At 49.0% G+C, this 126,877-nt stretch overlaps 2 protein-coding genes and 1 pseudogene across 4 annotated transcripts; all 3 read left to right on the top strand.

Annotated features, from left to right (window-relative positions):
* Positions 1–43,348: 43,348 nt before the first annotated feature.
* On the top strand, positions 43,349–87,951 carry CHST3 (carbohydrate sulfotransferase 3). Of its 2 annotated transcripts, none has more exons than XM_025397695.1 (3): positions 43,349–43,618; positions 85,124–85,370; positions 86,551–87,951. In XM_025397695.1, the coding sequence occupies exons 2-3, from the start codon at positions 85,213–85,215 to the stop codon at positions 87,845–87,847; spliced, it is 1,455 nt and encodes a 484-aa protein (XP_025253480.1). In that variant the 5' UTR covers positions 43,349–43,618; positions 85,124–85,212; the 3' UTR covers positions 87,848–87,951. The 2 variants fall into 2 exon arrangements, with proteins under 2 accessions (XP_025253480.1, XP_025253478.1); XM_025397693.1 differs by lacking the exon at positions 43,349–43,618 and adding an exon at positions 49,533–49,693.
* A 2,053-nt stretch (positions 87,952–90,004) lies between these two features.
* LOC112632057 lies at positions 90,005–92,941 on the top strand. Its single transcript, XM_025397696.1, has one exon. It carries the CDS (start codon positions 90,082–90,084, stop codon positions 90,571–90,573), a length of 492 nt encoding a protein of 163 aa, XP_025253481.1. The 5' UTR covers positions 90,005–90,081; the 3' UTR covers positions 90,574–92,941.
* On the top strand, positions 90,379–92,941 carry LOC112632058 (annotated as a pseudogene). Its single transcript, XR_003121246.1, has one exon. The product of XR_003121246.1 is annotated as an uncharacterized LOC112632058 (transcript).
* Positions 92,942–126,877: the final 33,936 nt, after the last annotated feature.

The raw sequence follows: 126,877 nt of genomic DNA, 5'->3' as shown, positions 1-126,877 counted from the left end.
TTTTTTTTGAGACGGAGTCTCGCTCTGTCGCCCAGGCTGGAGTGCAGTGGCCGGATCTCAGCTCACTGCAAGCTCCGCCTTTCGGGTTCACGCCATTCTCCTGCCTCAGCCTCCCGTGTAGCTGGGACTACAGGCGCCCGCCACCTCGCCCGGCTAGTTTTTTGTATTTTTTAGTAGACACGGGGTTTCACCGTGTTAGCCAGGATGGTCTCAATCTCCTGACCTCGTGATCCGCCCGTCTCGGCCTCCCAAAGTACTGGGATTACAGGCTTGAGCCACCGCGCCCGGCCGGGATCAGTTTTTCAGGACAACTTGGTCAGTGGTGGGAAGCCAGTGAGCTAGGGGTGCTGACTGGTCAGGTCAGAGATAAAATTGTAGGGAGTTGAGGTTGTCCTCCTGTGCTGAGTCAGTTCCTGGGTGGGGGCCACAAGATCAGATGAGCCAGTTTATGGATCTGGGTGGTGCCGGCTGATCCACCAAGTGCAGGGCCTGCAAAATATCTCAAGCACTGAGGTTAGGAGCAGTTTAGGGAGGGTCAGAATCTTGTAGCCTCCAGCTGCATGATTTCTAAACTATTATTTCTAATCTTGTGGCTAATTTCTTACTCCCTACAAAGGCAGTCTAGTCCCCGGGCAAGAAGGAAGTTTGTTTTGGTAAAGGGCTGTTATTGTCTTTGTTTTAAACCATAAACTATAAACTAAGTTCCTCCCAAAGTTAGTTCTGTCAACGCCCAGGAATGAACGAGGACAGCTTAGAGGTTAGAAGCAAAATAGAGTTGGTTAGGTTAGATCTTCACTGTCTCAGTCATAATTTTGCAAAGGCAGTTGCAGTTTGCCTGATGCTAAATGGTTGCTTTTTCCATCCACCATCCTACTAAAGGAGCACAGTGAGGTTATGTGATGGAAGGAGGCTGCAGGGTCAGCTGCAGCTGCACTCAGGATTTCAACCCAGGTCCTCCAGTCCCAGGCTGTCCTGATGGAGTCCCTAGTGGGTGGGACCGTAAAAGAGTTTGCTAAACACCCACGCTCCTTCCTCCTACCTCTTGCCTGGAAAGTTTAAGCAAGGGGATTTGAGTGAATGGTAGACATCTGGGATATTTCTGAGCATGGCAGCAAAACCCATTCAAAGTTCTCCAGCGGGGTAAGGGTTACTATTGTGGCCAGTCCCTGTATGAAACCTTTGGCTACCTTGGACTGAAGGCCAGTATCCAGTGCCAGGTCTGCAGTCACAGTCAGATGGATCTGTGTGTTCCTCACCAGCTCAAAGCGAATTCTGGTCACCATGGAAACTGGGCCCCTGGGCTTCCTTCTAAGGACATCTTTGGACACCATCCCACCAGCCCAGGAGCCCCTCCTGCCCAAGCTGGCCCTGAGGAGAGGCTCAGAGTGGCCTGGGATATCCAGGATGGCAGGGCTGACCTGTTGACCCCGTTTCTGATCAGGATTCCAAGAAAGGAGAGATTGCCAGGATTCGTGCATTTTGGCAGGGGGTTGTGGGTGGCTGGAACCCTGTGCTCAAGGCTGGAGAATGGGCGACTGTAGAGTCACTGATCCAGAGCTACAAGGGACCTTGAGCATCAACTCATTCAATGTCTTTGTTGTCCGAATGGGGAGACTGAGGCCCAGAGAGGGGAACTAACTTGCCCAAGGTCACACAGGGAGTGTCAGGGTGGAAATGGTTTTAGGTTGGATTCCCTGAAGCAGGCCCTGAGTTTAGGATTTGTGTGAAAGTGATTATTTGGAATTCTTTGGAAGTAGGAAGAGATGGAGGCCAAACAAAGGAGTAATGTCAAGCCATGTACCACAGGTAGGGAGGTAGGGACCCAGTCCTGGAGGGAGCTTAGCTCTGGAAGCAGCGTGGGTCACACCTATGCAAGTTGTCAGAATTAGAACAGTCACTGACATTTTTTGAGACAGAGTCTCGCTCTTGTCACCCAGGCTGGAGTGCAGTGGTGCAATCTCGGCTCACTGCAACCTCCACCTCCCGGGTTCAAGCAATTCTCCTGCCTCAGCCTCCTGAGTAGCTGGGATTACAGGCGCCCTCCACCACGCCCGGCTAATTTTTGTAGAGACAGGGTTTCACCATGCTGGCCAGGCTGGTCTCGAGCTCCTGACCTGTAGTGATCCCTCCACCTCGACCTCCCAAACTGCTGGGATTACAGGCGTGAGCCACCGTGCCCGGCCAAACAGTCACTAACATTTAAAAACAAAACAAACAAACAAAAACCTGACAAATAGAGCCAGAGAAGGCCACGAAGAGATGGTTCTCATGCCTGTATGCCTGATAACAAAAACTATCACAAAAGACTGCAAAACCACAGCCTTGCACAAAGGCCAATCACAACCTTACACAAAAATTCCTTCTGCAAGGACATCTGCCTGGCAACTGCCTGTCCAAACTTGAACTGGCGTCACCATGTTACTGATCTTTGTAGCCAAGGATAATTATTTCAAGACAATTATGTAATCCTCCTCATTTTTCCCTTTAGAAACCTCTGTCTTCCTTTACCTCCCTGAATACCCACATAGTTTACTATGGTTGCATATTCCCAAAGCAATGCTCCATTTCCAAATACATTCCTTTTCTTTTGGAGAGCCTCTCTCTGTTATTTAGGTTGACACATCTCAAAGCTGTACTGATCAGGTGACAAGGGAGCTGGAAATTCTATGGCTCCCCACGTGCTAGCTGTTGACAAAAATCTGCCCCAGGAGACCGTGAATTCCCAGGTCCTTCCGGGGCTCCCTCCTGAGCACAAGCCAGGGAGGTGATGCAGCCCAGGACAGTCCTTCAACAAAGAGACGCAGGCACTGGCTGCGGGGGGTGGAGCACACAGGGAGAGGGTGGCCCAGAGGTGAAGGGAGCAGGAAGGAAAGATCTCATCTGCTCCAGAGTTCACCAGGTTCTCTCCCTCATTGTACAGAGAAGGAAACTGATGCTCAGAGAAGGCAAGTGACTTGCTTAAGGTCACACAGCTAGTTAATAGCAGAGCCAGGCCTGGGACCAACTCCCCTGACTCCAAGACCTATGAGTTTCCCATTTTACTCAGATGTTTCTCATCCCACTCCCACCCTGAGCTGCTGGAAATCAGGGAGGTGAAGGAAGAGAAAGGCAAGAGGAGACAGGCAATGCTTGGACAAGCCATTGGTGTGTCTAGCTCCAACTGACACATTGGCTCTGCACACAGGAGGTGTTCTAGAAATGCTCAGAGGGGCCAGGCGCAGTGGCTCACACCTGTAATCCCAGCGCTTTGGGAGGCCGAGGTGGGTAGATCACAAGGTCAGGAGTTCGAGACCAGCCTGGCCAACATGGCAAAACCCCATCTCTACTAAAAATACAAAAATTAGCCAGGCATAGTGGCACATGCCTGTAATCCCAGCTACTCAGGAGCCTGAGGCAGGAGAATTGCCGAGAGGCAGAGGTTGCAGTGAGGTGAGATCGCACCACTGCACTCCAGCCTGGGTGACAGAGTGAGATCCCATCTCAAAAAAAAAAAAAAATTTTTTTTCTTCAGCTGGATGCAGTGGCTCGTGCCTGTAACCCCAGCACTTTGGGAGGCCAAGGTGGGTGGATCACCTGAGGTCAGGAGTTCAAAACCAGCCTGGCCAACATGGCGAAACCCCGTCTCTACTAAAAATGCAAAAATTAGTCAGGTGTGGTGGTGCATGCCTGTAATCCCAGCTACTCAGGAGGCTTAGGCATGAGAATTGCTTGAACCCGGAAGGCGGAGGTTGCAGTGAGCCAAGATTGTGCCACTGCACTCCAGCCTAGGCGACAGAGTGAGACATCATCTCAAAACAAACAAACAAACAAAAAAACAAAACAAAACAAACAAAACCCGGGGGCTTCAGCCTCAGGCAGCCCCAAGCCCAGATGCCAGTTCCGCCACCTTCTGGCTGTGACCTTTCTGAGTCTCAGGTTCCTCATCTTTAAGATGGGACAATAGCGGACTCTACACTGTAGGTACTTAGCACAAGGCTGGCGCAAAGTATGAGGCTTACTACTACCGTCATTGTGTGAGACGCAGGGAGAGGAATCCCTTTATACCCAGGGACACCACGGAAGGCTTTGCAGAGGAAGGATGCTTAACGCAGGTTTTATGGTGATTCCATTTGCCCCCTTCACACCCCATTCATTCTCTGCACTTCTCAGCCTGCTGTGTGCCAAAGAACTGGACCACTACAGGTGGCATCACCTGGGCCCTGTCCTCTGGCTTCTAGTTGGGCTCAGCCTATCAAAGGCACTGGCAGGAGATGGAAGCAGGGAGGTGAGAGAAATGGGGATATTTACTCCTCCCAGATCCAGCTCTCCCTGGCTCCAGTAGCCCCCTACCTCTTCTTGCCCCAAAGACCTTCAAGCTTCCCCCAAGTGCTAGTCCCTGGATAGTTCCCATATCTTGGTACCCCCCAACCCTGCCGACATCTCTGTCCTCTGTCCTTTCATGAGAGCATCTTAAATGTGCCAGGACCTTAACCAAATAAGGTTGGAATTGGTATCCCTGGTGAAGAGGGAACAGCATGTGCAAAGACCCAGAGGCATTCATTCATTCATTCATTCATTCATTCATTCATTCATTCATCATTATGTAGGACTGGCCACAAAATTTGTGGGGCCCTGTGAAAAATAAAAATGAGGGTATGTTTTTTCGAATTGTTGAGAACTTCAAGACAGCATCAGCAGAACATACAAGTGCAAAGCCCTTCTAAGCCCAGGGCCCTGTGCAGTTGCACAGGTTGCACACGCATGAAGCTGGCTCTGAATTCATCAAAGCTTGACAAATATCTTGTAGGAACCAAGCACTGGACCAAATACTGGGGATGCATTGGGACCAAGACAGATAAGAACAGGGGCCTTGGAGCAGGCAGCCTGGTGGGCAGTAAAGCAGGTCTCACTGCGGGAACTGCAAGAGTTTCAGGGTTGAAATGTAAGGTGTGAAATGGGGAGTGCCTGAGAGACAGAAGGTCCAAGTGCCCCACAGAGTGGTACTCTGTAGACAGCGAGGGGATTGGATTGGAGGAGGAGAACTAGAGGCACAGAGGCCCTCAGGGCTCTGTGATGGTCTAGAAGAGAGATGAACAAGGCGTGAGCAGGGCCAGGCAGATAGAGAGGAGGGCACATGAGTTATCTGATTCTAGAAATAACCAGCCAGTGCCCAGTCCTGGGGACCGAAGGGAAAGGTGACCACATGAGACTCCACAGACCAGACTCTGGCCTGCTCACTGATCCACATAGCCTTGGGTGTCTATTATCTCTTAAGGCCTCAGTTTCCCCTTCCATATATCAAGGACATGGTGCTATGGCTCTGAGCACCCTCCCTGCTTGGGATTCTGAAACGGGGAGCAAAACTGAGTGCTCTGTGCTCCAGCTTCGCTTCTGCCCCTCTGACTTCTGTGCACACATTGGTCTGGTGCATTTGGAGGCTCACTGCAACTCCACCTCCCAGGTTCAAGCTCTTCTCGTGCCTCAGCCTCCTGAGTAGCTGAAACTACAAGCACACCACCACACCTGGCTAATTTTTGGTAGAGATGGGATTTCACCATATTGGCCAGGCTGGTCTCAAACTCCTGACCTCAAGTGATCCACCCGCCTTGGCCTCCCAAAGTGCTGGATTACAGATGTGAGCCACCGCGCCTGGCCCATATCATTATTTTGGGGGTTAAATTCCAAACTCCAGTTTTGGAGACACACATACATGCAAAACCATAGCAGTAGGTCTTTTCTCCAAATACAGTCTCTCTGGGGGTTAGGGCTTCAACATATGAATGTGGCAAAGTGGGCAACAATTGTGCCCATCACAGGGGGAATTTGGAGAAAGGCAAAAACTACATTCTGCCATTTTCATCTTCCCAGAATAAGAGAGGCTCTGGGGACAGCCCACACAGGTCAGCTACCCAGGACGTGGAGCAAAATGGAGCAATTACGGGTGCTATGGTTGAATGTTTGTCCTCTCCAAAACTCATGTTGAAATTTAACCCCCAAAGGGACAGTACTGAGAGGACTTTAAGAGGTGATTAGGTCATGAAGGCTCTGCCCATTAATGGATTAATGGATGAAAGGACTAATGAGTTATCATGGGTGTGGGATGGTGGCTTTACAAGAAGAAAAGAGATCTGAGCCAGCACACTGAGGCCCTTTTCCGCGTGATGCCCTGCACCACCTCAGGACTGCAGGGAATCTCTGTTAGCAAAAAGGTCCTCACCAAATGTGGCCCCTTGCCTTGGACTTCTCAGCCTCCATAACCGTAAAAAGTAAATTTCTTTTCTTTACCAATTATCCAGTTTCAGGTATTCTGCTACAAGAAACAGAAATGGAGAAGGACATGAGAAGAGATCTGGGGGATAAAGGAAGAGTCCAGAGCATCAGAAAGCCCCCATGGTTGGGTCCTGCCGACCTCTGCCTGTCTTCTCCTCCTCATGCCTACTGCCTCTCCCTGCATGCTCCAGCAACAGCAAACTGCTTCTCATTTTCCCTGCACATACCGCACTGCTCCTGGCCTCTTGCCTTGGCTCACACAGTGTTGACTGTCTATAATGCCTTTCCTCCCTCCCTACCCACTTCTCTCCATTTCAACTAAGAGCTTGTCCTTATTTTATCCCTTTGCACTTATACCTTAGGCCTCTCCTTCTCTAGAAAGTCTTTCTAGATGTCCAGGTGGCTGCAGGGACCTGCCTGCATGCACATGTATATATATATATGCATTCATGTGCACGCACACTCTCATGCCACCCACCTACGCCTCCTCATTGCACTTGCCGTATTGCATTGTAATTGTTTCTTTGTGAATCCCCCCACTAGACTGTAAGCTCTCTGAAGGCAAGCAAGGTTTGTGCCTCATCACTTGCAGCAGACTGGATCATTGCTCTCAATTTTTCATTCCCTTCTTGACTTATCTTCATTGAATTATCCAGCTATGCCATATCATGGCTTCACAGTGGGCAGAATATACATCTCTGCCTCAGTGACTTTAGATTTGGGTATGGGATTTGCTTTGGCCAATTATATAAGCGGAAGTCTTCATTGTGCCTGTGTGGTTTGGCCCATCTCCTGTACTCATACTCCTGTAATCTATCTTGAGAAGAACATATACCAGGGTAGCCACTGGGCCAAGTAGAATGTGGAGATATGAGTAGACTTGAACCCAATCCAAAGCCTGGTCCTAGGGCCAACCAACTCATGGTCTGAAACAGAACCCTGCTGACCCACTGACCTGTGAATGAGGAAAACAAATATTTGGTGTTGTAAACCACCCAGATTTGGAGGATGTTTGTTACATGGCACTACGGCAGCAATAGCTAACTAAGACATCATTCATCCTTGTGTTCCCAAGCAGAGTCCTAGACTAAAAGATATTCACTGAATAAAGAAGCAAATATGTTCATTAATCTAAAACATGTAGTATGAGTGTTCTCATAGGTCCTCTGCTTTTTTCCAAGTGGATAGTAATGGCTTTTTTCACAGGGTTGATGTGAATATTAAATGATACAATATAGGTAGAGCTCTTGGTACTTTGCCCTAAGTAAGTGACATTTTTCTTCCTTCCTCTCCACCCCTTGACTTCTTTAAGTGAGCTCCTAGGCTAAAGTTATTAGAGGCAAAGGAAGTACTCTAGGCTACTGAACCTCTGAGCCCTCTGACCTCTGTGGGGGAGCCTCTTTGTGCTCTTCTTCTCCCTCCCTCTCTTTTGCCCCTAGGATTCTTCCCTGAGTCACTGCCTAACTGGTTTTTCCTTGCCTAGAAAAAAAGATTTGCCCTAGATTCTGAAATAGCTCAGCAACTTCCTGTCTCAAGAGGATGGGCAGCTTACATTTCTCCCTCTTGCAAGTTAGCAGCTACAAGAAGTCTGTCTCCTCTGAAACCACCATGTTGTGAGGAAGCCCAAGGTAGTCACATAGTTTGAGCCATAGAGGCCATATTAAGAAACATCAAGGTGCCGTACATGTGAGTGAAGTCTTCTTGGACTTTCTAGCCCAGCCCAGCCCAGCTGACCGAAGCACAGTGAATGATCTCAGTTAATGCCATACAGAGCAAAGGAATCTTCCAGCTGAATCCAGTTAATCCACAAAATTGTGATAAGTAATACATTTCTGTTGTTTTAAGGCATTAAGTTTTGAGGTAGTTTGTTATGCAACATATAAATTAATATATGGACAAAACTTTATAATTATTTGTGGGTTTTTTTGTTTTGTTTTGTTTTGTTTTGTTTTTTGAGACGGAGTCTCGCCCTGTCACCCAGGCTGGAGTGCTGTGGCCGGATCTCAGCTCACTGCAAGCTCCACCTCCCGGGTTCCCGCCATTCTCCTGCCTCAGCCTCCCGAGTAGCTGGGACTACAGGCGCCCGCCACCTCGCCCGGCTAGTTTTTTGTATTTTTTAGTAGAGACGGGGTTTCACCGGGTTAGCCAGGATGGTCTCGATCTCCTGACCTCGTGATCCGCCCATCTCGGCCTCCCAATAATTATTTGTTTTATATATATTACTTATTGTTTCTGAACCATCTGAGAGGAAATGGCAAAAATCATAACCCTAAATTAAGGGAGGAGACCACCTCTCATATAACTTCTGCCTAATTTCTGCCTCAAAGGAAAGAGAAAGTAGGAGTTAAAGAAAAGGCAGAAGTGAAATTAATAGTCAGACAGCCCGGTACCACACCCCAGGCCTGGTAGTTAAAGATTGAGCCCTGACCTAATCGCTTATGTTATCTATAGATTCCAGACATTGTATAAGGAAGCATCGCGTAACTCCCTGATCGGTTCTATTCTGTTCTGATCACCAGTGCATGCAGCCCCAGTCATGTAGCCCCTGCTTGCACAATGGATTGTGACCCTTTCATGGGAACCCCTTAGTTAGTTGTAAGCCCTTAAAAGGGACAGGAATCTTGACTTCAAGGAGCTCGGATCTTGAGATGCGAGTCTACCGATGCTCCTAGCTGATTAAAGCCTATTCCTTCCTGAAACCGGTGTCTGAGAGGTCTTGTCTAAGACCGGTGCTGCTACATTTCTTGGTTCCCTGACTGGGAAGTGAGGTGATTAATGGAAGGTCAACACAGCCCCTTAGGCGTCTTAGGCCTGCCCTGTGGAGCATCCCTCGGAGGGACTCCGGCTGGCTTTAGTGACGCAAATCCTGAGAGCCTCCCAGGTGGGCAATTGCCCCAGTGGAACGCCTCTCCAGAGCACGGCACAGTAGGCTCCTGCGGAGGATTAATGCAGCAGCTGAGCACTGGGAAGGAATCAGCGCTTAGAGTCTGGACATCTGGAACATGGTAAGACCGGTCTTGGAACTTGGCCACTCCATCTGAGTGGAAGCGTGGCCTGATCACCCACAGCGTGCCTTTATCGGCACCTTGGTTTTGGTTTTGATTTTGACTAGATTTGCACAGTTTTGGTAGATTTCAGTATTTACTTTCGGATATGAACTGTTTTGGTTTTGATTTCAGTTCTGACTTGGCTCAAATTGCTTAATGAATGAGTAACTCCTTATCCCTACTTTGGTTTTAATGTGAATCGCTTGGTGAGCAGGTGACTTTTTGCCCCTTTTTCCCTTCCCTCTTTGTGGTAAGAGTGTTGTTTTGTCTCCTGAGAGAGGAGTAAAACACAAATAAGCCTACCCCTTTAGGAACTATGTTAAAGAATTTCGAGAAAGGATTCAATGGGGACTATGGAATCGCTATGACACCTGGAAAGCTTAAGGCTTTGTGTGAGATAGATTGTCTGGCATTAGAGGTGGGATGGAAGGAAGCCTAGACAGGTCCCTAGTTTCAAAGGTATGGCATAAAGTGACTGGTAAATCAGGACACCCAGATCAGTTTCCATACATAGATACTTGGTTGCAACTGGTTTTAGACCCCCCACAGTGATTAAGCAGACAGGCAGCAGTAGTACTAGTGGCAAAGGGACAGACAGCCAAGGAAGAAAGAGTAGCTCCACTCCCGCAGGTACCTCCCCTAGGGGAAGAGGAAGGAGAGAGGAGAACAGCAGCATAAGTGGCTCGCAGAGGCAAGGAAAGACCAGCAGAGAGAAAAAGAGAGAGACAGAAAGAGAGAGAGGGGAAAGAGAGCGAGAGAAAAGAGAGAGACAGAGGACAAGAGAGAGGATAAGAGGCAAAGAGAGAAAGAAAGAGAGAGAAACAGACAGAGAGACAAAGAGGGAGTCAAAGAGAGAGAAAGGGGCAAAGAGAGAGAGGAAGAGACAGAGACAAAAAGAAAGTCAAAGAGAGAGAGAGATAGAAAGTCAAAGAGAGAAAGAGAGAGATATACAAGTAGTTAAGAAAAAAACAGTGTACCCTATTCCCTTAAAAGCCAAGGTAATTTTAGAACCTATAATTAATAATTAAAGGTCTTGTCAGTGACCATATAACACTCCAATACCACTTTGTTTTCAGTTTAAACAAAGGCATAGCCCAAAAGCACTGAGGCCACTAACAACCCACAGCCTTCCTGTCAAAATTCCTTAACCCAGTAACCCGTGGATAGCCCAAATACATTCAATCTGTAGCGGCAATGGCTTTGCTAACAGAAGAAAGTAGAAAAATAACTTTTAGAGGAAACCTCGTTGTGAGCACACCTCATGAGTTCAGAACTATACTAAATTAAAAAAAAAAAAAAAGCGAAAAGGTAACTTACTAACTCAAAAAAGTATGAGGTTATTCTGTTAGAAAAAAATGATTTAATATTAACCGCTGAAAATTCCCTTAACCCAGCAGGTTTCCTAACAAGGGATTTAAATCTTAATTACCACACAAAGGTCCGACCAAACCTGGGAGGAACCCCCTTCAAGACTGGACCATAGATGGTTCCTCCTGGGTAATTAGGGAGAAAAAAAATAAGAGAGAGAGAGAGAAAAAAAAAAAGCTGGGGAGGGGGGAAGAATTTATGTAAAAAGAATGCTATATGGTAAATTCTTGTCCTAAAATACATTAACTGGTTGTTTAAAGAAAAGGATGTTTGCAATAAGTCAGAAAATTGAGACATGTCAAAGAACTGTCTGTAAAAGTCGTGAAAGAAGAAAAAAAATGTGTGTTATAAAAAAGGAATTTATGCAAGAATTGTTGTATAATTTAAAAGTAATCAGGCCTCCCGAATGTAAAACTATTGAAGAAACAGTTTATATGCAAGGTGTATAAGGAAAGTAAAATATACTTTCAGTAAAAGGATTATAAGGAAGCATAAAAATGTGGATTTTTACCTACATTAAAAAGTTAAAAAAAATTTTTTTGTTTTGAAGGTTTAAGCAAGTTTTAAAACATTAATTGTAAAAGAAATTCTGTATGTAAACATATTGGCTAAAGTTAAAGAGGTATCATCCAGTTTTTCTGTGAACTGGACATTAAAGCAAAAACATAATGGATTTTTCTTAAAGCACTAACCTGCTCTTTAAAAAATTATAATAGATTAAAAAGAGTCTATAAAAATCTTACCTTATGGTCAGACATTAAAATTTAAATAAATATGTCTACAAAGTTTTATTAAAACTAAGTTTAACATTAATAACACACTAATATAAAGGTGAACTTTAGCTTATCTGGTATAAAAAATCATACAGAAAGCATTGTCAGATATAAAATGGTGTTTGGCTTTCTTTGGTCTAAAAACTAATAAAAATAGGTGCTAAAGGAAATTTCTCAGTAAGAAGACACCAAGGACTATAAAATCCGCTGCTGATGTCCCCACATTTAAAACAAAAGGTCAATTTCTTAGAAATTACATACTTGGTTTATCTTCCACTTTCCTTTCCCTCAAAACTAAAAGTCTTTTAGCACATGTACCACTAGAATTTCCGATAAACCACCACCAGCCTGAAGATTATGTTCTCATCAAAGGGTGGAAAGAAGGAAAACTCCAGCCAGCCTGAGAAGGACCCTACCTTGTGCTGCTAACCACCAACATTGCTGCTCATACAGCAAAAAAGGGATGGACTCATCACACCCGAGTCAAGAAAGCACCACCCCCTCCAGAGTCCCAGGGGAAAACCCCAGCAAACTAAAGCTAAGAAAAATTTAACTCTTCATCTATTCTATTACTCTTTCTTCTTTCCTAGTTCTATTGCTGACCATCTAGTTATTAACATAACCAAGTCAATTTTGCCTCAAGCTATTGCATTTAATGCTTGCCTTATTATACCCTGTGGGGACTTGCCAAGTCTCAAAGACAGCTTTCTACTTCAGAAAAGTACTTCTGTCCCTCCTGACTCTCCTCAGACTGGGTATTAGTAAATTGGGACCATTTAATCTGGGGAGATTTCAATAAAGACCCCAGTGTCAACCAGGAATCTTGCCCCCCGATGTAGAGCTTTTATGCCATAGTTGGTCCAATGTTCTGTGGACCACTAAAGAGCAAGGATGGACTGCCCCAACCGGTTTTTGTAATTTCCTAAAACCATACATTCATTTTACTAGAGGATCATGGAAGTTAAAGACTTAAAACAAACTTTGGCAGTTAGGACAGGATACCAAGATGTAAATGCCTAGTTGGAATGGATCAAATATTCCGTCTGCATGTTAAACAAAAGCAATTGTTATGCTCGTGCACATGGCAGGCCAGAGGCCCAGATTGTCCCCTTTCCACTAAGGTGGTCCTCCAGTCGCCCAGGCGTGGGCTGCATGGTAGGTCTTTTCCAGGATTCTACAGCCTGGAGTAAAGGTCATGCCAAGTTCTCTCCCGAGGGCCATCCAGCTTCCGTCTCCCAACACTAAGTTCACTTTGTGTCTCTCACAACAGGGAGGTAACTTAGTGTTCCTTGGAGACCTGAAGGGATGCAGTGAACTTAAGAACTTTCAAGAGCTTACCAATAAGTCAGCCCTTGTTCATCCCCAGGTGGATGTGTGGTGGTATTGTGGTGGACCTTTACTGGACACTCTGCCAAATAACTGGAGTGGCACTTGTGCTTTAGTCCAATTGGCTATCCCTTTCACCCTGGCATTTCATCAGCCAGAGGAAGGGCAACTGATAGAAAAAGGATGGATTTGGTCATCGGATGGAAGAATGGCTGTGTCACAACTGCTAGGAGCCTCAGTCATACTGGCTGTGCATGAGTCCACCCACCTGGGCCAAGAGTCACTTAAAAAGTTGTTAGGCCGGTACTTCTACATCTCATATCTGTCAGCACTTGGCAAAACAGTGGTGCAGCAGTGTGTCACCTGCCGGCAGCACAATGCTAGGCAAGGTCCAACTGTACCGCCCAGCATACAGGCTTATGGAGCAGCCCCCTTTGAAGATCCCCAAGTAGACTTAACTGAGATGCCCAAATGTGAAGATCTCATCGCTAGGTTTGGACTGCCCTTACAAATTGGCTCAGACAATGGGCTGGCGTTTGTGGCTGACTTAGTACAGAAGACAACAAAGGTGATTGGGTGTGGATCAAGGTTTGGAACGTAGCCACCTTGCGGCCACGGTGGAAAGGACCTCAGACCATCATCTTGACCACTCCCACAGCCGTGAAAGTAGAAGGACTCCCAGCCTGGATCCACCACAGCCACATGAAACCCACAGCACCTGAGACCTGGGAGGTGAGACCAAGCTCAGACAATCCCTGCAAAGTGACTCTGAAGAAGACGACAAGCCCTGCTCTAGTCACACCTGGAAGCCAACTGGTCCATGCATGGCTGAAGTATGAGGAAACTCACCGTGGGACTTATTTTCCTTAAATTTTGGAGTTGTACAGTAAGGACTTCAACGGACCTTCCTCAAACCGGGGACTGTTCCCAGTGTATACATCAGGTCACTGAGGTAGGGCAAAAAGTTAAAACTGTCTTTTCGTTCTATGGTTATTACAAATATGCTGGAACTCTAAAAGGGACTTGTATGTATAATGCCACCCAGTACAAGGTATGTAGCCCAGGAAGTCACCAGCCTGATGTGTGTTATAACCCATCTGAGCCCCCTGTGGTCACAGTTTTTGAAATAAGATTAAGAACAGTCACCTGGTGGGGTCTAAACCATACTAAGAAGAATCCATTTAGTAAGTTGCCTAAGTTGCAAACTGTTCGGGCCCATCCAGAGTCTCACCGGGACTGGATGGCTCCAGCTGGACTATACTGGATATGCGGGCATAGAGCCCACACCAAGCTACCAGAACAATGGGCAGGTAGTTGTGTTGTTAGCACCATTAAGCCATCCTTTTTCCTACTGCCCATAAAAACAGGTGAGCTCCTAGGCTTCCCTGTCTATGCTTCCCGAGAAAAGAGGAGCATAGCCATAGGCAACTGGAAAAATGACGAGTGGCCCCCTGAAAGAATCATACAGTACTATGGGTCTGCCACATGGGCACAGTATGGCACGTAGGGATACCAAACGCCCATTTACATGCTCAACCAGATTATATGTTTACAAGCTGTCTTAGAAATAATCACTAATGGGCCAGGCGTGGCGGCTTAGGCCTGTAATCCCAGCACTTTGGGAGGCCGAGGCAGGTGGATCACGAGGTCAGGAGATCGAGACTATCCTGGATAACACAGTGAAACCCTGTCTCTACTAAAAATACAAAAAAACAATTAGCCAGGTGTGGTGGTGGGCACCTGTAGTCCCAGTTACTCAGGAGGCTGAGGCAGGAGAATGGCGTGAACCTGGGAGGCGGAGCTTGCAGTGAGCCGAGATCGCGCCACTGCACTCCAGCCTGGGAGACAGAGCAAGACTCCATCTCAAAAAAAAACAAAAAAAAAAAAGAAAGAATCACTAATGAAACTGGCAGAGCTTTGACTGTTTTAGCCCAGCAAGAAACCCTGATGAGAAATGCCATTTATCAGAATAGACTAGCCCTAGACTACTTGCTAGCAGCTGAAAGAGGAGTTTGTGGGAAATTTAACCAATTGCTGCCTGCACATAGATGACCAAGGGCAAGTAGTTAAAAATATAGTTAAAGATATAACAAAGCTGTCACATGTGCCCATGCAAGTGTGGCATGGGTTTGATCCTGGGTCCATGTTTAGAAAATGGTTTCCAGCGCTAAGAGGATTTAAAACTCATATAGTAGAAATTGTGATAGTAATAGGAACCTGCTTGTTGCTTCCCTGTGTGCTGCCCTTGCTCCTTCAAGTAATAAAAAGTTTTGTTACTCCCTTATTCCATCAAAATACTTCAGCACAAGTGTACTACATGAATTACTATCTATCTATCTCATAAGAAAACCTAGATAGTGAAGATGAAGATGAGAACTCCCACTAATAAGTGAGATTCTCAAAGAGGGGAGTAAGGGAGGAGACCACCTCTCATATTGTCTTCTGCCTAATTTCTGCCTCAAAGGAAAGAGAAAATAGGAGTTAAAGAAAAGGCAGAAGTGAAATTCAATAGTCAGACAGCCCAGCGCCACACCCCAGGCCTGGCAGTTAAAGATCGACCCCTGACCTAATCACTTATGTTATCTATAGATTCCAGACGTTGTATGAGGAAGCATTGTGTAACTCCCTGATCGGTTCTGTTCTGTTCTGATCACTGGTGCATGCAACCCCAATCACGTAGCCCCCGCTTGCACAGTGTATCATGACCCTTTCACTTGGACCCCTTAGTTAGTTGCAAGCCCTTAAAAGGGACAGGAATCTTGACTTCAGGGAGCTCGGATCTTGAGATGTGAGTCTACCGATGCTCCCAGCTGATTAAAGCCTATTCCTTCCTAAAACTGGTGTCCAACAGGTCTTGTCTAAGACTGGTCCTGCTACAAAATCTTTAATGAACAAAACATCCTTTTATAAAACCACAGTACAACTAGCACTCACTTATTAGTGGGAGTTCTCGTCTTCATTCTTCGCTATCTAGGTTTTCTTGTAAGACAGATAGATAGTAATTCATGTAGTACACTTGTGCTGAAGTATTTTGATGGAATAAGGTAGTAACAAAACTTTTTATTACTTGAAGGAGCAAGGGCAGCACACAGGGAAGCAACAAGCAGGTTCCTATTACTATTATAATTTCCATTATAAGAGTTTTAAATCCTCTTAGCGTTGGAAACCATTTTCTAAACATAGACCCAGGATCATTGAGACAATATTACTTATTTTGTCACTATTCATATTTTACCAATTATCTAAATAGTGTCTTTCATAGTAATTTTTTTTTTTTCAGTTTCAGGATCTAGTTCAGGATGACACATTGCATTTAGTGGTTGTATTAGTTAAATTTAGCTGCATAACAAACTTAGTAGCTTAAAACAATATTTGTCATCTTAGTTTCCATAGGTCAGGAATCTAGACGTGGCTTAGCTGGGCTCTTTAGCTCAGGGTCCCTCACAAGACTGCAACCAAGGTGTTGGCCACAGTCATCTCAAAATTCAAGAGCAATACAATCTGCTTCCAAGCTCATTCAGTGATTGTTGGCAGGATTCAGGTCACTGCAGACTGTTGGATTTAGGGCTTCAGTTCCTGGCTGGCTGTTGGCCAGGAATCCCTCAGTTCCTTGAAACATGGGCCTCTCCAGAGGGCAGCTCACAATTTGGCAACTTGCTTCATCAGAACAAGCAAGCTGAGAAGAGCCAGAAAGAATTTTAGCAAGACGGAGGTCTCAGTCCTTTGTAACCTAATCTCAGAAGTGACAGCTCATCACTGACATCTGCCTATCACATGTTTATGTCTCTAGTTTCTTCTGATCTGGAAGAGTTTCTTAGCCTTTTTATTGTCTTTCATGTCCCCCGGCATTTTAAATACTGCAGGCTAGTTGTTTTGTAAACATCCTTTGTTTTGTAAACAGGTTGAGTCTGTTTGATATTTCCTTGTGATTCCATTCAAGTGATGCATTTTTGTCAAGAATACTTCACACTCAATGTAGTATTCTCAGTGCATCGCATCAAGACGTTTGTCCCCTTAGTAGTGACAGTAACTTGGATTGCTTGTTTAAAATGGTGCTCAAGCTCTTTACTATTTTTATTTTTTTTTTTTTTTGAGACAGGGTCTCACTCCATTGCCCAGTCTGGAGTGCAATGGTTCACTTTAGCCTTGGACTCCTGAGCTCAAGTGGTCCTCCACCTCAGCCTCCCAAGTAGCCAGGACCACAGGCATGCACCACCACGCCTGGCTAGTTTGTTAATTTTTTTGTAGAGACAGGGTCTTGCAATGTTGTCCAGGTCCCAAACTCCTGTGCTCAAGAGATTCTCCTGCGTCAGCCTCCCAAAGTGCTTGGATTACAGGTGTGAGCCACTCAAGCTCCTGTATTCTTTTTTTTTTTTTTTTTTTTTTTGAGACGGAGTCTGGCTGTGTTGCCCAGGCTGGAGTGCAGTGGCCGGATCTCAGCTCACTGCAAGCTCCGCCTCCCGGGTTCACGCCATTCTCCTGCCTCAGCCTCCCGAGTAGCTGGGACTACAGGCGCCCGCCACCTCGCCCGGCTAATTTTTTTTGTATTTTAGTAGAGACGGGGTTTCACCGTGTTAGCCAGGATGGTCTCGATCTCCTGAACTCGTGATCCGCCCGTCTCAGCCTCCCAAAGTGCTGGGATTACAGGCTTGAGCCACCGCGCCCGGCCGCTCCTGTATTCCTAACCACTCTGCAATTCTGCCTCTGGCCAAGAAAGTTCTTTCCATTTTTCAAACAGGGTAGAAAATGAGACCAATTCTCTTGGCTGAGAAATTGTGGGAAGAAATTGAGCCTGGAAACTATTTTAGGACAAAAATTCCCAGTGTCCTGGATCAGACCTTCTGGCTCTCATTTGCACTCAAGATACCCTCACTGGAGGCCCAAGCATTTGCTGCCATGCCAGTCCACAGCTTGGAGGATGAATGTCCTTTCACACCTGTTTTTCTTTTTATTACTGGTTCCTTCATCTAGAAAACCCTTGGAGGGGCCAGTGGTGTAATGGATAACACGTCTGACTACAGATCAGAAGACTCTAGAAAAGCCTTTGTCCCACCTCTACCTCCTTCTCTGCCTCTAGAACGCCTGTTCATCTCTCAAGCCCAGGCCAGGGTTCAGTTCCAGAAATAAGGCTGCAGCATTGTACGATTCCAGTAGCGCCTGGCACCCCTTGGAGTTGTGCTAGCCTGTGGTTCTGCTCTGGAAACCCCTCCCCAGCCTCACCTCATGTGCACATTTTCTTGTAAGTATTTGTTTAGATGTATGTGTGTCTTCTCCAGACAGAGAGGAGGACTAAGGCTTGTTTCCCCTGTGGACCCAGTATCCAATATGTGCTCAACAAGGGCTGAGTGAACACAGGAATTTTTCGTCCCACCACCACTCTGCCCTGAAACAGTGGCACAGTCCCTTTCTCCTTAATACGATGGTGACACAGCTCTGGCATTTGGCCTTTGTATCCCTGAGGTGCATCACAAAGTTCCCGCAATAAAATCCAACACTCCAAATGTCCCAGTGGAAAGGCCCCTTATAAGGCCAGCAGGTGCAGTTAGAATGTGGCTTCTTGACAAACTTGTGAGGCTGAACCGTGGCCCTCCCATCTGAGACAGAAGAGTGCTGAAAAGCTGTTGGAGAGCAGGCAGACTGATTCCAAGGCAGAGGCCACCGGTAGGGTGGGGTGGGGTGAGGGCAGCCGGGCTGCTGAAGATGCAGACAGGGACTTGGAAGTGAGCTGGGCTCTGAATTCTCAGCAAACCTCTGGTTCCCGAGGGCAGGTCACAGAACTATTAGTAATAGGACCAAAGCCCCCAAACGGGTTTTTTTGCTGAAAGAGACTCTTTGGTCTCACAGGAGGATCTGGAGTGCTTCATCCAGGCTCCTCCCCTAGCAGTCTTGGTGGAAGCTTTAGCTGGTCTGGACCCAGAGGATGAACTGGGACCTTTGACTCCCACCTGCTGAGAAGCCAGCTCCTGGGAAAGCGTGGTTCTAAGGTTAGCTGAGAGAAAGGACCAGAGAGAGACCCAAGGTCAGGTGAGTAAGTTTACTAACGTGCCGGGCTGCTTCACCACAGTCAGAGGAAGAAGGCCTGAGCTTACAAAATGAGGGGTTTATATGGGGGAGAGAGACCCTGGGGTTGTTTGTCGGTTAACTTTACCACATATCATCATGTGACCAGCTTACAATATAGGAGTTTACAAGAGGGTGTAACTTAGGTTTATTCACGTTTCTCATGACCTTCCCCATGCTGCCCGGAGAGCTGTAAGCAAGTCTGGTGACCTTGCTGTAACACCTAGATAAGGGTCCAGTAATACAACTGCAGAGTGTTCAGGGTCAGGGCCAGCTGCCTTGTGTGTGTGTGGGGGGGGAGTCCTGAGGCAGCTTGTCCCTAACATTCCAGCCTTTTAATAGGTAATAGAAAAGCGATACGTTGTTATCTGGCTGCTTCTTGCTGGATAGGGGCGACAGTTAGGGGGAGAGGCTGGGTGGTAGGGACTGCCGTTCCTGGAGCTGTCGGTATTCTTGGAGCAGCATCATATCTTGTATTGTTCCATGGCTGAAGGCTCTAATACGGTCCTGTAAAAACTGGGTAAGGAGACGTAAGAGACAAGGGCCAAGCGCTAAAAGGAGGAAGAGGTTTATGGCAGGGCCTAGAAATGGCAGTAGCCATGGTGCCCAGGAGTTACGAAACCACGGGGGCCAGGAGTCTGGAAGGTACTGCCTGATTTCAGAAGCTTTTTCATTTATTCATCGGGCGGCATCTTGCACTAGTCCTGACCTTGCATCTTGCACTAGGAGAAGAGTGCTGTATAGAAACAGCACTCTTCTCCTAAAAAGATGCATAATCCACCTTTCTTGGCAGTGAGGAAATCTAAACCTCAACGGTTTTGAAGTGTCACTGCTGCTAAAGAGTCTATTTGGGATTGGAGAGCAAGGATGGATTCAGCTATGTGTTGTAGGCTGTCTGAGAGATCTGTTGAGAGAGCGTGGTAGTAGGACAGGGAAGTGGACAAGCCTGCTATCCCTGTTGATGTTGCAGTGGTAATTCCTAGTCCTATAAGCAGGGGTATTAGCTGTACGGCTCTGCGTTGACAGACTTGAGCCTTAACAGAGACTGGTAAACTCTGATTTCCAGGGGCAATGTCAATTTTGGGACTTAAGAAGACCAGGGTGCAGGTGCCGGTCCGATTGGCAGGGAGGCACACATAGGTTGAGGTTCCACACAAGAAAAATATGCCTTGACTGGGCAGACAGAACTGGTTATGTTTATTGAAAAGGTGCGAGAGTATATTGTTTTATTGTTTTCATTTTCCCACATGCCTAGAGTCCTTGCTAAGGTGGCTCCAGTGAGTGGCTGAAAAGGAGTTGCAGGGACAGTTTGAGTGCCTCCTTGTGTTTTATTTTCCCATTGGAGAAAGAATTGTTTTGTGTCTATTAGGAGCCAGTCTGAGGAGTAATTGAAAGAGGGTATGAGGAGGCATTTGGCAGGGAGGGGAGCCGTGCTGTAAGGGGTCCATGGGTGAATGATCATACTGCTCATATATCTGCCATTACAAAATCCTGAATGTTTATTTAGTAAAGAGCTGGTAATGACGTTTGGGGGTCCTGAAAAACTGACAAGCTGTTTAAATTCGGCTGTTTGGGTGACCTTACAATTTTGGTGGTTGTTTGTGGCTTGAAGCTGTAAGGTATAGTTACATTGATGGGTCCGTAGGTGACCTAAAGGCAGACCTGAGGACAGGGTGTGTTGGATACATATTGCGGCTTGAAAAGTTAAACCGGTGGTCACAGGGCCATGAATGGGCTTGTTATTACTTGCCTATTAGGTAAGATTGGAGATACAGGAGCGTAAAAGTTGTACTGCGTGCCCGCCCGGTCAGAGTGTTTTTTGTCATGTCTGTGATAGAAAACTTGGCCAATAACTGCATGTCTAAAAGTCAAAAGGGGCTTTCTCCTTCATAACGGGGGTGATAGGTTAATTTAGTAAGAACCCAGTTTTTTGAGGAAGCGGGGGTAGCAACACAGGTGGTAGTTGATAGGGAGATGCAGAGCCCGCAGTCTTGCTAGGATGGGGTTGGACTGGTGTAGCAGGGAGTGAGTTAGGTTAAGGGTCTTAGAGAGGTAGTCAGGTACTATTGGAAGGGAAGGTGTGGCTATGTGGGCAGCCAAGGAGTAGGAGAGGTAGATAGGCAAAGAGTGAGTAGGAAGGTACATAAATGCGTTTCATCTGGGGAAAAGTCACATAAGGTGACTTTAGAGTGGGTAGAGAAGGTCATCTATCCACTCTAAAAGAGAGTCAAGATTGGGAGTTTGGGGATGAAACCAAGAGTCTTGGCAAATAGAGATAAGGAAGAGGGTGAAGCGGCAAGGTAGGCAAGAACAGAGCATTTAAGAGATATCAGGAGTGTACTTGCGGTTGTCAGGAAGGCAAGGAGGAGTCTGGGTATTGTTCAAGCATATTCTTCAGGACAGGGGTGAGGCGGAGTTTGGTTGGGCCAGGGAGAGTACTGGAGAATCGACAGAGGATGGCAGTCAGCAGGTTGGTGGGTGCTTCGGGGACTCTTTTTAATCTGGAAAGATGGTACCAAGAGATATGTCCTGAGAGTTTAGCTGTGGTGGGGGTAGTGAGAAGAACTTGAAACGGGCCTTCTCACTTTGGTTTAAGGCTTGTTGGGTTAAGAGTTTTTAGGAAGACATGCTCTCCTGAAAGGAGAGTCCGGTCGGTGGGGCCTTCATGGGGTTTTGGGAGGGCCTGGTCAGCTTGTTGGTGGAGGAGATGGTGGATAAGCGAGAGTGTTGGGAGGTATTCTCCTAGCTGAGAGTTAGAAGGGGACCTGTTTTGTAAGAGGAAAGGCTGTCCATACATTAACCCAAATGGACTGAGGAATGAGGGTGCTTTTGGACTGGCTCTGATGTGGGCCAGTGCTATGGGCAAAAGGGAGGTCCATGGTTTTTGGACTTCAAAAGTGAGTTTGGTCAACTGAGCCTTAAGGATCCCATTTGCCCTCTTGACTTTTCCAGATGACTGGGGCCGGTATGGGATATGGAGGCACCACTGGACACCGAGGGACTGAGAAACCTGTTGGGTGATTTGGGAGATGAAGCTAGCTAGGGCCACTGTCTGATTATATGGAGCAAGGGAGACCAAATCTAGGGATGATTTCTGTTATAATAATTTGGGAGACTTCTGCGGCCTTTTCTGAAAAGGTAGGAAATGCTTCTACCCACCTAGAGAAAGTATCTATAAGAGTAAGAAGAAATTTTGTCCTCTCGATGGGAGGCATGTGGGTGAAGTCTACTTGCCAGTCCTGCCCTGGGAGTGTTCCTCTGAGCTGATGTGTAGGAATAGGGGGAGAGTGGAGGGCCCCTTGGGAGGAAGTAACACAGCATATGCAACAGTTGGAGGTTATGTCTCTTAGTGCGGTGAACAGATGGGGGGAGGAGAAATGAGGGCAAAGGAGTAGGTACAGGGGGTGCACACCAATATGGAAGGATTGGTGAAGAGATGTCAGAATTTCTTTGGTTTGCTCTTGGGGGAGGACGAGCTTTTGATTTTTGACTATCCAGTCCCTTGAAAGGAGGCTCCTTGCTGTAGCAGTAAAGATTTCTCGGTGGGAGAGCACTTGGGTTGGATTGCTGGGATACCGAGGAGGAGACGGGGAGGGGCAGAAGAAAGGGAGGATTCTTTTGCTGCCTCATCGGCCTTTCTGTTCCCTCTTGAGATTGCATCTGATCCTGCTTGATGTCCTCGACAGTGTATAACTCCTGCTTTAGTTGGGAGGTGTGCAGCCTGAAGGAGTTGGTAAATAAGGGGGCTGTTAGTGATGGGAGTTCCTTTGGCAGTAAGGAATCCTCTCTCTTGCCAGATAGAGGTGTGGGAGTGAAGCCTGTGACAGGCATACGTGGAGTCTGTATAAATGTTGACTCGTTTGCCTTTGGAAAGGGTTAGGGCCCTGGTGAGAGCTATGAGTTCTGCCTTTTGGGAAGAGGTTCCTGGGGGTAGGGGCTTGGCTTCAATTACTGGTCAAGGGAAACAACTGCATATCCAGCAATTTCGGGGGAGCCGGTGGGCCCAGAAGAGGAGCCACCTATAAATAGTTGGTCATTGGGGTTGGTGAGAGGCTCGGAGGAAATGTTTGGGAAATGTGGCTGTACGTGGTCCAGAATGTCAGTGCAATAATTAGTAGGAGGGGAAGAGGATACAGGGAGTAAGGATGCTGGGTTGGGGGGAGCACTTGTGGCAAAACTGGATTTGGGATTTTTGATGAAGAGGGCATGGAGTAATTGAATCCAGGAAGGAGGAAGGGAGCTTAATGCTCGGGAGGAGAGGAGATCTTGTAGATTATGAAGACTGTGGATGATGGTATTCTGGCTGAAAGTTAGTTTCCTGCTTTCTAGAGCTAAAACGGCAACTGCTGCTAGCTAGCACTTTAAGGCAGTTTGGCCACCCTTTGACTGTGTTATCTAGTTGTTTAGAGAGGTAAGCTACAGGGGCAAAGGAAGGACTTCCTTTCTGTTGTCCTAAGACACCGAGGGCTCTTCCTTGGCTTTCGGCAGTATGGAGAGTGAAAAGTTAAGAGATACCAGGTAAGGATAGAGCTGATGCAGTGACAAGAGCGGTTTGGAGTTTATGAAAGCTGGGGAGTATGTGATGTGTGGGGTTTAGGGGTTCATTGAGAGGGCCTTTGGTCGCTTCATAGAGGGGATGAGCTAGGAGGGCAAAGTTGGGAATCCATATTCTAAAGAAGCCTGCTAGCCATAGGAAGGAAAGGATTTCGCTTTTGGAGGAGGGTGGGGATAGATTACCTATTAATGTTGCCGCAGCTGGAGTCACAGCCTGGGCCCTGGGGAAAGTTGAATTCCTAAGTAGGTCACCATGGAGGTGGAGAGTTGGGCCTTGGACGGGGAGACCCTATACCCTTTGATAGCAAGAAAGTTTAAGAGAGCAGTGGCTGTGTGAGTTTGAGAGTCTTTTAGAGAGGGGCTGCAAAGATGAAGGTCATCCACGTATTGAAGAAGAAGACTGGGAGACAGGTTTAAGGAGGTGAGGTCTCAGGCTAGAGCTTGTCTGAAGAAATGAGGGCTATCCCTGAAGCCCTGAGGGTGGACAGTCCATGTGAGTTGCTGTGACTGGAGGGTGTCAGGGTCAGTCCAGGTGAAAGCAAATAGGTTTGGGGAATCAGGGTGTAGGCGAATGGTAAAGAAGGCATCCTTCAGGTCAATTGTGGTATAGTGGGTGGTGCTAGTGGGAACGAGAGACAGAAGTGTATAGGGATTAGGGACTATGGGATGGATAGGGAGGACAGCCTAATTGATAGCTCCAAGGTCCTGAACGAGTTGGTATGAGCCATCAGATTTTTTTTTCTTTTGAGACAGAGTCTTGCTCTGTTGCCCAGGCTGGAGTGCAGTGGTGTGATCTCGGCTCACAGCAACCTCCACCTCCCTGGTTCAAGCAATTCTCCTGCCTCAGCCTCCTGAGTAGCTGGTATTACAGGTGCATGCCACCACACCTGGCTAATGTTTTTATATTTTTAGTAGAGACGGGGTTTCACCATGTTGGTCAGACTGGCCTCAAACTCCTGTCCTCAGGCAATCTGCCCACCTTGGTCTCCCAAAGTGCTGGGATTACAGGCATGAGTCACCACGCCCGGCCCAGAGTCATCAGTTTTTTTAACAGAGAGGATGGGGTGTTATATGGAGAGGGTGTTGGTCTAAGAAGACTGTGTGAGCAGAGCTTGTTTACGATGGTCTGTAGGCCTTTTTGGTGGGTTAGAGAGATTGGGTATTGGGGAACGTTGGGAAATTTGGAGGGGCCTTTTAAGCAGATTTTGATGAGGTCATGGTGAGCAGCTATGGAAAGGGTGGTGGTGTCCCACGCAACTGGGTTGATGAGAGAGGCAGGAAGTGGGTACTGGGGAGAGGGGCCAGGGGCTGGACTAGTGGAGAGGAGCAGGAGGGACTCTGCTTGAGGGGAGCAGGAAAAGGTGATAGAAGCTTTGAATTTGTCTAAAAGGTCTTGGACTAGGATGGGGATGGGGCAACGAGTCATGATAAGGAAAGAGTGTGAGAAAACAGTATCAAACAGGGAACAAGTAAGAGGTCTGGTGGCGCATGGATGTCAGATGAGTCAGTCAACCCCCACAATTAAGACTTGATGTTGGTAGAAGAGCTGAGGCAGGACTGGCTTGTCTGTTGTAATATAAGAGTATTGGAAGATGTCCGGTGTCCAGGGTCTAAAACCCCTCGTGGCCTCTGGAACACCAAGCTCTGTGCCAAAGGGTGGAAGGCTGCCCTGCCGCACCACAAATCTAAGCCCAGGGCATAAAACCGCTCATGGCTTGGATGGAATCCAGGGTTCAGGGCATAAAACCCCTCGTAGCCTCTGGAATGTGCACAGACTTCATGTTGGTGGCTCTCCCAGGCTCGTAAACATGTTCTCCATTATCTCAAGCAGCAGAGCATATTCTATATGCGTCAAAGAAAACACTAAACCATCACAGCTACGCTTAATGCACCGCTACCTTTCTACCCCCACATCTGCACGTCCTCACCACCTGCTTCTTTGTTTGATCACCGATAAACAGTGTGGGTTCCCAGAGCTTGGGGCCTTCTCAGCCTCCATACCAGCGTTGGCCCCCTGGACCCACCTTATGCACTCTTACCTTGTCTTTTCTCTTTCCTTTGACTCCACTGGACTTCGTAGCCCCTATGGCCTAGTGTTGGGTCTGATCATCCCAACATTTCTGGCGCCCAACATGGGGCTGTGAAGACCCTGGTGAAGGAATACTAGAGCATGCAGAAGCAGAGGATGTATTGTCAGAGGACACCCGAGGACGACTGAAAGAAGTTCGGCAGGTAAGCTGGGCTCTCAAAGGAACCAGTGCAACAATGGGACAGAACGAAAGTAAACATTCTGCTTATTTAAATTTCTTTTTTTTTTTTTTTTTTGTGGGCAGCAAGCCACCCAGGTGGTGAGGCAAGAGACTGAAGCTGTTCAATAAAGAAACAAGCTGTTCAATAAAGAAAATACCTAAAATAAGAATAGTTATATTAGACATAGAATATAGACATGATTATATATGAATATTATCAATAATTAGTTGGTAGCATTACTCTTTATTCCAATGTTATAATAATCTCTGCTTTGCAATTATAACCTAGGAAAAACCAGGCCATACAGAGATAGGAGCTGAAGGGACATGGTGAGAAGTGACCAGAAGACAGTGTAAGCCCTTTGTCACGTCTGGACAGGGCCACTAGAGGGCTCCTTGGTCTAGCGGTAACACCAGTGCCTGGGAAGGCACCCGTTACTTAACAGACCAGGAAAGTTAGAGAAGACTCTGCTCCACCACCTCTTGTGGAAGGCTTGACATCAGTCAAGCCCACCCACAGCCATCCAGAGGCCTAAACGTCTCTCTGTGCTGTGCTTCAGCAGTCACACTCCTGGTCCACTTTCATGTTCCACCCTGTACACCTGGCTCCGCCTTCTAGAGAGCAGTAGCAGAATTAGTGAGAATGTTAAACTCTTTGATCTCTCCAAGAAATGCATAGAAGAAATAATGACCTAAGCTGTCCCCTCTTTCTCTCCGCCTCGGCTACCAAACAGGGAAGGGCCCCCTGTCTGGTGGACACATGACTTGCATGACCTTACCTATCATTGGAGATGACTAACACTCCTTATCCTGCCCCCTTGCCTTGTATACAATAAATAGCAGTGCAGCCAGGCATTTGGGGCCACTATTGGCCTCTGCATCTTGGTGGTAGTGGTCTCCCGGACCCAGCTGCCTTTTTTTTCTATCTCTTTGTCTTGTGTCTTTATTTCTATGATCTCTCATCTCTGCACATGAGGAGAAAAACCCACAGGTCCTGTAGGGCTGGTCCCTACATTTTTTGAGACAGAGTCTTGCTCTGTCACCCAGGCTGGAGTGCAGTGGTGCGATCTCGGCTCACTGCAAGCTGTGTCTCCCAGGTTCACGCCATTCTTCTGCCTCAGCCTCCTGAGTAGTTGGGACTACAGGTGTGTGCCACCACGCCTGGCTAATTTTTTGTATTTTTAGTAGAGACGGGGCTTCACTGTGTTAGCCAGGATGGTCTCGATCTCCTGACCTTGTGATCCGCCTGCCTCAGCCTCCCAAAGTGCTGGGATTACAGGCATGAGCCACCGCGCCCATCCTTGGTTATTTAAATTTCTTAAGGCATTTATTATGGAGGGGGAGTGAAAGTTAGTACTCAGAATTTATTAACACTCTTTAGTACTGTAGAGTAGTTTTGCCCATGATTCCCAGAACAAGGGACAGTGGAGTTGGATGAATGGGAAAGAATTGGCAGAGATTTTTAAAAGACACATAAAGAAGGAGTCAAATTCCAGTGTCTTTTTGGTCAGTGTGGATGTTGATAAAGGCAGCTCTTGAGCCATTTCAAACAGATGATGAGGCAGGTTCAGATGAGGAAGAGGCAGACAAGTGTGAAAAATTAACTTCAGATTCTGAATGTGAGGAACAGGAACCAGAGGAAATTAAATAAAAGAAAGGGAAACTGAAAAAGGTACATTTCACTAGCCTGTCGGTTCCACCTCCTGAATTAAGTGAATGGCCACCTCCTCCCTTTCCCTTAGTGGGCAAGAAAATGAATTAGCTGAAAAACTTACTGCTCCTATAGTTGCAACATGAAAACCTAGAGTGATTGGTGATGCTATACAAAATTCTATTCAAAAGGCTAGAGCCAAGGGAAACCTTGAAGCGTGGCAATTTCCAGTTACTATAACCCAACAAGGAGGACAGAATGTAGCTAATTGGGCCACTTTTCCTTTTAAGTTGTTAAAGGAATCTAAGCAAGCCATTAGTCAATATGGGCCAAATTCTCCTTTTGTACGAACTTTACTAAAAAATGTGGCTCTTGATAATAGATTAATACCATATGATTGGGATACTTTAACAAAACCCGTTCTCACTCCATCCCAGTACTTGCAGTTTAAAACTTAGTGGGCTGATGAAGCTCAAACTCAAGCAAGAGAAAACACACAAGCACAGCTGCCTGTGCCTGTTTCCTTTGAACAATTAATGGGATTGGGCCCTAATTGGGGCCGATGAGACAATCAAGCAGTAATGAAAAATGTTGCCATTGTTCAGTTACACACTGTGTGTTTACAGGTATGGAAAAAAAATAAATGTTACGGGAAAAAATGTCCTTCTTTCAGTTCTGTCTGACAAGGACCTAAAGAACCATATACTGACTTTATTGCTCAGCTCCAAGAGGCCATGCATAAAGCCATAACTGATAAAACAGCTCAAGATGTGGTAATACAACTCCTTGCATAGGATAATGCCAATACAGAGTGTCAAAATGCTATTAGACCTATGAGAGGGAAGGCTCATTTGGCTGAATATATTAAGGCTTGTGATGGCATTGGAGGTAACTTAAATAAGGCTACTATTTTAGCCCAAGCTATGGCTGGACTAAAGGTGGAAAAAAATATGCCCCATTTCTCAGGCTCTTGTTTTAATTGTGAGAAATTTGGACACACAAAAAAGGAATGTAGAAAAGGAAATCAAAAGGCTAAAACTATTACCATCAATCAACAGAAAAGTCCCAGTGTATGCCCCCAGTGTAAGAAGGGCAATCACTGGACAAATCAGTGTCATTCTAAATTTAGCAAAGATGGGCAACCTCTTTTGGGAAACAGGAAGAGGGGCCCGAGGCAGGCCCCTCAACAAACCGAGGCATATCTGGTACACTCAGTGCCCTTACAAACGTACAATAATTGTCCCCCGCCACAGCAGACCGTGCCGCCACAGATCTTTGCAGCAGTTCCTGTTTCCCTACTTCCTGGGGAGCCACCAAAGAACGTCCCCATGGGAGTTAGGGGCTCTTTACCCTCAGGAACAGTTGGTCTATTGCTTGGAAAGTCTAGTTTAAATTTCAGAGGTATCACTGTACATACAGGAATAATTGATTCTGATTACACCAGAGAGATTAAATTAGTTATTAGTTCCTCAATTCCATGGTCTGCTTCCCCAGAAGAAAGAATTGCTCAGTTGTTACTGTTACCTTATGCAAAACTGGGAAGCAGGACAGTAAAAAGAATAGGAGGCTTTGGTAGGACTAATCCAGCAGAAGCTGTATATTGGGTTAATCAAGTGTCTGATAAGAGACCTATGTGTACAGTAACCATTCAAGGAAAGAACTTTGAAGGGTTAGTAGATACTGGAGCTGATGTCTCTGTTATTGGTTTAAATCAATGGCCCCAGCATTGGCCTAAGCAAAAGGCATCCATTGGTATTGTTGGAGTAGGGGCTGCCTCAGAAGTTTTTCATTATTTAATTTTGCCATGCCAAGGGCTGAATTGCCAAGAAGGGACAATTCAACCTATTATTACACCTATTCCTGTCAACCTATGGGATAGAGACTTATTACAACAATGGGGTGCTAAAATATCTCTCCTATGGATTAGTATAGTAGTAACAATAAACAAATGGCGAGAAAAATGGGATATCTCCCAGGGAAGGGACTAGGAAAAAATGAAAATGGCCAACCAGAACCTTTAGAACTAAAAGGACAAACAGATCAAACTGGATTAGGGTATCATTTTTTAGGAGCAGCCATGGCTGAGCCTCCGGCTCCCACTCCTCTTGTTTGGTTAACTGCCAAACCAGTTTGGGTGGAGCAATGGCCACTGAAACAGGAAAAACTGGAGGCTTTAAAAGAATTGGTACAGAAACAATTACAAAAGAGACACATAGAGCCTACTTTCTCTCCTTGGAATTCTCCTGTGTTTGTTATTAAGAAAAAATCAGGGAAATGGAGAATGTTGACAGATTTGAGGGCCATTAATGCTGTAATTCAACCCATGGGCATGCGGCAACCAGGGCTGCCCTCCCCAACTATGATTCCTAAATCCTCGCCTCTAATAGTGATAAATTCAAAAGATTGCTTCTTTACTATTCCTTTAGCTACCCAAGATTAGGAAAAACTTGCTTTTACTATTCCCGCTATAAATAAAAAAGAACCAGCGGATGAATACCATTGGAAAGTATTACTATTTGTCAAACTTATGTCAGAAAAGCTATTAAACCAGTTAGAGAACAATTCAAAAAATGTTGTATTATCCATTACATGGATGCTATTTTATGTGCAGCTGAAACTAGGGAGGAAAAGGCTGTAACTGCAGCAGGGTTAATCATAGCCCCTGATAAAATCCAAACTTCTACTCCCTTTCAGTATTTAGGAATGAAAGTAGAACAAAGTACTATTAAGCCTCAAAAGATTCAAATTAGAAGAGATAATTTAAAATCCCTAAATGATTTTCAAAATTTATTAGGAGATATTAATTTGATTCATCCCACTTTAGGCATTCCTACTTATGCTATGTCTCACCACTTTTCTACCTTACGAGGTGATTCTAACTTAAACAGTAAACACTCCCTGTCCAAAGAGGCATTAGAGAAACTTCAATTAATTGAAGAAAAAATTCCACAGGCACAAGTGACTCGAATTGACCCTGTGCAACCATTACAGTTTTTAGTTTTTCCTACTAAACATTCACCTACAGGAGTTATTGTTCAACAGAATGGTCTGGTTGAGTGGCTTTTTCTACCTCACAATACAACCAAAACTCTTACTCTGCACTTAGATCAAATTGCTGTACTAATAGGACAAGCAAGGCTGCGCACAACAAAATTAATGGGATATAATCCAATCAAATTACAGTTCCATTAAACAAACAACAAATTGAGCAAGCTTACATTAATTCCCAGGAATGGCAAGTCAATTTGGCAGGTTTTATTGACATCCTTGATAATCATTATCCTACATCCAAAATATTCCAATTTCTTAAATTAACATCATGGATATTGCCTTCCATTACTCAAAAAGCACTTATTGAAGGGGCCATTACTGTTTTTATTTGATGGATCTAGTAATGGAAAGGCTTCATTTGTGGGACCTCAACAAGAAGTTTTTCAAACTGACTTTGCTTCTGCTCAAAATGCTGAACTTATGGCTGTGATAACAGTGTCACAATCTTTTAAACAGGCAATAAACACTGTTTCTGATTCAGTCTATGTAGTGCAAGCCACACAAAATATTGAATGTGCCTTAATTCAAAATGTGACTAATGACCAACTTAATCTTTTATTTCATTCTTTACAGCAAGCAGTACAACAAAGGCATTCCCCTTTCTATAGCACTCATATGAGAGCACATACTAACCTCCCTGGCCCTTTAACTAAACTTAATCAAAGGGTGGATAATTATATGGGGAAGAGGATTTGCTTGTATCTCTCCAGGTAACAATCAGGTGCCTGTATGGGTGCCTACCAAACATCTGAAAATCTATCATTAGCTACAGCAGGAAGACAGGGCTCTGGGAAGAGTCATCTGGGAAGAGTCCAGAACTCCTGATACAAGTGATGGTGCAAATAAACATCTCAGAGATGAAGGAGAAAACCAATAATAGTCATCAGGCAAATTCTCCAACATGGGGACAAATCAAGAAGTTGGCACAGATGGCAAAGGACAACTTGAAAGCACAGAACAAACTAAAGACAACTAGTAACCTGATGGTGGCCATGCTGGCGGTACTCACCATGGCAGTAAGCCTCCCTAGTACAGGAGCAACTCAGAATTTCACTTATTGGGCATATGTCCCATTTCCTCCTTTAATTAGGTCTGTGAGTTGGATGGACCCTGTTATTAAGGTGTACACCAACGACAGTACCTGGATACCTGAGCACATAGATAACCAAGGGCCAATGCATCCTAATGAGGAAGGGATAAAAATAAATATATCCATAGAATATAAGTATCCCCCAATATGCCTGGGACCTGCTGTTGGATGTTTACAGATTGACACACAGGCCTGGTTGGCAGTAGTCCCCAAAAAAATAAATCATGGGCTGCTTTGCATATGATTTTGGGGCATAGTTTAAAATATAATCATTCCCATCCTAAAACCCTGCAGTTCCATCTGAATAAGTTCAAATATAAACAAAATAGAGTTTAGTTTAAAGGTAAGGATGCTTGAACTTAGGAAGATTGTACAGCAAGTAAGGCTGAGGTGTTACAAAATAATTCCTATCGAATCATCATTAATTAGTCCCCTAAGAGGACTAATTAACAAAGATCCCACTAAGGGGATCTTTAAAAAAAATTGCAACAGAAGGCCTTCTTACAGAACAAATGTAATAAACTGATGGAACCATTGGCAATTAAATCATACACAATATATTCGGACAAAAGCTGAGGTCCCTATCATGGAGTCCTAGTGGCACTATTGGCCCTAGTCCAAAAATAATATCTCCTGCCATGGGACAGGGACATTCTGAATTATGGAAATTAGCTATGGCTCAAAGTTCAACCAAAATTTGAGAGAGTAAATGTAACAAGTATAAAGGGGAGGGAGGTAAAAATAAATATGCTCTTCCTTTTCTTTCCAACAGGACTTTTTGGATTCAAAGTTGTGTCTGGTCACCTTTTGTGCTAGCAATAGGAAATGTTACTCTTGATATAAATACACACTTTATTTCATGCCCTGAATGTCATTTGTTTACCTGCATTAATTCAACTTTTAATAAAAATCAGATTATCCTAATAATTAAAGCCAGGGAAGGAGTCTGGATCCCCATGTCTTTAAATAGATCATGGGAGGCCGGGCGTGGTGGCTCAAGCCTGTAATCCCAGCACTTTGGGAGGCCGAGGTGGGCAGATCACTGGGTCAGGAGATTGAGACTATCCTGGCTAACACGGTGAAACCCCGTCTCTACTAAAAAATACAAAACACTAGCCAGACAAGGTGGCGGGCGCCTATAGCCCCAGCTACTCAGGAGGCTGAGGCAGGAGAATGGCGTGAACCCGGGAAGCGGAGCTTGCAGTGAGCTGAGATCCAGCCACTGCACTCCAGCTTGGGGGACAGAGCGAGACTCCATCTAAAAAAAAAAAAATAGACCATGGGAGGTATCTCCATCCATTCATATAGTAAGTGAAATCCTTAAAAAACTTTTATCCCATTCAAAAAGATTTATAGTTGCTCTCATAGTTGCTACAATTGGCTTCACTGCTGTTACTACTACTGCTGCAATAGCTGGTGTGGCTCTACATTCATCTGTACAAACTGTTAAATTTGTCAGTAAGTGGCAAAAGAATTCCACAAAATTATGGAACTCTCAAACTCAAATAAATAAAAAAATAGTTAACCAAATTAATGATCTCCACACAGTGATTCGAATGGGAGATTGTATGTAAGTTTAAAAAGTAAAATTCAAATGCAAGGTGATTGAAATACCTCTGATTTTTACATTACTCCTCATCTGTATAATAAAACAGAGCATGAGTAAGAAAAAGTTAAGAGACATTTAAAAGGTCATACCGGACATTTATCTTTGGATATTGCAAAACTGAAGGAATAAGTATTTCAAGCCTCTCAGGGACATCTGACACTAATGCCAGGAATTGAAGTGCTTGAAGGAGCTGCAGGTGGATTAGCAGCTATTAACCCGTTAAAATGGATCAAGACACTTGGAGGCTCCGTGATTTCAATTATGATTGTGCTTTAAATCTGTGTTGTTTGTCTTTATATAGTTTGCAGATGCAGAAGCCACCTCTGGAGAGAAAGCCACCGCCAAGAGCAAGCAATAATAACTGTGGTGGTTTTGCAAAAAAGAAAAGGGAGGCATGTTGGTAGAAGAACTGAGGCAGGACTGGCTTGTCTGTCATAATGTAAAAGATGGAATTTTTCCAATGTAAAAATTAGAAGATGTCCGGGATCTAGGGTCTAAAACTCCTCATGGCCTTTGGAACACCAAGCTCTGTGCCAAAGGGTGGAAGGCTGCCCTGCTGTACCACAAATCTAAGTCCAGGGCATAAAACCCCTCCTGGCTTGGATGGAATCCAGGGCTCAGGGCATAAAACCCCTCATAGCCTCTGGAATGTGCACAGACTTCGTGTTGGTTGCTCTCCCAGGCTTGTAAACATGTTCTCCATTATCTCAAGCAGCAGAGCATATTCTATATGCGTCAAAGAAAACACTAAACCATCACAGTTATGCTTGATGCACCACTACCTTTCTATCCCCACATCTGCAGGTCCTCACCACCTTCTTCTTTGTTTGATCACCGATAAATAGTGTGGGTTCCCAGAGCTCAGGGCCTTCACAGCCTCCATACCAGCGTTGGCCCCCTGGACCCACCTTATGCACTCTTACCTTGTCTTTTCTCTTTCCTTTGACTCCGCTGGACTTAGTAGCCCCCAGGGCCTAGTGTTGGGTCTGATTACCCCATCATTTGAGAGGGATGAGTCAGTCCTGAGAACTCAGGCAAAGCCAAGTAGGTGGCCCTGCTATTGATTAAAAGAGATCGACTTACCTGCTGCTAGTAGAGTTACCCTGGGCTCCAATGCAGTGATTGCAGTGGGGGCCGGGAGCCCTGGGCCTCATCAGTCTTCAGTGGCTAGGCCAAGGAGCTGTGGGAGTGCAAGCGGTTCTTCACTTTTTGTCTTATTGAAGGGATGGTAGCTCTGAGGAGCAGGGTTGTCTGTCCATCTGTTGAGAGCACAGTCAGACTTCCAGTGGCCAGTCTGCTGGCAGACTGGGCAAGGGCTCTTCGGCACTCATGGGTTGGGACATGCCTGCACCCAGGGGCCTTCTTTGCCGCACTTAAAACAAAGCCCAGGAGGATTGCTGCTATCAGGTCTTTTGTGCCCTTGGGTACCATGGCTAGGTTGACAGATAGCTGTGCTAAAAGCTGGTATTTAGCATGATCTCTTTGGGTTTTGTCTAATTTATTTTGCTGATCCCTGTGACTAAAGACTTTGAAAGCCACGTTAAGGAGGTCTTGTTGTGGGATTTGAGGGCCATCTTCAGCCTTTTTAAGTTTGCGCTGGATGTCGGGGGCAGATTGGGAAATAAAATGGGTATTAAGAACAATAGATCCGGGGAAGGTTCCAAAATGGCTGAATAGGAACAGCTCCAGTCTACAGCTCCCAGCGTGAGCAACACAGAAGACGCGTGATCTCTGCATTTCCAACTGAGGTACCGGGTTTATCTCACTGGGGCTTGTCGGACAGTGGGTGCAGGAGAGCAAGTGCAGCCCACAGACTGAGCTGAAGCAGGGCAAGGCATTGCCTCACCTGGGAAGTGCAAGGGGTTAGGGAATTCCCTTTCCTAGCCAAGGGAAGCCAAGACAGATAGCACCTGGAAAATCGGGTCACTCCCACCCTAATAATGTGCTTTCTGAACGGTCTTAGCAAATGGCACACCAGGAGATTATATCCTGCACCTGACTCAGAGGGTCCCACACCCATGATGGGACTAGCACAGCAGTCTGAGATCTAACTGCAAGGCAGCAGCGAGGCTGGGGGAGGGGCACCTGCCATTGCTGAGGCTTGAGTAGGTAAACAAAGTGGCGGGAGGTTCAAACTGGGTGGAGCCCACCACAGCTCAAGGAGGCCTGTCTGCCTTTTTAGACTCCACCTCTCGGGGCAGGGCATAGCTGAACAAAAGGCAGCAGAAACTTCTGCAGACTTAAACGTCCCTGTCTGACAGCTTTGAAGAGAGTAGTGGTTCTCCCAGCATGGAGTTTGAGATCTGAGAACGGACAGACTGCCTCCTCAAGTGGGTCCCTGACCCCAGAATAGCCTAACTGGGAGCCATCTCCCAGTAGGGGCCGACTGACACCTCATATGGCCGGGTGCCCCTCTTGAGACAAAGTTTCCACAGTAACGATCAGGCAGCAACAAGGCTGTTCTGCAATATTTGCGGTTCTGCAGCCTCTGCTGGCGATACCCAGGCAAACAGGGTCTGGAGTGGACCTCCAGCAAACTCCAACAGACCTGCAGCTGATGATCCTGACTGTTAGAAGGAAAACTAACGAACAGAAAGGGCATCCATACCAAAAGCCCATCTGTATGTCACCATCATCAAAGACCAAAGGTAGATAAAACCACAAAGATGGGGAGAAACCAGAGCAGAAAGGCTGACAATTCTAAAAATCAGAGCGCCTCTTCTCCTCCAAAGGAATGCAGCTCCTTGCCAGCGACAGAACAAAGCTCTGACTTTGATGAGTTGAGAGAAGAAGGCTTCAGATGATCGTAATAACAAACTTCTCAGAGCTAAAGGAGAATGTTCGAACCCATTGCAAAGAAGCTAAAAACCTTGAAAAAAGATTAGACAAATGACTAATTAGCATAACCAGTGTAGAGAAGACCTTAAATGACCTGACGGAGCTGAAAACCATGGCACGAGAACTACGTGATGCATGCACAAGCTTCAGTAGCCAATTCAATCAACTGGAAGAAAGGGTGTCAGTGATTGAAGATCAAATGAATGAAATGAAGTGAGAAGATAATTTTAGAGAAAAAAAGAGTAAAAAGAAATGAACAAAGCCTACAAGAAATATGGGACTATGTGAAAAGACCAAATCTACCTCTGATTGGTGTACCTGAATGTGACGGGGAGAATGGAACCAAGTTGGAAAACACTCTTCAGGAGAACTTCCCCAACCTAGCAAGGCAGGCCAACATTCAAATTCAGGAAATACAGAGAACACCACAAAGATACTCCTCGAGAAGAGCAACCCCAAGACACATAATTGTCAGATTCACCAAAGTTGAAATGAAGGAAAAAATGTTAAGGGCAGCCAGAGAGAAAGGTCAGGTTACCCACAAAGGGAAGCCCATCAGACTAATAGTGGATCTCGGCAGAAACTCTACAAGCCAGAAGAGGGGGGGGGGCCAATATTCAACATTCTTAAAGAAAAGAATTTTCAACCCAGAATTTCATACCCAGCTAAACTAAACTTCATAAGTGAAGGAGAAATAAAATCCTTTACAGACAAGCAAATGCTGAGAGATTTTGTCACCACCAGGCCTGCCTTACAACAGCTCCTAAAGGAAGCACTAAACATGGAAAGGAACAACCGATATCAGTCACTGCAAAAACATGCCAAATTGTAAAGACCATCAATGCTAGGAAGAAACTGCATCAATTAATGAGCAAAATAACCAGCTAACATCATAATGACAGGATCAAATTCACACATAACCATATTAACCTTAAATGTAAAAGGGCTAAATGCTCCAATTAAAAGACACAGATTGGCAAATTGGATAAAGAGTCAAGACCCATCAGTGTGCTGTATTCAGGAGACCCATCTTACGTGCAGAGACACAAATAGGCTCAAAATAAAGGGATGGAGGAAGATCTACCAAGCAAATGGATAACAAAAAAAAGCAGGGGTTGCAATCCTAGTCTCTGATAAAACAGACTTTAAACCAACAAAGATCAGAAAAAAAAATCCTTCAAAAAATCAATGAATCCAGGAGCTGGTTTTTGAAAAGATCAACAAAATTAATAGACCACTAGCAAGACTAATAAAGAAGAAAAGAGAGAAGAATCAAATAGACACAATAAAAAATGATAAAGGGGATATCACCACTGATCCCACAGAGATACAAACTACCATCAGAGAATACTATAAACACCTCTATGCAAATAAACTCGAAAATATAGAATAAATGGATAAATTCCTGGACACATACACCTTCCCAATACTAAACCAGGAAGAAGTTGAATCCCTGAATAGACCAATAACAGGCTCTGAAACTGAGGCAATAATTAAGAGCCTACCAACCAAAAAAAGTCCAGGACCAGACAGAGTCACAGCTGAATTCTACCAGAGGTACAAAAAGGAGCTGGTACCATTCCATCTGAAACTATTCCAATCAATAGAAAAAGAGGGAATCCTCTCTCACTCATTTTATGAGGCCAGCATCATCCTGTTACCAAAGCCTGGCAGACACACAACAAAAAAAGATAATTTTAGACCAATATCCCTGATGAACATCGATGCAAAAATCCTCAATAAAATACTGGCAAACCAAATCCAGCAGCACATCAAAAAGCTTATCCACCATGATCAAGTTGGCTTCATCCCTGGGATGCAAAGCTGGTTCAACATATGCAAATCAATAAACATAATCCGTCATATAAACAGAAACAAAGACAAAAACCACACGATTATCTCAATAGATGCAGAAAAGGCCTTCAAAAAATTCAACAGCCCTTCGTACTAAAAACTCGCAATAAATTAGGTATTGATGGGACGTATCTCAAAATAATAAGAGCTATTTATGACAAACCCAGAGCCAATATCATACTGAATGGGCAAAAACTGGAAGCATTCCCTTTGAAAACTGGCACAAGACAGGGATGCCATCTCTCACCACTCCTATTCAACATAGTGTTGGAAGTTCTGGCCAGGGCAATCAGGCAGGAGAAAGAAATAAAAAGTATTCAATTAGGAAAAGAGGAAGTCAAGTTGTCCCTGTTTACAGATGACATGATTGTATATTTAGAAAACCCCATCATCTCAGCCCAAAATCTCCTTAAGCTGATAAACAACTTCAGTGAAGTCTCAGGATACAAAATCAATGTGCAAAAATCGCAAGCATTCTCATACACCAATAACAGACAAACAGAGAGCCAAATCATGAGTGAACTCCCATTCACAATTGCTTCAAAGAGAATAAAATACCTAGGAATCCAACTTACAAGGGACGTGAAGGACCTCTTCAAGCAGAATCACAAACCACTGCTCAATGAAATAAAAGAGGACAAACAATGTTCTTCCAAACAAATGGAAGAACATTCCATGCTCATGGATAGGAAGAATCAATATCATGAAAATGGCCATACTGCCCAAGGTAATTTATAGATGCAATGCCATCCCCATCAAGCTACCAATGACTTTCTTCACAGAATTGGAAAAAACTACTTTAAAGTTCATATGGAATCAAAAAAGAGGCTGCATTGCCAAGACAATCCTAAGCGAAAAGAACAAAGCTAGAGGCATCACACTACCTGACTTCAAACTCTACTACAAGGCTACAGTAACCAAAACAGCATGGTACTGGTACCAAAACAGATATATAGACCAATGGAACAGGACAGAGCCCTCAGAAATAATACCACACATCTACAACCATCTGATCTTTGACAAACCTGACAAAAACAAGAAATGGAGAAAGGATTCCCTATTTAATAAATGTTGCTGGAAAAACTGGCTAGCCGTATGTAGAAAGCTGAAACTGGATCCCTTCCTTACACCTTATACAAAAATTAATTCAAGATGGATTAAAACTTCAATGTCAGACCTAATACCATAAAAACCCTAGAAGAAAACCTAGGCAATACCATTCAGGACATAGGCATGGGCAAGGACTTCATATCTAAAACACCAAAAGCAATGGCAACAAAAGCCAACATTGAGAAATGGGATCTAATTAAACCAAAGAACTTCTGCACAGCAAAGAAACTACCATAGAGTGAACAGGCAACCTACAGAATGGGAGAAAATTTTTGCTATCTACCCATCTGACAAAGGGTGAATATCCAGAATCTACAAAGAACTAAAATTTACAAGAAAAAAATCAAACAACCCCATCAAAAAGTGGGCAAAGGATATGAACAGACATTTCTCAAAAGAAGACATTTATGCAGCCAACAGACAGATGAAAAAAAAAAAAACAACTCATCATCACTGGCCATCAGAGAAATGCAAATCAAAACCACAATGAGATACCATCTCACATCAGTTAGAATGGCGATCACTAAAAAGTCAGGAAACAACATGTGCTGGAGAGGATGTGGAGAAATAGGAAAACTTTTACACTGCTGGTGGGACTGTAATCTAGTTCAACCATTGTGGAAGACAGTGTGGCGATTCCTCAAGGATCTAAAACTAGAAATACCATTTGACCCAGCCATCCCATTACTGGGGATATACCCAAAGGATTATAAATCATGCTGCTATAAAGACATATGCACATGTATGTTTATTGTGGCACTATTCACAATAACAAAGACTTGGAACCAACTCAAATGTCCATCAATGATAGGCTGGATTAAGAAAATGTGGCACATATACACCATGGAATACTATGCAGCCATAAAAAAGGATGAGTTCATGTCCTTTGTAGGGACATGGATGAAGCTGGAAACCATTATTCTGAGAAAACTATCACAAGGAAAGAAAACCAAACACCACATGTTCTCACTCATAGGTGGGAATTGAACAATGAGAACACTTGGACACAGGAAGGGGAACATCACACACCAGGGCCTGTCATGGGGTGGAGGAGAGGGGAGGGATAGCATTAGGAGAAATACATAATGTAAATGACAAGTTAATGGGTGCAGCACACCAACATGGCACATGTATACATATGTAACAAACATGCACATTGTGCACATATACCCTAGAACTTAAAGTATATATATATGTAAAAAAAGAACAATAGTTACTTCTTGGGAGGCAGGGTCAATGCAGGTATATTTTTGGAGAGCCTCTGAAAGGCGGGAAAGGAATTGGACAGGATTTTCATCTGCCTTTTGGGAAATTTCTTTAAGTTTTTCAAAATTTACAGCCTTATGGGCAGCTTTGTTTTTGTTTTGTTTTGTTTTTTGTTTTTGTTTTTGTTTTTGTTGTTTTTTGACATGGAGTCTCGCTCTGTCACCCCGGCTGGAGTGCAGTGGCACGATCTCAGCTCACTGCAACCTTTGCCTCTCGGGTTCACACCATTGTCCTGCCTCAGCCTCCTGAGTAGCTGGGACTACAGGTGCCTGCCACCACGCCCAGCTAATTTTTGTATTTTTAGTAGCGGCAGGGTTTCACCATGTTAGCCGGGATGGTCTGGATCTCTTGACTTCGTGATCTGCCCACCTCAGCCTCCCAAAGTGCTGGGATTACAGGTGTGAGCCACTGCACGCGGCCTTTACCGTGCAGCTTTGTTAAGGCCTGCAATGAGGCAAGTAATCATATGGTTACAGACGCCCGGCCTGGGTCTGTAGGTTGGTACTCCCAGAAAGGCTCTTCCCAGGGAACAGCAGCGGCTCCTACGGGCTTAGTAGGATCTTGCCCATGAAGATTGTCAGCATGTGCCTGTGCTGTGAGCCACACTCTTTCCTTCTTTTCTGGAAGGAGATATAGAAGAGAGGATAATGTAGAGATCATGCCAAGTGAGTTCATAAGATTGGGTAAGATGTTTAAATTCTTTGATGTAAGTATCGGGATCAGAGGAGAAGGATCCGAGACATTTTTCAATCTGTTGAGAGATTGGAGAGGGAGAAAGGGACATGGACACGGATGGTCCCCTTGGCTCCTGCTACTTCCTGGAGAGGAAGCAAGGGAGCTGGTTGCTGAGCCTGCTGGGCCCAAGAGCAGGTGAGGGGCGGAGATGGAGAGGACTCAGAGTCAGAAGCAGAGTGGTTGGAGAGAGGGGGACAGAGGTTTAGAGCCAGAGCGGGGACATACAGTGAAGGATCGTGATGCTCTGGTGGAGGATCATGATGCTGTCAGGGAGGGGGAAAATTGGTGGGGTCAAAGAAAGAGGAGTTGTCGGCTGGGGCTGTTGCAGGTGTGGTGGGAGACCAGTCGGGAGAGGAGGATTTGGAAAGTAGAGCAGGACTGTCAGAGGGAAGGGCGGTTACGAAGAGTGAAGAAATCCTGAACATCAGGAATCTCAGACCATTTCCCATTGCGATGGCAAAAGTTATTTAAGTCTCTAAGTATATTGAAATCAAAAGCGCCGTTTTCAGGCCATTGGGAGCCATTGTCCAGTTGGTATTGAGGCTATGCGGTATTGCAGTGAAAGATAAGCCTCTTAGAATGGACCTCTGAATGGAGGCTGAGAGCCTTGAGATTGCGGAGGAGACACCCAAGGTGGGTGGTCTTGGGATGGGTAGACTGAGAGGCTCCCATAGTGAATGGAGAGTGGTAGGTAGAGGAAGAAGAGACTGCCAATGACAAGGATGGCAAGAGAGGGTGTCCCCTGTCCTGTGGGCCTTGTCTGGAATACAGGAGGCAGCCGCCAAGTCAGGCATCCTCCAGGCCTCCTCTATTCTGGACACCTCTTTTCTGAGGGGTGATGGAGGGTGTGGGGGAGGAGAGAGAGAGAGAGAGAGTCCTCTAAGTACACCCAGCCAGAGCCTATCCCCTTCCTGGGTTTCGGCACCAAAATGTAACGTTAGCCAAGAGAAAGAATGCAAGAGAGACCCAAAGTCAGGCAAGTAAGTTTATTATCCTGCTGGGCTGCTTCACCCCAGTCAGTCAGAGGAGGCAGCCCTGGAGCTTACAAAATGAGGGGTTCATATGGGGGAGAGAGACCCTGGGGTTGTCAGTTAACTTTACCACATATCATCTGGTGACCGGCTTGCAATATAGGAATTTACAAGAGGATGTAACTTAGGTTTATCCACATTTTTTGTGACCTTCCCCATGCCACCCATTGGGCTGTAAGCAAGTCTGGTGACCTTGCTGTAGCACCTAGATAAGGGTCCAGGAATGCAGCTGCAGAGTATTCAGGGTCAGGGTCAGCTGCATTGTGTGTGTGTGGGGGGGGGGATCCTGGGGCAGCTTGTCCCTAACAGGGTCAGGATCAGTTCTATCTGGTTCTGTATTTGCTGTCCGTCTGTAAATGCTGAGAATGGCAGAGGAAGGTCAAATGTAGACATTCAGGTTTTATCTTTTTTGGATTTTCCTACTTCTCCTGTACAGGAAATAACTTATTGTCTAAACCTCATACTATCCCATTAAATGTCAAGAGTGCTGTCTTAGAGAGGCCTGAATTAGTTCATGACGTTAAGTACTGGAAGTCCCAGGAGGAATGCCCAGCAAGTGGAATCCAAGACGTTCTCGCCTTCTAGGGGACAGGGCCATCACCAGGATTCAGACAAGGAAAGGGGAGGTTTGGTTTGTGTTCCAGTTCTGAGCCCTTTACCTCGTCCCTCCAGAAGCTGGCCTTTGCACCTCGGAGCTGGTGCTGCCCAGCCAACCACGCCATGCGCGGGAGGCCACTGGGACCCCACTTGCCTGGCAGCCCAACCGGAGACCCAGCTGCCTGGGAAGGTACGAAGATAATGACAGGCAGCCCTGGCGGGCCGGGAAGACCCTCTGTCCCTCCCGTTTCCCTGTTCTTGCATTCGGGGAGCCCTGGACTGGCTGGCGGCACAGGAAAGCGCGGAAGGGCAGGTGGGGGACCTGCTACCGCCCAGGGAGACGGTGCTGCGTTCTTCGGAAATCAGGGAGACCGTCCTCCAGCCCCCTTGCCCCAGGCGGCAGCGGGAAGATCCTCTCCAGGCAGAGATGACGGAGAACCCCTGCAGCCAGAGGGTCTCCCTGGCAAAGGTCGGGGGAGAAGGGGGGCGGTAACGGCCCGGGGGCTCCGGCACTGAGACGCCAAGGAGGTTCTCCAAGCAGCCTCCACCCACCAGCCTCGCCAGGAGAGCGTGGATACTTGAGCGGCCCCAAGCGAGACCCCGGGGACTGGAGGGCCTAGGGGCAGCGCCCGGAACAAAGGCCCGCAGAGGGGTCCTGGAAAGAGCGGCTCCCCGGGGGCGGCTCCCCTCTCTCCCCTCCTCTCCCGCCAGCTCCTCCTCCTCCTCCCCTTCCTCCCGCAGAGGCCCGGCCGGCGCGCGGCCAGAGCAGCGCCAACTTCGCCAACGGTTCCCAAGTTGCCGGGCGCGCAGGGGTGGGAGCTGGGTGGGGTGAGGAAGAAGAGGAGGAGGGCTCCCGGACGCCTTGGACGCGGTTCCGGAATCCGCTGCCGCTCGCCGGCTCGGGCCGGAGCGGGGAGGGCGCCAGGCAGGACTTGGCGCCGCTTCCCTTCCAGCGTGCGGACCGGCCCGGCCGCGCCTGCATCCCTCCCGCCTGCCCCGGAGAGGGCGCACAGCCCGGGCCGCGCGGGCGCGGGGGCCACGGAACCGCTTCTGTCGGGATCTTCCAAGAGGAAGGCAAAGTTGCGAACGGATGCTGCCCGCGCCGGACCCCAGCCGTGGAGGGTCGGGGCCGCCCGCGCCGTGGAGCCTCGGCAGCTGGGGTAAGTGCGGCGCGGGCGTCCTGGAACCGCCGCCCGGCCCGGGGGAGGCCGCCCAGCCGGGAGCCCCCGGCCTTCCGCGTCCAGGCGCGCGCGCCAAACTTTGGAGGGAGAGGGGGACGAAGCGGAGGGTGGGAGGTGGAGTTCCCGGCTCGGGGAAAAGCCCAGGCAGGCACCCACAACCCGCTGCACCCGGATCACACCTGCCAGGTACACACAGCTCATCGCCACTCATACCCCGCACATCGCGCAGGCCGATCTGCGCACACCCACACCGGCCAGGCACGTGCCACCCACCGAAATGCACATTCCTGGGAGCGCGGGGGATTTGGCCTCTACACCAGGCACGTCCTCACATCCCTCCCTCACATCCACGGCCTTTGTCTGCTACCCCCGCAGCCCCCAAGGAGAGGGAGCCCCCAAAGCGCAGCGGGCAGGAGAGAGGCTGCCTGGGTTTTGAAAAGTCGTGGCCAGAACCCCGAGACCAAGGGCGGGGGAGCAGACGTTGCAGTGGGTTCTCGGGGTTCTGCAGGAGCGGATTTGGTGTGGAAACTCGGTGTCTGGGTGATGTGTCTGGGTGTGCGAAGCCCTTCCGGAGGCGAGGCCCAGAGAGAGGAGGGAGTGATTCATAAACTCAGAGCCGGCGTGCCAGGGTCTGTGAGCAGAGTGGAAGAGGCTGGCAGGCCGTTGCTGCGCTAGACAGAAGGGTAGTGGCCGTGACAGAGTCTTCCAGGGAAGCAGGGACCCTTCCCCCCAGCGGATGTGCTTCCTCCAGGGACTTCCAAGGGAACTGGATGAGCAGATTCCAGTCCTGGGTGTGGACGGAGTAAGGGGAGGTAAGGGAATTTAAGCCTAAAAGGTTAGGGAGACCAAGGCAGGCCTGAAGCCTTAATGTTTTTCCTCGCACCTGAAATTGTGTTTGGTTTCTGATGCGTGGTGTTCCTGGGCCCCAGGATGTCCCTGGGATTGTCCTGGGCCTAGCATAGTGCCTGGCACAGTGGGCACTCAGTCAGTACTTGCTTGATGAATAATGACACCGGTAATTATCACTCATTATGGACTCACTGTGAGGCAAGCCCAGTGGGCCTCTGCTGGTTTGAAATTGGTCTTCCAGCAGAGAAGGGGACCTGAGTAGCTCCTGGGAGCCCTGCCTGATCTGTTTGGGCCAGTGGCCCAGGTACTGTGTGTTCCACTGTGTCCCGTGGGCTGGCCTTGGGAGACTTGAGCTCATCATTGGCCTCTGCCCCTCTAAGGGCAGCAGGAAAAGCTTCATTTCTGTATCTGGCTAAGATGGGGTTGATGTGGGTTTTGGTAGATGGCAGGCTGTTTGGCAGATTCTGTGGGTTCTCAACTGAAGAGTAACTTTAGATCTGCAGCACAGAGAGGAGTTGATTCCATCAACCGCCCCCCCCCCCCCGCCCCCACCCCCGTCTCCTGACTGCAGGAAAGAGGGGTGGGTACCTGGAGAAAGAGACGGGCCAGGCTGCTGGGCATGTGCTGGGGACAGGCAGAACATGGGAACATGTAGAATTCAGGGGCAGCTGTTTTTCTGCCTGGCTTCTGATGGCCTGGCTGGAGATGGGTCTCATGAAGGTTCTAGGAGCTGTGTTCTGCAGCAGTGGCTTGGCTCTGTAGTGGCAGCAGTTAGAGGGGTGGTCACAGTCCCTTTACTGAGTATTGCTGTGGAGTTTCCCAGAGGAGCAGAGACATTCGTGTTCCTGGAACTGGATTGCCAGTAGTCTTGGGATTGAGAGTGCACAAAGATGTGGGGGCGGCCTGGGCATGTCATCCAAAAGAAATGTGTCATTCCCCACCGCTGCCCCCTTGTGAAGAGCTCTGACTAGGTTCAGTGTGCATTTCAAACTTCTAAATGCTGAAATCAGCAAGGCATGTGGGCGACACCAAGGACTGTGGCCTCAGATGGAAGAGTAGGTAATCTGGGCTTGGCCATCCCCAATTTCAGGTGGAACCCTGCAGCCAGTTCCTTCCCTGTATCACCTTTCCACCTTCATTATGCCCTCTGTGAATCGAGAGTTCTGCATACGTTTCCTAATTATATCATTACATCCTTATGAGGTTAGCATTTCATCTCCATTTTGCAGATTAGGAAACTGAGGATCAGAAAAGTTAAATAACTTGTTCAATGTCACACAGGCAGTGAGAGACAAGGCCAGTATTTGTGTATTTGGTTTTTTGTAACTTTGTGTTAGGTTCAGAGGTACATAAACAGGTTTGTTACATAGCTAAATTGCATGTCTGGGGGTTTGGTGTACAGATTATTTCATCAGCCAGGTAGTGAAGCATAGTATCCAACAGAGAGTTGTTGGGTTTGTTTTGTTTTGTTTGTTTGTGTTTGTTTTGAGACAGGGTCTCTATTGCTCAGGCCGGAGTGCAGTGACATGATCACTGCCACTCACCAGAGCCTCAACCTCCCGGGCTCAGGTGATCCTCCTGCCCCAGCCTCCCAAGTAGCTGGCACCACCATCCTGACTAATTTGTTTGTATTTTTTGTGGAGACAGGGTTTCACACAAAAAAAATGTTGCCCAGGCTGGTCTCAAATTCCGGAGCTCTAGCGATCTGCCTGTCTCAGCCTCCCAAAGTGCTGGGATTATAGGTCTGACCCACCGCACAGGCCCGAGATAGGTGGTTTTTGATCCTCACCCTCCCCACTCCCTCCACCCTCAAGTAGGCCCTAGTGTCTGTTGTTCCCTTCTTTGTGTTCAGATGTATATTCAATGTTTAGCTCTCACTTATAAGTAAGAACATGTGGCATTTGATTTTCTGTTCCTGTGTTAGTTTGCTTAGGGTAATAGCCTCCAGCTCCATCCATGTTGCTGCAAAGGACATGATCTCATTCTTCTTTATGGCTGCATAGTATTTCATGATGTATATTTATCACATTTTCTCTATCTGGTCTACCACTGATGGGCATTTAGGTTGATTTCATGTTTTTGCTATTGTGACTAGTGCTATGATAACCATACATGTGCATGTATCTTTATGGTAGAACAATTTATATTATTTTGGGTGTGTACCCAACAATGGGATTGCTTGGTGGAATGGTAATCCTACTTTGAGTTCTTTGAGAAATCTCCAAACTGCGTTCCACAATGGCTGAACTGATTAACATTCCCCCCAGGAGTGTATAAGCACTCTGTGTTTTGTTTTGTTTGTTTGTTTTTGATGGGAGGCGGGGGGATGGAGTCTTGCTCTGTGGCCAGGCTGGAATGCAGTGGTGCAATCTTGGCTCACTGCAACCTCCACCTCCCAGGTTCAAGCGATTCCCCTGCCTCAGCCTCCTGATAGCTGGGACTATAGGCGCGTACCACCACCATGCCCAGCTAATTTTTTTTTTTTTTTAATTTTAGTGGAGACGAGGTTCCACCATGTTGGCCAGAATGGTCTCGATCTCCTGACCTCGTGATCTGCTCGCCTCAGCCCCCCAAAGTGCTGGGATTACAGGCATGAGCTGCCTCGCCTGGCCAGCACTCCCTTTTCTCCACAACCTGACCAGCATCTGTTAATGTTTGACTTTTTAATAATAGCTATTCTGACTGGTATGAGATGGTATCTCATTGTGGTTTGATTTGCATTTTTCTAATGATTAGTGATGTTGACCATTTTTTCATATGCTTGTTGGCCACATGTATGTCTTCTTTTGAAAAGCATCTGTTTGTGTCCTTTACCCACTTTTTAATGGGGTGGTTTTTTGCTTGTTAACTTGTTCAAGTTCCTTATAGATTCTGGATATTAGACTTTTGTCGGGTGTATAGTTTGCAAGTATTTTCTCCTGTTCTGTAGGTTGTCTATTTACTCTGTTGATAGTTTCTTTTGCTGTGCAGAAGCTCTTTAGTTTAATTAAGTCCCATTTGTCAATTTTTGTTTTTGCCACAATTGCAAAGCCAGTATTTGAACCTGGATCGTCTAACTCCAGAACCCACCCTGTCTCTACCATGCTAGGCTGTCTGCAAGGTCCTTATTGGTTCTCCATGGCAACAGGGAAACAGTCCTGATGCTTCTTACTAACATGGTCCCAGGGCCTCTGCTTGCATTCTTCTTTTTCCACACACTCTGCCGAGCCTGGATTATATCTTAGGCTGTGGGAATCAAAGGCTGAGTGGTACCAGGCTGCTGGAGCCTTCTGTGTGGCTCTGGAGTCAGGAAACTGTGGAGATTTGAGGGGGCACACAGGGAGATGTTGCAGTAATTCCAGTGAGAGATGACTCACTGCTTATCTGAGAAGTTGGGGCAAAGCTGCCACTTGTGACCATACTGTGAATAGGGAAGAAATTGCCAGGTAGACAAAACATCCTCAAATGTTACTATATTTTTTTCCCCTTTTTGGTCCTCTCCAGGGTAATCTATTACCTGGGGAAATCAGCCCTCACCTGACACTTCCGATTGTCATTCACCTGGTGAACACGAGGGGCCATGTCACAGCTGTCCTTCTGCCCCTCCACATGCTCTGGAGAGCTGGACTCCTCAGCAGTGCCTGGTCCACAGGAGAGAAGGATAGGGCAGAACCGCGACAGCCAGGGGAGGTGATAACCACATGCTCATCTGGTTCCCAGCTCTTGCTTTTATACCCACGCCCCACAGGGAGACAGCAATTATCCGCTGGACCCACTTTACAGCTGAGGACATGAGGCTCAGAGAGGCGCAGTGGTTGCCCAAGCTCATGAAGCCAGGGAGCTGCAACGGCCTGGGACAGCCACGTTTTCAGTCACGGTGGTATTTTCTATCCCCGCCCCCAAGGGCCGAGAGTGGTTATCCCTGCTAGGGCAGGGTCCTCACTGCTCCCCCCACCCTCATCTCTGCCCTGAGAGCCCCCAATACAGGTGTCCACAGAATGGGAAAGGCTGGCACCCTTCAAAAGACGCCAGGAGCATTGGTTGAGCACTGCCCAGCCGGCCCCTGCCCACCTTCCGCAGGAAGCCCGCCTGGGTGAGTTCTGAGAGCTTTCCTAGCGCTGAGCTGCAACGAAACTGGAGCCCTCTCGGCCTCCAGTGCAGAGGGGACACGCTGACCAGGATGGAAGTTGGGGGACTGGGTGTGGGAAGAAGCCATCCCACTGCAGGGGCCAAGGCTGTCCATCTTTGTGCCCCTGGTTCCATGCCGGTGCCTGAGGCATGGGAGGTTCTTGGAAATGCGGTCAGATGCTGGGTGAAGCCCCGGGAGGGGCTATGAACGCTTCTGCTGGGAACTCCTAGAGGGGCGGCACAGAGAGGCTCTTTGATGCGACCAACACTCAGAGAGTCTCTGGCTTTCGTGAGGTCGTGCCTCAGGAGAGGAGACACTTCTCCTTTTCATCTGTAAAACAGAAATGATATTTGTCACCTTTTCTTCTCTGAGGCCTAAAGAGATGACAGAATGCTGCTGGTCCCACCCTGAGCCCGTGGACTCCCAGCAGGGTGTGGGGTGGCCCCTGACAGGCCTGGACGGTTTGCTCTGTGCTTGCTGGTGGACACGCTTCAGCCCTCTGTCTCCATGGCCCCAAATCTGGTCTGTGGCTCCTGGGCCCCCACCAGCATGGAGGGCAGGGGTGGGCCCCAGGAGCCCCTGACCACCAGTGACTTCTTGTCTCCAGCCGCCCTCCTTCCTCTTGATCCCCCCGACCCCCCGCCACCTCCTCACAAAGATGGCTGTGTGCTGAGGGACTGTGGCTTCCCTGGGCCCTGGGAAATTTATCACTGAGGTTTCAGAGGACTCTATGAAAAGGATCTGGAGAAAAAGTGTGGAAAATAAACAAGCCAGTTCCCAGCTCAGCCTCTCCTGAATGCCACAAGTAAACAGCCACCTCGGAGGCCAGCCCGGGATGTTCTTATTTGGCCTCTGTGGTTACACCTGCCCCTTCCCCGCCCAGTTCCTCCTCCTTGACTTTGAGAGCCTCATAAGTCAGGGAACACACCCTCCGCTGGCCAGTCCTTGAGCTGCAGGGACGCTGGTGGCCGGACACAGGAGGAACATGTATGTGGGAGAGAAGACGGCCGGGGGTCCCAGCTCAGCCCTGCTCCCTCTGAGTCAGTCCCAAGCCCGGACCCTCCCCAGCAGGCAGACGGTGACCTCTTGGTTGGTTGGTGAGTTTAACTTTGATGGTGCAGAATGATGGGACTTTTCTCCAGTTTTGTGGCATCTGAGAAGCTTTACTTCTTAAACATTGCTTTAGGTTGGATAGACCAAAGCTAATTTTCTCATTATGTCTCTCCAAGGTGGGGCCTACCTGTGAGCAAACCCTCATACGTTCATTTACTTTGTAGGCTACCTGAACAAAAATGTCAGATTTCTTTGCTTTGGGCTCGAGTCCTATCAGCTCAGGGGTGGTGGTGTAAGGTGGCACCAGTGATTTCCAGAAACTCAGGCACTATTCTGAGTGACTAAGTCTGTGGAATAGGAAGCACATTTTCCATCTCTTAATAACTTCGATTTACTTAGTGACCAACTTTAAAACCAAGCACCTGGTGAGAAGCGGGAGAGCTGGGCTTGGCAGTGGAGGGTCCTCACCTTGCATCCAGGGAGTGGCTGAGGGCTCTTCTCATTCTCTGTGGCTGTGCTGAGCTGAGTCTGCAAGCCTCTGGGATTTGGGGAGTGGGGCACTGCCAGAAGGTTCTGGTTCCTGCTTTGTCCTGCTGCTGCCAGGCTTCTGGAGAGGGTGGTTGTGGGGTGAGTCCTGCATTCCGCACATCCACTGGTTCCAATTCTACATATTGGGCTTCCGAAGAAAGTTCTGGTTCATAAGAGGGCTTCACAGCTTAGCCGTCTGCAGACTAGTCTGCAGGTTGATCGGCTTTCTGTCGTGTGCATGCTGTTCCTGTTCACACATGCTGCGCCGATGCCTGCCTGTGCCTGTGCCAGCCCCAGCCCACACAGCTACCTGAGATTTAGCCCTGGGCATCCCCCCCACCCTTTCCCGCTTCCCCCTTCTCCTCCCTTCCTCTCCAGCTGCCTTGCCATCTGCAGGATTCTGGAAAGTGCTAACGTGTGTGAGCCAAACAGTGCTATCCGAGGAAATATTTTGAAAACACCCGGGCCACCCGCTTCCCCACACTGTGACTATGCTGATTTTCAGCGAGGAGTTCACAACTCCAGCCACAGGGCAGGGCTGCAGGTGCCTGGCTTTCCTCTGGAGACTTCCAGGGGCTTGTCAGGGACCCAGAGACAAGCTGAGGGCCTGTCCTGCAGGGTTGAGGACAGACATGTCTGAAGAGGCCCCGAGAATAGGAACCTAGAACCTGCCAGTCATGAAGCAGTGTCAGCCACAAGAGGATGAAGAACCGACCGTGATCTCACAGGTCAAGCACTTGCCTTCTTTTTACCCGGACACATGCTATTTCTTTTTCACTTTTCTTCCTTCTTTTGCATCTGGTGTAGGTGTCTGGGGGTAGCATGCACAGGAAACAATCATAGTAAGAGCAGCTGGCGTGCCTAGCACTACCCTGAGCACCTCCAGGACATCCTCACTGAGTTCTCACCGGAAGCTCCAGAGGTGGCTCCGGTTATTCCCAACATTTTACAGATGGGAAAACAGAGGCAGACAGGCTGGATAAGTTGCTGACATGCCACAGCTGGTGAGGGACAAAGCCGGGCCCAAACCCTGCAGCTGACTCCAGAATCTGCACTCTCAGTACCACCTGCGTGTGCATCTGTCCCGTTGTGGCTGCACCAAGAGGAGAAACGGCACACAGACCCTCATTTTCAAACCGTGGCCAGTGCATGTCGTTGCATTCTGACTGGGAAGCTCTGGCAATGCTGGCATTGCATGGCCCGTTGTGGGCACTACCAGTGAGCCTCGGCCTTCTCCAGGTCTGACTCTGGTACCTGTTGGCTGCCCTGGGTGGGGCATTTTGGATCCTGCATCAGGGTCTTTTGCCCGCTCTGCTGATTCTGCTCCCCTGTGCCCTGACCTGGTCACAGGAAGGGTGCAAATGGCAGCGGGTGTGGTCTCAGTTAGCAAGGGGGACCTGGCAGATCAGGGACTTCTGCCTCCCTAGTGGCCATTCCAGCAAGACAGAAACCCCACCCTGAGTGATGTCTGGCCCTGTGATCTTTCAGTAAATATTTCTTCCCCAGCCTCACCTGGACTCGGTATCCCACGTTCCAAATTGTCCTCATTTCCCAGACACACACACCCTGCTCTCTGTAGCCTTCCCAGCTGCCAAGGACATTCCCTTCTTCCCCCTTTTTCCCTTGGCTTGAATGCCACATTCTCCTGGAAGCCTGGGTGGTGGCCCTCCCCATGGCTGCCCATGGGTCCCCCTCACCGCACTTTGCCCACGGTATTGTGATTGCTGGTTCAGTGATCTGTGGTCTGCACCAGGCAACGGGATCTGCAAGGGCAGGACAGCTGTCTGCCTTGTTCATCCTTGTAGCCCCTGACTTAACAGTGAGTGCTGCTACCTGTTTATGGAAGGAATGAGTGACAGATGTGGCACAGGACCCTCAGGGGGCTGCTGGCTGGGAGGGTGGGGCAGGCCCAGTCCAGGATGCTTCTGTGAGGGAGTGCTTTGTGTCTGGGGAGGGTGGCAGGAGTCATGGTGAGCGGGAGGGGTGGCTAACATGGGCCAAGGAAGGGACAGGAAGAGTGGGACCCGGGCAGAGGGCCTTTTGAGGTCATTATCCCGTGGGTATTGGACTGGGATACGGAGGATGAGCCTGAAACCCTTCTAGAAGCCCCTCTAGTCCCGCCACTAGTCTGTCACTAGTCTGTCTGCCTGCCCTGGATACCAGCTGGTGGCTGGCTGCACTCTGGTCCCACTGCTCAGCCCCACCAGCTTGTGGACAGCCGTTCAACCGCTCAACGGTCCAGTCCCCATCTCCAAATAACAAGGCCTCCCGTGGCTGAGTCGTTTCCCTGAGCAGAGACAAGGAAGTCCTGCTGGCCGGCTGCCTCCCCATGGGTGGGTAGAAGTGTTCTGTGGCCCCAGCTCCAGCCCTCAAGCTGTCTGTCCTTGCAGAAGTAGTGGGGCGCAGAGTGCTGGGTTCTTGGGCGTCACCTGTCCATGTATTGCTCACCTATGCTCATGCTGACACTGCAAGATGGAGGGACTTCCAGGCTGGAAGAGAGGAGACCTGGGTGCCCCAGTAACCACCTTTGATTCCCGCTGTGATGAGTCCACAAAGGTAGACATGAGGCAAGACTTGGGGAAGGCTTCCTGGAGGAGGCAGGCATTCCAGTGCACGAGGGAAGCTGGGCAAAGGCACGAGGATGGGAAAGTTCAGATCGAAGACAGGGACTGGTGAGGAGTCTGACTGGACTGAACTGAAATGTATAGATGCACAAGGAAAGAGAGACAGGCAGGGTGGGCTTGCGGTTACGCACATAGGCTCTAGAGCCAGGCTGCCTTCATGGGAACCCCAACTCCCCACTTACTGGCTGTGTGGCCGTGGCCAAGTAGCTTACCTTCTTTGTGCTCAGTTTTCTCACTACTGGTACCCACCACATGGGGATGATATGGGAATAAAATGTATTTCTATACAAGTGTTGAGAGCAGTGCCTGGCACACTGAGCATCAAGAAGGGTGAGCTGATATTATATAGGTATATGTTTTAATGCAGCTAGAAAAGGAAATCGAGGTCAGATCATAGAGGCCCTTGAATGTCATTCTTTCCATTCACTAAGCACCTGCCATGTGCCAGATTCTTCACAGTCATTCTCACCAAGCGCCCTACAACCCGGCAAGGTTGTTATCAATGTCTCCATTTCACAGATTAGGAAACTGAGGCTCAGAGAGGTTGAGTAACCTGCCAAAGGTCACTCAGTCAGGGAGAGTCAGAGCCAGTAATAACACCCAGGTCTGCTGTCGCTTGAGTCTTCCCTCAAAGTGAAGATTGGAGAGACATGGCAGGGGCATCACAGGGATGAGCCCTGGGCTGGGGCTGCAGTCAGGAGCAGAGCAGGAATGTGGCAACTGTGGGTCCCTGGAACAGGGCGGAGACGGGGAGAGATGCCAGGCGGGCCTGGAGGGTAGGGAGGCCCGGAGGCCACAGCATACAGCTCACCATTCATAGCCCAGGGCAAACCATTGAGTCATTTGGGGAAAACATGACATCACTGAGTCTCACTGTCTGCCGCCCACCTGCTGTCTGCCCTCTGTGGTTCTCCTGATGACCTCAGTGCTCCAAGTCCTGCAAGGGGACCCACACACCCCAGGTCGCAGGGCCAGGTCAGCACTCCAGCTTCCTGCACTGGGTTTCCCTCCCCAGCCACTGTCTCCCACTTCCCCACCTCTCCCCTCCCTGCTTGGGGCTCCTGCCCCAGCCCTACTCATACACACTGCTGAGGCAGAAGCTTCTGGAAGTGGTACTGGGCATGAAGAGCTTCCAGAAGGGCTTCCATGCCAAGCCCTTGATTGGAATTCCGGGCGGGGAGGGGACAGCTCAGAAGCCTGTGTCGAGCTTTTAGAGTTGCTTTTCCTTGAGAATGGTGCTGCTGTTTGGGTGGGATCACTTTTAAAAAGTAGAGCCTGGTAGAGCTACGTGACCAGCACTATGCCATGACCTAGAGGAGATTCCGACTGACGGGCAGGCCCCGCCTTCCTGGATAATACAGTTGAGTGTCTGAGAGTTCTTTCTGTACTAAGCATCTTTGAGCTGAGTACTTTATTTTCATCCACCTGATTGCACAAGGTAGTCTCATTTTACAGATGCCATTCCTGAGGCCCAGAGAGGTTAGGCAACTTGTCCAAGGCCACACAGCCAGGATTCACACCCATAACTGTCCAACTCCAGATGTGCTCTTAGCCACTCTGCCATCCGGCCACAAATGAAGCTGCCAGAGAACCATAGAAGGTGGAGCGTACGCAATATTTGCCCCATAAATTGTACAGTGCAGACAGGAAGTGCAGGGAGTTTTCATGTCAGAGTGTAGGTCACTCCCCCGAGTGGCTTGAAGTCTGTAGATCCATTTAGGAGAACATCCAGCTTCACTGGCTGTGCAAATCCCACCCATGCAGCTGTTTGGGGTGAGAAGTTTCTTTAAATGTCTGTTGACTCTCCTCTCTGGAAGGAGCACGGGGACTCAGGGGGCGCCCGTCCTGGTGTTGGTGGCCACACCTGGAAACGGACTATGAGTCAAGCCAGGGGCCCAGTGCCAGCTTCTTTGGCCTGTCTGTGGGTGCAGATGCCAGCCTTTGCAGCCTCTGCGCCAACTCACAGCTCTCTCCCTGTGCCGCCCCCATCAGGCCAGCTGGAGTGGAGGGGCCAGTGGCTGGGCCCTGTGCAGAATGATACCCTCTCACCTTCGCAAGGGAAGTGTGATTATCCTTGCTTTCCAGGTGAGGACACTGAGACCTAGCGAAGTTTTCTGGCTGCCTGAGCTCCCTCGGCGGGAAAGAGGTAGAACCGAGACTCAAGTCTTCTTTCTGCAGGGAGATGGCCGGTTTCTTCCTAGAGGAGGGAGGAGCCAGCCTGCCCTCTGGCACTGGGTGGCACAGCCCTGTTCGGTTCTCTGGGGCTTGCACTTCTGATTCATTCTGCAGTCACCGGCTGCCTGTGATTCGGGAAAAGGACCCTCTAGGGTAGGAGAAAAGCTCTTGGAGCACTTAATGAAGCCATAGAGGCCCTTTCCAGGCTTTGGGAAATGTTCCTTCTCCACCAGGATGCCAACACCACCCTGGTCCTGGCGGTACCTGTCCCTGGAACGGCCTCACTGTGGTGACTGATTACCCAGCATGCAGCACATTGCCATTGCTCTCAATGGGCAGGTGCTGTGGGGACACAGGTCTGCTGGCCTGCCATCTTCTGGGGTCCCCCATGTCTTATAACACCTACATCAATGTACCCCAAGCCTCAGTTCTGTGTAGTTTGTACAACTCTGGCCCCTACCCCAAGGATTTCTGGGAAGGCCCCAGGAATGCTGCTAAGTCCACAGTCTGCCCTCCCCAGCCCCAGTCTCATCAGGCTTCAGGGATGGCCATTCCTCCCCTATAGGAGAGAGAGAACTCAAACCAGTAACTCCCCCTCCTCAGACTCAGGCCCAATCATTGCAGTAATCATTTCTGGGGAGCTGTCTTTGTTCTTGCAGAGAAGGCAGGCTTTAAAGTTAGACTGGAGGGGCCATTTTGCTTCCAGTTGCCCCCAAATTTTCCTTTCTGTGATAGGATTTGTCCTTTGTCTCTGCCTAAATTCAAAGACTTGTTAAAATGACTTTTCTCAAACAAGAGGCTAGCCTCAAAATAACTTTGCCTCTACAGATAGAAAACTGGAATCTACTTTTATTTTGGTTTTACTTTTATTAAATTTTATAAAATCAATAATACATGTCCACGGTGCAAAGTTGAAAAGGCACAAAACAGTCTATGTGCGGTCTCTTTCCCATGCCAGACTCGGACACTCAGCATTGTTAGTTTCGTGTATGTGTAAGCTGCATTTAAATTGTCCAGCTTTAAAACAAAACCCTTCCCTGTTTCACAATTAGGTCGACCGAGGTACACCCTGAAAAATAACCTGGAAATAGCATCGGGCCCCCTGCAGCGTCCAACTCTTCCCAAGGACTATCATTATGATAATGATCATTGCTAAGGCTGCCCCTTCCCAAGCAGTGCTGCTGCCCACAGTCCCAGCCCCCAGACCTGAGCAGCCACCCATGCAGCATGAATGTGGCCAGCCCCAGCCTGCCCGCTCAGCTTCCAAGCCCAGCAGTCTCAGGCTCTGGGCTAACCCTGCCCTTCCAGCTGCCCCTTCTACATTGTCCCCTCTTGTCTTGCAGGGCACTAGCCACAGCTGGGGCTGTGGGGTCAGGGCATGGCAAGGGTGATCTGACCAAACTATGCTGCCTCTTAGCCAGACTGTGTATTCGGAGTCCCCTAAGCTCGATGTTTTTTGTTTGTTTGTTTGTTTGTTTATTTGAGACAGGGTCTCACTCTGTCACCCAGGCTGGTGTGCATCAGTACAGCCATAGCTCACTGCAGCCTTGACCTCCCAGGCTCAAGTGATCCTCCCACCTCAGCCTCCCAAGTAAGTGGGACTTCAGGTGTGCTCCACCTAATTTTTAAAGGTTTTTTTTAGAGAGGGGGTCTTTCTATGTTGCCCAGGTTGGAGCTTGATTGCTTGTTTGTTTGTTTGTTTGTTTTGAGACAGGATATTGCTCAGTTGCCCAGGTTTGAGTGCAGTGGCACGATCTCAGCTCACCACAACCTCTGCCTCCTGGATTCAAGTGATTCTCCTGCCTCAGCCTCCTGAGTAGCTGGGATTACAGGTGTGCACCACCACACCCAGTTAATTTTTGTGTTTTTAGTACAGACAGGCTTTCAGCATGTTGGCCAGGCAGATTTTGTTTTTTGTTTTTTTTTTAAAGAATGTATCCTAGCAGCTGCCTCTGAGCCACTGGCTGAGAAGGGAAGTCCATGAAGCATTCAACAGTAGTAACAGCACCACCACCTCCTCATATTGAAGAAGCCTCTATGCTTCTTCCTATGCCTTCCTATGCCTCTATGCTGACTTCTGGAGAAGCCAGTCACTTGCCCGGTCACACTGTACAAAGTGGCTCAGGGCTGGACTCGCTGACTTATGCCTATAATCCCAACACTTTGGGAGGCCAAGGCAGGCAGATCACTTGAGGTCAGGAGTTCGAGACCAGGCTAACCAACATGGTGAAACCCCATCTCTAATAAATATACAAAAATTAACTGGACATGGTGGCAGGCGCCTGTACTCCAGCTACTCGAGAGGCTGAGTCAGGTGAATTTCTTGAACCTGGGAGACAGAGGTTGCAGTGAGCCAAGATCATGCCATTGTACTCCAGCCTAGACGATAAACTGAGACTCCGTCTTGACAAAAAAAAAAAAAAAAAAAAACAAAGTGACTCAGCTGGGCTTGGATCTCCAACGTGCTGGGCCCCAGTCACCAGGTTCCTAACCCGGTGCTGCCAGGCTTCCCCAGAGGGTCTCATGAACTCAACAATCTACCCCCTTCTTCCACAAGGTAACCTCTCATTCCCCAGAGCTCATTTAATAACAAGAGGAGTAATCATAGTTAACCTTCTTTACCCTTTACTATGTGCAAGGCATTGTTCTAGAAGCACACACATCAATCACTGAGTCCTCACAGCACTCCCAGGGGGTAGGCACTGTCCTTATACCCTTTTTGCAGATGAGAAGCCCAAGACACAGGAGCCTGCCTGATGAGCAGCCCATGTTTAAAGGGCAGCGAGGAGCCAGCCTCTAGGGAATGCAGGGCTCCTCTTGTGTCCAGAAGGGAGGCACCCTGCCTCTTCTCTGTGGAGCCTTTGGAAATGGCCTCCGAGGGGCCCCTGCTCAGCACAGCTCTGTGGGTCAAGAGCAGGAGTGTTTGAGGCACAGATAGATGATGTCTGGACCTCTCCCCGGGATGCCTCCTCATGTCTGACCCTGGGGGTCCAGGGCCAAGGGGAAGTTCAATAACATACCAGGTTTCTCCTTGCCCTGGTACAGATTCCTTCCCTTCCCTCCTCCCTGTATCCTTCTTTCCTTTCTTCCTTCTTTCCTTACATATTTATCCAGTGCCATACAGCGATAGCGCACACATGTGACCTCTGATACAAGGTGAAAAGCGATATGAATGGTGCAAGGTAGAGAGAGGAATGGTGCTGGGAGAGGAGCGTGTGGTAGGAGGCCCTCCCTTCACATCCTGGCCTCAAACCTCCAGCCAGGTGGCTTTGGGCGGGTCACTCAGCATCTCTGGACCTCTGTTTCTCATCTGGATAATGAGGGAGAGGTTGGAGGTGAGGATCCAGGTTGCCTGCCAGGCTCTTGTGAGAATTGGAGGTGTAAAAGGGCTTTCTTTTTTTTTTAGACAGAGTCTCGGGAGAGGGGTTAGATGGCGGGAGAGGGGTTAGACTAGTCCCCTGGGGGATTGGTTATGGTTGTGGGGGAGGACGGAGGGAGGCTCTGGGAATGTGTGGGGTTTGGGCTCAGCCATAAGGGACAGGTGGAATTTGGCCCGGCACAGATGGGGGAGGGGGTGGTGCTTTGGGCACCACCAGCCCTAGGCTCACGGTTGCCACCCTCCCTTCGGGCACTGCCTTCCCTTTTCTGCATTTCCACCCAGAGATGGACTGTCAGCTTTGAATGCTGTTTAGGAAGTGACTTTATTGTTTGTATTTTTTTCTCTAAGGCAGTCAGAATATTATTTTTGTAATGATGCTAGATGCTTAGTATGTAAAATTCAAGTACAATGGGTAAGTACAGAGAAGAATGCAGCAAATCGCCACCAATGCCACCACCCAGATGGAACTGTTTAGTTATTTGGTCCGTATGCGTGTAGACACCTCAATAGGCAGGCCTACCTGGCGGGCCTGGGAGCACGGGGGCTGGAGGGCCAGAAAGGTTTATAAGCACAGGGAAAATGCACAGTTTAATTTACCTTCAGGCCAGAGTTGTAAAGATTGTCTGACCTGAAACAGCCCTTTCCTTCTGTCCGCTGCCTACATAACTGTATCGGATGGGGAAAGAGGGAGTGGGGAACTCTTAGGCCATGGCCTTCAAAATCTCCCCATTCAGACAAATTTCAGAAAAGGAGCCAGTCTCGGTGAGCATATTCCAGCTCCAGAACAGTGGCTTTCCACCTTTTAGACTAAAACCTCAGACACAGACACCCACACATAACTGAAACAAAAGCCTTATGAAACCCGTATTTTGGCTGGGCACAGTGGCTCATGCCTATAATTCCAAACACTTTGGGAGGCTGAGGTAGGAAGATCACTTGAGCCCAGGGGATCGAAGCTGCAGTGTTTGCAGTGTTGTACTCCAGCCTGGCCAACAGAGTGGAAAAAAGAAACTCATGCTTATCAACTCATGCTTATCATTATGATACAGAGGCATTCTGATATTTTCTAATCTACATAATGCTGTTGTGTTTAAAAAAGAAAAAAAAAGTTTATCTTAACCTACCAAATTGTTGGCACAGCCTGCAGTTTGAGAAATGTCACTGTTGACCAGCGATTTTCAAACATTCGTGTGCGTCAGACTCAACTGCAGAGTGTGCTGAAACAACTTGCTCCCAGTCCTAAAGTTCTGAGTCATTAGGTCTGGAGTGGGACCTGAGGATTCGCATTTCCACCAAGTTCCCAGGAGGGGCTGATACTGCCAGTCTGGGGACCCCACTTTGAGACCCACCCTCCTAGGGTGTTTTTAAGGCAACATGCTCCCTTGGCAAAGACCATCAAGGGATTTGCTTTATTGAATGGATGAGAATTGCTGATCGCTAACATCGGAACTGTGGATCTCTGAGATACTTGAGGATGCTGGTCAGGCACTGTCATTGGGATCTTTAACACCACCCTCCTAAAATCCAGCTCACACTATTAATACATAGTGTTGAATGTAGAAAAGGTCTGCTAAGCAAAAGGACATTTATGCCTAGCCCTGGTTGAATTCCCTGCCTCTCAAATCCCAGACCCGCAGAACATAAAACCCTCCCAGCCTTTCTGAAAACACTGTTCTTCTAAAGGCAATGAAAGGCGCTATTTAGCATGTGGGTTTCACCTTTCTGTTTTTTCAAAGGGAAGAAGGTAGGTCAAGCGTGACTGCCCCATGGGGAAGGCTGTCCCCGCTGGCTCTGGTAGGGGCCTGGTGGGTTTCACTGGCAGTCCCCAGTTTCCCAGCTTTAACCGGAAATTTTCTTGGCATTGTAGCACACAGCAGCACCTCGGCCTTGCAGCCTGCCAGCTTTGGAGACTGGCCTATATCCCAAACTGCTTCTGCTCTCCAACCAGGGACTGTCAGCCCCCACCCCAATCCTCCTCCTCTGTAGCCTTGGGGCCCCCATGGGCCCCTCCCCAGCCTCACAGCCCTCCAGAAGCCAGCCCTCAGCTGGGAGCAGCTTCGCAAGGGAGGGGAGTGTTAAATGGGCACAGAGCACCACTGTTCCAGCAACAATGGCCCGTTGATGACTAGATTCTGCCCAGGTCAACCCCCTCAACTGGACTTTGGGGAGGAGAAAGGACTCCAGCCCCCGCAGGCAGCCATTTCTGGGTGTGAGATTGATTCAGAGGCCTGAGCCTCTGTCTGCCCACAGAACCTCATTCTTTAGGCCCTGGTGCAGCAGGGAGAAATGCCCATCCCAGGGCAGTGTAAGGGCCCAGGAGTGATTCCATTCCGTCCAATTCCACAGACAGTTATTGAACAGTCCTGGCCACTGAGGTGTGGTGCTAAGTAGCTATGGGGAATAAGAATAACTGCTGACGTGAATTCAGTGCTTCTTACTGTCAACTCCGCCCCTGACTGCTCAGTAGTCTCTAGGGAACTTATAAAAAATCCCAGGCACAGATTCCCCCTACCCCGGAATCTTCAGGGGTGAACCCTTGGCACTGATATTTTTTAAAAGCTCTCCGAGTGATTCTCATGCCCAGCTGGGATGCAGCATCACTGGCCTCCAGTCTGTCAGACGCTGTGCTAAGCATTTAACTTGGAGTACCCCACTTAAGGAAGCAGGTGCTTATGGGATGCTGAAATATGGCCCCCACAGATGTCCACGTATGAGCCACTAGCACCTGTGGATATGTGAGCTTGCATGGTAGGGACTGTGCAGATGGGATTAAGTTAAGGATTTTGAGTTGAGAGATTATCCTGGATTATCCAGGAGAGCCCTAAATATAATCACAAGCATCCTTATAAGAGGGAGGCAGAAGATTTGACTACAGAAGAGGAGTGTCAGAATAATGCATGGTGAGAAGAACTATCAGCCATTGCTGGTTTGCAGATGGAGGAAGGGGGCATGATCCATGGAAAGCAGGTAGCCTCCAGAAGCTGGGAAAGGCAAGGCTGCAGACTCTCCAGAAGGAACCCAGGCCTGCTGGCACCTCCATGTTAAGTCAGTGAAACTGACCTCACACTTCTGACATGCAGAACTGTACGATAGTCAGTGTGTTGTTCCAGCTAGGCACGGTGGCTCATGCCTATAATTCCAGCACTTTGGGAGGCTGAAGCGGGAGGATCACTTGAGACCAGGAGTTTGAGACCAGCCTGGGCAACCTGATGAAAACCCTGTCTCTACAAAAATAAAAAAATTAGCTGAGTGTGGTGGCACCCACCTGCCCCAGCTACTCAGAAGCTGAGGTGAGAGGATCTCTTGAACCCAAGAGATTGAGGCTGCAGTGGGCCATGATCATGCCACTGCACTCAGCCTGGGCAACAGAGCATGACCCTGTCTCAAAAAAAAAAAGCAAAGAAAATAAGTGTTATTTGAAGGTACTAAGTTTGTGGCAATGTGTTACAACAGCAGTAGGAAACAGATACAGGGCTGTCATTAACCCCGCTTTACAGATGAAGCATGGGGGCCAGGCAGTCACCTGGGCTCACCCAGCTAGTGGGCTACCGAGCCGGAAGAACCAGGGTGTCCGACCACTTCTTCACTGCCCGCCCCGCCTCACCACACTGCCCCCTCTTGGCAGTCAGACAGATAAGGGTTCACTCAGCTCTGTCATCTTCTGTCTGTGTGTCCTGTGCTGCTGGTAAGGCTTGTTTGGCCAGGGGGAGGTTCCAGGAGGGGGAGGTGTGGAGACCAGTTGGAAAGATAGAGTGGGACAGGTTGTCCCCAGGTAGAAGAGTTTGGACTTGATTTTGGAGGAATGGAGCCCACAGAGCACTGTCTGGTCTCCTCTGCCGTATTTCCTGATGATGCCTCAGACCCACAGGCCTGCTCAGTCTTTGAGATCAGACATAATGCAGCAACGCAGCTCCCATTCAGAACCTCAGGATTGGGACCAGAAGCATCATTCTACTCCTTGTCACCCACAGCCAGTGACAGCCATTTATCTGGGACGGCCAGTGAGCTCCTGTTTCCCAGGAAGCCAGCAGTGGCCTGGTGCCAGCAAAATATGTTTCTTCCAAGATTCTCCTAGAACCGTGTATTTGGGGCCATGTTTTTTTGTGTTTTTTTTTTTTCTCGAGACCGAGTCTTGTTCTGCTGCCCAGGCTAGAGTGCAGTGGCTCGATCTTGGCTCACTGCAACCTCTGCCTCCTGGGTTCAAACAATTCTCCTGCCTCAGCCTCCTGGGTAGCTGGGATTATAAGCACATGCCACAATGCCCAGCTATTTTTTGTATTTTTAACAGAGACAGGGTTTTACCATGTTGTTCAGGCTGGTCTCGAACTCCTAAACTCAAGTGATTCACCTGCCTCGGCCTCCCGAAGTTCTGGGATTACAGGCGTGAGCCACCGCGCCTGCCCAAGGCCATGCATATTTTTTAGAGTAAAAGTATGAAATACAAACAAATACAGAGAGTTGTCCAGATGAGGCAGGAAAATAGGGTCTAGAGGCCGGGAATGTAAGGCCAATTCACACTTCAGCTGTAACAGGAAATACCCTCTGCATAGCGCAGTGCTCCGTAAATGACTTTGTAACTTTACTTCATCCTCTTCATTTACATAGGGTGCACCCGAAATAACAAATGGAATCCTCTAGGGGGTATTTAAACTCACCAAAATTCTGTAATGGGCTTTTTGTTTGTTTGTTTGTTTTGAGACACAGTCTCACTCTGTCACCCAGGCTGGAGTGCAGTGGCACAATCTCAGCTCACTGCAACCTCCGCCTCCCGGGTTCAAGCGATTCTCCTGCCTCAGCCTCTTGAGTAGCTGGGATTACAGGCATGCGCCACCACACCCAACTAATTATTGTATTTTTAGTAGAGACGGGGTTTCATCATGCTGTCCAGGCTGGGTTCAAACTCCTGACCTCAGCCACCCAAAGTGCTGGCATCACAGGGGTGAGCCACCACACTTAGCGGACGGCCTTTTGAGCTCCTGTGCTCGGGCCGCCCCACACTGTGGAGTGCACTTTCTCAGTAAATCCCTTCGTCCCTTCCTTGCTTTGTGCTTTTTGTCCAATTCTGTGTTCAAGACGCCAAGAACCTGGACACCCTCCACCTTTAACACAAAGCCGCACCACAAGTTGGTGGCAGGTCCTGAAAGATCAGTTCCTGACCAGGACTCTGATCTGCCCACTGCTGTACAGCTGCTCCCTTCTGGCTCAGTCAGCTTGCTCAGACCTAGAGCACGGTGGCTGAATTCGTGGACTGTGGAGCCAGGCTTCCTGGGTTCAGATCCCAGCTCTGCCTTTAACTAAGGGTAAGTTTTCTCATCCCCTTGCCTTTGATGGGGATGGTGACTATTATCTACGAGCATTATCCAGGGTTCTTCCAAAGATTAAGTACATTCATGTACGTGAAGTACGTGGAACAATTCCTTGTTCATTGTGTTAACTTCTGTTACTATTCAGCTCCTCTAGAGCAGGGGCTGTGTCTTGTCTTTCCTGTTCCTAGTGCCTGGTTCCATGCTTGGCCCAGAGCAAGTGCTCAGCAAATGAATATATTTGTTTTATGTGAGCTTTTATCACTCAAGGATTCTTTAGGTACTTTCCCAAAAGCTTTCAGTCTCACAAATTTCCATCTTAGTTCTTCAAATATTTATTCTCCTCCTTCCTGCCTGGGAGCTGCTGCAAAATTGCCATAGAGCAGCCTAAAGCTTGCTCTGCCCCTTGCAAAGTACAGCAAGCAATTCAAAGATAACTCAGATGTCCCAAACCTCCCAGCCAGAGTGCCTGTGCTGCACAGCTGGCATGGCTGCCCCAGTCTCCTTCACTCCAAGGCCACGCTTGGCCGACCTGCTGAGGTTGCACAGAGCTTTTTGGGCCCTGTAGCAGCCCTGCTTGGGCAGCAAGACTTGCATGGTCCCACAGGACTCACTGCCTGCAGCCACTAGTCCCAGCCCCCCTCCTTAACAGAACCCACACCATGTTGTCCAGCTGATGGGGGATCACATATCATGCTATTCCCTCCAGGATCCTGTCCCCTGTTTTTCTCCCCCTACCAAGAGGAGTAGCATCCTCATTTAGCCTTTCCCTCAGAAAGTCCCCACGCTTATTACTACACATGAGTAGACCCCAGGAAGGTCACTTGCTCATGGTTCTGCAAAAAGCTAAACTCCAGTTGAGTTCCAGTTTGAACCCAACTAGTTCACTCCTCTGCCCTAGGGAGGCCGTTTCTGCTCAATCTTACTGCCCCGCCTCTAATTCCATTTTGCAAAGATCTCTTGAAACTCTGCCTGCTGTTGTGGGAGCTAGTTTTCTTTTCTTTTCTCTTTTTCCTTTTCATTACATGGTTTCATTTTGACATAATAGTAGATTCACATGCAATTTTAAGAAATCGTACAGCGAGGTCTCATGAATCTGTTACCCACTTCCCCCTATGGTAACATTTTGCGAAAGTCTAGCTTAATGTCACAACCAGAATATTGACCTCATACAGAATCCCTTGTGTTGCCCTTTTATAACTACACTCACTTCCCTCCTGCCCCCACCCCTTCCTTGACCCTTGGCAATACTAGTCTGTTCTCCATTCTTACAGTTTTGTCATTTCAGGAATGTTCTATAAATGGAATCATGTAGTGTGTAACCTTTTGTGATTGGCTGTTTTCATTCAGCCCAGTTCCCTGGAAATTCAAGTTATTGTATATGTATGACTAAGTAGGTAAAACAAGGGACACAGACCTGTTCTCCTGGCATCCCTCCCTGGTTAGCAAGAGATTCAGCAGCCTGCTGCCGCTCTGGCCTTGCTGATAGCTAGTGTGTGTGCAGGCAGCAGCTCCCGCTGTCTCTAAGAGCGCCAGGGTAGTGAAGCTGGATGCTCTAAAAGTAGTGGCTTTCCATGTTTGCTGATTCTAGGTTAGAATCACCTACGGAGCTTTAAGTAATCTTGATGCCAGGCCATACCCACACCAATGCAATCCGAATCTGGAGGTGGCACCCAGGCCTCAGTAATTTTTAAACTTCTCTGGATGATTCTCATGCTGTCAGAGTTGAAAACCAGTCCTCTGAAACAGCCGCAGCAGATTCACAATAGCTACACCATCCTCTACTCATGACAGATGTCACGGAGCAATCGCAGCACTCGTATTTTCAAATACAGTGCCCCAGGCAGCCCCTTCCCATCCGTCAGCCTTGGCCTGGAGTGGAAATTGACTTGCCCTCTTAGCTGAGAAATGGTTTGGCCATGGCCATGTCCAGGTGTGCCCAGGCCCGAGGCCTGATGTGTTAGGTGAGCGTCCCTGTAAATAATGCTGGAAAGGTGGGCCCTTGACCGATAGGAATAGCTGCAGCAGGCAGAGATCTCCTGGGCTGGTTCTATAGGATAAAGCCGAAGTAGATCAGCCAGTGTCCCTCCCCTGCAGCCCAGCATGGGGAGAGATGTACCCAAGCAATACCAACCAACGGTGCCATTGGCATAGACGGGCTGTGGTTGACATTTGTTCAGACCAGCAGTAATGCCCAGCCTGTGTGCAATCTTCCAAATTTTCAGAGCTCACACAGCTTCCTTGATGCTCACAACAACCCTGTCGCGTCGACCTAGGCTCAGAGAAGTTAAATGCCTCACCCAACGTCAGCAGAGAGTAAGTGGGAGAGCTGGGACTCACTCCAAGTCTGTCTAAGTTCAGGGCCAACGGTCCAATGCTCAGAGCAGTTAGACAATTGACCTCTGTTTCCACCGGCAGGCCGAGTGTAGATGGGCTCTTTTGTGGCGGTAGATCAGCCAGAGGATAGCAGCAGATACACGTGGACCAAGCCTCCTGCTGCCCAAGACCCCTGTGGCCCCTCTCTCCCTAACCCCTGCTTCTCCTACAGATCTAGTGTGGAGATGCTGGACAGAACACAAGAGGTTGAAGTCAGGGCGGGAGCAGGAAAAAAAAAAAAAAAGAATAAGAAGAAAAGAGGCTGGAGTTCCTCTTTTCATCACAGGAATAAAACCCCTTCCTGCTGTCAATGGGACCATTAAGTGGGAGTTTGAGGAAGCTCCAGAGGATTCCAGTTCTGTTGCCACTGTATAGAAACAGGAGATCAGCGCGGTGACTCACGTCTGTAATCTCAGCCCTTTGGGAGGCTGGGGTGGGCGGATCACTTGAGGTCAAGAGTTCAAGACCAGCCTGGTCAGCATGGTGAAACCCTGTCTGTACTAAAAATACAAAAAATTAGCTAGACGTGGTGGTGCCTAACTATAATCCCAGCTACTTGGGAGGCTGAGGCAGGAGAATCGCTTGAACCCGGGAGGCGGAGGTTGTGTTGAGCCAAGATTGTGCCACCGCACTCCAGCCTGGGTGACAGAGTGAGACTGTCTCAAAAAAAAAAAGACAGGAAACACTCAGAAGTAGGGTTGGAAGAAAACAGGGAGCAGAAGAAATTCTCCTCTCTGTCCTGTCCCTTACTTGGTCATTCTCCAGGAGCAGAAAGTCCCCTTAGAAGGTCAGGAAGGAGGATAGAGCGGGAATTGGGTATCCTAGACTTACGCATGGAGCGTTTTTCTCTACTTGGTTATCTCAGAAATCCTGTAATGGAGTCGTCTTTACAGAGGTGCAGAACAAAATGGGAAGCTGTGGCCACTGTGTAGCCATTGAAGGCTAGCCCATGGTCCCCTCACAGCTTCCATGGGCTTCTTCCGAAAATGTGCATGTATGATGCACCCATTGCATGTATATGTACGTGTACACATTTCTGGTCAAGAGGTTGCTGATTGATAAAACAGACAAAAGCTCCAAACCCCACAAATAGGCACAGCATTTTGCAATAATGAGCGTGACTAAAATGGGAAAAAATAGGGCACATGAGGGATGAGGGAAGGAAAAGGACTCCAGGGCCCAGAAGATTCCTAGCCTTCGTTAGCCACCGCCTCCTAAAGTAGGGGTAACAAGTACATGACACATATGCCAGCCCTTCCCCTGTGATAGAGTTGGGATATTTGTCCCCACCCAAATCTCACATTGAATTGTAATCCCCAATGCTGGAAGTGGGGCCCGGTGGGAGGTGTTTGGGTCATGGGGGTGGATCCCACGTGGCTTGGCGCTGTCTTCCTCATAGTGAGATCTGGCAAGAACTTATTTAGAAGTGTGTGGCACCTCCCCATTCTCTCTCATTCCCGCTTTTGCCATTTGAAGTGCCTGCTCCTGCTTCGCTTTCCGCCATGATTGAAAGCTCCCTGAGGCTTCACCAGAAACCAAGCAGATGCCAGCACTGTGCTTCCTGTACAGCCTGCAGAACCAGGAGCCAATTAAACTGCTTTTCTTTATAAATTACCCAGTCTCAGGTATTTCTTCATAGCAGTGCAAAAACAGCCCAATACACCCTATCTATACACGCAGCAGACATCACTAATCAACGGCCACATTCTTTCCCATAGAAAACAAGCCTGACTTCAGGATTCTTCTCATCAAAGTGCTCCAGGCTGCCAATTACCAAACTATCAGGTTTTACTTATGAGATGAAAATGATTTGCCAGCCCAGGTGTGGTGGCTCACACCTGTAATCCCAGCACTTTGGGAGTCTGAGGCGGGTGGATCACTTGAGGTCAGGCCAGCCTGACCAAAATGGTGAAACCCCATCTCTACAAAAAATGTAAAAATTAGCTGGGCATGCTGGCACTCACCTGTAATCCCATCTCAGGAGGCTGAGGCAAGAGAATCTCTTGAGCTCAGGAGGTAGAGGTTGCAGTGGGCCAAGATTGTGCCACTGCCTTCCAGCCTGGGTGACAGAGCAAGACTCTGGGGAAAAAAAAAAAAAAAAAAAAGAGAGAGAGAAAAAGAGAGAGAGAGAGAGAAGGAAGGAAGGGAGGGAGGAAGGGAGGGAGAGGAAGGAAGGAAGAAAGGAAGGAAGGAAGGAAGGAAGGGGAAGGAAAGGAAAGAAAAGAAAGAAAAAAAAGAATAATTTGCCATCCTCGGCTTGAGCCCAGGAGTTTGAGACCAGCCTAGATAATAGGGAAAGACCCTGACTCTCCAAAAAGTTTTTTTAAAATAGCCAGGTGTGGTGGCACATGCCTGTGATCCCAGCTACTTGGGAGGCTGAGGCAGGAGGATCACTTGAGTCCAGGAGGTGAGGCTGCAGTGAGCCATGATCACACCACTGCACTCCAGCCTAGGCAATGGAGCAGGACCCTGTCTCAAAAAAAAAAAAAAAAAAGTTGGAAATCTGGTACAGTGACTGTCTTTGTCAGGATCCCTCTTGCTTATTCTGGATTAAGTTCATCACAAAGCTGCTTAGATGGACTTGGTCATTCAAGTAAATATTAAGTGCTAACTGTGTGTAGGATGATGGATTGGGACACAACTCCGTACGCTTTTTATTTCCGTTTATTTTTATCACCGCTTTCTCTTATATTGATATTTTATTTTAGTAACATGGTAACAAATTTAAACAATAGAAGAAGTTAAAAGTCAGTGACAGTTCCCACCCATTTCCCAGTTCTCTCAACCACTCTTGTTAATCTCTTGTCTCCATCTCCAAAGATACCCAGCACATGCCCCATTTGTGTGGATCCAGCCCGGTTTGCAGGCAGTTGGTAGCATGCCATGCGTATTCTTGCCCTTGCTTTTATCACTCATGTCTTGAACAGCATTTTATGTCAGCCCTCCAGAACTGCCTCCTTCTTTTTAATCCTTCTTTTTAATCATTACACGGATAAGTGTACCTAACATTGAGCTAGGCACGGATAAATGTACCTAACATTGAGCTAACGAGTTACTGTTTCTTGTTTTTGTTTTTGTTTTGCCTATTAACATGCGTTAATGTCATGGTTAGCCTTTTGTAATTATAATCGATTTATTGTTTTATGTGTCCTTGTTGTATCTATGCAAGTATATCAGCAAGATTAGCTCCTAGAAGTGGAATTCCTGGGTCGAAGAGCGTTACAGCAGTCCTTTGGGGCTACTATAACAAAGTACCATACACTGAGAAACTTACAAATAGCAGAAATTTATTGCTGATGGTTCTGGAGTCTGGGAAGTCCAAAATCAAGGAGCCAGCAGATTTGGTTTGGGGAGGGCTGCTCTCTGCTTCCAAGATGGCACCTACCTGTGGCAACCTTACCTGGTGGAAGGAGCAGACAAGCTCTCTCAGGGCTCTATTTTTTTTTTTTTTTTTTTTTTTTTGACACGGAGTTTTGCTCTTGTTGCGCAGGCTGGAGTGCAATGGTGTGATCTTGGCTCACCACAACCTCCACCTCCCAGGTTCAAGCAATTCTCCTGCCTCAGCCTCCTGAGTAGCTGGGATTATAGGCATACACCACCCCGCCCAGCTAATTTTGTATTTTTAATAGAGACGGGGTTTCTCCATATTGGTCAGGCTGGTCTCAAACTCCTGATCTCAGGTGATCCACCTGCCTCGGCCTCCCAAAGTTCTGGGATTACAGGCATGAGCCACCACGCCCAGCCTCTAATTTAAAAGAACACTAATCCCATTCATGAGGGCTCCACAGTGGTGACCTAGTCACCTCCCAAAGGCCCTACCTCTTCATGCCAGCGCAATGGGATTCAATTACAACACAAAAATTTTAGAGGGGCAGAAACATTCAGCCCATAGCAAAGAGTATGCACATTTAAAACTGTGATGGTTTGGCCCAATCGTCCTTCAGAAAGGACACTGCCATGAACATTATGTATTAGGACAGGACGGGCTATGCTGTAGAAACAATTAGTCCCCCAAGTCTTAGTATTTAACACAGCAAAGGCTTGTTTTTTTCTCTTGTATCACATCTGATGCAGATGGGATGGCTTTCTAAGCAGCATCCCGGGGATCCAGGCTGCTTCCATCGTGAACTAAGCCAGTTGGAACCTGTGGCCTCCACTGTTGCCACAGCCAGGGTAGAGAGGCCTGGATGAGTGTGTGGGATAATTTTAAGCGAAATGGCTTACATCACTTTCATCCACATCCTACCTGTCAGAACCAGTCATATGGCCTCAGCCTGACCGCGAGAGACTCTGGGCAATGTGGAGGAGCCCATGGCCCCTCAATGAGTCTCACGTCTCTGCCAGTCGGTTCCCCGGAAATTCACCCGCACAGTATATTCCAGGGCATTTTGTTCTTCGCTAATTAAATATATGAAAAATGGCGTCGCGTAGACTGTCGTTCTGCTCTGCACATCTGTGCTTTCTTTGGGCAGTTGCCCTCCGCCTTTTTCTGCTGAAATACTCATAGGGGATTATGTTCACACTCCAAACACACTCCAGTGGCCTTCTCCAAATTTTCTCAAAACCCAAAAACCTTTTGTGGGGAAGCCCTAAGACATTCTATATTTTAGCTGTTATAGGCATACCTCAGAGATATTGCAGATTCGGTTCCAGACCACTGCAACAAAATTAATATCACAATAAAGCAAGTCACACAAATTTTTTTGTTTCCCAGTGCATATAAAAGTTATGTTTACACAAACGGGTGCAGTGGCTCACACCTGTAATACCAGTACTTTGGGAGGCCAAGTTAGGAGGATCACCTGAGGTCAAGAGTTCACGAACAGCCTGGCCAACATGGTGAAACCCTGTCACTACTAAAAATACAAAAAATTAGCCAGGCGTGGTGGCAGGCGCCTGTAATCCCAGCTACTCGGGAGGCTGAGGCAGGAGAATCGCTTGAACCCGGGAGGCGGAGGTTGCAGTGAGCAGAGATTCATGCCATTGCACTCCAGCCTGGGTGACAAGAGCAAAACTCTGTCTGGGGAAAAAAAAAAAAGTTACATTTATACTATACTGTAGTCTATTCAGTGTACAGTAGCATGTCTAAAAAAAGTACATATCTTAGCTTAAAAATACTTTATTTGCTAAAAAAAAAAAAAAGCTAACAATCATCTGAGACTTTAGCAAGCGAGTTGTAGTCTTTTTGCTGGGGAGAGTCTTGCCTCAATGGTGATGGCTGCTGACTAACTGCTGAAAATTAGGGTGACTGTGGCAATTTCTTTCTTTTTTTGTTTTTTTTTTTTTTAGTTTGTTTGTTTGTTTGTTTTCTGTGTTTTGAGACAGGGTCTTGCTCTGTTGCCCAGGCTGGAGTACAATGCCATGATCACGGCTTGCAGCAGCCCTGATCACCTTGGCAATGCCCCCACCTCAGCCTCCTGAGTAGTTGGAACCACAAGTGCGTGCCACCACACCCAGCCTATGTTTTTATTATTTGTGGAGACATGGTCTCACTATGTTTCCCAGGCTGCTCTCAAACTCCTGGGCTCAAGGAGTTCCTGGGCCCACCTGGGCTTCCCAAAGTGCTGGCATTACAGGCGTGAACCGCTGCACCCAGCCGCAATTTCTTAAAATAACACAACAATAAAGTTTGCGGCATCAATTGACTCTTCTTTTCATGACAGATTTCTCTGTAGCATGCAATGCTGTTTGATTCACAGTAGCACTTCTTTCAAAATTAGAGTCAATTCTTTCTAACTCCACTGCTACTTTATCAACTAAGTTTATGAAATATTCTTTTTTTTTTTTTTTTTTTTTTGAGACGGAATTTCGCTCTTGTTGCCCAGGCTGGAGTGCAGTGGCGTGATCTCGGCTCACTGCAACCGCCGTCTCCCAGATTCAAGCAATTCTCCTGCCTCCGCCTCCCGAGTAGGTGGGATTACAGGCGTCCACCACCACACTTGGCTAATTTTTTGTATTTTTAGTAGAGGCGGGGTTTCACCATGTTGGCCAGGCTAGTCTTGAACTCCTGATCTCAGGTGATCCACCTGCCTCGGCCTCCCAAAGTGCAGGGATTACAGGTGTGAGCCACCATGCCCAGACAGTTTATGGAATATTCTGAGTCAAGCTTGTCCAACCCATGGGCCACGTGCAGCTCAGGACGGCTTTGAATGTGGCCCAACACAAATTTGTAAATTTTCTTAAAACATGATGAGATTTTCTTTGTGTTTTTTATTTGTTTGTTTGTTTTCTCATCACGTATCATTAGTTGTTAGTGTACTTTGTATGTAGAACAAGACAATTCTTCTTCCAGTGTGACGCAGGAAAGCTAAAAGACTGGACACCCTGCTCCACATCCTTTGTTGTCATTTCAACAATATTCACAGCATCGTCACCAAGAGTAGCTTCCATCTCAAAAACCACTTTCTTGACTCATACAGAAACTAAAAATACAAACAAAAAAAAAAATGAGCCGGGCGAGGTGGCGGGCGCCTGTAGTCCCAGCTACTCGGGAGGCTGGGGCAGGAGAATGGCGTGAACCCGGGAGGCGGAGTTTGCAGTGAGCCAGGATCGCGCCACTGCACTCTAGCTTGGGCGACAGAGCAAGACTCCGTCTCAAAAAAAAAAAGAAAAAGAAAAAAAAAAGAAGAAGCAACTCATTCATTCAAGTTTATCATGAAATTGCAGCAATTCGCTCATATCTGCAGGCTTCACATCTAATTCCAGTTTTCTCTTATTGCTTCTACCACATCTGCAGTTCATTTCTCCACTGAAGTCTTAAACCCCTCAAAATCATCCACATGGATCCACTTCTTCCATCCACTTCTTAGCATCCACTTCTTCCAAATTAGCATCCATTTCTTCCAAATTCCTATCCATGTTGATATTTTCACCTCCTCTCTTGAGTCACAAATGTTCTTACTGGCATCTAGAATGGAAGGTTTTCAGTTTACTTTGCCCAGATCCAACAGAGGAATCACTACCTATGGCAACCTTACAAAATGTATTTCTTAAATAATGTAACTTGAGGGTCAGATATGGTGGTTCACGTTTGTAATCTCAGCACTTTGGGTGACCAAGGCAGGAGGATTGTTTGAGGCCAGGAGTTCAAGACCAGCCTGGGCAACATAGTGAGACATCTCTACAAACTAAAATTTAAAAATTAGCCAGGAGGCTGGGCGCAGTGGCTCACATCTGTAATCCCAACACTTTGGGAGGCTGAGGTGGGCGGGTCACCTGAGGTCAGGAGTTCAAGACCAGCCTGGCCAACATGATGAAACCCATCTCTACTAAAAATACAAAAATTAGCCAGGTGTGGTGGCAGGCACCTGTAATCCCAGCTACTTGGGAGGCTGAGGCAGGAGAATCGCTTGAACTCGGGAGGCAAAGGTTGCAGTGAGCTAAGATCACGCCACTATACTCCAGCCTGGGTGACAAAGCAAGACTCCATCTCAAAAACAACAACAACAAAAATTAGCCAGGTGAAATACCATGCACCTGTAGTCCCAGCTACTTGTGAGACTGAGACAGGAGGATCGCTTGAGCCCAGGAGTTTGAGGCTACAGTAAACCATAATCATGCTACTGCATTCCAGCCTGGGTGACAGAGTAAGAAGAACCTGTCTCAAAAAAAAAAAAAAAAAAAAAAAAAATTCATTAAAAAACGACCTTGAAAGTCAAAATTACTCCTTGATCCATGGGCTGCAGAATTAATGTTGTGTTAACAGGCATGAAAACATTACTCTCCTCTTACCTGTCCATCAGAGCTCTTGGGTGACCAGGTGCATTGTCAATGAGCAGTAATATTTTAAGCAGGAGGTGTCAACAGTGGGCTTAAAATATTTAATAAATCTTACTGTAAATAGATATGCTGTCATCCAGGCTTGTTCCATTTACAGAGCACAGGCAGAGTACATCTTGCTTAATTGTTAAGGTCCCTAGGAGTTTTGGAAGGGTCAATGAGCATTGGCTTCTGCTTAAAGTCGCCAGCTACCTTAGCCCCTAACAAGAGAATCAGTCTGTCCTTTGAAGCTTTGAAGCCAAGTATTGACTTCTCCTCTCTAGCTATGGAAGTCCTAGATGGTATCTTCTTCCAGTAGAAGGCTTTTTGGCCTACATTGGAAACCTGTTGATTATTGTAGCCACCTTCATCAGTGATCTTAGCTAGATCCTTGGGATAACTTGCTGCCACTTCTCCATCAGCACTTCCTGCTTTACCTTGCACTTTTATGTTATGGAGATGTCTTCTTTCCTTAAACCTCATGAACCAACCAAAGCTAGCAGCTTTGAACTTTTCTGCAGCTTCCTTGTCTCTCTCAGCTTTCCTAGAATTGAAGAGAGTTAGGGCTATACTCTGGTTTAGGCTTTGGCTTAAGAGAATGTTGTGGTTGGTTTGATTTTCTATCCAGACCACTCAAACTTTCTTCATATCAGCAGCAAGTCCATTTCACTTTATTATAATTTGTGTATTCACTAGAGTAGCCCTTTTCATTTTCTTCAAGAACTTTTCCAGCCGGGTACGGTGACTCACGCCTGTAAATCTCAGCACTTTGGGAGGCTGAGGTGGGCATATCACTTAAGGTCAGGAGTTCGAGACCAGCCTCGCCAACATGATGAAACCCCCTCTCTACTAAAATACAAAAATTAGCCTGGCATGGTGGCGGGCACCTGTAATCCCAGCTACTTGGGAGGCTAAGGCACGAGAATCACCTGAACCCAGGAGGTGGAGGTTGCAGTGAGCCGAGATTGCGCCACTGCGCTCCAGCCTGGGCAGAGCGAGAGGCTGTCTCAAAAAAAAAGGAAGAATTTGTCTTTCGCACTCACAACTTGGCTAACTGTTTGGTGCAAGAGGCCTCACTTTTAGCCTTTCTGGCTTTCAGCATTCCTTCCTCACTAAGCTCCATCATTTCTAGCTTTTGATTTTAAGCAACAAAAGCGTGACTCTTTCTTTCACTTGAACACTTAGAGGCCATGGCAGGGTTATTAATTGACCTAATTTCAATATTGTTGCATTTCAGGGAACAAGGAGAGGCCTGGAGACAGGGAAAGAGACCAGGGAATGGCTGGTTGGTGGAGCAGTCAGAACACACACATTTATCGATTAAATCCATCATCTTCTATGGGTATGGTTTGTGGCACCCCAAAACAATTACAATAGTAACATCAATAATCACTGATCACAAATCACTATAACAGGTATAATAATAATGAAAAAGTCTGCAATATTGTGAGAATTACCAAAATGTGACACAGAGACACACAGAAAGCTCATGCTTTTGGAGAAATGGCGCTGATAGACTTGCCGAAGACAGGGCTGCCACAACCTTTGATTTGTAGAAAAGACAGTTATCTGTGAAGCATACTAAAGCAAAGCACAATAAAATCTGGCCTGTTCGTATTCACAAAAGCATATAAAGGCATGTGAGTAATAATATAAAATTAGCTGGGTCAAGATCGTTGCCAGCCATGGTGTGGAATGGATTGGCAGCAGTTCTGTGCCATTTCCCAGGCTCGCTGTGCTTCCATCTCCTCCCTCATTCATGAAAGACAAGCCAAGCAAGGGACAAAGGTATACAATAGTTGCTGTAAATGTCCCTATTTCACCTATGAGAAAACTAAACTCAAGGAGGTTTAAGTTCCTTGCCTAAGGTCACAGGGCCTCAAAGGCAATAAGTAAAAGCAAGGAAACTGAAAGCACCCATAGTGAGAGAGATTCATTGCTAACTTTGTCAGATGTTGTGCCAAGACTCTCTCTTTCTCTCCCTCTCTCTCCCTCTCTCTCGCTACCCGTCCCCCCACCCCGTATGTGTCTCTGTGTGTGTGTGCATATGCATGTATATACCCTTTTTTTTTTTTAACAAAATAGACTGCAACTGGAGATACTGATGTGTCCTATTTTTTGGTGCAGCATCATAACATAAGCATCTTTCTGGGCAATAAATTAACGTTATGCTGGCCTTCTTTTTTCAGTGGAGCATTAATTAAGCATCTTGTATGTGCCCAATATTCTGCTGGTTCTGGAGGGGAGAAGGCCAGCCTACAGGAAACAACAGCTAACTCTTTAAGGCAGTGCATAAGTCCATTCATTTGCTTCACAAACGTTCATTGAGCCCTGCCACGTGCCAGGCACTGTGGGTATCGTGGAGAACAAGACTGCTGTACGAGGCAAGAGCTGGGCTCCTCCTAACTTCCTCTGTCCCCCTAACCTCCCCTCACCCACAGGCATTGCTGGGGGTATTTTCCTGGGTTGGTTTGTTTGTTTGTTTTGTTTTGTTTTGTTTTTTGAGTCAGGGTCTCGCTGTGTTGCTCAGGATGGTCTCAAACTCCTGGGCTCGGGCAGTCTCCTGCCTCGGCCTCACTATGCCTGGCTGTTGTTTATTTATGTATTGTGGTCAAATGTACATAGCATAAAATTGACCATTTTAACCATTTTCAAGTGTACAGTTCAGTGGCACTAAGTACATTCACACTGTTGGGCAACCCTTCCCACTCTTCCACTGCAGAACCCCTTTCATCTTGCAGAACCCAAACTGTCCCCATTAAACATTAACCCCCCAGCCCTTCATCCCAGCCCCTGGCAGACACCCTTCTGTCTGTCTCTATGATTTTGGCGCTCTGGGTACCTCATAGATGAGTGAGATTTATAGTATTTGTCCTTTGGTGACCAGCTTATCTCACCAAGCATGATGTCCTCTGGGGGCATCCGTGTGGAGCAGGTGCTAGCATCGTTTTGACTTCTTGAACATCTCATGGGTGTCACCTCCCCCTCTACCTCTCTGCCACTGCCTTGCTCAGCTGCCTGCTCTCTCCTGGACCCTTGCAGAAGGGACTGACTGGGCTCCTGGCCTCCAGTCCTGCCCTCTTCTAATGTATTTTTCATACCATTTCCAAAGTGGTAATACATTCCTCTTTTGAAATTTTAGATTTGGCTATTAAAGCGATACAGGTGTATGGTTACCAAAAATTCCAACAGTATAAAAGAGAACACCTGCCTGGGCAATGTAGAGAGACCCTGTCTCCATAAATGTTTTTTGTTTTTTGTTTTTTTTTTTCGTTTTTGTTTTTAGATAGAGTCTTGCAGTGGCTTAATTTCGTCTCACTGCAACCTCTGCCTCCTGGGTCCCGGTTCAAGCAATTCTCCTGCCTTAGCCTCCCAAGTAGCTGGGGTTACAGGCATGCACCACCATGCCCAGCTAATTTTTGTATTTTTAGTAGAGACGGGGTTTCACCATGTTGGCCAGGCTGGTCTTGAACTCCTGACCTCGTGATCCTCCCACCTCAGCCTCCCAAAGTGCTGGGATTACAAGCGTGAGCCACCGTGCCTGGACTCCATAAACAATTTAAGAAAAAATGTAGTCAGGCGTGGTGGCACACCCCTGTGCTCCCAGCTACTTGGGAGGCTGAGGTGGGAGGACTGCCTGAGTCTGGGATGTCGAGGCTGCAGTGAGCCAAGATCATGCCACTGTACCCCAGCTTGGGTGACAGAGTGAGACCCCGTCCCCCCCAAAAATAAATCAAAGGGTGTAAGGTGAAAAGAATCGTAACATTATGTTTTTGTAGCTCTGCATCTGTGATGGTGCCCCCTGCATGGCTTGCTTTCACTGTGCCAATGCCCCACAGTTACCCAGCCTGCCGGCTTTGAGAAGATGCTCGCCACGCTTCTCCCATGCTGGGCTTGGGCACGTCCTTGGCCATGAATCTTGGTCCATGTCCAGGTCGGTTCTGAATGAGCCAGCAGACTCCTCCCAGGGCTGCCCGGCTACATGGTTGAGGGCATCATGGACACCAGCTTCAGCCACAGCTCTTTACCAGGCAGGTGCAGTGAAGCCGGGAGGTGTGGGTCAGTTCCTACCTCTCCAACCTGAGGTCCTGCACTTCCTGCAGCTGTTGGAAAGGACTGTGTCCAATGGGAGCAAGAAAGTGTGCTCCCCCACAGCCCCACGCGGGCATAAAGGGCTGAGGGGCAGCCAGGCCTGTCCTGGCCGGGGCTGGCTCAGAGTCTGTGGCAGCCCCACCCCTGCCAGGCTGGTCCTCAGCCCCAAGATCCACCTATGGCACTCGCCCCTTTACAGCTACGTGGACATCCACTGACACTCAGGTGACACACCTTTGTCTTGGCAGTGGTTGGACAAAAGGAAATCAAAGATCGGTTCTTTCTTGGGAGAGGAAGAGGAAGCTGGAGCCCCGGGGGGCTCGGATGCTCTCAGGAGTGACATAGCCCCATAGCCCTGGGGCTCTACTGGGTGCCGGTGGGTGGAGGTGGTGGGGGAGCTGGAGCCAGGCATTCATTGACTTCCCCTTCTTTCATTCCTGCTCTTCTTTCGCTCACTGGCTCATTCAGCAGTCTCTGGGCTGGGCATTTACCCTCCTGTCAGACACCACACTCCTGATTGGGTGGCCTTGGCCTTCCCAAGCTGTGTCTGGATGTCTCCAAGTGAAATGGAATCTGGGCTGGACAGGCCACCGGATGGACAAGCTCTTCTCATCTAAAACCGAGGCAGTTGGCATTTTGGGCTAGATGGTAAGAACAAAATTAAAAAATAAAAACCAGGCAGGCTGGCACAGGAGCCCCATTTCTCTGCCCTACTGTGCCAGTGGCCTGGGGGCTTCCCCGCCACCTCTTTCTCCACTCTGCAGATGCTGAGAAAACTCACAAAAGAGCCCACTCCAAGGTGTTTGGCAACAAGGTGGGTGGGGGCAGCCTCCCAGCACCCAGCACACGTGGCGCTTTCCCGCGGTGGGTTTCAGCGCTCCCACTCTGCCTTGGAGCACCTCTGTCACCAGCTCTTGCCCTCCCTTGGCTCCTCTTTCCCATGCAGCTCCTCCTCCAGCTCGTGGGAAAGGCCAAGAGGCTGAGCCAGCAACAGCTGAGCACCAGCCCCCGCCCAACCTCCCCCTACCCCACCCCACCCCACTGTGCTCTTGGCCCCAGGCAGGCGAGGGGAGTGGAGTTTTGCTGCCTGATGCAATGTCTGGCGGGGCCGTCCCTTATCACAGCCGACTTGCTGGGACCCCCACCTTCCCTGGGGGAGGCTAGAACGGGGCCACAGTCCATTTTGGGCCTCAGTGGAAAGGCCTGGTTGGAGACCATCCAAGTAGAAAACTCGTTCTCTGGGAGGCACCTTGCCAAGTCACGAGGGAGGCCTGAGCAGAAAGACCCCTGGGGGAGAGAAGGGAGGGAAGCTGAAGCCTCACTTGCTGGGGCTTGCCCGGCCTCAGCTCACAGCCCCCTTTTTCCACAGCGTTCCCTTGCTCACATTTGTCTGCAGATGGCTTAGGCTGTTTTCTGCCCTCCCCCTTGTTAGCCCACAGCTGTAAAAGGCTGGATGGAAACAAGAATTCAAGAGACTAAAGTTATGTGCAGTCCCAAGTGTGAAGTTTTGCCCACAGTCGGTGCCCATGGTTCACACTATGCTCCCAGCACAGGTTTCCAGCACACACCCTTGGCATGTACCTGTGGCCTACGCACTCATGCTCACAGCCTGTGCACACGTGGACCACTCATCTATGGAGCAACTGCCTTTTTTTCTTCCTCTTCACATCTTCTGTCAACTTAGAACGATTAAGCATCTTGCACTGGGCTCAATGCTTTGGGAAGGACATTGATTCATTCATTCATTCATTCAGCAAGTATTTATGAAGCACCCACTCTGTGCCAGGTACAATTCCGGGCATTGGAGATGCAAGGGTAGAGCAGACAGATGAAGCTCTCCTCTCCCGGAGCCAATGTTCTGGGGGATGAGAGGCCATCAGCAAGCACGTTTCCATCTATGAAGGGAGTAAAGCAGGGTGCCAAGAGGGAAAGTGATGAGGGTGGCCCACATTAGGTCAGGGGTCAGGGAAGGACTCTAGAGCAGGGGGGCATTTGAGCTGAGTCCTGATTGCTTAGAAGGAGCGAGCCAGAGCAGATCTGGCCCTGGCAGAGGGACCAGCTGATGCAGAAGCCCCCAGGTGGGGAGCAGCAGGAAGGGCCGGGGTAGGGGTGTTGGGAGAAGAGGTGGGAAGGGTGAGCAGGGTCTGGATCTCGAAGGCCCTTACAGGGCTTTTTTTTTTTTTTTTTTACCAAGTAGTGCATGGAGTGTTTGAAGCAGGAGCTGCCTTGTTGTCTGTGCCTCTGAGAAGTTTCCATGTGGCTGAGAAGCTGGGTGGCAGCACAGTTGTGATCAGGTGCTCAGGTGCTCCCCTGTCTGGGTGGCAAGCGTGCCCACATGGGATCCCATAGAGGAGGCCGGGCCTGAGGAAGCCAGGGAAGCAGGAGGGGGCGTGGGGAGGCCAGCAGAAATGTGGGCCTCCGCGGGGAGGGAATAGGCGATGCAGCATGGAGGATGAGAAGCCCACAGCAGCCGCACTAGGGCCCCGGGAGATTGTGGATGCCGTCGAGAGCATTATTCGGTGGAGGGGTGGGGACAAAAGCCAGATGAGACAGTTCGGAGGTGATAGGCAGGTGAGGACGTGAGACAGAGGGAGAACAGTGATTTGAGAACTGTGTCATAGATGGGACAGGAGTTCACATCCCAGTCAGCACCTGGAAGGTTGGGCTGGTTCTGCCCAGGGCCTGGCACGTAGTGTGCACTCACCAGATGGTCGCTGCCCTGAAAGAACTCAGCACTGTGCCTCCTTTCCTGCCTCTGGTGTTTGCTGTCAACGTGCAGAGTGCTGGACAAAACTGGGCCAAGGGAGCTGTCCCACTGCCTGCTGCCCTCAAGCAGAGCTGACCTGGCACATGCCTCTGGCATGCTTCACTGTTGGCCTGGCCGCCCCAGTGGGCCCAAGCAGGGGATGCCACCTGTTCCTTGGGCTGTTACGTATTTGCTGGGGCATTGAGGGGATGAAAGGTTTTTTGTTTTTTGTTTTTGAGACAGAGTTTTACTCTGAGTGCCCAGGCTCCAGTACAATGGCATGATCTTGGCTCACTGCAACCTCCACCCCCAGGTTCAAGCAATTCTCCTGCCTCAGCCTCCCAAACAGCTGGGATTACAGGCGACCGCCACCACACCTGGCTAATTTTTGTATTTTTAGTAGAGACAGGGTTTCACCATGTTGGCCAGGCTGGTCTCAAACTCCAGACCTCAGGTCCACCTGCCTCGGCCTCCCAAAGTGCTGGGATTATAGGCATGAACCACTGTGCCCGGCTGGATGAAAGGCTTTGAGTACCAGGGGCTAGGAGGGAGCAAGAGAAAGAGGAAGAGATTTTTTGGTTCTTCCCATGAACTAAGCAAGGGAGGCAGGGCTAGCCCTTGCACCATGAAAGTGGGAGAGAAGTGATACAAAGGTTCATCTGATGTCACAGGTGTCACAGGTCTGCTTCTTGTAAAGGGCCTCCTGCACGGGGGGCCTCCTGCATGGTGGGTTCTGCATGGGGCTTTGCTGAGTAACCCCCATCCGGGCCCTATCCCCTTCCCTCATGGCCCTGTGACCTCCTGGCACCATGACCCTCTCCCTGCTCCTGGCTCTAGGAAGCTCCAAACCTCTCTCACCTGCCCACCTGCCTGCTAGGTTTCCAAAGCTGAACAGAGGGGCAGCTGTCTGGGCAGGGCAAGGGAGCCAGCAGCCTGCCTGGGTTCCTGTCCGAGTGTCCAACTTTGCTTCTTCCTTTTAGGGCAGTGTCAGGAAGGATCTTAGGAACGCCGTGTTGCTCTGGGGATGAGGAGGCTGGAACAGCAACTTAAAAATAGAAATAGTACCTGGAAGGGAGGGAAGGAGAAGGTTCAGAGGCTTGTCATTTAGGCACCCCAACTTCTATACCTTACCAAGGTGCCAGGCCCAGAAGGGAGGGGTAGCTAGGACAGCTCCCTCACCCACACCTGCCTTCTCACCCCTCTCCTATTTCATGAGCATTTACCATGCATCAGATACATTCCTCACAGCACCTTTATCAGCAGGGATGCCCTTTTCATGCTACAAACAGGATCAGAGAGGTTGTCACTTATACAAGGTTGCACAGCATCTAGAGACACAGAAAGGACTAGAGCCCAGGACTTCTAACCCCAGCTCCTTCTGCTTCCCTCCCATCATCAGCCCCAGACAACCTGAGAGTGGAGAGGACAGAAAGTCAGGATATCAACACCTTGTACTCCGAAAACTCAGTGGTGGTTCTCACCCTCTCAGTGGGGTAGGTGGCCTCACACCCCACCACAGGCTAAACAGGGTGCATGGGGGATGTAGCCCCACTGGCCATTCTACACATTCTTGCCAACAGCTGCCAGGCACCAGCCTCACCATTGTTTTTTGCACAGCTGGTCTGTGCCAAGTGCCATTCTAGATGTGACCCCCAACTTTGGGGAGCTTGCATTCTGGGAAGGGAGATGGTCAGCCGGAAAGCCCCACCACAGGAGCTAGGCTGGAGTCCCCAAGGTACACCAAGAAGCTCAAATGACCTGGACCTGGGAGGGGTGGCCAGAGGCTTCTGCTGGAGGAACCTTAAGTAAGTTAGTGAACTTGTCTCAACCTCAGTTTCCTCACCTGGAAAATGGGTTAGTTGCTGCCTCATAGGGCTTTGCTGAGGATTGGATGAGTGCAAGTGCTTAGCATGGCACCTGGCACAGAGAAACATGCCTGAGTAAACTTCAGCTCCCCATATCATTGGTTGACCCTCCCAACCAGAGTACAAGCCCCGGGAGGGCACAGATCATGCCTGCTTGTTCACCGCCGTATTTTCAGTGCCTAGGCCAGAAGCCAGCACAAGGTAAATGCTCAGAAAATATTAACTTAATAAGTTCATGAGAAAAGGCCCAGAAAAATTAGGAAACGGCAGGACAATTCCAGTTAGGAATAGACTCTCCTAGGCCAGGTGAAGTGGCTCACACCTGTAATCCCAGCACTTTGGGAGGCCGAGGCAAGCGGATCACCTGAGATAAGGAGTTCGAGACCAACTTGGCCAACATGGTGAAACCCCATCTCTACCAAAAAATACAAAAATTAGCCGGGCATGGTGGCACACACCTGTAATTCCAGCTACTCAGGAGGCTGAGGCACGAGAATCACTTGAACCCGGAAGGCAGAGGTTGCAGTGGGCTGAGATTGCACAACTGCGCTCTAGCCTGGGTTGCAGAGTGAGACTCCATCTCAAAAAATATATATATATACATATATATATAGGAATAGACTCCTTTCTGCACCTGTATTTGCTCTAGCCGTAAAAAACTTTATAGCCAAGTGCAGTGGCACACCTGCAGTCCCAGCTACTCTGGAGGCTGAGGAGGGAGGATTGCTTGAGCCTAGGAGTTTGAAGCCAGCCTGGGCAATATAGCAAGACCCTGTTAGATATTATCTATTTAGATGATAATAATAATGACCTGTAATCCCAGTACTTTGGGAGGCCTAGGCAGATGGATCATCTGAGGTCAGGAATTCAAGACCAGCCTGGGCAACATAGTGAAACTCTGTCTCTACTAAAAATACAAAAATTAGCTGGGCGCAGTGATGCATGCCTGTAATCCCAGCTTCTCAGGAGGCTGGGGCAGGAGAATTGCTTGAGGCGGAGGTTGCAGTGAGCCGAGATTGCGCCATTGCACTCCAGCCTGGGCGACAGAGCAAGACTCCATCTCAAAGTAGTAATAATAATAATGATACATACTATTTTAGTCGAGAGTCATTTTTTCCTTTATCCATCTGTTGTTCACCAACTGTATATCTCTTGCCTGGCCCAGAATTGAGAGATAATGAGGGGCCCAGACAAACTCCCTGTCCTGCCTGAAGGGATGTTCAGTATTGAACAATTGTTGCTTTATGGCTTTATGACAAAGCCCCAGTGCTCACGATAATCTTTGTACAGTGGTGGGGCTGTAGGGAGCCCTAACATAGCCTGGGGAAGGCTGCCTAGAAAGTGGAGACCTGAAGGCTGAGGCCATGTTAAGGATTTAGGTAGAATTTATGCACTATGGTATTTTTTCTTTCGTTAATTTTTTATAATTTACACATACACATGGTAAAATGTGTAACAAGGCACAGTGTTACATAGCAAACATAAGCCTCACTCCACCTTCTCTCTCCACCTTCCTGTCCACCTTCTAGATGCAGCCGTTGTTACCAGGCCTTGCGTTTTCCTGCAGCCAGAGTCCATTTGTATCCCGCATCTATATTTTTTTCCCGGCATTTGTTTCCGAATGGGATCTTGCTACTTCGGAGGTTCTCCACCTGGGATGATTTGGCACCCCCCACCTTCCCACCCCAGGAGACACTTAGCAATGTCTGGAGATACTTGATGGTTACAGATGAACAGGGGGTGCCAGGCATGGTGACTCGTGCCTATAATCCTAGTACTTTGGGAGGCCAAGGCAGGTGGATTGCTTGAACTCAGGAGTTCAAGACTAGGCTGGGCAACATGGCAAGACCTCATCTCTACAAAAAATTTTTAAAAGTAGCTGGGTGTGATGGTGTGCACTTGTGGTGACTAAGGAGGCTGAGGTGGGAGGATCAATTGAGCCTAGGAGGTTGAGGCTGTAGTAAACTATGATCATGCCACTGCACTCCAGCCTGGGCAACACAGTGAGACCCTGTCTCAAAAACAAACAAACAGTTATTGCCAATTAGTGGGTAGAGGCCAAGAATGCTGTCAAACATTCTATAATTCACAGGACAATCCCCACTTATCTGGTGGAAAATGGCAACAGTGCTGAGGTTGGGAAGCCCTGTCCTGCATAAGCACAGGGTCTGCACCTTGTGTGTGTGTATATATGTGTGTGTGTGTGTGTGTGTGTGTGCTCATGTATTTTCTGGATCATTCACATTTATAGATCCACCTCATTATTCTTTGTGGCCACATAAAAATCCATTACCTGGATGCTCCACCATTTTCATTTAGGTATTTGCACTCTTTCTGCTATTATAACATTTATGCTACAAGGGTTATTCTTTTCCATGCACATGCCTTTGATGTGTGAGGTCAAGGGAGAAACTGATGGAGGCGGGATGGATGAACCCAATGGTTCATTAGCATTTTAAACAACCTATTAAAGATACCTTCAGTCTCTCTGGGGCACATTATGTCTGGAGAGTGGGTCTGGGCCCTGGCTGCTAACCAGGGCTGAGATCCTCAAAAGTCTGGTGGAGAAACATCCTCTGCATTCCTCGTGTACAGACAAGGGTGTTCTGACCACCTGTCTCTCCACAGGATGAGGGTGTCCCCCACCTGAAGACGACAAGCCGGGTCCTGAGTGATGCCCCTGAGCTGAGTGTCCAAGGCCGGCCCGAGGAACCCCCATGGCCCCACCTTTCCCCATGGAGAAAGGACTCACTTTGCCCCAGGACTGCCGGGACTTTCTGCACAGCCTGAAGATGAGAAGCAAATACGCTCTTTTCTTGGTTTTTGTGGTGATAGTTTTTGTCTTCATCGAAAAGGAAAATAAAATCATATCAAGGTGAGGGTTGCAAGCCCAAGTCTTCATCTTCCTTTCAAGGTGGGGTGGGTGGGGACAGGGAGGTAACTGCAGGGCTCTCTGTGGACCTGCAAATGCATTCCTTCAACAAGCCATCCCCAGGCCCCTCCTGTGTCCCAGGCAGTGGCTTCTGCACACGTCCTCATGACTGCACAGGGGCGAGACTTGGGCTCTGGACTCAAACAGCCTGGGTTGGAGTCCCCCGTGTTGGCCCTCTACAACTGTGAAAGGTTAGGCAAGATACTTCACATTTCTGAGTCTTCAGTTCCTCTTCTGTAAAATGTGGCTAATGATGGGACCAGCATTGTTGTAAAGAGTGAATGAGAAAATGTAAAAGCATTTAGCCCAGTGCCTGGCACATAGTTGGTGTCCAGTATTTGCTGGCTGCGACTATTACTATTAATTTACTTCCTGGCCTTGCATTAGCAGCACATCCCCTATAGAAGTCTTGATGTCATTGAACCCGTGGAAAGGCAAGGTCCTAGTATGGATACTCTGATGGGCAGGGCTGCCATGTGCAGCTGCCAGGCTGTGTACTGCTCAACTCCAGGAGCATGTCCCTCAAATAGGCTACCCTGGGAACGCCCCTTTACCTCTTTGAATTGGCAGCATACAGCTATGTGCAGTGGGCCTGTTAGATGTAGAAAGATTTCTTAGCCTGTTCTCCTCCCAGGCACAAGCCCTGCAAGAAAGCATTAGCTAAGATGGGTGGGTCAGGGATTGGGCAATACAGTGGACACTGTCAATGCCCCACTTGGGTCACTGAGCAAGGACCATTCTAACTTGTGCCTATTGGGTTCTACTGCAAGCCCCTACAGCTCTGCACCTGAGAGCTTTCTCGCCACCAGCACACTGGCAAGCCGGAAGTACTAGGGAGTAAATGTCCCCCCAGATTCCCATCAGACTGAGCCTCTGATGCCCACACCTGCTTCTAGCAGCATATCTGTCATGGACCTCTTTCCTCCCCTGCCTCACTTCCCTATCCAGTTCTTCCTGTGATCATGTCCCAAATAAACTAAGCACAAATCCTTGCCTGAAAGTCTGCTTTTGGGGAAACCCAACTGAGACAGATCTTGTTCATCTGCTTGGGGGACTGCTTCGGGTTGCCCAGGAGACGGGGTCCCCAGTCAGCCACTGACCCTGATGTTCTTTGTCCTCACAGGGTCTCAGACAAGCTGAAGCAGATCCCCCAAGCTCTGGCAGATGCCAACAGCACCGACCCCGCCCTGGTCTTAGCTGAGAACGCATCTCTCTTGTCCCTGAGCGAGCTTGATTCAGCCTTCTCCCAGCTGCAGAGCCGTCTCCGCAACCTCAGCTTGCAGCTGGGTGTGGAGCCAGCCGTGGAGGCCACAGGGGAGAAAGAGGAGGAGGAGGGAAAGGAGGAGCCACCCAGACCGGCCGTGGCTGGGCCCCGGCGCCACGTGCTGCTCATGGCCACCACGCGCACCGGCTCCTCGTTCGTGGGCGAATTCTTCAACCAGCAGGGCAACATCTTCTACCTCTTCGAGCCACTGTGGCACATCGAGCGCACAGTGTCCTTTGAGCCGGGGGGCGCCAACGCCGCGGGCTCGGCCCTGGTGTACCGCGACGTGCTCAAGCAGCTCTTCCTGTGCGACCTGTACGTGCTGGAGCACTTCATCACGCCGCTGCCGGAGGACCACCTGACCGAGTTCATGTTCCGCCGGGGCTCCAGCCGCTCCCTGTGCGAGGACCCCGTCTGCACGCCCTTCGTCAAGAAGGTCTTCGAGAAGTACCACTGCAAGAACCGCCGCTGCGGCCCCCTCAACGTGACGCTGGCCGCCGAGGCCTGCCGCCGCAAGGAGCACATGGCCCTCAAGGCGGTGCGCATCCGGCAGCTGGAGTTCCTGCAGCCGCTGGCCGAGGACCCCCGCCTGGACCTGCGCGTCATCCAGCTGGTGCGCGACCCCCGGGCCGTGCTGGCCTCGCGCATGGTGGCCTTCGCCGGCAAGTATAAGACCTGGAAGAAGTGGCTGGACGACGAGGGCCAGGACGGCCTGAGGGAAGAGGAGGTGCAGCGGCTGCGGGGCAACTGCGAGAGCATCCGTCTGTCCGCAGAGCTGGGGCTGCGGCAGCCCGCCTGGCTGCGGGGCCGCTACATGCTGGTGCGCTATGAGGACGTGGCGCGCGGGCCGCTGCAGAAGGCGCGCGAAATGTACCGCTTTGCCGGCATCCCCCTGACTCCGCAGGTGGAGGACTGGATCCAGAAGAACACGCAGGCGGCCCACGACGGCAGCGGCATCTACTCCACGCAGAAGAACTCCTCGGAGCAGTTCGAAAAGTGGCGCTTCAGCATGCCCTTCAAGCTGGCCCAGGTGGTGCAGGCCGCCTGCGGCCCTGCCATGCGTCTCTTCGGCTACAAACTGGCGCGGGACGCCGCCGCCCTCACCAACCGCTCAGTCAGCCTGCTGGAGGAGCGGGGCACCTTCTGGGTCACGTAGGGGCGCCGGGGCCCCGTGTGCCCCTCCTCGTGAAAGGCCTGCCCCGCCTTTCTGCCGCAGCCCTCGCAGAGGGCGGGTGCGCAGCGCCGTGAGCGGGCAGCGCCTCCTGTAGCAGTAGGGCCCCCAGCCAGCGCTCCGCCAAAGCGGCAGCCCCAGGGTTAATCGCGGAGAACAGGACAGTGTCCGGTCCCCTTGAGGGCCATCACACCCAGACCCAAGGGGTTGCAGCCTCCTGAGCAGGCCCAGGCAGGCCCGGGCCTGTTGGCAAGCTTCGATCTCAGAGAAACATACATTTGTGCCTGGAGACCCTGCAGGCCAGAGTCCAAATATTTAACAACCAGAAGGGGCAAGGCTCTGACCAGTGACAGTCAGACCTCCTACTTTATTTGGTGTTAACCGTTTCTTGTCTGGATGGTGAAGTCTGGAATCTGGGTGGGTCCTTGGAGGAGGGGCCAGGACAGCCCTGGGTGTCAAAGGTGGCCTTTGAGGCTCATTTGAGGTGACAGTGGCTGTTTACCAACCAGTACAGAGCGATTCAGCATTTTCATGAATGGAATGGCTGGGTGAATCTGGGCCCCATATCGAGCTGAAAAACACACACATGCGTATAGACATGCATACATGTACGCCACACTCAGACAAGCCTCATAAAGGCACAAGTGCACACACATCTATGCAGACAAGCTTCCTCGCTGCTTATGCCTACAGGGTTTTTCTGTATCACACACCTCAGAGGAGCCTGTGATTACATTTGTAGGATTATTTCGAGGGCAGGGCAGGGGAAGGAAATGCGTTAAAGGGCCATGACATGACACGGTTCCCTGGCCAGGTTTGGGACTGAACGGCGGATTCAGAACTGCAGCGTTCAAAGCCCCTGCCCGCCTTAGGTTCTCATGGCTACCTCCTCTGACCTATCCACATCCTTGCGGCTGGCAGGCAGGATGTTTTGAAATGGTGCAGCCAAAGGCCCCGTCCAGCTTGGCTCGCTCCCGAACATGTCCATATTTGAAGGCTGCCTCAGGCCTGGCAGGGAGAGGCAGCTGTGGTCCCTGCAGGCAAAAGGCAGCTCATGGGGCCTTCCATTTCCAGCCAGGCCTCATCTGGGGCAGGGCCAGGAGGAAAGTACAGAGTACCCGTGGGGGAGAAGTCCCGCCAGGATGCACCCCTTCCCTGAGAAGCCCGCCTTCTCCCTCGTGGACAGGGTCGGCCAGCTGGTTGCCGTGGTTACAACCAGTGCCTGGAATTCCTCCTTAGGGCTCTGGGAAGAGTATTGCTCAATGCAGGATGTGCTGGGTGTTTTATTTGGGGTTTTTAAGTTATTTATGGCTTGGTGTCTTTCTTGTTTTGTGGCTGTGTTTTTGCTTTTGTTTCTGCAGGAGCGCCTCTCCCAAGCAGTAGGGGCCTGAGGGCTTGAAGGAGGCTGGGGAACACCAGCAGGGAGCACTCGGCTCCTGGCAGAGGGAGAGGACAGGAGGAGGAGCCTTCCCCAGGAGGAGCGAGGAGAGGTGGCCGCGTGGCAGGCCACAGTGCCCTATGGGCTTTTCTGTTTGAACCCCATGTGGGATGAATCTCAAAGCCACCAGCGTTCTGGCCTAGTGTCCAGAGCAGCAGAGATTTGCAGCCCTCGCCCCTCCCTGAGAAGAAGCTGGATTTGAAAATCCTTCACAGGCCCTAACATGTTTCCTGGGTGGGCAGAGGCCTCATGATCAAGCAGCAAGTATACCCAGAGTAGAAGCCCTTCCCCACTCCCACCTCAAACCCAGGAGCAGAACTCAGTGTCCAGAGCTTGCAAGGGTTTGCCGAGGGCTGCCCAGCCCTGTTTCTGGTTTCCTGGACAATTTCTCTGTCAGATACGGCCCATTGTAAACCCAGAGGGCTGCATTTTGGGTTGAGTAATACGGACACTGGGGAATACAGAATGAGTCCAGCATTGCCGTGGGGGAGGGAAGAGTGTGTCCTGGCAGGAAGCCACCATTGGAGAAGGGGAGGCCAGTAACCGTCTCATGGGATTTGCAATCATCAGCCTATTTGAGCTGCTGGGTCTCTGTTACTGTGGACTCCAGTCATTCAAGGAGTTCTCCACTCTTGGGTTTTTTTTTTCTTTTCTTTTGCTATTTTGCCTGAACACCCCAACACTCTTGGTTTTAGAGGCCAAGAGTAAGTTGTGCAGAGACATGGTTCTAATTTGGAGTTCAAAGGAACACCAGCTCTGAAAAGGTGACCATGGGGCCAGGATGTTTCTGGCAGGCTCAGAAGTGCTGGCTGCTCTTCCCCAGCCTCCTCACTGCTCCCTCCTCTGTTCCCCATGTAGAGGTGGGGGGTGCTGGGACTGGGGAGAGAGCAGCCACCTCCATCCAAGGCTCTTCCTAGGGGCCTTGCTATTGTGGACAGCAGACTTTATCCCTCCTTCTTACTCTGGGCCAAGACCTCCCACTCCGCTCTCTGAGGATGGTACCAAGAATGGGCCTTTGGGACTTCTCAGGACATTGACAATGTGCACACTGCAAGTTGACTTAATTTATTTATTTTGTGAAAAGAAGAGACAGAAAATACCTTATTATCTGCAGGGACTCAACGCTGTACCCGAATCAAGAGAGAAAATAACAATAGAAACCATTCACACACTCTGTTCATGCACGGACACCAGAAGACGATTCAGAACACCAGAGGAGAATAAGCCGGAGTGCCAGCACCACGATGGCCCTGGCACGTTGTTTAAGATCTGAGATCCCTTGGTTTCTCTCATGTTTATCTGAGATGCCACATCAGGGCCCTTGCTGCTATATTACCTCTGCCCGGGTGTTTGAGACCGGTCACAAGTGCGTGGGTGTTTCCTGGAAATGTATTCCCCTGGGACTCAGCGATGCTCTGGGAACCGTTGGGGTTTGGGGAAGGACAATGTGGTGTGACTATTGGCTTGACACGTTGTGGATGTGGTTGGAGTCATCCACGTGGACACGATTTTCAGCTTGGAGCTGGGATGGAGAAGATGGAAGCGCTGGGGGCCGGGCCTCCTTTTCTAGCAAGGCTGGCCCTGGTTTCTCCTCTGTTCCAGCTTGTCTGCCAGAAGCCTTCCCCTGCAAACTGCCCACCTGCCCGGAGACAGAGGGAGCAGCTGAGGCCTCTCTCCACTGGCCGCCAGCCTCCCCAGCACAAGAGGACTATTCAGCTATGAGTGTTTACTCATGTTCTTTCTTATTGATGAGTTCTGCGGCCCAGCCTATAGAAATGGCTCAGAACATTCCAGGCCTTGGTGAGACAGAGCAGCATCCAGCGCTCACAGGCTGTCCCTGCTCTGCCTGTTCCCATCTTCCCCTTGGGGCCTGTTCATAAATTGAGGAATGGATAAGGGCCCTGGAGGGTCCTTGGGAGTAATTAGTGGAGGGCAGGATTCCCAGGTCCCCGTAGAGAGGGAAGGAGAAGCCCACGTGTGCACAGAAGCCCGTCTCTGTCACACACACACCGCAGGTGGTCACCGATTTATTTTCCAAAAGCTTAGAAATATAAAGCAAATTTAGGCTTTTGTCCCTCTGCGATACATGCACTTGAAAATAAGCAGAAAAGAGATGTTTAATAACAAGTTTACTTCCTGTCTGCTAGCACCCTCAGCCTGGGAGGTACTGCCAGAGGCTGGCGTAGGGGAGCAGCTGCTGACCAAACCCCACAGAACGGAGGCACCGGCATCACACGACATCTTTCCCTCCCATCTCGGTCATCTATCTGTCTGGCAATGGAAGGAGCTCCAGCAGGAGGTCCTTCCCAGAAGGTTGATTCTTGGCCTGGGTGGTAGAGGAGATATCCTGACCCTAAAGTCTTCCAGCCCCAGGTCATCCTCTGCTATGCTGGGGTCTATTGACCGTATAGGCCAGGTGCGGTGGCTCAGGCTTGTAATCCCAACATTTGGGGAGGCCAAGGTGGGAGGATTGCTTGAGCCCAGGAGTTGGAGACCAGCCTGGGCAACATGGTGAGACCAGTTGACTGTAGGACTTGTCCCTTGCTAGAACAGGAGCAGAAGACTGAATAGCTGTGTCCTCAAGGCGGTCCCCTCCCACCCCCATTCCCAAAGTCAGAAAGCGAAGCCAGATCTCAAAGGCTGATACCTGAGGCAAGGAGAGCTAAGGGGAGAGAAAGCGGGGTGGGGTGGGAGTAGACACCTTCACAAGCCAAGTGTGTCTTACAGATCTGTACAAGCTGATAGAAGGACCGCCTGCTGAAATCCAGGGCTCCTGAGTTGATGGGTTTGCTTGTGAAGCTTCTAGGACAAGGCGCAGCCAGATGGAAGGGAGAGGATCCAGGACTTCCTAAATGCAGCCGCATCACCTCTCAACTCGCTGCAGTTTCAGAGACAGTGGAAGCTGCTCTTTACCTCAAAAGCACAAAGCAGAATTGGCAACTTCACATGTCTCAAGAGCTTCAAGATCCTTTGGTCTCGTGTCCTTTGGCACCCCACAACTGTATGGGGGACAAATTTGTTACATGTTTCCAAGGCTACAGACATGGTGCCATCCTCACGGGCCTAGCTCATGTGAGGTACTTTGTGGATCAGGTACTTTGCTGGATCAGGTACTTTGTGGATCAGGTACTTTGCTGGGGGGATACAATGACCCAGGTGGTCTGCGTCCTCTGCCATTGGTTTGAACAGGGCACCCCCTGAAGTCTCCATCTCGGCTGTATAGTCTAGTCCAAATTTGCCTGGCTCCCCCGCTCCCTCCCAGGTCCTGCACACTGTCTTTTTGCCAACACCTCATCCCTGTGTGCTATTTCATGTCTGCATGGTACGAGACACCGCTTCACGGCATATACTGCCACGGTATGTACATATGCATCCACGTGTATGTGTAGCATGTAGCTCATTCTGCTCAGCCTCTGGTGCCGTTCCACATTGCTCCCAGCCCCACTGCTGTCACTGTCGTCCCAGATGTCCTTGCCATGGCCACAGACAATCTGCCGTCTCCTGGAAACGCTGGGGCTGCCCTTCAGAGAGCTGGCAGCCACTGGCAGTCAGGGCCTGCTTTGCAGAATAGAATGTGAACCCATCTCCTGATGGCCTACTTGACTTATTTAATTAAAGATGAAAACATGCAACGAGCAAAACCTGCAGCGTGTCTCTGCCTTTTCCTTTGCATTTGTTCTCAGCAGCAATTGGGTCACAATTTTTTTTTTTTTAATTGACGGAAGGGAGGTGACTTCCAGCATGAAGCAGGACAGAGAATCCATTCCCTGCCCATTCCCAAAGGATCAAAGGCACTAGGGGAGTATGGGCAGGATGAACGTTCCTTGCGTTACCAGGCTGGCAGAGCTGGTGGGGACTGCGCTGGGGGAAGAGAGAGAAAACCCAGGTATTTGGGGGCAGAGACAGGTGCATTGGGCCAGCGGTCAGGGGGCCTGGGGATGAGTCCTAGCTTTGCCACTGTCTGGCTGTGTGACCTTGGATGAGTCACTGCCTTTACTTGGACACCAGTTTCCTTTTAGAATGAAAGTATAATCAGTTGTTCACATTGTTCCCAAAAAGCCCCATTAGGGATTCAAAAGTCAGCTGAAAGGGCAGGTGGCACGCTCTCCACGAGAGCCACAGTGTGTTTTGATCTGCTTTACATGTTCAGACAGCATTTCAGATTTATTTGGCCTTCAACTAAATCTCCAAAAACACATGAGAAGATTGCCAAGGACCCTTTCAGCTAAGAAATTGAATGGAGTCCTTTTAAATTGCAGTTACATCTGTCATAACAACTTCAGTTCTTACTTCAGCCCTGCTTGTCTCCCAAGAGCTGCCTACAGAGCATGGGTGTTCCCCAGGGAGAAGGGAGAGAGCTCGTTTTGGAACATAGAAGCCAGAGCTGGTGGGGCTTTGTGGGTCTCAGGACACAGGGGTAGCAGGACCAGCAGCTGCAGGAAGAGGCGGAGGAGGGCTGAGCATGGGAACAGTGGCTCCTGGAGTGAGGGAGTGAAGACTCAGAAAGGCTCAACGTGAGGGAACAGGCCCCCTCCCCAAATCTTAACCTGTGTCTCTGCCAGTTCACCCAGTCCAGGCCTGGGAAGCTCAAGCCAGCTCCCTCCTGCCCATTAAAGTATTTGAGCTGGTACCTGTCATCCCGACCTGAACAGAAGCTGTCCATCCCAGTCAGGTGCTATTGCTGTCTCCCCTACTCTGGGGACTAGATATAGTTAGTTTAATTTCTGGGCTGTGTTTCCTACCACAAATGACCCCCTGGGGAAACAAATTGCACTAATCACAGAGCAGAGAAGCCTGGACGCCTCCCCACCTGCCCACCCCTCAGCCACGAGGCCGGAACCATCTCTCCTCCTCCCCCTTTCCCCCACCCCCAGACCCCTTCGGGATCCTCAGTCTTCCTTCCTACACCCCAATTTACTCAACCCTGGGAGGGAACCAAGTGCCCGGTGTGCTCTCTGGGACAGGGAGAGTTGGCTGGGACTCTCTGGAAAGCAGTTTGATCAGCAGGGGACGGGGGTCAAGGACCTGTGCCATTGCCCACAGAGCCCTGCCAGGCCCAGCACTGGCCCAGCCCTGGAGCCTGCAGCAGCGTCCCCAAGTGTGTTTGGAGAAACTGTGGTCACAGGGCTGCTCTTGGGAAGTTACGGTGCACACTTGCCATTACAGGCTCCACGCAGGCCGCTCTCCTGACTCACCCAGCGTTAAAGATTACCTCCTAGAAGGAACCATTTTTACGGAATTCCTTTATCATGAAAAGCTTTTTTTTTTTTTTTTCCCCAAACAACAGTGTTTTTCAAGACTCTGGCCTTCTTTATTTTTTAAGACTCTGTCACCCAGGTGGGAGTGCAGTGACACAGTCACAGCTCACTGCAGCCTAGACCTCCCAGGCTCTAGCAATCCTCCTGCCTCAGCCTCCCAAGTAGCTGGGACCACAGGCATGTGCCACACCTGCTAGCTTTTTTGTATTTTTTGTAGAGATGGGATCTCACCACATTGCCCAGGCTGATCTTGAACTCCTGAGCTCAAGCAATCTGCCGGCCTCAGCCTCCCAAAGTGCTGGGATTATAAGCGTGAGACACTACACCCAGCCAAGACTCCGTCATTCTGCAGATAGTAGCTATCAGCAGCCTGCAGCTGGAAGTGTGTAGAACCAAAAGCCACCCTAAGCAGACATTAGAAGGTGGGTGAGTTGGCTGGGAGAAAAAATCCAGGGTTGGGTTTAAGGCCCATCCCCCTTCACGCCATCCTCCCCGAGCTGCCAGGGTAAGAGGAGCCCTCAGAGATTACAGCAGTCTCAGGGGGCACTGTGGGCCAGGATTCAAGGCCCTGAGACTTGCTGTCCCCAAACCTCCCTGGTTCTTGGCTTCCTCAACTCAACCCACACTGTGGGGCCTCCGTGGCATGATCCAAAAGATGTGGAACTCCCCACAGAGAGTGGGGACTCTGGAGAACCAGGCCAGGTATAAACACCACGGGATACTATTTATCTGAGAAATAGGAGTTTGAGATCGCTCTTAAAGGAGCCATTTCTGAAACAGTGGGACAAAGGTTACCAGCAGTAAATAGGTTTCCTGGAGGTGTAATCCTCTGGTAGCTAGTAAAATCTTTGCTGAATGCTGTGGGCCGGCCGTTTATTGGAAGAAGAAGCAGGTAGTAAGTGCCCAGCAGGAGAGGCCCGCCCAAGAAAATTAGAAGGGGGAAAAAGAAGGAAGGGAGGGAAGGGGAAGGAAGGAGAGGGAAGAGAAGAGGAAAGAACGAAAAAAGGGAGGAAGAGGCCGGGCTTAGTGGCCCACACCTATAATTCCAGCACTTCGGGAGGCTGAGATGGGAGGATTGCTTGAGGTTAGGAGTTCGAGAACAGCCTAGTCAACATGGCAAGATCCCACCTCTTAAAAAGAAGAAAAAGAAAGAGGAAGGAAGGGAGGGGAAGGTTGGGAAAGGAAGGGAGAGAGGAAGGGAGGGAGGGTGACATTGGGATGCATTTCATGCCTATGCAGAGGGGAAGACAGCCAAGTTGTTGAAAAATACACCCTTGGGGATAACCACAGCCACAGTGCCCAGGAGTTTAGAGGGTCAGGCCAAGCCCAGGTACACTCAGTCCTATACACCTTTGACCATGGGGCTAATTTGCCCCATGGATATGTGGCTCACACCATGTTTGTTTTTGCTTTTAACAACTGGCAGGCCAGCACAGTGGCTCACACCTATAACCCCCAGCACCCTGGGAGGCCAAGGCAGGCGGATCACTTGAATCCAGGAGTTTGAGACCAGCCTGGGCAACATGGTGAAACCATGTCTCTACAGAAACGAAACAAAACATTCACCCGGTGTGGTGGCACGCACCTGTAGTCCTAGCTACTCGGGAGGCTGAGATGGGAGGATCACCTAAGCCCAGGAGGTTGAGGCTGCAGTGAGCTGTGATCACATCACTGCACTCCAGCCTGGGTGACAAAGTGAGACTCTGTCTCAAAAACAAACAGTTGGCATTCAAGGACAACACTTGAAAATGAAGGGATTTTATATAAAAGGCTCCTCTTGAAAATCAGGTGTCTTGGTTTGGGTTACACCGGCAGCTGACCCTGGGACAAGGGCACAATGGTTTCTTTAGGAGCTGCAGACGGTCCGGCAAGGGAGGAGAGGAGGCAGGCAGCCAGCAAGACTGCGCCGCTGAGCCAGCCGCCACTTTGGGGAACTGCAGCCGAATCCCTCTGGGAACCACAGTGTAAAGCCGGTGCCTTGGACTCACTCCACCCCGGGGTGAGGGGAGGCAGTCTGGAGGTTCCTACACCAGTGCCTGGCAGCCTCTGGCTGAGACTGCTCTAGGAGAGTATTAATTTCACAGCACAGCCGCTGGCCCCAGCAGAACAGCATTCCCAAACTCTGGAAAAACCCATTAGACTCAGAGGTGAAGATACAGGTGGCTGGAAGTTTCCAGAGCACAGTAAAAGGTTAGGTGTAGGGGATAGGGCACAGTCTGACAACATCTACACCCTGGGGTGCTCTCATTCCCACAGGAAAAATAGGCTGTGGTGGGAGGGGGCAGCAGCCTCTTTAACAGGAGAAGGGCAGAGTCCCCACCTGCCCATCCCCCGTCGCCCCAATTACTGAGGCAGCAATGCCCATTGCCATGTATCATAGCACTTGCACTGATGTTTGACTTCCAACAGAATATCTTCTCTGTGAATTCATGTCTGTCCAACATGAGAAAGTGTCAGGCCAAGAGGGCCACGGCTCCCATGCCATTCACTGTGACAGCTCCCCAGCCACTATAGGCATTTGGGTTTACAGCCCTGGCTTAAAGTCCTGGAATGCTAAGTTCTGGGCTGGCTTTCCTGACAACACTCACTCTAGACTACTCTTTTTTTTTTTTTTTTTTTTTTTTTTTTGAGACAGAGTCTTGCTCGGTTGCCAGGCTGGAGAGCAGTGGTGCGATCTCAGCTCACGGCAAGCTCCGCCTCCTGGATTCACGCCATTCTCCTGCCTCAGCCTCCCCAGTAGCTGCATCTCTACAAAAAAAAAAAAAAAAATATATATATATATATATACACTCTAGGCTTCTTAATGCTTAGACCTCAGGAATGAGGTGGTTGCTCTCCCTGGTCCGCACACCATGGAACTGAACACCCCCTGGCCATCTCTCACGGCACCTACCTAGACTTCTCCCGCCCATCTGAGCAGGTGGCCAGAATAAACACGGAGGAAGAGGACAGCTGGTTTTCCCACCTGGAGGTGAACAGGGTCAGGCCTGCATCCAGTCCATGCCAGAGCTGCCCCCCTGGAATGTTTTCAACTCATTTCTGTCTCGGTGCACGCAGTGGGGCATGCTCCTCTGTAGGGCACACAGACCCCTTGGGCACGCTGTCTCTGCGATCAGCATGGCAATGCCCAGTGCCTGGGCTCAAATGCTGCTCCATTCTCTCCCACACAGGAAAGCTCAACAGAGTGACAGAGGACACTGTGTGTGCAAAGAGGATAAAGGGGACATGGGAAGTTTGGAGACCAAGAAGCAGTTTGCTCTGGCCGAGACGGTGATGAGACAGGAGGCTGGAGAGGAAATCTGGGGCCCGAATGTACTAAGTAAAAGAGGTTTGACTTGCTCCTAAGAGCTATAGAGAGCCATTGAAAGGCAGAGTGAAGCAGAGTGGTTTGGTCTGATCAAGTGTATTCTATTTTACAGAGAGAAGAATGAGGCACAGAGAGCTGAAATGGCCAGCCGTGTTGGAACATGAACCCATTCCACTCATCCTCAGATTCCAGGCCTGGATCCTCCTGTCCCATCCTTTGCCTCACACCTCACACCCGATGTATTAAGACCCCATGGGCTGTGTGCTATGGTTTGAATGTCCCCCAAGATTCATGTATCGAAACTTCATCACCAATGTGATAGTATCAAGAGGTGAGACGTTTAGAAAGGTTCATGAGGAGAGAGCCTTCAAGAATGGAATTAGCAGCTGGGTGCTGTGGCTTACGCCTCTAGTCTCAGCACTTTGGGAGGCCAAGGTGGGCAGATCATGAGGTCAGGAGTTTCAGACCAGCCTGGCCAACATGGTGAAATCGAATCTTTACTAAAAATACAAAAATTAGCCAGGCGTGGTGGCGGGCCCCTGTATCCCAGCTGCTCAGGAGGCTGAGGCAGGAGAATCGCTTGAGCCTGAGAGGCAGAGGTTGCAGTGAGCCGAGATCGCACCATTGCACTTCAGCCTGGGAGACGGAGTGACTCTGTCTCAAAAAAAAAAAAAGAATGGAATTAGCAACCTTATGAAAGGGCTGGAGGAAACGAGCAATCGCTCCTTTTTGCCGTCTGCCATGTGACAGCACAGCACTTGTCCCTTCCAGAAGAAGCCAGAATAAGACAGGAAGCAGAGAACATCCCTCACCAGACACCAAACCTGCAGCACCTTGATCTTGGACATCCAGCCTCCAGAACTTGAGAGATAAATTTCTATTGTTTAGAACTTGCCCACTCTGTGGTATTTTATTATATTAGGTTGGTGCAAAAGTCATGGGATTTTGCCATCACTTTAATGTAAAAAACTGCTTGCACCCACCTAATAGCAATACAAATGGGTGAAGATACTGTGTGGATGCTATGAAACCCAAGCCGGAATCGCAGGCTTCCCTCTGGGATCATACAGGGCAAGCACCAGCTGTCTCCTGGGTATCAGCTTTCCAAAGTCTGCCCTGAGTCTGCTCTTCTCCAGGCTTGAATAGCAACAATGTGTCCTGGCTGTGTGACTTTGGACCAGTGACTTGCCCTTTCTGAGCCTCGGCTGGCTCACGCGTAGAATGGGGGATAATATCGACGGGAAGGGTAGGGTGCTGTATGGAGCATGCCTGATTCACAGTGAGCCTAAATCAACAAATACTTTGAAGTCTGGAATGGGGGCCCGAGTAGAGCTCGTAATAGAACCTAGGGCCACATAGAATGAGTCCCTCAGCATGAGCGCCAGGCAGGCAGGCTGTAAACCTGGACAAATATTGAAAACCAGAACTGAGGTTCCAGGGACCAACTCTGAGATACCCCATGGAGCAATTCCCAGAGTGTGGACAAGTGAGCAGGGCAGAGTTTTCTCGTTCCTTTTGGGAGTATTTATTCATTCCACTTCTGTTTTTTAACATTCTCTTTCCCCTGACTCGAGGGTGATTTATTTAAGCAGCTTCTCTTCCCAGAAAAAAAATGCCCTCTGCCTCTGTCTCTATCCGTGGAGACCGACCCTTAGGACCAAGAAGACCCTGGTTTAAATCAGTTCACTCAAAGCATTGGCTAATCGGCAGTGCTTCTCCCTCCAGCCCTGGCTCTTGAGGGGTCTGACCAGCCCAAATAGTGGCATGTTCACACTTGGCCTGACCCACCACTTCCCGACACGTGTCCTATTCAGCTGGGGAGCAGGGAAACGGTTGAGAAGACATGTATCAAGACTTGCTCATGGAAGCAGGAATCCAAGACGCCCATTAGAGGGGAATGCTGCTGACGTCTTACTTCTAGATGCCAGTGCCCTTCTCTTTCTCTTTGAGGGGTGTTTAAGCCTCGGTTCCTGACCTCAGCATTCACATAGCCTGCCACTGTGTCTGACCCAGAAGATCAGTGGTTGGATGAATTAATTAATTAATTAATTAATGGTCATAAAGTTCAAGAAGCATTTGGAAGAATTTTTTTTTTTTTTTTTTGAAACAGGGTCTCACTCTGTTGCCCAGGCTGGAGTGCAATGGCATGATCATGGCTCACTGCAGCCTCAGCTTCCCAGGCTCAAGCAATCCTCCCACCTCAGCCTCCTGGGTAGCTGGGACTACAGGTGCACACCACCATAGCCAGCTAATTTTTTTGTATTTTTTGTAGAGAAGGGGTTTTGCCATGTTGCCCACGCTGATCTCGGTCTCCTGGGCTTAAATGATCCTCCTGCCTTGGGTTCCCAAAGTTCTGGGATGACAGCCATGAGCCACCACACCCAGCCATGTTTTTCTAAATACACAGTGATGTGCCATCTTTGCAAATGTCAGTGTTAGTATGGCATGGAAGATAAGAGTGTGGAATGTGGAGCCAGTCTGCCCGTTCTCAAGTCCTGGCTCTGCCCATTTCATGGCTGTGTGGCCTAGGGCAAAGTACCCAGCCTGTCTTTGCTGCAGTTTCCTCATCGGTGAAATGGGGATAAAGTTGGTATCTACCTCGTGGGGTTGTTGTAAGTATTAAGTTAATGCATGAAAATTGACTGGCGCATAGTAAGCACTCAGAAATGATTACTGTTATGCTAAGAGCCTCGCCGGAGGTAGAAGTAAAGAGGGTAAAACAGGCAGTTCTAATGGTTTTCCTTTCCAGAAATTGTTACTGAAACCACAGGGGTTCGGGCTAGGTCCTGCTGCTCACAACACAGAAAGCCAATCACTAAGACAATGAGGGTTGCCAGGGAAGAATGCTTCAACTGGGTACCGCGTCCAAGGAGGTCAGTCTCAACTCTATCCCCCTGACTGACTAAACTTAGGGGTTTATATAGCAAGGAAGAAATGTAACTACATCTAGGAAAGCAGGAATTAGGGAGGGATAAGGAAGAGGAGTTGGTCAACAACAGGCAGGCACTAGCTTAGGAAATCATGGCTTAGGAAATATGGCCTGTCATTGTCCAGATCCGATGAGTTTCAATTCCTTGATACTATCTGGAAGACCTGATGGTTGGTTTCCTGAGAAATGAACTCAGATAAGGCAAATGTCACTTTATCAAGTTTCAAGACTGGGAGGTTTCATTTCAATATTTATTCCAAAGAAGCCATAAACGTCAGTTCTATGGGATAATTGGGTTGGTTTCAAAAATGACAAGATTGTGGCCGGGCACAGTGGCTCACGCCTGTAATCTCAGATCTTTGGGAGGCCAAAGCAGACAGATCGTCTGAGGTCAGGAGTTCGAGACCAGCCTGGCCAACATGGCGAAACCCCATCTCTACTAAAAATTACAAAAATTAGCTGGGCGTGGTGGCGGGCGCCTGTAATCCCAGCTACTCGGGAGACTGAGGCAGGGAGAATTGCTTGAACCCAGGAAGCGGAGGTTGCAGTGAGCCAAGATGGCACCACTACACTCCAGCCTGGGCAACAGAGTGAGACTCTGTCTCAAAAAAAAAAAAAAAAAAAGAATTTGGCTTTTGATGCCAGTGATGCTGGCAAAGGCAGGGAAACACCACATGAAGAGCTCCTAGACAAAGTCTCCTGCTCCACTCCAGATGCAAGCCCAAAATAAACACAGGAATAAAAAGCTCAGACTCAGTGGAGATCAAAGAAAGGCAAACCCAAATAACGGTGACCTCTTACACTAGCAATATTTTTTTTAAAAAATAGCAAAACCTAGCTGGGCCCAGTGGCTCAGGCCTGTAGTCCCAGCACTTTGGGAGCCAAAATCATGCCAATGCACTCCAGCCTGAGCAACAGAGTGAGAGTCCGTCTTAAAAAAAAACAAAACCCACTACTGGTGAAGGTGTGGGGAAACATCCATTCTTCTGATGGGAGACTTCTGAAGGGCAGTTTGGTGACATATATCAAACATCTTAACATGTTCCATACCCTTTAATCCAGCAAATCCAGTTACAGGAATTTATTTTATTTTATTTTATTTTTGAGACAAGGTCTCACTCTGTCACCCAGGCTGGAGTCCAGCAGGGCGATCTCGGATCACTGCAACCTCCACCTCCCGGGTTCAAGCCATTCTCCTGCCTCAGCCTCCTGAATAGCTGGGACTACAGGCACATGCCACCGTGCCCAGCTAATTTTTTTCTTTCTTTCTTTCTTTTTTCTTTTTTTGTTTTTTGTTTTGTTTTGTTTTGGTAGAGGCAGGGTTTCACTGTGTTGGCCAGGCTGGTCTCTAACCCCCGGCCTCAAGTGATCCACCCACCTCCGCCTCCCAAAATGCTGGTATTACAGGCATGAGCCACTGTGCCCAGCCCAGTTACAGGAATTTATCCTAAGGAAGTAACTGTGGCTGAATGCTAATATTTAATGTCATTAAACATTAAATGTTGTTTATAATAGTGAAAAACTGGAAAACTGCTCAAGTGCTGAATGACAGGGGGCTGGTTACATCAATTATGGTTACATATGATGGATTCTCTGCAGCCATTAAAATGATCCTGCAGTTTTTTTCATGACAATTAAAAATGTTTAGGATACATTAGATGACAAAAGTGGGCTGTAAAACAATAAGCACTATATGACCTCATTTTTGTGAGATGAAATATTATCTCTAATGTGAATGTATCTGCACAGAGAAATGACTGGAAAGATAGAAACCAAAGTGCTGACGGCCGGGCGCGGTGGCTCACGCCTGTAATCCCAGTGCTTTGGGAGACTGAGGTGGGCGGATCACGAGGTCAGGAGATCGAGACCATCCTGGCTAACACAGTGAAACCCCGTCTCTACTAAAAATACAAAAAAAAAAAAATTAGCCAGGCGTGGTGGCGGGAGCCTGTAGTCCCAGCTACTCAGGAGGCTGAGGCAGGAGAATGGCATGAACCTGGGAGGAGAGCTTGCAGTGAGCCGAAATCGCGCCACTGCACTCCAGCCTGGGCCAGACAGAGCGAGACTCCGTCTCAAAAAAAAAAGAAGCCAAGTGTTGACAGTAGATGGTGAGTATTTTATGGTTTTCCCTTTCTTTATCTGAATTGTTAACAATTTCTTTAACAAACATGTATTCCTCGTGTCATCACATAGCAGTTAAGAGCGTGGACTTCGGAGTCAGGCTGCCTGAGTTCAAATCCCAATTCCATTCTGGGTTAGCTGAGACCTCTCTGAGCTGCAGTCTTCAAGTACAAAATGGAGAGAATAATAATAAAGCCAGGACCCTAGCTCGGAGGGTGTTGGAGGCTCTAAGTGACATGATACATCCCGTGTGCTGCCCCGGCGCAGTTCCCCACAGTTATCCGTTACCCTCACTGTTATCACCATGACTAATTACTGTTATAATTATTAATATAACCTTTGCAATTAGGAAGGTGATAAGCCTTGGCCTCTGCCCATATCCTGTGATCACCCAGAGTCCCCGAGAGCTGTCCCCACCAGCTCTTCCCCGCCAGGCTGGCGCTCGCTCTCAGACTTGCTGTGAGGCCCTCAGCCCACACTTGCCAGAACGCCTGCATTTTCTCCTCCGTGCCCTTTTCTGCAGAGAGCGCTTGGAAGAAACAGCCAAGCAAACACCAGTCTCCTGGCCCCAGAGCGAGACGTGGAAGTTTGCAGAAATGCATCACCAAATGTTTGATTTGGGAGGAGAGGAAGAGCAGAGCTCATACCGAGAGCAAAATAGGACAGAAAGGAGATTTTTCAGTAAGGGCTGAGGAGAGACCGTCGTTCATCACTGGAGCCTCCTTGTTTCCTCACTTCGCTTCTTGACTTCAGTCCTGACCACCTCGCTTGCTGTGGAACATCTGGCCCCAATATGGGGCTGATTTTAATACATCCAAGACATCTTCCTTTGCCCAGCAGACTTAGAAGAAGCCAAGGAGAAACCCCGTGGGGTTGCCAGCAAAGATCCACAGAGGCAGAGAGACAGGCAGGAAAGAGGAGGATGGTGAATAACCAAGTGGGAACCGGGGCACATCTGGCAGGTGAGCTGAGACCCATGTGTTCAGATATCAAGATTATGGGCCAGACAGAGGCATGCCCATTGGAGCCAGCAGCAGCCTCCGGAAGCGACCACCTGCCCTTGGTTTCTATCCTTTCCTGTTGTTCCTTACTAGGCAGGAGCTGGCTTTATGTAGGTCACAGATTTTCCAGATATGGGAGAACAGGATTGGGGGCACCTTGTAGTTGTTACACACACACACACACACACACACACACACACGCTCCTCCTCCCAGACCAGGAGGGCAGAAGGGTCATGGAACTTCAGCTAGAGTCCATCCTCCTGTTGGTCTGGCCTGGAGGGAAGCTGCAGCCCCTCTGCTTCCGGCTGTCTCATGACCCGAGACAAAGCCGAGTGACTGTGGCTGACGAGCGCGTCAGAAGGGCTGACGGGAGCATCAGGTTGAAAACGAGAGAGAGAAGTGAATGAAAGAAGTTGTGGGCCGGGCGCGGTGGCTCAAACCTGTAATCCCAGCACTTTGGGAAGCTGAGACAGGCAGATCACGAGGTCAGGAGATCGAGACCATCCTGGCTAACACGGTGAAACCCCGTCTCTACTAAAAAGTATAAAAAACTAGCCGGGTGAGGTGGCGGTGCCTGTAGTCCCAGCTACTTGGGAGGCTGAGGCAGGAGAATGGCTTAAACCCGGGAGGCGGAGCTTGCAGTGAGCTGAGATCCGGCCACAGCACTCCAGCCTGGGCGACAGAGCAAGACTCCGTCTCAAAAAAAAAAAAAAAAAGAAGTGATTCCTAGAAGTTTCCACTCCACCCACTTCCCACAACAACTCCACTACTCTAAATGAGCGATTAATTCTTCCAGGATCAGGGTTGTGAAGGAGGTGCCAAAAGCTAAGAAAAAGGCCTTGTGTTTGCAGGTCCTGGACCTCTTAGCATTTCAGGAGAGTTAGCAGGGCTGCCCTGCGCAGGGGTGGGGTGGATCTCTTTTGTTACTGGTGTTGGAGATAGAACAGTGGTCAGGGACATTAATTGTGGCCATCTATTTTTCTTATTCTCACTTATGTATGTAGAAGATGTTCAAAGAATGGTAAAATCATTATCCCCCTTCCCCTACAGGGAGTAGAGAGAGACCAGCTTTCCTCATTCTGAACTCTGCCCCTCAATAGCGAAGAAAGAGTCCCCAAACTCAATACTAAACAAACCCAGTGGTTTTCAGCACTGGACACAAGCTAAAATCTCCCACTGGCTCTCACACTTTCCTGGACATCTGACGCCCTGCTCCTGAAGACCTTGTTAAAACAGATCTCTGGACCCCACCCTAACAGCTTTGGATTCTGTTGTCAGGGTGGGGCCTGAGAGTTTGCACTTTAACAAGTGCCCTAGTGATGCAGATGCTGCTGGTCCCCGGGTCCAACTTTGAGAACCACCACCCTCCCCCAGTCCTCAGAGACTGATTTGGTTGGTCTGGAGTGGGGTTTCTTCGGCAGCTGTTGTTTAAAAGCACCCAGGGTATCCCAGAAGAGCCAGGGTTCACACCACCAAGGCCAGTTATGGAGAACCTACTACGAGAGCACATTATAAAAATAAGCACTTTCAGCAGGACATGGACTCTAAAATAATAAATAACACAAAAGTATAAAATAAGCAGAAACATCCGGCTCTCAGTTAAGTACTTGCTAAGCTCCAGCTGCTTCCACCTCATCTAACTCCTGTTCCCTTTCTACATCCTAGTCTTAGCCCCACTGCGGCTCTGCAGGAGCCGTCTCCACGTGGCCCGGCCTTGCTCCGGTTCTGGCTGAGCTCTGGGACAGGAGCGCTTGGTGGCGCCTCTTGGCTCTGAGTCTGCGTTTCCTTGACATCTTATTGCTCTGATTTTCTCTCAAGTGCCTCCCCTTCTTTCCTTTGTTGTGGGAGAAACATTCCCTCGTCTTGTCTATGTGCAGAGATCCCCAGTGACTCGCCTTCCTTACCACTGAGCAGATAGAAAGTGACTCGCCTTGGTCTTTGGAACAGCCGAGATCCTATGACCCTTATCCCTCTGCCTGGCCAGACCCACATGGGCATAAATCACAAGGATGCCAAGGCAAGACTGTGGACCCTGCCTCCAGCTAGGCCCGGCAGAGGGGAGCTGTGGGCTTCCAGCCCCCTTTGGGAAGGTTTACCAAACAAAGAGCAGATGCTTCAAACAATGACTTCATTGCAGACTGGGTCCCAGTACATTCAGGAAGGGAGTGGCCCATGGATGCTGGCCAATCCTGCTCAGAGGAGCCTCAAAGAGAGATCAGGCAGGCAAGCACGCTGACCCAGCAGCCACAATGAGGACTGGGGAGGAAGACACACACATTACACCTCTCCTGGGCCAGGCACTTATAGGCAATATCCTAATTAATCCTTTTGACAGCCAGGTGCAGTGGCTCACGCCTGTAACCCTAGCACTCTGGGAGGCCAAGGTAGGTGGATCAGGAGGTAGGAGTTTGAGACCAGCCTGGCCAACATGGTGAAACCCCGTCTCTACTAAAAATACAAAACTTAGCCAGGCATGGTGGCAAGCGCCTGTAAGGAGAATCGCTTGAACCCAGGAGGCAGAGGTTGCAGTGAGCTGAGATAGTGCCACTGCACTCCAGCCTGGGCAACAGAGCAAGATCCCATCTTAAAAAAAAGAAATTAAATTAAAACAAAATTAATCCTTATGACGCCACAGTAGGTGCTGTCAGACCTTGATCTAGAAGACATGACTGCTCACCCCTATCCTGCCTCCTTGGGTCTGATACAAACAAGCCGAGTGGGAACTGGCATAAGGGCACGTGTAAGTGCTCATGTATGTGCATATAGGTGTGTGTGCGCCTGTGTGCATGTGTGTGTTGATTCGCATACCTTCCTGCCCTCTCCACACAGATTCCTACCCCTCAGTCTTCCCAGCCCCAGCGCATGCAGACTCCATCTTCATTTTCTTAAATCTTCATCTTTGCCCATAACCTCCCCCCGGGAGCCTCCCAGCCTAATTGAAAAAAAAAAGAGAGAGAGAGAGAAAATGTTGAATTGGTGTAGGATTCCCTTATCTCAGACGGGAGGAAAATCGCTGGAAAGTTTTAAAGTCTAGGTGTCAATAGTCCTGTAAGTCATTTTATGACTGGGTTTGTGCAGCCCCGCAGCCAAGCCTTCTTGCCTCTCTGAATCTGTTTTACCATCTGTAAAATGCAGGCAAGGGAAGTGGGGAAGGCTTCTAGTCAGGTTAGTTTCACATCCATGCTTTGAGGCCCTGTGGTCCCAGAAACAGCATTAAATGGGCAAAACATTAAAAGGCAAAATTTATTTTTTAAATTATTTATTTATTTATTTATTTATTTATTTATTTATTTTGAGATGGAGTCTGACTCTGTCGCCCAGGCTGGAGCACAGTGGTGTGATCTCAGCTCACTGCAACCTCCACCTCTAAAAGGGAAAATTTAAAACCATCCCCTCTTTTAGAAAATAAAAAACATAGTCACACTCAAAATCATTGTAGACTTATTTGTGGTACAAAAATGGAATGAAACCCCAACGCTGTAAAGCTCCGAAGCCCTGACCCCTTGGGGCTCTGGGTCAGAAGTCAACTGTCTAGGTTGGGTGTGGTGGCTCATGCCTGTAATCCTAGCACTTTGGGAGGCTAAGGTGGCAGGATCACTTGAGCCCAGGAGGTGGAGGCTGCAGTGAGTCATGATTGTGTCACCTCACTCCAGCCTAGGTGACAAAGCGAGAACCTGTCTCAAAAAAAAAAAAAAGAAAAGAAAGAAAAGAAAAAGAAAGATGTTTCTTTATTGTCTTATCTTCTTTCCCGGCATCTCTTACAGCTAGGTGTACCTATCTGGCTAATGTCCAACCAATGGAAAGATGGAAAGTAAGTGGAAGCGTTAGGTGCGATTTCATAAAGGGAGAGTGGTACTCTTTTTTGCTTCTTCCACCTCATAACAGCTCAAATGCAGACATAATGGCAAGACTCAAGCTGCCATATTGGAGCATGGAGTAAAAGTCATTCACTGGGCACAGCAGAACTGGATAGAAGTCTCCTGAGTCTTTGATAAGGCACGACACTAGCCTTGGATAGCCTATCTCTGGAATGTGTGTGAAGTTTGTGTTTCATAATGTTGCTCTAATTTTGAGTGTTCTATTACTCAAGACTGAATCTAATCCTCACTAAATCAGAGGTGTCACACTTGGTGCCACTACTCATTAATCTGGGGCATTAGATTTACTTTCAAATTGTTTTATTCTAAATAGCATAACATGAACCTCTTTATGTAAAAAAAAACAACCTGCATCTCTGGGGGTTTTTCCCTCATGTATTCTATTATCTTCCTAGGATACATTTCTGTTAACAGAACTTTAGCATCAAAGGACATCTAGGCTGGGTATGGTGGCTCACGCCTCTGATCCCAGCACTTTGGGATGTCAAAGTGGGTGGATCACCTGAGGTCAGGAGTTCGAGACCAGCATGGCCAACATGGTGAAACCCAGTCTCTACTAAGAATATAAAAATTAGCCCAGTGTGGTGGTAAATGCCTGTAATCCCAGGTATTTGGGAAGCTGAGACATGAGAATCACTTTAACCCAGGAGGCAGAGGCTGCAATGAGCTGAGATTGTGCCACTGCACTCCACCCTGGACAACAGAGTAAGACTCTATCTCAAAACAACAACCACAACAAAAATCTACATTTTAGTATCTCTCAATACATGCTGCCAACTAATGTTGTTTTTGTTGTTGTTGTTGTTTTTGTTTTAAAAAAATAATAGACATGGGGTCTCCTTATGTTGCCCAGGCTGGTATCTAACTCCTGGGCTCAAGCAGTCCTCCCACCTGAGCCTCCCAAAGTGCTGAGATTACAGGCCTGAGCCACTATGCCCGGCCTACCAACCAATGTTCTGAAATGGTTGCACAAATGACATTCCTGCCAGTTGCATATTTGAATGCCTATTGCATGGTTCCTGCGCTAGTACAGGAGGCAAGGGAGTGGACGCTTTCTGTCCCCCAGCCATGCCCCTTGAACCACTCTGGACTTGAGCTGCAGCTGAGCAGTCTCTCCTGTCCCCGCTCACAGCTTCCCCCTCTCAGGTGCCAGTAACATCTCTCATTTCTAACCCAAGACTTCCTCCAAAGCTCCAGAAGCTTACTCAGCTCTGAGGCAGGTGAAGTGTGGCAAGGAGTTAGTGCCGCAAGGAGACGGGAGATGCTGAAACATACCTGGGGGTTTTTTATTTGTTTGTATTGGTTTTTTTCCCTTTTATTTTCTTTTCTTTTTTTTTTTTTTTTTTTTTTTTTTTTTNTGCCTTGTTATAGCAAGCTCCGAATTAGCAGCATTTTTGCTTTTCTCATTTTATTGTCTTTATTCCCAGTTATCACCATCTGATCATTAGCCGGTGGATTTTTTTTTTTTTTTTTTTTTTTTGAGACAGAGTCTTGCTCTGTCGCCCGGGCTGGAGTGCAGTGGCGCGATCTCGGCTCACTGCAAGCTCCGCCTCCCGGGCTTACGCCATTCTCCTGCCTCAGCCTCCCGAGTAGCTGGGACCACAGGCGCCCGCCACCTCGCCCGGCTAGTTTTTTGTATTTTTTAGTAGAGACGGGGTTTCACCGTGTTAGCCAGGATGGTCTCGATCTCCTGACCTCGTGATCCGCCCGTCTCGGCCTCCCAAAGTGCTGGGATTACAGGTTTGAGCCACCGCGCCCGGCCTTCCCTTTTATTTTCAATTGACACATAATAATTGAACATATTTATGGGATACAGAGTGGTGTTTTCATACGTGTTCTTTTTGTTAGTGATTTATAAAAGAGGAATAACTGAGTCAACTGGAGATTATTTTTGAGGATAGAGGTGAGGATCAGATAACAACAAAATAACAATAGCAATTATTTGTTTAACACCTACTCTGTACCAGATACTGTTTCACTGTTGACATAAAACAATCTTGACCAGGCTTTGTGGCTCACGTCTATAATCCCAGCACTTTGGGAGGCTGAGGTGGGCGGATCACCTGAGGTCAGGAGTTCAGCCTGTCCAACATGGTGAAACACCGTCTCTACTAAAATACAAAAATTAACCCGGCCTGGTGGTAATCCCAGCTACTCGGGAGGCTGAGGCAGGAGAATCACCTGAACCCGGGAGGCGGAGCTTGCAGTGAGCCGAAATTGCATTATTGCCCTCCAGCCTGGGCAACAGAGCGAGACTCAGTCTCAAAAAAGCAAAACAAAACAAAAACGAAACAAAAGTAAAACAATCTCTCAGCAACTCTGCAAAGTAGATTGTTTTATCCTTCCCACTTTGCAGATGAGGAAACCAGGGTTTGGAGGTGTAAAGTAACTTGCTCAAGGTCTTGAAATTACGAGGCTGAAGCAATACGGCTTGAACAAAGCCTGAGCCCCACCTCGTCTGAGGTAGCAGAATGTGAGGAACACTGTCTTAGGAGGGAGGAAAGAGTGGATGATCCTAAATGAATCCCAGTTTCCCCTACAAAAAATGATGGTCATGTGCAGAGAACCCTGGCCAGGCCTCCTGTGAGTGTGTGTGTGTGTGTGTGTGTGTGTGTGTGTATTAGGATGGATGGGACAAAGTGAAACATTACAAAAAGCCAGGAGAAGGAGCTTGGTCCCATGCTAACCAGCTCTATGGGAGTGAGGCTCCTATCTTCCTACAGAGAGTGAGAGCAGGGGCCCTATCTTTGGGGCTTGGCTGGAACAAACAGTTCTGGTGGCAGCCTTGTGTTTGTTTTCCCGGGGAAGGCAGCTTAAGGGGAGGCAGGGTCACCCTGGACTGCAGCCTTGAGCTGTTGCAAACACTGCCTCACATCCCGCCTCAACCCACTCAATGCTGGGGCTCTGGGCAGGGGAACGATGGTGGGTCTGTGAGGGTGTCAGGTTGTCAGGAGCAAGGCTGCTGGCTTCGAGCAAGTGGTGCAATCCCTTCCAGCCCCAGGTACTCATCCTTCTGGTGGAGGATGTCATGGCTGCCTTCACAGGAGACGGAAAGATCAGCCGCTCTCCCAGTTTCTTGTGGTTCATTTCTCTGACTCTCCTGAGCCTCCATTCTACCCCTCCCCATTTCCTTCTTCTCCCCTTTTTTTGTTTTTGGGGTATTTTGTGATGAAGTCTCACTCTGTCACCCAGGCTGAAGTGTAGTGGCACGATCTCGGCTCATTGCAGCCTCCGCCTCCCGAGCTCAAGCAATTCTCGGGTGTCAGCCTCCCAAGTAGCTGGAAATAGAGGTACCCACCACCATACCTGGCTATTTTTTTTTTTTATCTGAAAAGCTAGTAAAAATGCTGAGACGTTTCTCTGCTACTAAGGTATGTGGGCACCGGGAAAGGGTCAGCTGCCTTGCCCCGATGCTGAGGGGCTAGTAGAGAGAAACATCAGCAGATGGGAGAGCTGCTTCTGTCCCACAGAGGGGCCAGCTTGAAGCCATGGGCTTAGGGACCCAATGTTTGGGCCAACTGTGGTTAAGAACACAGTTATGACGTTCCCCTGAGCTGAGTTCCCGTCCCGGCTCACGGTGGTTCCCTGGCTGGGCAACTTGGGGCTCGTGATTGTCCCTTTCTCAGCCTGTTTTCTCATCCCTAACAACTCGTGAACATCGTGAATGTTGTGAGATTTGAACGAGACAATGCAGACAGAGCTTTCAAAGAGGCCGGATGCAGCAGCGCACACCTGTAATCCCAGCACTTTGGGAGGCCAAGGCAGGAGGATCATTTGAGGACAGGAGCTGGAGACTAACCTGGGCAACTTAGTGAGATCCTATTAAAATTTCCACGGAAAATTTAAAAATTAGCAGGGCGTGGTGGCACATGCCTATAGTCCCAGCTACTCAGGAGGCTGAGGCGGGAGTATCACTTGAGCCCAGGACATCAAGGCTGCAGTGAGCTGAGATAGAGCCACTGCACTCCAGCCTGGGCAACAGAGTGATCCTTGACTCCAAAAAAAAAAGCAGAGAGGAGGGCTTAGAAAAGAGCTTGGCATGTAGAAAGCCCTCCAAATGTTACCTTATAATTATGGCAGGGATGAATTTCAAAATCATAAAGTGCTCACAGACAACAGGCCGCCTTGTCCACAGAGATGGCTGCAATTCCTCTGAAATACTGGGGGAGGGTGAATGGTGATGACTGAATCTCCCCTTCCCTCAGGTCCCAGGACTCCAGGGCAGAACTTCCTTAGCCCTGGGGGAAGGGGTGAAGCATGGGACCCTCCTTCCAGTCCCCACTGCCAGCCTCCCTGGCCTCCCAACACCCTGTCCTGCTCTGTGCCAGGAGGCTGCTCACACCCCCCAGAGGGCCTTATTCCTGTGACTGGACCCAAGACGAGGCTGGGCCCAGTAATGTGTCACACGTGAATCTGTCACACATGAAGACACAGAAACAGCCCCTTGGCTGTTATTAAAAGGAAAAGAGGCCAGCAAGGTGACTCACGCCTGTAATTCCAGTGTCAGAGGCATGTGAACCAGAGCAACTCCATCTTGAATAGAAGCTGGACAAAATGAGGCTGAAACCTACTGGGCTGCATTTCCAGATGGTTAACACATTCTAAGTCACAGGATGAGACAGAAGGTCGGCACAAAATACAGGTCATAAAGACCTAGCTGATGAAACAGTTTGCAGTAAAGAAGCCACTAAATCCTACCAAAACCAAGATGGTGATGAGAGTGACCTCTGGTCATCCTCACTGCTACACTCTCATCAGTGCCATGACAGTTTGCAGATGCCATGGCAACATCAGGAAGTTACCCTATATGGTCTAAAAAGGGGAGGCATGAATAATCCATCCCTTGTTTAGCATATCATCAAGAAATAACCATAAAAATGGGCCCACAGCAGCCCTCAGGGCTGCTCTGTCTATGGAGTAGCCACTCTTTTAATCCTTTACTTTCGTAATAAACTTGCTTTCACTTTGCACTGCTGACTTGCCCTGAATTCTTTCTCGTGTGAGATCCAAGAACCCTCTCTTGGGACATGGGGTTGAGACCCCTTTCCTGTAACACCAGCACTTTGGGAGGTCAAAGTAGAAGGATCACTGGAGCCCAGGAGTTTGAGACCAGCCCTAGCAACATAGCAAGACCCCATTTCTACAAAAACTTAAAAAAAATATTAGCTGGGAGTGGTGGCATGAACCTGTAGTCCCAGATACCCAGGAGGCTGAGGCAGGAGGATCACTGAGCCCAGGAGGTCGAGGCTGCAGTGATCTGTGATCGTGCCACTGCACTTCAGCGTGGATGACAGACCTGTCTCAAAAAAATAATAATAAAAGAAAAAGGAAAGAAAAGAAATGCTCCTCTTCCAAGCCTTTCCCTGAAGAGAGTCCCAGCCTTAGACTGTGACCATCCCCTCCCAGGCACTCTAGACTCCTGTGTCATGGGGTGACCCCCCCACACACACACCAGCCCTGTGTCTCTCCACTGGGTACTTTTCATCCAGTATTAATTCTCCAACCTTTGTTGGTGAATCCTCCCCACTCCCCGCATATGGTCTCTCACGTGGGGCTTTAACTGATTTTGAAAAATAAACATTAACAAACCATGAAACTAAAAGCACAGCTATGTTGAAGCCTTGTCCTCTAATCTAGCTTTAAATAATAATAATGATAATGATAACAGCAGTTATTATTTATTGTGCTTTGTTGGAAGGATATTAGACTATAATTCAACATTCACAAAAATCCCGGGGTAGGTATAGTGATCACCTGCATTTTACAGAGAGGAAACTGAGTCACAGAGATGTTAAGCCACTTGCCCAAGGTCACACAGACCAAGGGAAGATTGTATAAAGCCCCCTCCCACACCAGCTGCCGCTTCCTGACTTCGGAGGCTCAGGTGCTCTCTCTGTCCTCAGAGGCTTGTAACCATCTCTGCGTCCCTGTTGCCCGCCTGGACGTTCTTGCTTTCAGGGATGGGCACAGGGATCCCTCCAGTTGGCCACAGGTAGGAGCATTGTGAGTGAAATGCCGAGCCTGAGTTAGAAAACTCTGCTCCAGACAGCAGTCTGAGCATCTGCCGCTGGTCGCCTTCCTGTGTTTATTCTGAGGCCACCATGCCTGACAAAGGCCCCTTGTCCTGTCCAAGAAGGGGACAGATTTTTAAGGACATGGATTGAGGATAAGGGCTATTTATTACTAGGACTGGTTCCCTCTCCCGGTGGTGTAGGAGTTGCTGTCATGGGCTGTGTGGAGGTCGATGCCAGCCTTGCAGCCCCCCCACTGCTTGCTGACCCGGCTCCCTGCCCGCACTCGGATTCACCTGACAGTTTCCTACACACACACGTGCACATGTATACAGCTTGCCAGGGTGCAGGGCAAAGCAAAAAGGGTATCTCCTGAGAATATAATGGCCTATAGGATTCCTGCACACCTAAAGTCATTTGCAAAGTGGTGGTGCATGTGGACACGTGCATGCCAGTGTAGCACATGCAGGACAGACTACATAAGTTTCAGGGCCCAGTGAAAAATGAAAACGTGGCACCCCTTGTACAAAAGCGTTAAGCATTTCATGATGGCAACAGCAGAGCATTAAACCAAAGATGGGGCTCTTATGAATTTGGAGTCCTGTGCAACTGCACAGGCCATACGCCCAGGAAGCAGGCCCTGCACACACATGCTGTGTGTTTACACCTCAGGCACTCTTCTGGTTAAAGGGCTCCAGGCTTCCATTAGAATCTCAAAGGGCAGTGACACAGTGGCTCACACTTGTAACATCAGCCCTCGGGGAGGCTGAGGCGGGCAAATCACTTGAGGTCAGGAGTTTGAGACCAGCCTGGCCAACATGGCAAGACCCCATCTCTACTAAAAATACAAAAATTAGCCCTGTGTGGTGGCACATGCCTGTAGACCCAGCTACTCCAGAGGCTGAGGCACAAGAATCGCTTGAGCCTGGGAGGCAGAGGTTGCAGTGAGCTGAGATCACACCACTGCATTCCAGCCTGGGCAGCAGAGTGAGACTCCATCTCAAAAAAAAAAAAAGTCTCACAGGGGTCCATAATACTCCAAAGGTTATAAACCATTTAGTAGCAGAAGGCCAGTGTCAGACAGGCCTGGGTTTGAGTCCCAGGCACGTTACTTATCCCCTGCAGGACTGGACTAAGTTCTGTGCCCTTCCGAGCCTGTTTCCTGGTCTGTAGAAGGGGGATTGTCATAACACTGACCTCCCAGTGCAGGAGAGATGGGAGCCAGCTCGACACAGTGCCTCGCACATTTCAAGTTCCCAGTTGGTGGTTGGCTAGTTAACCTTTAGTTAGGTCTGTTCTGCTTGTTACTGTGTGATGTCACCTAGAAGTTTCTGAATCCTCCTGCCAGTTTGACCTCAGCTAGCTGTGCCTTCCATGGATGTCCCCAGCAGGCCCAGCACAAAGCATGGCAGGAGCTCTCGGGGACCCAAGTTGGTGTTTCTGTCACCTGGTCTGCTGTGAAAAGGGGTGAGCTGCACAGGCTCGGCTGGCCTCTTCCCCTGGCCCTGTGCATTCGTTGGCTGACCTGACTGATCTGCTCTGCAGTATCTGTACTGTAAGAACATGTGACAGGGGCAGCAGCCTGAGAGGACCTAGGGCTGGCCGATGCAGGGTTCTAGGCTGAGCTCGAAGGGGCTGGGCTACCTGATAGCTTCTGAGTCAGTGTCACTCTGGACAGAGCCTCTTTCCAAAGCAGGTCACCCAGGAGAGGGTTCTCAGGAGACCTGGGGCCCAGTGGCCCTTGGTGGCCATATTTCCCCTCCAGTGTGGTAGCTCCTCAGGGGTCTCTGTGCTGCCTCCCCAATTGTCCCCAGTGGGTCTGCTAGCATCACAGGGAGAGGACGCCCTGTTACCTAATCACCCCTTCCCTCCTTTCCCCAGCCTGATCTCCTGGTCCCTCCCCTCCTCTTTCAGAGCAGAGACTCCCAGCGGAGAGGAAGGAGGAGGACACCAGGCTCTAGGGCCTGAGAGGAGGGGCTGAGACGCCTGGTGTGACCTCATCTTGAGACATCACAGCCCCTCGGGCCTCCATTTCCAAGGCTGCAGTGTGCAAATGGAATCTTTGCTTCTGCCCCAGGGAAGCCCTGCCCTGTGCACCCAGGAAGGCTTTCCAACACACAATGTGCATTTCTTTTTTTTTCTTTTTTTCTTTTTTTGAGACAGAATCTCACTCTGTTGCCCAGGCTGGAGTACAGCGGTACAATCTTGGCTCACTGCAACCTCTGCCTCCCAGGTTCAAGCGATTCTCTTGCCTCAACCTCCGAAGTAGCTGGGATTACAGGCGCGTGCCACCACGCCTGGCTAATTTTTGGTTTTTCAGTAGAAACAGAGTTTCGCCATGTTGTCCAGGCTGGTCTTGAACTCCTAACTTCAGGTGATCCACCTGCCTCGGCCTCCCAAAGTGTTGGGATTACAGGCGTGAGCCGCCGCGCCCGGCCACACAATGTGCATTTTTGAATTGATGAGAAATGGAAAGAACCAAAGGTCCACCACGAGGGAGGAGCAGACACATGGCTGGAGAGTCCTATTGTGAAAGGTATGCAGCAGTCAGAAGCTAAGTGGGCTGACAGAGAAAGGTATCCAGGAAATATTTTTAAGTGAAAAATGAAAATTGCAAAACAACACATACAGTATAAATCATTTACGTGAAAACAAACTGCTATACATTCTCTAAACGTGTTGATGTGCAGGGAAGGATCTAGAAAGATATATTTTACATGGGTGATAGCGGTTACCTGAAGGGGCTGAAGGGGTGACCAAGGAGGACTTTCACCCTCTGGAGCCCCTCCCCCATGCGCAGTGAGCCTGGCCAGGCTCCCAGACCCCACAGAAGGAATGGAATTTCTAATCCCAGGGCTAAGGCCAGTTATACCACGGGCACTCAGGGTGGGAATCCCGTGTGGCTTGTAAATAACTAACTTCCTGGCCACTGATAGTAAAATTGTCACAATCACCTTTTATTAACCACCCACCAAGGGCAAGGCATGGCCCGGCATCTCCCTCACAGCAACAAGGTAAGTATTATAAGCATGGCATTGGCCGTCAAGAACTGCGGAGGTCTGAGTTCCGCCCTGCCTTCAGGCTAGCCAGCTAGCCTGCCCTGCTTTCATGGATGCTGGCAGAAGATGCAAGACTCCTGGGGCCCAGACAAAGGGCTTTATTGCTCAAACACAACAGGCGATAGGCGTTCCTGTTCGCCTTGGTTCCCCTTGTTTCATCGGGCAGATTTGGAGGTGGGCCCATGTTCAGTAGGTTTAGCTGAAGAATCCTGAACCTGGAAAACTCCCAATCTTAGAAGGGGGTTTCCAGTAAACTTGCCCTGAAGGGAAACATTGTTTTTACTCCCCTGGAAAGCAAACAAAGAAATCTGCCCTCTTCCCTGGAGGGAGACGCGGAAATCACTAAGCCAAAGGGAAGAATCAAGCCAGGAACTAAGTCAAGCAGGTCCTTAACCTGGGAACTGAGTAGTGCAAACCTGCCTCCCAAGATAAAGCTACATACCTCCCTCACGATTTGCCTACGAGGAATGCCTACAAGGAAACTCCTTGTGGACAAAGGACAGACAGAGTTCAGAGTCATCCCTCTGCTCACGCGAGACAAATGCAGGTCTGATTGTTTCCTCTGCCCTATTGTTTCACTAAGCCGGACTATGGCACAAGTAGCTATTCCTGTAAACTGGGTATTCAGTGAAAGGTTAATCAGAAACTCCAAAGAATGCAGCCTTTTGTCTCTTATCCACCCTATGACCTGGAAGCCCCCTCTTTGCTTTGAGTTGCCCCACCTTTCCAGACTCAGCCGGTATACATCTTACATACATTGATTGATGTCTCATGTTTTTCCTAAAATGTATAAAACCAAGCTGTTCCTCAACTACCTTGGGCACATGTCCTCAGGACCTCCTGAGGACACATCCTTAACGGTGGCAAAATAAATTTTCTAAGTTGATTGAGACTTGTCTCAGCTACTCTGTGTACACTTCCTAGGCTGTTGACTACACAAACATCCTTGAAAAGATAATCCAGAACAGAAGCTGTCACAAGACAAGCAGGAATGCAAGAGGCCCTGGAGAACGATCTCCCAGTGTTGACAGACTGGGGAAGGGAGACTAGGGAAGGGAGGCGCTCGGAAGTTGAGTCACTTCTCAAGGTCACACAACCAGGACACAGCTGAGCCCAAAGCCCTTGCCTTTTCCTCCTGCCTCCAAAATAGGCTGCTGGTCTAGCCTGGGAACCAAAGACCCACACGCAAGATTGTTTCCAAGCGAGTGTCCATGGAGTCGTGGTTATCATGGTCACCTAGCAATACTGCTTCCACGGGAAAATCCGCTCTGAGTTCTGGACAACGACTTGTAGCAGAATCGTGGGCACAGGGCCTGTCTGTGGCTTGTGGAGCAGGCGCCGCCCAGATGTGCCTGATTCTGGGATCCAGTCATCCCAGAAGAGAAAATTCCTCCCTGGCTGCCCCCGGGCGATGTCAGAGGAGCTGGAAAGAAGAAATGAGCTTCTGGAGGTGGGATAAATGCTCTTTTCTTTTGCAGAAGGGAAAAAAAAAGTCACGTTGTTCCATATTTATTTAAATATGAAATTTATTTATAGAGTAAAAAGAGTAGGTGTTGACTTCCAGCACCCGGCCGGGAAGTGGTTTGGCCTTGTTTTGTCTCCTCAGAGCACCCTGTTCCCTGGTGACCTAATGTGATTTTTCAGAGTTGGAGGCTAGACCCTGTCCCCAGGCTCTCAGACCTCCCTGGTCCCACCTGGTCTCTGGAGCCCACCCCTCCCCGCCTGGAGAATGGCAGGTCGGGGCTCAAGCTTGGCAGTGGGCTCCCCTGTCCGTCGCTCCTGGTCTGCAGAATGGGGGCACGCACACCTGCCTCATGCCGCCCTCGCAGATAAAAAGCAGTCGAATAGTAAGCCAGGCAGCTTCTCACTTGGTAAATTGCTAATATGTGCATCTGTATTTATAGAGAAGGAAGCTGAGGTTTCAAGGCTTCCCTATCTGTAGTCAGCCACTGTCCCATAGATGCCTTTGAAGAAGGTCTGTCCCTGTCACAGCGCCCCTCTTGACTTCCTCCCAGCCACCAAGGAGGAGGTGTCTTCCACAGCTGTGCCTCTGAGCTGTCTCTCAGTCACATGAAGTTTGTGTTCTCAGAGGCTTGGGCAGGGCTGAGACTGGGGTCTCATCCTACAGAGAGTGAGGACTCTTACCCGGGAGATGCTCCCTGCAAGACCCTTTAACATTGCTTATTGCATTTCAACTTCGCAGCAACCCTGGGAGAAAAGGGCTTAACGCCATTTTCCAGATGGAGAAACCTAGGTTCTGAGGGTCTTGTGTGGCCAGGCCTCATGGTCAGTGGGGGTCAGAGATGGGACTAGAACAGTGACAAGTCTTCCACTGTCTAGGCCCAGCTTCCTGTCCCCACACTGGAAAGCTACTGAACTGTGATGCCGGACTGAAAGCCTGCACCCCTGATGCCACCTCTGATGTCTCACGTGTTATGGTACAGCCTCAGTTTCCCCCTCTGCACCCTGGGATGATGCCGGGCTCCTCGCCACCTGAAATTTTCATGGGATTCTAAGTTCTCCTCAATTGAACTGTGTGGTGTTAATTTGGAAGGGTCCAGAGAGGGTCAGTGACATACCCAGGGTCACCCAGTGAGCTGAAGCATACCAGGACAAGGTCCAAGCCCCCCACCACAGGGTCAGGGCTCTGCCAGCCACACCTCCATAGCACAGGCCTCTGCAGGGAAGTCGTGGCAGTGGGTGGGCAGCCGCCCTGACTCAGGGTGAGCACTGAGAACCCTGTTCTTGCCTTGTGTGAGACAATTCCTGGTTATGTCCCAAATAAGCTCCCATGGCAGACAGGAAATTACAGGGCGGGTGGCGGTGAGGAGGCCAGGGAGGACTAGGAGGACAGGGAGGATGGAAAACCAGGAGGAGCAGGCCAACCGCCCACGCTTTCCTGCCCGGGGATAACTGGCAGCTGTGGAGATGGCACTTGCAGCAAGATGCACCCAGGAGCCTTGGGGAGGGCCGGGCCCTCATCTCGGGAGATGCCTACCTGAGCCAAGACTGGACACCTGGGGCTGGGGATGACCCCGTGACATCTCTCACCACCCAGGCAGGGTAATGAGGGTGTCCCCTCTGCCTGGAACCCTTGCTGCTCCCTCACACTTCAGGCCTGTTTCTCTCTTTTAAAAAAAATTTATATAAATATAAGAGGTACAGGTACAGTTTTGTTCCATGCGTAAGGTGAAGTCTGGGGTCTTAGTGCAACCATCACCTGAATAGTTTATGTTGTACCCACTGAGTAATGCCTCACCCCTCACTCCCTCCCTGCCTCCCAAGTCAGCAGTGTCCTTCATTCCCCTCTGTGGGTCCATGTGCACATTTTTTAGTTCCCACTTACAAATGAGAATATGTGGTATTTGACTTTTTTCCTGAGTTGATTCACTTAAGATAATGGCCTTTGGCCAGGTGTAGTGGCTCACGCCTATCATCCCAGCACTTTGGGAGGCCAAGGTAGGTGGATCACCTGAGGTCAGCAGTTCGAGACCAGCCTGGCCAACAGGGTGAAACCCCGTCTCTACTAAAAATACAAAATTTAGCCAGTTGTGGTGGTGTGTGCCTGTAATCCCACCTACATGGGAGGCTGAGGCAGGAGAATCACTTGAGCCTGGGAGGCGGAGGTTGCAGTGAGCCGAGATCACGCTACTGCACTCCAGCCTGGGTGACAGAGCAAGACTCCATCTCAGGAAAAAAAAAAAAAAAAAAAGATAATGGCCTTTGGTTCTATCCATGCTGCTGTAAAAGACATGATTTTACTCTTTTTTATGCCTGCATAGTATTCTATAAGTATATATACCATATGTTCTTTACCCAGTCAACCGTTGATGGACACTGAGGTTGATTCCATATCTTTGCTATTGTAAACAGTGCTGCTATAAACATATGAATGCAGGTATCTTGTTGATATAATGACTTCTTTTCCTTTGGGTAGATGCTCAGTAGTGGGATTGCTGGATTGAACAACGGTTCTAATTTAGTTCTGTTTCGAGTCACCTTCTCAGGAGGGCCTTCCTGACCTGCCCTGGTAGAGCAGCCAAGCCTGCCGGGTGTTGATGACTATTTTCACCTGCTTTATTTCTGCCTCATCTTCCTGGATTCACAAACTTGTGAAATCCACGGAGCTCAGCTTTATCTGGCTTCCCCACTGCCTCCAATACCCAGGACAGGGCCTGGCATGCATGGGGTGCCCGGTCCCTGTGCACGAGGCCCGAACTGTCATCGTGGTTCACTTGCTCGTGGGACAGGATGACAGGAGGGCAAGCTGCACCAGTGGGTGTTCGTGGATGCGTGGGATAAAGGCAAGGCCCCACACAAGATAAAAATGCAGGGCTCTAGTTCAAGGATTCCTGAGCAAGGTTAACGTCAGTGGTGAGGCCATGTTTGTACCATGTGCCTTTGGTATGAGGTGAGGAGAAGAGCACTTTACCTCTGGGGTCCTCCCAAAAACCCATAACTCAGGAGGCACAGTGGCTCACACCTGTCATCCTAGCACTTTGGGAGGCTGAGGCGGGCAGATCACCTGAGCTCAGGAGTTCAGTACCAGCCTGGCCAACATGGTGAAACCCTGTCTTTACTAAAATACAAAAAATTAGCCAGGCATGATGGTGCATACCTGTAGTCCCAGCTACTCAGGAGGCTGAGGCAGGAGAATCGCTTGAACTGGAGAGGCAGGGGTTGCAGTGAGCCAAGATCACACTACTGCACTACACCCTGGGTGACAGAGGGAGACTCTGTCTAACAAAACAAAACAAAACCCATAACTCCAGTCTAACCGGGGGAAAAGCATCACACAAATCCAAACTGAATGATGTTTTATAAGATACCTGACCAACACTTTGAGGTTGGTCAAAGACTATGAGGAATCTCAAGACGACAGCAGAGTGTTAAACCAAAAGCCAAGCCCTTCTAAGCGCAGGGCCTGGGCGATGGCACAGGCCACATACCTGAGAAGCAGCCTGGGCAGGAGGCCTGAGTAGCAAATGTGGGGGTGCCCCAGGCCCCCACAGCCCTTGGAAACAGGAAAGGGGGCCCTGAGAAGGAACCCTGCAGGTGGGGGTGAGGATGGGGGAAGAACCAGGGACCTAAGCTGGAGAAGGGGTAAAGGGTATGACTGTGGGCAGGACCCAGGGCCCCTCTCTGAGGGTCCTCAGCACAGCGGGGGGCTGCCATGAAGTTGGGCACTGCCCAAGCAGGCCATGCACCCCATCTACAAACAGACCCCCCATAGCTGCAGGGCCCCGGGAGCTGGGATGTCAGAGCTCAGCCACCCACAACCCATGAGTGTCCCCTGCATCCCGATTCTGCTCCTGTCCCCAACAACAAGCAAAATGAAGAGGGGAAGAGCCCCCTCAGTGTCAGAGACCCTTCACAGTGAGGGTTGGCTCCGAACCGCACTAGGGTGTGCAGAAGCAGTGGCCAATCAGGAACAAGACCAGCACTTTAAATTAGACAGGACTCATTTAGAAAACCACGTCAGCAGAAAAACAGAGAATCTTCTCAAGATATCTCCAAGGGGTAGAAATTGGGGCATTTGGCTTCCCCCAGCCGATAGCAGTGTTTGGATAGAAAGTAACATGCCTTCATATTCAGGTCAAACTGGTACAGATTCCTCAGCAGTTCCCAATGAACTCTACAGGGCATGCAAAGAATGTTCTAATGAGGAAGGGGTCAGGAGGCCTGGGCTCTGGTTCTCTGTGGCTAATTTGCTGTGTGATTGGAATGAGTCCTTGGCCCTCTCTGGGCCTCAGTTTCCTTGGCTGAACAGTAAGGGAGCTGTTTGGGGTGAACTCTGGCCGGCAGGAGCCTACTGTCCTCACTCTGCTGCAGGGCTGACAGGGCAGAGAGAGAGACAGGCTGGGTGAGGAAGGGTCTCTGGGGAAAGGAGGAGAAGAGGGGGCTTCTTGGGGACGCCAGAGGCAGGGGAGCATCCGTGCAGAGGTGACACGGGGCACCAAGGGAGGGGAGGTTCCGCTGCGGTTAGAAGCTGAGTTCAAACTCACACTTGGTTTTGGATCCTGGCTCTGCTGTCTACTTGCCGGGTGACTTTGGGCAAGCAGCTTAACCTCTCTGGGTCTGTTTTCCTATCTGCGATGTAGATGAAACGGCCATCCCTATCTCGTGAGGGTGCTGTGATTAGATGAGGCTTGGCGTGTGAAGGGTGTAGTTCAGTCTATAAGGGGCACCCGGCAAAGGTGGTCAGGATGATTGTGAGCAACGGCGCTTTGCGAGCTGATACTACCTTACAACAACCCTGAAAGGTGACACTGTCACTCCTTGAACACTGAAGAAACGGACAATCAGTGCAAGACAGTGTCACCCAGGAAGAAAGAGAACAGGACCCAGCTCCCCTACCCCACAAGGGTTCCCCAGAGGCATGTACAGAGGGAACTGACAGCAAGAAAATCAGCAACCCAATCACCGTTTGAAAAGATGCTCATGGCCCCATGTGGCAGCTCACACCTGTAATCCCAGCACTTTGGGGGGCCAAGGCAGGTGAATCACCTGAGGTCAGGAGTTTGAGACCAGCCTGGCCAACATGGTGAAACCCCATCTCTACTAAAAATACAAAAATTAGCCGGGTGTGGTGGCAGGTGCCCATAATCCCAGCTACTTGGGAGGCTGAGGCGGAAGAATTGCTTGAACTTGGGAGGTGGAGGTCGCAGTGAGCTGAGATCTTGCCACTGCACTCCAGCCGGGGCGACAGAGCGAGACAAGAAAGAAAGAAAGAGAGAGAGAGAGAGAGAGAGAGAGAGACAGAAAGAAAGAAAGAAAGAAAGAAAGAAAGAAGGAAAGAAGGAAAGAAGGAAAGAAGGAAAGAAAGAAAGAAAGAAAGAAAGAAAGAAAGAAAGAAAGAAAGAAAGAAAGAAAGAAAGAAAGAAAGAAAGAAGGAAGGAAAGAAGGAAGGAAGGACGGAAGGAAGGAAGGAAGGAAGGAAGGAAGGAAGGAAGGAAGGAAGGAAGGGAGGAAGGAAGGAAGGAAGGAAGGAAGGAAGGAAGGAGAAAGAAAGAAGGAAGGAAGGAAGGAAACCACTCCCCTACAAAAAAATGAAAAGGAGATAGACGGGAAGGAAAGGAGGGCAAGAGGGAAGGAAGGAGGGAGGAAGGAAAGAAGTACAGACAAGCCCCCGACCCATAGCACTGCATACAGCCTCTCCCCGAATGCTCTGGTGCAACCACACCAAGACGGCCTGGAGCAGCACCTGCTGGCCACGTCCCTGGCCACACAGCGCTGGCATCCTCCCTGCAGTCCAGCAGCCATCCTCCACTGGCCATAAAGGCCCCTTTCTCTGGTGGCTGTTTGTGTTGGGCCCTTCCCACCTCCATGGGCAGCCTCCAGACACTGCCGGCAGGCACGAGGACACAGCCCCTGCCCGCTGCTGAAGGGCCGCCTTTGTGGACACACGGACCAGTCGGCTGGTGCACCCTGGCCCTTGGAAGCCAGCTGCTTCCCCCTCCTGCTCATCCAGGAGGTAAACAGGACTGAGAGCCAGCCTCTGCCACGTTCCCAGCCCCCTCCCCACCCCAGCTCTGTGAGGTCCTGACTCCAGGAATGAACACACAGCCCCTGTTCTTCCTCAACCCACGACATAAATCACTGCCCCTCTGTCCAGGCAGCCTGTATCACAGGCGCCACTGACGCCTGCTGCCTGGACACCGGGCCTGGTCCTGCTTCCACCGGCCTCCTGGAGCTGTGGGTGAGGCAGGGCCGGGAGCTGCCTGGAGCCACAGCTGGGGACAGTTCCAAGGTGTATTTCTCATTTTTAAAACACTGTGTGTATTTAAACATGCCCTGCCTTGTTCCACAGAAGATCTAAAGCAGCTGCAAGGACACATCAGATGCAACCAGTGTAAATGAAGACTGGGACGAAATGCTCAGAACGACTTTTTTTTTTTTAAGAGACAGGGTTTTACTCTGTTGCCCAGGCTGAAGTGCCGTGGTGGGATCCTAGTTCACGGCAGCCTCAAACTCCTGGGCTCAAGCAGTCTTCCTGCCTCAGCCTCTTTAGAAGAGACTACAGGTGCCCGCCACCACACCAGGTTGAGATTTTGAGTATAGTTTAAAACAGAGGAACATCAGAAGCCATGTAAATGTTCAATGATAGGGAATTGATTAAATAAATTACAATATAGCCACACAATTCAATTCATAATAATATTTATTATGCAGCCATTAATACTGAAATTATGGGCATAGAACCTAATTAATTAACTACTTATGTATTTATAGAATCTAACGGCAAGTTTGTATGTATAGGCCTAAGAGGAATTTTCCTCAAAGGGAGCTAGAAGTCTCGTGACCTTCTTGAAATGACTATGGCCTCCAAGAAGTTAAGAGTCACAGTATAAACTGTATGTATTGTGAAATCCCACTTTCATGTATGTGTGTAGTCTAGGAGGCTGTACCACAAACTTCAAAGCGTTCTTATCTCTGAGTATTAGAATTGTGTATTTTTTCATCATTTTCCTACCAGTATGATCTATACCCTTATCATGGTAAGCCACAACTGTGGCCACATATCTTCCAGCAACCAAAGCAAAAACAAAAATGTGGTCAGTTACTAATTCCCAGTGTTCATAGGAGAAAATAAGTGACTGATTTTGGCATTAAAGAGGGTAGAGGGTTCTCTGAACTCTGAAGGGGTTCAGAGATTTTTTTTTTAATGTATTTATTTTTTGAGATGAAGGCTCGCTCTGTCGCCCAGGCTGGAGTGCAGTGGCATGATCTTGGCTCACTGCAAGCTCCACCTCCCAGGTTCAAACGATCCTCTGCCTCAGCCTCCTGAGGGAGAGGAGGCTGGCTCATATAGAGTGTGAGAACAGGGTGCAGGGAAGTCTCCATCAGGGGCTGAGGCATCTCCAAATATCAGATGATGCATCTGTCCAGAACATCTTGCAGCCCCCCTCGGCTGGCCCCATTCAGGAAAGGCGCTGACTCATTGCTTCACAATAGGGTAGAGTGAGATGGGGTCAGACATTCGCTGTTCACGTCTTCATAAGAAGGACAGGTAGCAGTATCACAAGGAGTCAGCCAAGAGTTGTCGACTGTCTGGCACAAATAGAAGAATATTTGGAGGTTACTGAAATCAGAATATACAGAAAGCTGTTCACTCCACCCAAGCCTAGGAGGGCTTTTCCACCAACCTCAGAGGAAAATCTGCAGAACATATTCAAGAGTGTTCCAAATATCTATCGCTGAGTCACAAATCACCCCAGAACTTAGTGAACTAAAGTTCACAACAGCAATCCTTTTATTATCTCTCACAGTTTCTGAGGTCCAGGAAATCAGGATGGGCTCAGCTGGGTGGTTCTGGCTCAGGAAGGATCTCATAAAGTTGCAGTCAGATGGAGGCTGGTGTTGGAATGGCTCAAGACTGGAACTGCTAGGGATGGCCAAGTATCTCTCTTCATATAGTCTCAGGGCCTCTCCACGTGGTCTCCTCATGTGTGACAGCTTGGGCTTCCTAACAGCATGGCAGCCTCAGGATGGTTAGTCTACTTATATGGTAATTCAGACCTCCAAGCCCAAGTATTCTAACTGACCAAGCAGAAGCTGCATCACATATTATAGGCTAGGATCGGAAGTCATCCGTGTTACTTCCATTGCTTTCTATCGGCTATGAGCAAGCCACAGGCCCATCAGATGCAAAGACACAGGACACAGACCTCTCCATGGAAGAAGTGTCAAGGTCACTCAACGTCATGTAGATTGAGGGATGTTGCAACCATCTTTGGAAAATATAATCTTCCACACAGAGCCATCACCAATATCCAGAGCAGGTAAGAACAAACTGAGGCAGATGCAACATTTGACGTGGACACCCTAAGACTACCTTTTATCTATACAAATTTCAGCCATCATAGGCCTCGTGATGTGGCAAACACTTTGAGCTGTGATAGGCACCACGTGTCAGCCAAGAAATGGGGTTTGGCAGTGGCCATCTTTGTCTGTCAGCAGGGCTGAGTTTAGGCAATGATTTTTTTTTTTTTTTTTTTTTTTTTTTTTTTTG

The sequence above is a fragment of the Theropithecus gelada genome, chromosome 9 (genome assembly GCF_003255815.1).
Source record: "Theropithecus gelada isolate Dixy chromosome 9, Tgel_1.0, whole genome shotgun sequence".
In the NCBI taxonomy this organism is placed as follows: domain Eukaryota; kingdom Metazoa; phylum Chordata; class Mammalia; order Primates; family Cercopithecidae; genus Theropithecus; species Theropithecus gelada.
Note: the sequence above shows the minus strand (reverse complement) of the source record. Positions and strands in the feature narration are given on the sequence as shown.

Excerpts from the sequence above, each read along its gene's own strand:
- CHST3 (XM_025397695.1), top strand. The coding sequence starts at position 85,213 with ATGGCCCCACCTTTCCCCATGGAGAAAGGACTCACTTTGCCCCAGGAC. Across the intron at positions 85,371-86,550 it reads GAAAATAAAATCATATCAAG|GGTCTCAGACAAGCTGAAGC; the intron begins GTGAGGGTTGCA and ends TTGTCCTCACAG.
- LOC112632057 (XM_025397696.1), top strand. The coding sequence starts at position 90,082 with ATGTTTCTGGCAGGCTCAGAAGTGCTGGCTGCTCTTCCCCAGCCTCCT.